Source organism: Sabethes cyaneus, chromosome 2 (genome assembly GCF_943734655.1).
Source record: "Sabethes cyaneus chromosome 2, idSabCyanKW18_F2, whole genome shotgun sequence".
In the NCBI taxonomy this organism is placed as follows: Eukaryota; Metazoa; Arthropoda; class Insecta; order Diptera; family Culicidae; genus Sabethes; species Sabethes cyaneus.
Genome location: NC_071354.1, coordinates 148,052,408 through 148,196,586, shown reverse-complemented (window position 1 = coordinate 148,196,586; position 144,179 = coordinate 148,052,408). Strand labels below are relative to the sequence as shown.

The 144,179-nt window shown below is 42.0% G+C and overlaps 2 protein-coding genes across 2 annotated transcripts; one reads left to right on the top strand and one right to left on the bottom strand.

Moving 5' to 3' along the window:
• The first annotated feature begins 66,934 nt into the window (after positions 1–66,934).
• Positions 66,935–131,793, top strand: LOC128737078 (uncharacterized). The gene is made up of 12 exons (XM_053831636.1): positions 66,935–67,658; positions 76,323–76,409; positions 105,419–105,542; positions 122,127–122,991; positions 128,731–129,470; positions 129,536–129,697; positions 129,757–129,960; positions 130,019–130,277; positions 130,345–130,614; positions 130,676–131,006; positions 131,079–131,441; positions 131,516–131,793. Exons 1-12 carry the CDS (start codon positions 66,950–66,952, stop codon positions 131,791–131,793), a joined length of 4,392 nt encoding a protein of 1,463 aa, XP_053687611.1. The 5' UTR covers positions 66,935–66,949.
• A 9,648-nt stretch (positions 131,794–141,441) lies between these two features.
• On the bottom strand, positions 141,442–143,632 carry LOC128737454 (kinetochore protein NDC80 homolog). Its single transcript, XM_053832092.1, has 3 exons — positions 143,512–143,632; positions 142,866–143,445; positions 141,442–142,809 (listed from the first exon to the last, which is right to left on the bottom strand). Exons 1-3 carry the CDS (start codon positions 143,601–143,603, stop codon positions 141,583–141,585), a joined length of 1,899 nt encoding a protein of 632 aa, XP_053688067.1. The 5' UTR covers positions 143,604–143,632; the 3' UTR covers positions 141,442–141,582.
• Between the last annotated feature and the right edge of the window lie 547 nt (positions 143,633–144,179).

The window sequence follows — 144,179 nt, the reverse complement described above, 5'->3', positions numbered from 1 at the left end:
TTGCACACTGAATCAGACAATAAGCGATTTGGAGCCACTCGGTATGCGGAGCAAAAGTGTACTTTCACGATTTCGTCATTTTGATTAATTTCGGTGTATTGTTTTACGCTGCGGTAATTTTATTTTTGCATTTATCTCTCCGATTTCTTCATAAACGACACGAACCGTGACTTAACTTTCGAAATTGCAAGTATAGTATTTTCAGCTTAAAACGACGGGCTGGAAAAAACATTAAATCTGCCAGAGTTATGACTACCAGAGGTGTAATACCAAAATAAAATTATTTCCTTTTTCTGTAAGGTGTTTAGATACATATTCTAATTGAAACCATAATTGCAACATAAATAATCTTCTCGTTGTGGAGCAACTTTTCCGCAAAAGGCTATTTAATTCAAAAATTACTATGCAGATGCTTTAAAATAGCAGCGCACCAATCAGTTATCTTACTTCCTATATTTTCTCAACAAAAACTTTTGCTCTATACCCTTGATGATAGGAAGAAAGTTTCTGCGGTCTTACAGTGCATATATTTAAACGATTATTTATTTTTCTGGTTTTCACCGGCAACTCATCGAGCATATGATATCTTCTCAGAGCATGAAACCGTATCCCCTTGGTGCAAATTTCCTGTCGCAATAAAAATAGCAGTTACGCTTTTCATCGACAATTTCGCACACGCCGCAAAAAAGAAATCCTGAAAGGAAAATCAACAACGCATGCGAATAGAACCGCTGCGTTGCGGAACACCGGCACGAGGGTTCGGACCCTTACGGTCGTCGTAACCGACAAAAAAGGAGTCGATCATGATTTTTATGATGTGCAGACAGACAGACCTGCTCTGAGGCGAGCACCACCGTGCAAAGTGCACCGAACGAACACACTTGAAGAAAAAAAGTGTGCACAATAAAACCCCGTAGGAAGCGTTTTTGCACCAGTAGAAATTGGTGGGTAATTAGTTGCGGCCAATAAGCTAGCTGGCAGACAAAATAAATAAATAAATATTTCTGCCGACTGCTGGCTGGCAGAATGAAAGCGAAATTTCCCTTTTTTCGCTCGAAATCTGTCTAGAAGAAAATGTCATTATTTACGAATTGTAACCAACTGGAACTAATGACGGAACTGATGTTGATTTATTTTTCGAGCTCGTTGAATCACGGTCCGCTGCTGCAACTTTCTGATGTTCAAAGAAAACCTAGGACTGATTGGCAAACTAAGGTTGGATAGATTTGGAAATTAATTCTAATGTTTAAATTTTGACTTGAGAGATTTTTTTATTACATTTATCTAGAAATACCAGTTTCAATGAAATGCAATTCATTCAGTCTGTAACAAGGGATCAAACATATTGTATAACATACATTTTCACTCTGCCAGAGTGCCAGCAACTTCAGCTACCTGCTAAAGATGGATACTTTCAATTTGGTAGAAGAAAAATTTGCAGGTAATATATTACAAGTTGATAACAGCCACCTTCTAACGTAGGTACCTACCTATTTTTCCATTGCATCGTTGCATGCGAACTGGTTGTATGTTGGCGGTAGAAGAGCTGTTAGCTAGCAGTACTGACTACGGTTGACTGAGGCCCTCGTGTCGACCAAAGTCAAGGCAAGTTTTAGCGAACCGAGACCATACCGAGTGGCATACTCCGCTCCAGTGCAGCATTGGGACTTATGGAGGCCCCGTGATTGTACAAAACGTCTGCATCCGGTATGCCGCCGTGCGGGATGAGCTAGACGTTCATTCGCCGGTTTATGATCGATAAGTTGAAATTAGCCGGTGTGATGGAAAACAAACGCCCAACCTGTCTGAAACGGGGAGGTTCTACAGATTCTCGTCGCTGCTGTTCGCAATGCTGCCATATCTGTAAATTGATTAAAACTTATAATTAAAATAGTCAGCTTTGATTAATTATTAAAATTAAACGCCTGATGTGATGGAAAATCTTGAATGTTTGACCATTACTGAGGAGACGGGTGCGGAACAATAGTGCAGTATCTATTTACCCATCAAGCTGCCAACCGCACGCTGGAAATTGTTGTGCCTTCGAGTAAAAGTAGTATCACCATTCCGCCAGGATTCATGCTTGATCGCTCGAGCGGTGATGGACGGCCTACCTACCGTGCCCAGGACGGAAGATCAAAGTAATTGAATTAACGCAGAAATAAATTCAAACGGATACGAGTCATAATTTGCATATTGGCGCCCGTCATTTTTAATTCTCCTTTACGTGCTACTGCTGAAATTCAATTATAGAACTCATCACCAGAATCTGACGGCTGCAATCATGATGACGAGACGGCGGTCGTGTGAGAAGAAACACTCGTTTCCGCCGACTCTTTGACAAGCGTAACGCATCATCGTCTTCTAGCCGGGCGCTGCTTACCTTCTTGGCTTTATTATTGTTTTGCCTCCGTCCGTCTGGTTTCGTTGTGTGGTTGCTTTTTGCACTATTATTATTTCACTCAATTATTTTCCTCTCTTACTTACGTTTATTTTTATGTGCGCGGTTGTCTATTTTATTACTTTTCTGTTTACATACCATTTGAACTGTTCTATACTTTGTAATATCTCCTCGCAAGGTTGAGCCGGCTTTCTTTGTTTGCGTACGGTTCAATCAAGAATAGGGTTTCTTCTTTGCGGTTTCCGATTACAATGCACAATGATCTGCGTGGCCGATTGGAGAGTATCCACAGAGCACACTTTCAGATAACAAACACCACTTAATTACTGTACGCCCACGTATTTTTCAGAGTCAAACATCCAATTGATATACGAGCTTCCGTGTGTCATCTCTCTCGGTAGCTCAACGCCCTTTCACTTATCTGCTGCAGCTAATCTTCCCTCGGTTTCTCAACGTTCCCGGATTTCTATTAGAACGATCCTTAAACAAAATATCGTTTCCTTTCAGAAGCAGCCTATTTTCCTACGTCCAACCCATCAACCTCAAATGACATATCGCACCACAACGATCTCCTCTCCCCTGTTGCTTTTCCTTTGTTTTTATTGGTTTCTTTTACGAGTGTTCTCTCTCCCACTGTGCCACACACACGGCACACGTACGCCGAAATTCGTTCTCTCAATTTATTTTTTACAGTAGAGTTAAGGACAATGCATTGCAATGGCTCGAGAAGGCGCATATAAGTGTACAGCATAAATAAGCATCCTAAGGTGCATTGAAATATGTGAGTGAAATATTTATCTGCCTGTGGACGATGAAGCGGCACGGTACGGAAATAAAACAAAACTAATTCCTCACCCTTGATGGCTATTCTAATCCCGCTCGAGTAGACGCCACTCCTACGACGGCCTGTCCGTGCCGTCGAGAAGTATGTGTGGCAGCAGAGCGATTGGATTACAGAGACGAACTCCTATCAGAATTAATTGTCATTCATTTCTAGTAAAAAATATTAATGAATATTAACAAATTCTAAAAATTCTTTCAATTGTTCAGAAAGAATCATAGAGAAAAAATAAATTTTTGAATGTTGTTTGAATTTTATTGAAATATGGACAAATGTCAGCAATCACGTACAAGCACAGTTTGCTTCCCAAGCCCGTGACAACAATTTTATATAGTACTAGCTGAATACCCGATCTTACTCGGGACCCCGTTGCTTCTCAGCTACTTGTAGATCTGTTTTTGCAATGAAAATTCTCATAATGCAAGATAAAACCCTTTTTCTTCATTTGAAGTGCCTATTCCTTTTGTTGGCTCGCCTCCTGTTGTCCCCAGCCACTTTTAAATCTGTCTTCTTTTCGAAACAGAGCTATTTTTACGTTTTTGACCCTCCCTTGTCACCCTGTTTCCCTCTTTCAGAAATTCCCTCGTGTCGTCCAGCCAATTGTCAACTGCTATCGTTCCATGCGATCCAGAGTTGTGGCGGAACATACATTCATAGTCATGTTCATCCCCATGCTGTTGGCTCCTTTCCAGTCAACTCCTCCTTCTGTCACATAGGCTATTATGCAGCTGTTTGAAATCATATTTGCTCTATGTTAATCATGGACGCAAAAAAGGAACTTGTGATAAGCCAGTTTTTGGAAGATTTTCGACTGTTTGATATTTTAAATAAGTTGAAGCCAATCAGAATGAACAAAAGATTCATTTTTCACACCATCAAGCGATTCTTCGAAAATACTCTCAAAACCTGGCCGTAAATGCACCGGAAGCCATCAAACGAGTACGAATGCGAATTGGACGGAAACCAGATCAGCCTGGATGTAAGATGGCTAGGGAACTGGTAAGGCGACATCCATTTAGTACGTCACGCAAATTTTGACCAAAATCAACCCCCCCTCCCCCCCTCGTCACATTTCGTCACACATTTGGTGACCCCCCTGAGAAAGTACGTCACGTCACGGCAACCCCCCCCCCCCCCCTCCTTCACAACAAAAAAATTAAATATTCATTTCAACCTTTTTATTTAAAGCTATCAAATGAATTTCAGCAAATAAAAAAAGGAAAATTTTTGAGCTTATAAGTCATCGATTTACGGATTTTGAAAATATCAGAAGTCGCTGATGTGTCGTCGATGAATGTTTCGCGCATATCCACGTCCTTTACATCCATCCACTCAAATTCGTCTGATCTAGTTGAAAGAATCAGCACTTCCTGCTGACGTCTTGCAGCAACACGCCTTGGAAGAACTTCTGACGGATTTCGTCATTTTGTGTATTCATTCAATCGTGCAATCATTCAACACTACCTTAGATGCGAAATTTATTCCGCAAGTGGCATAAACTCTATTCTTCAGAGAGCTTTTGAGTGAGGGGCAGTATAAATTATACTGAAAAACCTTAAAAGCAGCAGTGGAACTTCGGTATGAATTTATGTTAATCGATTGAGTTCAGCACGAATATCAAGGGAAAACATTGCCATGGGTCTCTGGTAGCACCCCGTAGCCTCTCAGGAGTTTGTGCGACTGCTATTTGCGGTTGCAAAAATCTTTTAGGCAAGACGGTACTCAAGTAGCTCTTCAGCGGTGTACTGCATATTCTGTAAAGCCGTAATGGAGAGTTCATACTACATAGAAGAATAAATGAGTGCTGTTCACACATATATGTTGAAAAAAAGTTTTCATTCAAAAAATTTAACTATTTGTTTTAAAATTCATCAGAACGTTAATTTTATAGAAACCTTCAATAGTTGTATCTTAAAAGGAAGGCTAAATTATAATATCCCGAATAAATTTTCCATTTGATTTTTTTTTCATGTGACGTCACATAACTTCAAACCCCCCCTCCCCCCTACGTCACAAATCGTCACGATTAGGTCTACCCCCCCTCCCCCTATAAGCGTGACGTACTTTATGGATGCCGCTTAATCGCAGTCAACCATGAAGAATATTTTGAAAAGTGTTCTCCGATTGGTTCTAAACAAAAACCAACGGGTGGTTTGACTGAAAAGCATAAGTAATCTGAGTTTCTTGATATTTTCCGTGAAAATTAGACCAATACTGTGTTTTCAGCGGACGTTTCGACCTACTATTCTTCGGTCATTGACTACGCCTAAAACATATAACATTTATTTGATAATTTATATAGTAGACATTGAACAATTTTCTTCGGATGTTACCCACTTACATCAACACGTATATTCTCTACCTCGTCATCTATCTAACTAAGCTAAGCTATCGTTTTTTCTTCTTGTCGTCCAATTGTCGTAATTTGAGCATTAGTCCGTTGTATGTGTCATTACAATTTCCGCTTTCTCGTTGTAAATTGACTGTTCTCTCGTTTCCTCTAACTTTTATGTGAAACATTTCGGCCGCTAATCTCGTGTCTTTGTTGTTTATTTTTTCTAAAATCCGCGTTTTGCTAAAATCAAATATATGACCTTCTTGTATTGTATGTAAAGCTAAACCTGTTCTTGCTTCAGATTTTTTAGAGTCATTTTTATGTTCTGCTATTCGTGTTTCCAATTTTCTGCCTGTTTGCCCTATATAATTTTTGTTATCTCCTGCTCCACATGGTATAGAATATATAACGTTTTTTTGTCTCATCATTGGAATTGTATCTTTTAATTGGCTGAAAATTTGGTTTCTTATTTTGTCCCTAGGTTTCATAGCTATTATTAAATCACTTTTACGGAGAACTTTTGCCAATTTTTCACTCAAGCCAGAAACATACGGAGTCGATACATATTTTACTTCAATTTGGTTTTGAACATTACTTTCCAACGTGTTGTAATGCTTATGCACGCGCTGCTTCAACATTTCCTGAGTGAACCATGCTGGATAATTATTACCTTCTAGCAGTTTTGTTGCTGTTTGTATTGCTGCTGGACGATCATCTGCATTCGTCAGTTTTATCGCACGATCATACAGCGCGGCTGTCGTGTTGCGTTTGTGTTGAAACGGGCTTTCAGATTTAAAATCTAAATATCTCCCGTTGACTTGTTTGGGCTGCCACATCGTTTGGATTTTCCCATTTTCCCGTACTAGCATCATGTCCAGGAACTTTATTTTTCCTTCCTTTTCCTTTTCTATGGTGAAGTTGAGCCGTTCATGGAAAGCATTAAATGTATCCAAAATTCCCTGGATATGCTCTTCCCTCGCTACGCATAGGCAATCATCCACATAGCGACGATAGTACTCGAGCGGTATTTGTTTGTATTGTAGTGACTGCATATTCGTCTGCTCCAATCGTTCCATGACCACGTTGGCGATCACTGGTGAGAGGGGCGACCCCATTGGCACCCCCTGGACCTGTTGGAAATAGCAACCATCGTGTACGAAATAGGTTGATTCTAACACCAATTTAACCGCTGCCAAAAAGCTTATCTGTGTTATCGTAGTGTTTTTGCTTATTGCATTCCACCGTTCGTTCAAACAGATACAATTCCAATGATGAGACAAAAAAACGTTATATATTCTATACCATGTGGAGCAGGAGATAACAAAAATTATATAGGGCAAACAGGCAGAAAATTGGAAACACGAATAGCAGAACATAAAAATGACTCTAAAAAATCTGAAGCAAGAACAGGTTTAGCTTTACATACAATACAAGAAGGTCATATATTTGATTTTAGCAAAACGCGGATTTTAGAAAAAATAAACAACAAAGACACGAGATTAGCGGCCGAAATGTTTCACATAAAAGTTAGAGGAAACGAGAGAACAGTCAATTTACAACGAGAAAGCGGAAATTGTAATGACACATACAACGGACTAATGCTCAAATTACGACAATTGGACGACAAGAAGAAAAAACGATAGCTTAGCTTAGTTAGATAGATGACGAGGTAGAGAATATACGTGTTGATGTAAGTGGGTAACATCCGAAGAAAATTGTTCAATGTCTACTATATAAATTATCAAATAAATGTTATATGTTTTAGGCGTAGTCAATGACCGAAGAATAGTAGGTCGAAACGTCCGCTGAAAACACAGTATTGGTCTAATTTTCACCGAAAATATCAAGAAACTCAGATTATAAAGCGAACGGTGACTAACTCAAACAAATGAAAAGCATAAGGTTGCGAGAGTTGAAAGATCTCGGCAGCTGGTCAGGTTTTCGGACGAAAAAATGTCCCTGCTACAGGATCACCACAACCAACAAAATGATCGGATATATGCAGCATATCTTTCTGATATTCCTTGGGACAAACTGGCTGTTCAAAGGTTTCAGAATGTTTGCTTTCCATCGTCAAAAAGCAATACAAGAATGATACTGTTTCCAACTAGATTCTGCACCGTCTCACCAGGCAAATCCTAAACAGGCTTAGTGTGAGAACAATTTTCAGGATTTTATTTCTTCGAAAGAGTGGCCTGCCTCTTCGCCTAATTTCTCAGAATTTCTATCTATGGGGTTACATGCAAGGCAAACTAGGGAGCACCAAAAGATTGATTGTGGATACTTTCAAGTAACGTTTGGAGAAGATTTGGGATAAAATGCTTAAGGATGTACTCTAAATAGTGGCCACTGGTAGCGCCTTTCTCCCGGAATATTTGAGTTTGCAACACTTCTTCAGCCTCCCAGCTGACCTCGAGGTATGATGCTGACCTAATAAGTCAGTCGTCGTATGTTCGAATCTCGACTGGGAGAGGCTGTTAGAGAGTCAACAGGATCGTAGCAACTGGTACCGCAATTGTCCTGTACTCTAATGACTGGCTGCGAAGTCTGTCGTATAAAAACAGAAGGTCAAGTTTCAATAACGGAATGTTGCACCTAGGCTTTGCTTTGATTCTTTACACCTCTTCAGTCTACGACTGTCCTCGTTCTAACAGGTGGCACTACGCATATCTGCCGCCCGTGCACCGTTCCTCAGACGAGTCACCATCCTACAGTCATCATTAGAGTAAGCCACTTCGAACGAAAAATATCGACATAACAGTAGACAGTGAAGATCTTTCGTCTTTTCTGTTATCGGCAACAGAAGATGGAAAAAATCCTGACTTTCGATACTCTCATTTCATACGATAAATAAAAGTTGGGGAGCCATACGCTGCTGTCGCCGCATTACGCAGCATCAAATACATCGCATACAGAGTAAACGCAACTAAGATGCCACGCAACTTCACTCACATGTTGCTAAATCCACTGTCCTATTCTGGACGGAAAAGCGCTCAGCATGTAACTGCAGCACGAAAAGTCGCGTCACGTCTCAGGTCGTTTGCACTCTGGGAGGGACTCTAATACTATAAGCGTCTTATTCCGTCTGTAACCAAAACCAAGCCCCTGACAGGACGCCGTATTTTCGTGGTAAGAATCGCTACTCGCTCCCTACATGCTTTGTACTAAGCTACAACTAATGCATGTGCCACCTGTACAGATGCCAGTAGGGTAAGGTGGTGCAGAATGCACCGCTTAAGCAAAACATCATTTTCCAGAGCAACGGCGTGTTTGTTCCACGTTTTTCAACTTTTAGAAGACTTTGGGATCTTTTTTACACTTACTCCTGGTGAAATTTCCTAACGTAAACCAGTATTTTTTGTTATTTTTGACGATTTTTGGCAAGAGTCAAAATCATTATGTGAGGCAGAACGCCAAAACCCGTGGACAAAACGCACCTAGTTTGCCCAGCTAGGCGTTAAACGCAACCAAAAAATTTATCATTCAATCACGTGTTAAATAAACTCCTAGAACTAGGCTGCCGAAATGGCGAAAGCGTTCGTTATTGCGTTTGTTGCAAACGCTTGTTTGCTGGGACATAATGGGTTCATATCTCAACATAATTGGCAATAAAATTTAATCATCTAATTTTCTCCAACTGATGTGTGATGAAATATTGTAAGTTAAACAATGTACAATTAGGTTTAAGGCAAATTCTAAGTCCTATACAATACATTATATTCCTACATTTTTAATAAATAATCCGAAACAAAAGATGTACTGCAAATTAAAAATATTTTATAACTGTTCGATCCCGCTGTGATGCATTCTGCCCCTGTTTTGTATTTTGAAGTTTTTTGCAATATATGTGAAAAACATGCCTAGTTAATGCCGTTTTTGTGATGAATCATCGAGTATGACAGTATATCAATTAGATAGACTGTATTTATTATGAAATTTGCATACCGACTAGTGGTAAAAGCTTAAGAGAAAACCGTGATTTCTTACATGTGGAATGAGATCGCGGATAATCGCTTGTTTTTATTGGATGTGGCTATGTTTGATGCTTTTACATGCTACATAATTATGAATTAGCGTGTTTTACACCAAAATAAAATGCGCATTCATAATTTTACCAAATAGTTTCCGCGTTTTTAAGCAATTAATAGCATGGGCCATTCTACCCCCACGGTGCGTTCTGGACAGTCTTCCCCTACTCTGTTTAAAACTTCAGCGTTACAGTGGCAAATTAGTATATAAATGTATGCGAAGCCCGAATGCCAGATTGAATTTTCTTCAATAGCAGAACGTAGTTAAGGAATTAAATAATTACGGTGTAAACTGGTTGACGAACAAAATAGGAATGAAAGTTTATTTTACATGCTATAACATTAATATGTTTTTCGTTGTTGATTGTGTCACTAAGACTACTTATTTTACGTCGCCTCCTTAATTATATCGCCATCACTCCTCCTCGACGGAAGAACTCCTGCAACTTCTCGAAATCTTGTCTGCTTCACCTGTTGAAGTGACTTTGTCAGTATATCAGCGATCATTTCATTGGTGTATAGATACGTTAGTTCGATGATGCCATCTTGCTTCAAGTAACGTATAAAATGAAACCTTGTGTCAACGTGTTTTGTGCGATGTCCACTTGAATTGGCTTCGAGTAACTTGATAGCACTTTGGTTGTCTTCATTAATAATAATTGGTACGTAGATTTTAATCCCCAAATCTTCAAACAGTCGTAGTATCCAGATCAGTTCCTTGCAGCTTTCAGCTAGTGCCACATATTCCGCTTCCGAGCTACTCAGCGTAACACAGTCCTGTTTTCTTGAACACCATCCGACCATTCCACCGGCATACCGAAACAAGTAACTGGTCGTGGATTTGCGATCTTTTGAACATCCAGCCCAGTCAGCATCTACGAAAATCTCCAGCTGTGACGTGACCATTCCTAGTACCAATTCATGATCAATAGTTCCTTTTAGATACCGGAGTACATGCTTTGCTTCAATCCAATCGGACTTTGTGGGACAGCTTGCTTTCCTTCCGAGAATAGATACCGTAGCAGCAATATCAGGGCGAGTGTTTGTGGTCACATACAACAATCCACCAACCAGAGTCATACATTCCGGTTATCTCCGTTATAGCGAATTCGGATTAAATCACATCAAAAAAACTGTTTTTTTCGCCAAACTTAAGATGGATACTTCCGACTTGCTTTCAATTAGATGCGAGGTGACGCACGCGGGCTGCAGCTAGTCCGGTATAAACTTCACTAACTTGTTGTTCACTACTCGTTGTCAATCTCAATTACACCTCCGTCTAAAACGGCTGACAGCGGCCTTGACAGGAATCTGCTGGAGGCTGGTTGGGGCTAGAGGCAACACCGAAGCAGTTTGCAAAAAGCATAATACTGATAAAATCAAACTTTAAACATCCGCGTCTTCTCCTCTAGCCTTGGCTTTCCTCTCTCAGCCTTACACAAACCGTTTCTGCGCAGCTCCCAGCTTGTGTCATTTTTGCTGCTGACATCACCATAGTGTTACCATCGCGGCTATTTCCTCAGTTGTTGGCACGCACGAAAGTTTATTATCTGGTTATCTGTATTTTTATTTGCTTAAAGTATAGTTGGTCGGTGTTAAGTCAAACCGAACCAAGTGAAACTCTGATTTCGAGAAAAACGCGTTCAAAGTTTGCTGTGATGTATGGTTTACACGTATCAATCGTTTTAAATCATCTCATAACTCTGGCTGTTTGCAACATTTCTGTAGTCTGATTAGCGTAAAATGTAGCTTAGAAAATTCTTGAACGTTTGCTGCTATTAACTAATTTTTTTAAATTTTGCGACTTGGTCTGATCTAATTTAACACCGATCAGTTGTCTATAAAATATTTGCGAGAATAACACATTATTGTTTATGTTTAATGTTTGCTAGTTTAGGAAAATTAATTAAAAATATCAAAACACACTTCAAGCACCAAATTTAAAAATAGGTAAATATTTGAGTAGAATCGAAGACGCCATTACTAACAAGACTAGCATCTCTGTTATTTTTCCATATAAACGTCATGCGTCACCGGCAGCGACTCTGCTTTTAGTGAAGGTGGTAAATTTTGTATGAGTGTCAGTAAGCGCTCCAAAATTCTGTATTGGTATTTGTTTTCGACTATGCTGTCAAGGCGGTATAAATATTAGCGTTCACTCACACAGATGCATCCAGGGACACCCTTGGCCGGCAGTTATTCTCCCGAATATTGTCAGAGCTGCCAGTCTTCTTGTTACAGGGGTCTTCGGTAGAATGCTATAAACAGGCACAACCCTGCTACCACTTTAAATGCCACAGACGCTACTATCACCGCTGCTACCAGCAATAAAGAGAAACTAAAAAGGGGAAAATGCGAAGCTACCGAGTAAAGAAATTGCTAAAGGTCTCTTGGAATCGAACCGCAGGCTAGTGAACATCTAAACCAGCCGATGAGCTAAAAGTTTAAAAAAGTAAAAGCTTTCAATATCTGATTGTTTCAAAAGTTAATTCCAAAAGGTGGGCGATCCTATGTATCGCCGGGAGAATCGCCACGTGGAACGTACGCAAATACAGTAGCCGTACTATTCTGATCCTGAGCTACAGTAAGACGTAGTAAGGAAAATCATTCCCCGCAGGCGCGAACGCAGAAGTTGGGGCTTCCTGGAATCCGGGAAATATTGAAGGCATTACTACGTGGATCGAATTTATACCACTAAGCCGCCGGAAGTTCACCCATTGATGTGACCGTAGGACAGTATATACCTGGAAGTACGAACGGGGGCCAATATCTCCTCGCAAATAACGGAAATAGTTAAGGAGCGACAGAAACAGCCGCTCAGTAGCATCATTACCCGTAGAAGCATCACCAGCAGGAGCACCTCGAGTAGCAGCATAACCAGTAGCAGGAAGGCCGGGCGGCACCCATCAATTATACAACCGAAGCACGTGTGAGTAGGTGATGCGAATAAAAAGAAGATTTAAGTAAGTGAATTAAGTAAGTAGTTCATTTAGTTACAAATAGTATCCGAAATCTTGATCGGCATTCATATCTGAGAGCCGACCCTGAGAGAAAAACCCTACTCACGGCCGCGCTAGCCATTCGAAAATAGGCAGATGAAGCTGGTGTCAGTACTGAAGGTTGTTCACGACGAAAAGTTTCAGGTGCATCTTAACCATCACCAAATAATCCGAGTCAACATTAACGCATCGATAGGATCAGATGTCAATGATATCTGAGTCATTCGATGGCAGCATTTTCTATGGCAGCGAGTGGTTTGCAGGCCCTGCCGCACCAACTATTTGCTTCGACCATCCAGCATAGCCCCGTTTAGAGGCACACAATACAATGCAATCGTACGAGGACGATTACCATCCGCCCTTAACATGTTAAGACGCCATTTTTAGCCATTCCTAACATGGAAAATAAAGACATCGAAGTTCGAATAAAAAGGATTTTCAGTTAGTAGGTATACGACCAAATGCCCACCGGAGTTGATTACTTGATTACTCTTATCCCAGCTGAGATGGAGATAGAGTTATGAGTTGCTGCATAATATCACAAACAATACCTATAGTTTGTGGATCTAGTCTTCCAGGTTTTAACTTTTTCCGCGATTGACAGAAAACTTTGAGTGAGAACATTGCAAAACGAATTAATCCGTCAAAACAATGAGATCATCACGTAGAATTCGCGCTGTCAATAAAGTTAGTAAAATTACGCGTTTCCCGTTTTTCAACTACGTCCGCCGGAACCGTATGACAAGGAGCTTCCCAAACATGAAAACTGCTGTCAGCGAATCCGCTGGTGAGTGGCGTGCTATGAGTCAGGAACAGAAGGTACCATTCCAGCTGGAAGCTAGAAATGAACCAAGAAATGCTACGGTGCCATCTTTTTATCAACTTGGGGAACATGTATTAGGCAAAACTGTTCGCGGCCATTTGCAATTATTTAAGGCTGCTCTGGAGCGGAACCTCGATCAAATGGCTATGGAAATATTAGTTGAAAATCAACGGAATATGACATCTTCCATCATTCGAAGTAACAACGAAGAAAATCTCCAATTGAAGGGCTGCAAGCTAGAACCGAGTGAAAATCAACGGAACATAAGCCGCAGGAAGTAAAAATTTATTTCGAAATATAATGGTCAAATTTAATAAATGAATAATACAAACAGATGATCTATTCCTGTATTGTGCCATTCTGGGATGTTTGGGTCTTGCAGCCAAATATGTATGCGATGTAATAAAACGCGTTCATAAAATTAAATCAATAAGCAATAAAAATAAAATATTTTAAGGATAACATCTTATTAAATTTATCCTAAATTAGATTAGGCCATTGCAAATCAATTTCAAAGTTTTTGTCACCCCCCCCTTGGAAAGTGGCTTGAAAAATCAGGGGAAAAAATAATTTGTAAAATAAAATCAATTGTCTTTGGGCTCTATAGCCTGAAAAACTCGAAAAACGAGTGTACGAGTTGAGTTTACGCTTCTAGCACGAAATAGAAATGGAAGTTCAAACAGTGGAATTTCCGAAAATCGGCCAAAAAACTTTTCTTTCGTTTTTGTCTTTTTGTTCGTTGATTTTTGCATGAAAAATAACAACGTATTTATTAAAAGAAAGAATATATTTGGTTTTCACGTTTAAACTTTAAGTAAAAATGCCTAAAATCCATTTTTTTTTTGCTCGATTAAAAAATTCTCTTTGTTTTTTTTGAAACCCCCCCCCCCCTTCAGTGGCCCAACACCGTAAGGACAAAACCTTTTTTAAATATTTGCAATGGCCTTATTATTAATAAAAATAAAATAGAAACAAAACTAATAAGTGTATAATCATAGAATAGAATGACACCTTTCTGCTGAATTCAACTCTGGTCTCTAAGGACGGCCGGCTCACTTCTCCATATGAGTGGGTGCGATCCTCTAAACAGCGGCTTTTTCACTTTTCTTCGGTTCGGATGACTAGCAAGCGATTAACATATGTGAGCTGTGTTGCGTTTACGTTTCTGCTATCTGCCGGTTGTGTCGAATGCCCAACGAAGGGAGCGAGCGTTCTGTCTGTCCTCAGAATAGGTCGAAACATAGCAGCGGCAGCAGCAGCGGGGAAAAACCGGGAATATAACAATAACTCGTGCGTGCTAAGGATACCAAACGTTTGCGCGTGTGTATTCCAATATGTGGTGTTCGCACGTGAGTGCCGTTGTGTTTGTGTCCAGTTCGAACAATTTACTTGCGGGAGGGAGATGAAAACAGTGGAATAGATTCAAGGATAAATTTCACTTCCAGTCTAGAATCGGTTGCACCCTGGGAAGGATGATTGTTGTGCTCCATGATCTATTATGCTTTGTGTTATTTTCGTGATGTTATGCTAAAACAGTTTGTTGAATGGGGGAGAAGGAAACAAGGTGTAAATGAATTGCTAAAGAATAACTGGACGTTGATTAATGAAAAACCAAGAGTGAGAGTGAATCAGTGACTCCAGTTCGAGTACAATTTTATTGGATTACTACCAAAAATTATTTATCAGCAGGTGAGCACAATGATACAGAAATGTAACGAAAGTGAATGTAACGGTTTATTTAGAAAACAATATATATGTTAAATTACAATCATTTGCAGAACAGTTCGAACTCTCCAAATTGCAGAGATAATAAATACTAATAGTTTTACTGTAACTCTACAGCAGGGATTCACTCCCCTTATTCAAGAATAACCAAATTAATGCAGGAAACTAGGACTGGTAAAGCTTCGTAAAAACTGTTGATAACCCTTGTTTTTGAGATAGGCTATATTACTTATTTGAAGAGCAACATCCCCACCAGTCTGGATTCAAAATCAATCGACGTGTGTCTTTTGAGACATGACATCCCTGCGTCACGTTTTTTAACACAAGAAGTCTCCAGAATCAGATGATATTCCTGCGTTACGGGATACAATTAGCACCCATTGCTACCGTGTGAATCCCCTACTGTTTCGCCAATGATTTGGCAAATATCTTGTAAAATAGTTGTTTAAAAAGTACTTCATCTTCCACTAGAATGCTAGGTGTTTGATGAAACAGGAACTGATCTGCATAGTAGGGATAGTGTCCCGCAACGCTGGAATGTGTCAGATGGCTTTTATCGGATGTTATTACAAACAAGCGGGAATATTGTTCCTTTTCTGACAAAGATATTGAGTTTGATACTAGGATACATTCCTAAGAAATGGCGAGAAGCCCAGGTCATCTTCATTTCGAAAGCTGGGAAACGTGACAGAACAAGCATACAGCAATGAAATATATAGACAAATGAATCTTACATCAGTGATTTTAAAAAATATGGAAAAATCATTGATCTTCATATCAAACTATTATACTTGAACAGAAAATCTTTGAACAAATTCCAGTTTACTGGAAAATGAACTGAAACAGCACTTCGTACGTTGATTTCGAAAATAGAAAACAATTTTGACAACAAAGAATTCTCACTTGCAGCTTTTCTCGATATTGAGGGAGCATTTCACAACGCCACAATTCAGGAACTAATGGAAAAACAGGATTTTGCTAGTCTAACCTGGAAAGATGAGTGTACTATTTCCATTAGAATGTAATCAGTCCTAAATTACACACTTAAATGGTGTAACTTAGAGGGAATAAATGTTGACTCTCCTAAACTAGTCATAAAACCATTTACAGGGAACAGTATTACAGTTCTACAGCTGGCGGGAGTCTAATTGGGTTGAATGCTCTTTGCGCCTGCAGTAATACAGCAGTTTGATGAAAAGTGCAGACTTAAGCCGAGAATAATTCAGTGAATCTATTCGGCAATTCTGAGACCAGATTAACATGCGCTTCACTAGTGTGGCGGCCTAAAACTCACAAATTTCAGCTCAAAAAAGATTCGGTAAACTACAACGTGCGGCATGCCCTTTAATACTTGGAGCAATGACCAGCACATCCTCCAAAGCCCCAGATGCTCTTTTATATCTTACTAGCTGACCCGACAAACTTCGTATTGCCACAAATTAACCTGTGTTGTACAGAAATCATGAATCTCGGATGATCTTTGTCACAATCTCGAGTTTTGCAAGTTTCTGAGGAGTTCAACCTTAGATGATTCATTTTGGCAGTTACGTAACTATGAAAGCATCCCAGGTAAACAATAAGCATCACCAATGCTATTCAAATATAGGCCAATAAGCATTTAAGTCGCCTTAAATGCTATTTTGGCAAAATATTCAGCTACTTTACTGATAGTGCTTTATTGATAGAGCTACTTATAGTGCTGACAATGCTAATTTACAGCTAATTACCGACACGAAGAATTTGAATACAATTTTGGATGCCAATTTACAACACCTATGCAGTCAGAAAGCTAATATACAACAACGTGCAGTATAAAATGCCAGATACGCTGATTTGCTGCTTATGTTAATGCTTATTAGTTACCAGGAATGGGTAGTTTAATATACAAATTTGCAATTTTTCCTCACAGTAAAGTAGAAAACAACTCCCTTGTCCCCTCATTGCATAGCTAGAAAGCGGATAGTAATATTCGCCATGATTGTACAACGTTTCGCCGAATATCATTTTGCGAAAAATCTTAAGCGGGATGTACCATTTCACGGAAAACTTTTTTGTGGAAAGTACCATTTCGCGATCCTCTCCTTACTCGCTGTCGCTCGTTCCAGGAAACCCAGGTAGACCTAGCAAAACAAATTAACCTAGACAGTAGTGATTTCTGCGGGGAGTTGTCTCCCCCCAGTGGGCGGCGCTTCCGACGGCGGGTCGCCGGCAACACTCGCGGCCGTCTCGTCCTGAATGATCTAGTGTTACTATAGATAGTTTTTGTGGTCTTGTTATTGACTAATGTTTTATGGAAGAGTCTCGAATTTCTCGAGTTCGAATATTTTTTGAGTTTCGCAAAAAATCCTGTTTTATTTGTATGAGACTACATATCCCCCTACCACAGGGGTGAGAGGTCTCTAACTATCATAAAATAAATTCAAGACTCAAAAATCTCCTACATGCCAAATTTGGTTCCATTTGCTTGATTAGTTCTTAAGTTATAATGAAATTTCAATTTCATTTGTATGGGAGCCCTCCCTCAAAAACAGAGGAGGGGTCCTAATTTACCATAGAAAAAATTTCTGCCATCTAAAACTCCCACATGCCAAATTTGGTTCCATTTGCTTAATTAGTTCTCGAGATAAGAGGAAATTTGCATTTCATTTGTATGGAAGCCCACTCTCTTAAAGGGGAGATGGGTCATAACTGGCTTTCTAAAGAGGAGAGGGGTCTCAATTCACCATAGAAAAAAATCTTGCCTCCAAAACCACTTACATGTCAAATTTGGTTCCATTTGATTGATTAATTCTCGAGTTATGAGGAAATTTGTATTATCATTTGTATAGGAGCCCCCCTCCTAAAGTGGAGAGGGACCCTAATTCACCATAGAATATATTCTTGCCTACAAAAACACCCACATGCTTAATTTGGTTCCATTTGCTTGATTAGTTCTAGAGTTATGAGAAAATTTGTATTTCGTTTGTATGGGAGCCCATCCTCCTAAAAAGGTAAGGGGTCCTAATTCATCATAGAAAAAATGGTTGCCTCCAAAAACACCCACATGCCAAATATGGTTTCATTTGTTTGATTAGCTCTCGAATTATGAGGAAATTTGTATTTCATTTGTGCAGAAGCCCCCCTCTTAAAGTGGGGAGGGGTCCTAATTCACCATAGAAAATATTCTTGCCTCCAAAAACCTCCACATGCCAAATTTGGTTCTATTTGCTTGATTAGTTCTCGAGTAATGCAGAAATTTGTGTTTCATTTCTATGGGAGCCCCACCTCTTAGTGGGGGAAGGGGTCTCTAACCATCACTTAAACCTTTCCTGGCCCCAAAATCCTCTACATGCAAATTTTCAACTTGAAGCAGTAAAAGGTGCTCTTAGGCTTCGGTGTGCTAGTCTTTTTCAAGATGAAGACCTGAATTTTCAACTGAAAACACTGGTAATCATATATGATTCAGTCCGATCCAGTCCACTGTGGTTCAAAAAGTCACCATTATCTGCGATCCACAGGGCCTTGGAGGAGAAGTTGATTTCGTTTCCGAATATAATTGGCTCCCATTATAGCTTAGTTTGATTAGCGAATCCCACAGCTTGCGTAAAGAAGAACGGTACACTTCTTAGTTATCTAATATAGGTTGTCGTGACTGATAGTTTAATTGTCAAAACATGTGGGCGCAAACCGAAAGAGTGTGGGTTAGTGCCCCACTCTGCAGTACACTGTGTTCTGCAGTACAGTTTAAAGCAGGAAAAGCTTTTTGAAATTTTTCAAATATTCCAACTCATGTACCAACTACTACCCTCCATTACCGTAATATGTACAATCCTCAGAACAGAACAAAAGACTAAATGAAAAAGACACCAACAAAGTGTCGAAACGTTGGGAGAACATCAAACTTCAGTCTTGATAAACTTCTCCGAAGACTGCCCTACCGAATGTTAACAGTCTGGCCTTTATAAAAGCCCAAAACTACTCCAAGCGAGTTCGGTGAGTTGACGTCTTTTAATACAAAAACGTTACGTCTGGTTGCGCGTTGTAGCAAGTTGCCAAAGACGGCTAAATCAGCGTCTCGCCTCCATGTGATCCCAGCAATTTGTGATGTACTGCTGGCTCGTCTTGCCGCACCCATATATAGCCTGCGAAAACGAGAACTATTAGGCAAATTTGTCAACCTTATTTTACTCCTCAAGAACGGTCAACCGTGGTGTGGCAACGTAACAATTCTGCAACGACAACTGCTTTACGTCCGCCTTCATGTAAGTCCTGTCATTCACCACACACAATCCACCTTGGTTTCGCCAGCCGCTCTCGGTATAGCTTCGTGATGTTCTGTTTTTCATTCCGGTTCGGTGCCTTCCTGAATTTTAAGACGTGAAAACCAGTACTTACTTCTAACGGCGTAGAACCAGAAGGACTATTGTCGTATCAAGAATTCCTCTCCATTGTACTCGGTCCTGGGCTACCCGTCGCTAATTCGTAGAGTGTCTCGACACACGCAAGTCGGCTTCAACTTGGTCGATCCACCTAGCACGTTGAGCCCCTCTATTCCTGATGTCAACGGGGTCCTTGAAAAGAACGGATTTCACTGCACGGTCGTCCGGCATCGTTGCAACGTGACCGGGCCACCTTAGTCTCGCAACGTCCGTCAAGTGTACGCGGGGAATTTCTCAAAGTAGTGCCTGCAACTCGTGGTTCTTACGCTCACGTCACACTCCGTTTTCTGTTTGTACTCTGCCAGAAATAGTACGCAACACCTTTTGTTGAAATACGGCAAGTGCACGTATGTCTTCCATCAGGAAAGTTACTGTGTGTAGTCCGTAGAGGACTACCGGTCTGATTAGCGTTTTGTACATCGTCAGCTTTGTACGGTGGCGTAAGCTCCTTGATAGAAGCATCTTGCGGAGAGAAAAATTCGCTCGATTTCCAGCTTGAATGCGACGTTGTATCTTCTTGCTCGTATTATTATCGGTGGTGACCAGTGATCCTAAATATACGAACTCATCAACCACTACCAGTTTATCGCCGGCCAGGATGCCAAATCCTGCCAAAACAGAAACTGTGACTTCATGAGACTGCAGGCAGAGCAGCAGGCTTCCGGAGTCACTGGTCGTGATAGATAGTCGTTTTGACAGCTATTCTCGGTACAGCAATCTTGTGTGGATATGGCCACCATGATTCATTTGTCGTTCCGGTTCGGTGTCTTCCGGAACTTGAAGACGTGGTCCGCAAATTTAATCATTTTTTGGACAAACCGCATAGAAACATCCTCTATTTTCGCCACACGGAATGTTTCGGCCAACGCTTGAACAGATTTAACACCTTCCTTACTTTCACCAAATTAACTGTGTCTCGTTTTTTGCCACTCCCTGACCGCCACTGGGTCTTATGGGTTACTTTGATTGACTTTATCACTCAAGACACCATCGAACAATAGTTTCCCATATATTTTCCGATGGTACGCATTAGTTTTTGGCGGGTTTGCTCTTGTCGCGATTCCATCTCAATAACCACTTAACAGATTGTGATAAAATTCTTCCAAAGTAAACATTACACTCTTAGCTAGCTTCAGTCAACTTCACACGCCAAAAAGCTACAAACAAATCAATGTGTCTCATACTTTTGAGTACAGTCTGTATTCTGTTTGTCACCCTGAATCTCGTTAGTTTGTTACAGAAACAGAAATCACACAATTTTCTGAACATTAGGTATTTAAGTAACTTTCAATGAAATAAATGGTTATAACAGGGTGTTCAATAAGTTCGAATACGCTTTAAAAATGTGTTTAAGAAATGAAAATACAAGATATTCTTTTCTGAGTCAATTTTTTTTGGAAGCAGTGTATATTGAGAACCTTTACGACATATTTGGTGGAAGCACCTCCCCTTTGTGCTTTATGACGAGCTTGAGACGATTCTCAAAAGAATCACACGTGGTACGCATCTGGTCCATGAGCATCTCGTCCCAGATCTTCGAAATGAGCTTCTTAAATTGGTCCATAGTGGTCACTTTATGTTCGCTCTGCTTGGCCAGCATGTACGACCATACATAAAACTCCAGTGGATTACCAGGGAGCTGAGAGGCCACAAAGTCTTATCAAGAAAATCAGTCAAATTCTCCCGACACCACGCTTCGACGATATACGCCGTGTGGGCCGGTGCGCCGTCCGGTTAAAAGACGTACTGATCTTTCCCGTAGAGGTCACAAAATGCCGGGGCCACAACCTTCTCCAGAACCTCGGTCTTATAGGACGCGGCGTTTGTTTTCACGTTTTTCTCGATAAACACCAGTGGAAGCTTCCCACGCTTGGATACGACCCCCAAACCATCTCCGACGCGGCGCTCTGGATCCGTGGGATGTTTATGTGGGACGGGGGATGGTGGCCAACGTCGGCGCCCACAGCCGATCATTTTGGATATTGTGCAGCTGTTTCTCATCAGAAAACGCGGACTCCTAACCAGCTGCCGCGAAAGTATCAGTTTTGCTCTGTCCAGCCTCTTCTTCGTTGTAGCCTCCGTTACCCCGTGAACCTTGCGTTTCTTATTCAGGTCCTTCGTCATGATGGTGTGAGCAGTCCCGATCGACACATCCAGGTCAACAGCGGTCTTCCGGATCGAGCGATTCATTTTTCGACGAACCCGCTCCCTCACCACCTTGATAGCTGCTGGCGTCCTCGCCGAACGCGGCCGCCCGGATCTAGCACGGTCCTTGGCCGAGCCCGTCTCCCGGTACCGACGGATGGTATTATAGATGAAATTCCGTTTCACCCCGTGGGATTTCAACCGTCAAAATATGTCGTCGGGTCGCTCACCTCTCGCAAACAACTTTAATACGACGTTGCGGTACTGCTTCATCGCGCGCGGTAAACAAATAGCAAATGACATCAAGTCGACACCTTGCGCGTCGGTTAGCCTATATATAAGGCTAAAGCTGACACCAATACCAATACACAGAATGCACATGATGCGCACTTACACAACGTTGAAAAGTTGTATTCGAACTTATTGAACACCCTGTACATCTCACCGTTGGACTGTTTCAATCCCTAATTTCCTATCAAAGAACGGAACCTCATCTTTCTCGTCGTACAAAAACATATGCTTCGGCCATGATTACTTGCACTTGGCAGTGCAAAACCTGTTAACCACACAAACGCACCGCCACACCAAAAGCCCTCAAGCGAACATGCGAATGGCGGCTTCTGCGGCGTGTTGGCAGCGTGCGGCGTGATATGAACTTTTCGTGACTTTGTAATCGAATCAAATTAAAACGTAACTCTACGCAAGATTGGCTGACAGCTATTCCGGACCGGTTGGTAGTAGGTACTGGTAGTAAGTCGATTGTTTCAAGAGTGACCGTCCGGATGCTGCCGGTTGTGTTAATTCCTCCCAGTTTACGCACCAACTGTCGTTTACATGGATGTGAAAGTAGGGAGTGTTTTGAAATAATTTTCTCAAATTTATATCAATACACAGACTTTCCAGCATTATGGCCATCTCCGCCCTTTCATTCTGCCGGTCGGTCGATCGGTCGGTGAATGCGTGCGTGCGTGAATTGTTTGCGGCTACAAATTGATTTTAAAGCCTAAAGTGCTTTCACGCTTCGCCATTTACCGTCCCAGGTTGTTTCCCCCTTGATTTCACGGGCAGATCGCTTCGATTGCCGAACCCTTACCTAATTGAGCCCTATTATTCAACTGTAGCGGACTACGGTTTGGAACCGAGCTGCATTGAATTAGACGGCCCAGTGAGAGGGCTGTGCCCTTTCACGGGTTCATTTGAATGTGCATTCGCTAATGAACTTTTGATAGAACTGATAACACTGACTACGTGCATACAAGCATATAAATCTACAACATACTGTTCAGAACGGGTCACCTCCCTCTGCTGCACCATAAGCTCTCGGCCCTTTAACGAGGGGGTGTGGTGCGTTGTAAACAACAGCGATTTATTAGTGATAAGTCGAACTGTAAAATGTAATATTTCTCTTCGCATATGTTCGAGGTCTGTTAGGCGGAGTGCAACGTTAATTCAAACATATATTCAAGAGGAAACCAGTCTATTAATGTAGGCAAAAAAAGAACATTATAGGTTTAATGTTGAACATAAAATGATAACACATTCGGCTGTTCGGCTGTTGCTGAGAATTTTCCAAAGAGTTTTTGTTTCTGCATCGATAGCAATAAACAAAATTGATTTGTAACTTTGAATTGCAAAAATTGTTTATAGATTAAGAGCAAATCCTCACCCCGGTGAGGCTTACAGATCGTATATCAGTAGTTCGCTTCTGCCCTAGCCAATAAACCTATCCCAGAAGGATGCATGCACCGTGCAGAATTTCGACCTCCATCCTGGAAATCATCAATTGAAACTTCCGATACGGTCGTAGACAGAGGGACTCGTGCGCTAGCACCACTATAGTGTGTTGGCTCACGCAATCTGTCAGTCCTGATGGGGTCTCACCGCATAGCCATTCACTTAAGTTGGCAGATTTCGAACACCACACCATAGGTAGCTACGCCCTGGCACGAATGTAGAGCCGATCGATGCAAGGCAGAGAGGTTAAAATTTAATTTATGATCTCCCTGTAATTAATCTAATTGCTAATTTCAATTTCCCTTCGACTCACGATTGCTAGCAATACGATGCAGAAGTGAAGGATCACATGGTTTACTGGCTTGCTATAATCATATTAAGTACATCTATATCTTTATCTTTAAATTAATATAATTAACTTAACTGTATAATTTTCTGTCTCTTAGTCGAGATGCAGTGAAACATCTTCAAATGCAGTGTTAAATAATATATAATAGTGATATTACAAAAAAAATGCAATTAACTTAAAACTTAGTAGTAACTAACTAACGGTTAAGGTGCTGAGCGACCTTGTCGCCATCCTTTGCGACCATTCGTTCGGCAGTAAAAAGTTTTTTTTTTGCAAAACCGTCATCATCACACGCTCCACTGCAAGTTAGAGTTATAATGCTAGACACTTAGGTATCTGGTAACGATGATGAAGCGTAAAATAATAAACAGTTCATAATACATAAGTGAACGGTGGATCGGACGAGCTCGTAATAGGCATTTAAAAAAAGTAAGTTAAGCTTAGGCCTTGCACGTATACTAACGAATTTACGTAACTGTTAATTTGTATATCATTCGGTTCACTTTCTGTACTGCTTCCACGGCAGCCAATTATTTGGACCCAAAGTAATTGATCTACATAACTTGCGTACAAACATTTTAATCTACGTAAATTAACTGACATTATTCGCACAATTTTATGTTTTCATAATCATAGATAATCGTTTTCAAATTAAAACTTTTATATTATTGGGAAAAAACATAGAAACTATAACTAACACTGTTATGCAATTTTAACATAAGTGTTCTCATTCGAAACCCATTATGCGCATGCATTTTAATGTTCATATTGGCTAACGAAACCATGGGAAAAAATAATCCCATAACTTGTTTGGTTACGATTGTAACGATGTTTTGCATTGACCCTTGTCGTCAAATGGTGGCTATTAATGCAGTCGTTGGTAGAGCCACCGTGAAATGGAACTAAGTGAAACACACATAAATGTCAATTAGCAACTTATTGGGTATTTTTTTCTTCTTTTATAAGTAAACCTAAATACATGTAAACGACCGATCGGGTCAGTTCGAATTTAGTGGCTGGCTTATATTTGAATGGGAGCAATAATTGGGTACCGCGGCTATTTTGCCTAAACAATTTCAATCATTTTATTATATATACATTCCGTTAATTTTTAGTAACGACAGTTTTCAGTAATGACAGTTTTTTTATGGCATATAAGTTTTTTGTTACCAGTGCATTTATTTTATTGTTTTTTTTGCGATCTAAATACAAATCAATTAGCAGCACTAAACGAGTTAGTTACTTGCTATAGAATATGCTGATCTGAAGTTGTGTACGGTTGCTACGGCATGGCATGCAATCTAATATCGAACTAATAAATTAACTTGAGTCTAGTCGATAAGCACTCAGTTTTAATCGAACTGCCGTCAAAGCGTTCATAAATAAGTCGAGAGTTTATCCAGGTTAAAATGAAAGTGTTCACTTTGAAACTTAGCTTTAAACAAACTTCGTATATCGCTCATAAAGTTCGTGTTAAAGTTAGCCAGTAATTTATGAATTCGCTATATGTAAACCATGGCGTGGATACTCCAAATTTAGATGAATGTTTAGACAAATTCTCAGTAATAATATGCAATTTGGCTCATGAATGATTAACAATAGCGTACAGGAATATTTGGGGTTATATTTACAATCATTTCCAGTAAGACTAGATGCTACATTGTCTTTTCGAAACCTTGTCTGTTTTTATTCCTTCGCAAACTTCGCAGCCAGCTGTAAGAGTACAGGACAATTGCGGGGCAAGTGCTATGATCTTGTTATAACTCTAATAGTTGCTTCCAGCCGAGATTCCTAACATACGGAGCGAAGACTGATTAGTTTTCCCAATTACCATTAACTTAATTCACTGGCCATACTAGAGCCATCAAGTCTAGCCAAGCAATCATCTTCATTGCACCTGCTTTCGGGCTTCACTTCATCAGGTTCCTTGACATTTCAACGTCTAAAATTTTTCGCGGATATCAATGGTCCACTGGTTTGTTGTCACTAGTAAAAGATATTGTTTAAATTTTTTTGGTAAAGACACGCATTCTGTTGTTACCACACCAGATCGAAAATCCATCTGCCGAATCTCGTAACCGATGTTGGGTGATATGAACCGGAAAGTCTTCAGATCGTCAGTAATGGATAATTTAAACGAGTAAATCAACAGATATAAATCATTTATAAACTTATTGAAGCTCAGAGTACCAAGCACACTGCCTTGTGGTACACTAGACGAAACTTGGAAGGTACCTGATTGTGTAAAATTCACCAACACATATGCCGGGCGATCGGCCAGAAGGACAGGCATTCCAAAAACCACACCGGGAAACCGATATGTGCCAATTTTACTATGATTATATTATGCGGAAGAGTGTCAAATACTGTCGCAGGATCTCGGACTGACACTGAGTCGACATGCTTCTACCCTCAACTTCACTAGTCAATGTGGACACATAAGACATAACACATTAAATTAGTAGTAGTTGACCATTTCATGAATCTAAGCTGGGTCTCGGAAATGATTGGTGAAACTGCAGTAAATAACACGCTGTGCATAATCATTTCTCACACTTTACTGAGGCTACTGAATATAGGAACTCTCCGGTTTTGACAGTAGTTTTGTGCAAAGCCTAAATTACTGTCACAAAAAAAGCAAAGCCTGGGTGCTAATTCCGTTATCGAAATTTGGCCTTCTGTTTTTATACGACAGACCTCGCAACCAGCTACTAGAATACAGGATAATGCAGGGTCAGTGCAACGATCCTATTGACTCTAACAGCCTCTCCCAACCGAGATTCGAATATACGACGGCTGGCTTATTAGACCAGCGTCTTACCTCGAGGACAACTGGGAGGTAATGTCACAAAAAATCACCCTTGAATCAGTCTTCAATGTTTAATCAACCGAATTCGACTGGCTGGGCTCAGCAGTCAGGTTTTTGAACGCAGTCGGAATCTACACGACACCGATGACTGTCGACACGATGACCCACCGAACTGTTCATACTGTTCGTCGCAACGGCAGCATAGCTGCCGAGATGGTATATTACGTGAAGCATGTTCTGATACTGGGATAAGCGGTATTCTGCGCCAGGGGCATTCAACCTCCACATCTCTCCTCTTCTCATAAGATAAAATAGCATAGCATAGCATAGCATAGACAACCGTACACATCATGGGTGGCTGATATGATGTACCTACTTTAACCTACTTTAAGAGGATGCGTAAAAACTCACGCAATCTTCATAGGTGTTCTTGTACCCAGTATATACGATATGAAAAAAATATTAAAAATAAAATTAAATGAAGCATATATGGGAAAAATAGAACAATCTCACCATCAATCCTTCGAATGAAAAAAAAATTGCGTCAGTTTCCATCATCTAATATCCAATAAGTAATTGAATTTTTCCTTACGATATCCATGTGCATTATTTAAGCTTGTTACGGTTAGAGTCTTAATTGTACAATAGGAGGTGCTTGAGCTAAAACGAAACAAATAATTAAAATAACATATTATACTTACCTGCTACCATGGCCGTGTGGCTCAGCCGTCTGCATCTGGGTACCACACGGTATCGCACCTCCTAGCTTAGCTACTCAATAGAGTATTACCGGGTATGGCCACGTGGAGGCGCTAGGTAGGAGCTTGGGCTGGCAAAAGCTATGTTGGTCGCTTTCTCGTTTGCCTTCCCCATTTCATACCCTCCTCTTCCCATAAGATAAAATATGATAAAAAAATTACTTAATATAAAAGTATAGAAAAAATGTTTAACTTACACGCTTTAAAATAATTTTTATCAACGAATTTGCCATTTATTATATTTATTTGACGATTAAAAACCGACTTTGTCTTGTGTTGAACTGGTATCTTTCAAGCAAACGATTCGATTCTTTGCAACGAAACTGAAAGTGAGATGTGGGGGAGCTTAATGCTTGTAACTGATCACCCAAAAGGTACAACATTTTGACACAAACACCAACATTTGCATTGTTCAAATCCTCAGCAATTCCTAAATTTGTTTTAAAACGTTATTTAATAGTATATGAACACAATTTGCTGGTACCTGGTGAAAACGAATGGATGTCGTAGCGTTTCGATGTTCCCCCATGCCGCATGTCGTTGAGGTTTTTCTGGGTGGAAGCAAAGCTGATTGGTAAAGTCAAGAGAGGCATTCGCAAAGTTGACATGACGGCCGTACAATGCTCCTGTTCCGACATCAAACGGAAGCTTCGCCGAACAACCGATTACGGACCGTTTTCAAATGTACACTAATTTTTGGGCAATGTATCTTTAATTTCGGCAAATCAGGTCTTCTTCATGTATCTTTGTCTTTTTTTGACAGCTTGAGAAAAAAATCTAAAATTTTAGTTGTCACCCGTTAGTTTAGCCGCTGCATCCAAGTTGTCCGAAATAATTGTAAGCACTTAAATACATTGCGGGTTTTCAGAACGCACTGCAGCTTTAAAAATCTGTTTAAAATGGACCATGGTCAATGGTTTTATCGATCTACATCTTTTCATTTAACTATGGTCGTACCGAACCATATACTTAATTCAACAATGATCATACCGAATCGTTCAATTCATCTATGGTTGAACCGAACTGTGTGTTGCATCAGAAATGATCGTACCGAATTATGCAATTCACCTATATGACATGTTTCAGTCAATTAACAACAGTTAGTCATATATACTCAAAAAATTTGGTAAAATTTCAACAGCCGAACGTTTGCTAAAAATGTCGATGGGGCATATCGACGTTTACGGATCTTTAGTAACGTTTGGTAACATAAAAAAATTTACCGAACAGTCGGCTTTTGAGATTTCGGCAAAATACTACCGAATTCGGTGCTTTTTTTAAAGTGTGTATATGCGAGGAATGTTTTATGGTTTATTTTCTTTCGTAACATATGGCAATTGTAAATTATTTCATTCAAAAGAATTGTCTACCTTTTCAATGACTGTTGACAGACGCTTCCGGACTCTGCCGCATGTGTACGTTTCACCATGTTTAGATCCATAGACATCATCACCTTGATGATCTAAGCTTTGAACCACCTAAGTGTGATGTGAGACGTCCTATTGGTCTCCAGCTCGATGACACCCCACACAAAATAATTCAAAGGATTGATATCGGTACAGCTAGGGGGCCCTAAATTTCCTTCCCCCAAAAGTCCGGAACATTTTCAGCAAGCCATTTTTGTGTTTTGTTGATTATGAGCAGGTTGTTCCGTCTTGTTGGAAGTTGAAATGACGGCCAGCAGCAACCTTCTTCATTCACGGGACAACAACATCATTCAGAACCTTCAGGTGTATATTGGCTGTTACCTTTAGTCCTTGTTCAAAGAAATACAGAGGCATTACATCCTCCTCGATGGAGACTACACCTAGAACCAACACAAGAGTCGGAAACTTTGTTGGCAAGACAACAGGAACCTGACTACGATCTGGTGCAAGCTTTCTCCAGTGGTCGTTATTTGGTCGCATCATTCATCAATTGACCAAGATTTTTGGCCATTAGAAGCCGGATTGAGAAGTCCGAACACCCGATTTTCCGAGCTATGGACCTCATTGACCTCGCTGGATTCGTTTTGATCATTCTTCCCACTTTTATGACCCTGTTCTGTTCAGCGGTAATGGAACGGCTCTTATATGCCTTCCGAAGGATAGCTTATCACTTTCCCAATCCTTCTTTATATACACTGAAATCGCTTTTTACGGGACAATTTTTACGCGAATTTCGGAATTTACGCGGTTTTTTTACGCGAATTTCGGAATTTACGCTGTTTCATTTACGTGAATTTCAGAATTTACGCGGTTTTTTTGCGCGATTTTTTACGCGATTTTCGGAATTTACGCGGATGTGATAAAACGTCTATTTTTTCGCGTAGTTTTTTTTTACGCGAAATTTTAATTTTTTTTACGCGAATTTTGGAATTTACGGGTTTTTTTACGCGAATTTCGGAATTTACGCGGTTTTTTACGCGAATTTCGGAATTTACGCCATTTTTTTACGCGGTTTTGATTTACGCGGAACGTATTCTTCGCGTAAAAAGCGACTTAAGTGTAGTACACTGTTCTTTCCGAAACTTTTACCGACCAAACTATCCCCATTACGTTCCTTAACACTGTTTGTTTACATCTGACACCCAATGGTATAAACTATTCAGTGCTACCAGATATATCTGAATATTTTTTCGCAATGAAAAATTGCTATTTGACATTTACCACAAAAATTCGTCACGCGCTGTACAGTGTACATCATTCAAAAATGATCGTATCGAATCGTTTAATTCATCTGTCGTCGTACCGAATCATTCAATTTATCTATGGTCATACCGAACCATATACTTCGTCATCAATGATCGTACCAAACCATTTGCCAAAAATTTTTTGTAAATGGTCCCTTAGTTGCACCGCTCTTGAGTAATCGATAAAAACAAACCGTGTAAAAAAAGACTTTAGTGTAGTACCAAGCAGTTTTGGTAAAATAGGTGTAAAGGGCGTCCCACATCAGAATTGCACCACCGAAGAAACGCTGTAAAAAATTACCTAATTGACCAATCCTTTTCAAACTTTCAGACAATAAATTATAACCCATTAGTACGCTTTTGGCATTTTTATTTCATTCAACCTCAATACCATAACCGTATACTCGCGTTCACTTGAAACGCACTGGAAACTCACTTTTTCATCATGACTTTCTCAGATTTGACATCCTTCATAATTGCCCAGTATTTTTCGATGGGCCTTAGTTCCGGTGCATTGAGCGGAGGGGGGGGGGTTCATGTCCTTGGGCACGAAAGTAACGCCGTTGGCTCCGTACCACTTTGAATAGTAACACGAAGCTAGATCCGGCCTAAAGATCGTAGGGCCCTCGTATTGCTTCGACAGAGGAAGCAGACGCATCTGAAAACTTGTGTCGTTATTATTAAGGTTTTGAGATGTTTTGTGATAACATGAATTTATTTGACAGCTCATGTCAAATGAATAATGTTTGTTTTTGTCAACATGTCAACACGAAGTTTTTATTACGTCTCCATTACTAAATTTGAACTACTAGAAGAACAAGTTGTAGCTTATGCTATAATAACATGTTAAAATGCTATGAAATAACCTGATACATACTTCTTTCAATTGTTGTTTCATTAGACTTCAATTTTTTGCGCTTTTCTGGTAATAGAGAAGTTCTGATGTATCTAATCTTATACTATTCTATAACAAGCTGTGTTGCTTGGGCTTGAGGTAGATCTATCCGTTTGCAGTCCCGGTAGTCATGAACGGAGCACTCCGTTTGCCAAATCAGCAGATCGCTTGCCGAATCATGTATTTCTTGGTAAATTTTGAAACTTTCTGCATCCTTACTTGCTCCGGAATATCAAACTTGTGCTGGGCGGTGAAGTACAGTAGCCACGGAAGCTGCCAGAAGTCCGCCTTGACGTAAGTCTCATCATCCATGATGAGAGAGTTGAGGATTTTCCAGGCATTTGCGCAAAATAAATTCCCGATGTTGCTTTTTGGGTTACGTCATTTTTTCCAGTTTTCGGAAAACTGACCGCGATAAAAATACAGTGTAAACAATACACTCTAAACTACTGCTCTAAAACTGCTGGTTGTGTTGGTCTCTGCCATTTAAATCTCGAAAAAGTTGTTCAAAATGTTCAGCCCATCGCTTAAGCTGTTCGGTACGGTCAGTCATTAACTGACCAACTCTGTTCTTTAGCGTCAACTTAGTATTCATTTTGATACCACTAAGGCGGTGAGTGATATCGTACAACTAAGGGATATTATCATTGGCGGCTGCGATTTCTTCTTCTTCGGCTAGGGAGTTAGTCCAGACTCTCTTGTCTCGTCTACAGGGTTGTTTTCAGTTCTTTTTAGTTCAGTATATCGCTGACGGGGGGCTGTCTTACCGGCTCTAATTTGCGCTCGCACAATACTGGTCAGTTCCTCCAGGTGCCACCTCCGAAGCTGGGGATCCAAGTTGTTCGACAGGCCTATTCACCTCAGCATTTTCAAATCGGCGGCCGTCCCAACGACATCACTCTTTCTCCTCCCGTCAATAACAAGGTAATGATCGGATGAAATATCGGTGAAGCGCTTGTTGCGTACATTAAGAAAGCCCCTTCTCACTTTTGGCTGATGCAGTTGTGGTCTCCGTGGTTTTCAGCACGGCCGTCGCGTAAAACCCACGTGACCGTATATGCTGGTCTTTGAGGGAGGAGTGATCCACCAATGACCATTTTGTTATTTTCATCTCGCCTAGGTTATTGTGTCCCATGACGCGTTCAAGGTCCGCGTTGTTTGAACCAACTTTCACGTAAAAGTCGCCCAAGTGGTTTTGAATGTTCCCCTTCGAGATTGTCTCAACCCCACGGTTTAGCTGCCTGTAGAAACTCTCTTTTTCCGCAGGTCAGCGGTATGTCTTGTCGCATAGCACTGGATTGTGGTATTGTTTCTAACCTATGTTCTTAATTTGGCCACGATTATTCTTTCTCTGGCGCACCTCTAAGACACCGACAAAAACACAAATTTTAATACCGTGAAAGACGTTCTACGTTGGATTTGGAGGGTTATTTCGGACATACCTGGGAGGGATGGAGCACACAAAATCCACAGAGATGAATTCTATAGAAGTCTGCAGTGACAACACACAAGAGGCAAACCCAAAGGCTTATAACGGTGCTTGCCCTAGCCAACTATATTCAGACTATTGATGCGACCTGGTAGGTGAAATGGTGCCAAGTTGCAAGTCGGTAGTGGGAAATCTAATTCCAACCGGTTATTTTGCCGAATCGGCGAACAAGGACTAATAATTGAGTATGTAAATAAAATCGACGTAGCATAGAGTCACATCTATAGTAATCTAAGTACAAATAACCTAAAAATAGCACTTTGTTTAAAAAAAATTCAGGATCAAGTTCAGGGGTTCAGAAACGTGATTCAATTATTGTTATTCTGGACGCATGCACCCTTAGCACTCTAGTGAAACAAGGAAAATTATGTCCATCACATGCACCCGACATCTGTACCTGACACGTTTATTGAAGTACTCAGAAACGTGCGAATCTCTTAATAGCTTCAATTATCCAACATGCTAACTGTAGCAACATTAATCCGATTATGCTCGAACTTATTCTTACAATTTCCGTACAATTTTAATGGCCAATTTTCGCGAGGCAGAGTACAACAATAGCCACAACCACGTGTGCTATCCAACATATTCATCGATGTGGCAAATCGAAAACATTAACGAACGACAGCTTACCATCAGCCGTCAATAGGGTTTCCGCTAACCCCTGCCCGACCGCTGCTCTGCTAGTGCTGGCACTAACTGCACCGCAAACATGAAAAGAGCAAGTTGATTCCCATGGATGACACACCCTTCCACATATACTGAGGATATCGTAAAAGATGGCCAGCCAGCAAGGCGCGCTTCAATAAATATTTATTCAACAGGACGCATACGACTTCCTTCCCGAGCGGCGAACGACCAACCGCTAAAGCGGCGGTCGGCAGAGCATTTAATTTTCCTGAAACCGATCTCCCCCTCCGATTTTCGTTTGCCCCTCGTTTTTTTTTGCCGCTAAATTGGTGAAAAACATTTCGCCGCACACCAGGCGCAACGAATTGTGGACCAAAAACAAACGGTGATTGGGAGTGATTTATTGAATTATTGCGACTATGTACCCGAGCACCAGCTCTCTCAGTACGCTAGGGAATACGACAATCTGTGCACTGTAGTTCTCGAGTTATGCTATGAATTTTTCGCCCGTAAATTATCCTTTTTAGGCTAAGTGTAATCAATGTTAAATCCCCGCAGGATCGCAGCACTGGGATTTGCGGAACCGCGTGCTGGAAGTGATTTAGTTTCTCTAAATCAAATAAAAAAGGATTGCATTCGTTTTAATTGGTTTTTAAACTTCACATAATCCTGTTTTGGTGACATGATTAGAAACGGGAAAAAATAAATATGGTAATATGAGAAGAATTTTTGATGGGTGTTCACTTAGCAATCATAAAATCTGATATAAAATTAAATTTGTTTAATATTGAGCTAAGAGAAAAAAGAATTTTGAAATTCAAACTCCAACAAAACCATAGTACTTTAGACACAGTCAACAGTCTCACTGCATGGGGTGGCAACAAACAGATGCATTCTCTTTCCGGGAAGCAATAATATTATTCCTTCAGACAGCTCATCCATCCGAGCAGGAGACAGTATCCTGGGCCAATTGACACGAGACTTATCGCATCATATTTGTCTCGCACATTTCATTTCAAGACAGAATTTCATTCACTGTAGCATATCGTCGCCAGTCGGCTCTGCCACATACATCCTTCCGGTTGTTTGGATCGTTCTCATGGGCCAACGTGCGCCTGGAGTGTGTGTTTATTGTTACAATCCAATGAACCTCCGAGTAAACACGTACCGCAATTTACTTACGCTTGTAGATTTATTTTGCCTCTGGATGATGAAGCGCCACAGCAGGACCCGGAGTTAGTCTTGCACGCTTGTTCCTTAATTGACTGCCACGATTGAGAGTTTTCCCTCTGTTGCCCATCACTAAGTGGTTCGACTGACACGTGCCGTCGGCTGTGTTATGAACTCAATTGAACTAGTGGAATATTAAAACGTGAGTCGTTCGATTCATAGTATGAGCATGAAGCATGGATCTAATGGTACTGAGGAAATCAAATTTACGAACTGTTTTTTCGCACACGCTCGGTTCAATTCATCTTTTTCATTAGTCAATTGCTAGTCGGGTTTCTACAAGTAAACACTACCAATAATTTCTTTTGATCTAGTTGAATTACACTAGAGCAGCCGTTTTTCGTGACCGATGACGCAATCTTCGCTCGTACAAGCAATAACATGGGATCTAGCAAGTATTTTGCTAGATTCGACAAAACATACTCAAAAGAATCATGTCCAACATTGTAGCTGACGATGATAGAAGCTGTAGTGGAGCTGTAGTGCAACTATTACTCACGACCTCCGCAAACGTCACTACCGAGCGCACACTGGGCAAAGCGTTAGTGGTAGATTGTAATAAATGCTAATTTGTTTTAGTTTTTTTCGATCGGTTGTCAATTTACGATGTATGTCAGCACAAAAAAAATGCAAATAATCTATAGATATTTTTGAATACTTCTATAAATTACATACTTATCAACCAGAATGGCGCACAATATTAATACTGTATTCTTCATACTTCGACAGAGCGCAAGAACAGACGCGGCTTGTTTCCGTGAGTTCCAAGGTCACATCATAAGTTACCTCACGACTAACCACATACTTACACGATCGCGCGTGATCAAGTGATCAAAAGCGGTAACTAGAACTGTATTTTCTTCTAAAACTAAAACTGTAATTTGCTCGATTTACCTTTTCGATTGCAATTCAAACGCGGTTCGCAAACAATCTAAAAAAGACAAGTATCTATTTAATTTTATTGTACTCTTTAAATTGTTTTAAAGATTAAATTCGACTATACTGCTAAAACTGCTAAACTTAGAAGCCTAGAACTGTATTTTCTTCTAAAACTAAAACAGTAATTTGCTCGATTTACCTTTTCGATTGCAATTCAAACACGGTTCGCAAACAATCTAAAAAAGACAAGTGTCTATTTAATTTTATTGTACTCTTTAAATTGCTTTAAAGACTAAATTCGACTATACTGCTAAAACCGCTAAACTTAGAAGCCTCCACAGCCTGCTGGCAGTAGCTATAAAATCGTTTTATTGCCAAGTAGCCCGCACTCTTAGAAGATTTTTATAACCTCTTTAAAAGTAAGGTTGAGCTCAATTAGTCTTATTTTTTACGCTCTGTTGAAAACATCTGTTGAATCAATTGGAGTTTTCATTGCTTGACAGTGACCTTAATAAATTAGTAAAGCTGTCACGAGCGTGCCAAGGTATATGAATTCCTCAACCGCTTCATATCGTTCTCCATTCAGTCCACCTCCGCACCAACACCATTTAGACACCCACGTTCCCTGCCAGCAACTATGTACTTTGTTTTGGCGGTGTTAATGGTAGATCCCAATCTCGCTACTTCCCGTTTAAAAGACGTCCAAAGGTCTCTTTCACTGCCCTACGGTTGATTCCTATGATATCGACGTCATCCGCAAAACAGAGAACCATGTGAGAGTTCGTGTTTTTTCTGTTAGATTATAGTCACTTTAACAGCTAGGGTCATTCGTGACTTCTGCGGGGTTGGGATTTGAGCCCGGGTCCTCGGCGTGAAAGGCGTGAATACCTAACCTACGCCGAGACTGACCTCTGAGAGTTCGTAATATTATTCACGTTCCTTTCCACATTTGCTCTTCGTTTTGCACCTTCCCAGGGAATGTTGGGAAATTTCGTTTGACCGAATCATAAGCCGCCTTAAAGTGCACAAACAGATGATGAGTCGGCAAGATGCACTGCCGGAACTTGTCTAGTAGCTGACACAGGGTAAACAATTGATCCGTCGTGGAGCGACTCTCACGAAAATTAGCTTGGTTCTCGCCACCGAAGGATTCCACCAACGGTCTACAGAACAGGATATGGTAAAGCACCTTATAGTCAGAATTAAGCAAAAGAACCAGTAGTGCTTACTGTCCGTAAAGATACTGATTTTCGCATACCTATACTTTTGTTTTAGACGTATCTTGGCACAGAACTCAAGTAATATTTTGGGTTCTTATTACACCTATATGACGGCATTTAAGACCAAAATTAGTCATGAAGAGCGGCATAAAAGTACAATAAAACTTACATTTTTGCTTGGGATGTATAATGCCATTGGCCCAGTGGAAGAGCTTCCATTATTCCGGGTCCATAGACTCCGGAACCTGGGCACGCCCCAATTTATGATCCATCTATAAAGAAACAGATGGTATCGGATTGCTTTCCTGACAGCATAGTCAAGACGAGTAGTCCAATTCACTTTATAATCTAAGATAATACCCAGATGTTTAACTTCATTGCTGAAGATTAGTCTGACCCCATTCAGTCCCCATGCTATGATAGCTTATGCCAGAGTGTGTCGACCACCAGTGACCAAATCAAGGAAGAGGGAACTCATCCTTGAGAAAACCCTTTGATCACTGAGATCGTGATCGACGTATCTCCAAACGGTGAATTTCCCTGCTTGACAGCATTGCTTAAATCGAGCTCATTGTCGGCTGGTCAGTTCCTCTGTTAAGGAGAGCCGTATTATTTGAAGCGAAGCACGTGTTGTCGAAAGCGCCTTCAATGTCAAGAAAAGTACAAAGTGCAGTCTCTTGGTATTGGAGCGACTTTTCAATCAGCGTCACTAGACAATGAAGTCGGATTCGGTAGATTTGCCGCGTTGGTAAGCATGTTGATTGCCATGCAGAGGGCAGTTCTTTAAGATTGTCCATCATATTTTCTGAAAGCTGACTTTTTGCCAGCTTACCGGGACATGTCCCGGTGTAAAGCCAGCAAGAAAGAGGTTGATGAGCTCGGACATTATAATCTGAAAATTAAATAAAAAGAAAACTTATCCAATTTAACTTAATTAAATTTAACTCTACTATGTATATTTTATTCTTGACAGATACGTATTTCGCCTACGACTTGTAGGCTTCCTTTTTATTTAATTTCCAGGTTTCGTGTTCTACTAAGACGCTCCAAAAACTTCAGTCATTATAATCTCCTCCGCTTTTTGTAAGAAGTATCCGGACCTGGAGATTTCATTGGTTCAAAGAAGCTGGGTGTCCAATTGATTGAAGCCTCCGTAAAAAGTCGGCGTGCTCGTAGAACCGAGTCGATTGACTCATTGCGTTGCTACTGGCCGTCGACGTCGCTTCCAGTGGTCACTGTCGAACCAGGGAAATGCGTGTGCATAAGAATCTCCAACGTTTCCCTAGTAGTAACAGTGAGACTGCCATTCTCTTTTTTCATTTGCCCTAAGCCAAGGACCATGGCTAACGCTTTTTGAAGTCGCGCCGCCTCAGGTAGAGTCTGGATGCTCTTGACTCCTTTTGGCTTTGCGAAGCTCTACGTTGTATCTAGTGAGAGATTCCCTGTAGGCCTCCCAATTGGACGTGATCTTGGTCCTGTTGAATAAACGCCAAGCCTCCCGACGTAAGCCACTGAGCAATTCATTTCACTAGGGCACTTCACAGCAGATTGTACGTGTGACTAACGGACAGTTAGCGGTAAAAGCATCAATGATCCTATTCTGTCGGTCACTGGTTGCAATGTTTTGCTCAGTTTGTGTGCGTATATTAATATGGCAGAAGTTCCGAGAGTTACCGAGATGTTGTCTCAACATCTTCTTCGGGTTTCTGTATTGTTCTCTCCTGAGAGAGTTTGTCTAAATTTCAAAAACGATATGCCTATGATCTGATAAATTAGGTTCATTAGAGACATGCCAGTTTTTGACCTTCTCGACTATAGAAGTGCTGCACAGAATGAGATCTAGGACAAAAGTGGAGACGTTCCCTACATTGCATACATTGGCATTGTCAGCAGTTACGTATTCAAGTAGGTGCTCTCCCCTGTTATTTACATCTATGTTGCCCCATATCGTGTGGTTGGCATCGCAGCGGATCAGAAACGGAAGGCGGCATATCGTCCTTGTTACCCAGGAAGTATGCTGACGCCACGACCAGGTCCTGATTCCCCGTAGTTGTTGTCACTTCCAAGTTGAATAGCGACGACATCGCGTTAAATGAATTCTGTACCAAAACACTGGGAGAAAATTGCAGTCCTCGGTTTGGACTGCGTGTTACAGTAGATTCATTTACCGTAGTTTCCTAGGCCGAGAATTCTCGTGCCGTAATCCCAAGGTTCATGAGTGAAGGCAGCTGCTAGCTGCTGATTTACGAACCTCCAACCAAAGATACTGGACTTGGCATGATGAAAGTTCGCTTGCACGTAGCGAAGGCTGTCCGCTATGTTAGTGGTTTGCCGTTTTTGACAGAGCCGTAAGACTCGGAAACTCACAGACGGCTGGCAGTGTCGTGAACGCCTTTACCTTGTTGATTTGCTTGCTTCCCGACATTAGAGGACTTCGGTGGCTGCAGTCGACTGAAGACCAAATCACGGCCGGCGCGTTTCGATCGATTCTGTGTTGTGCGAGTAGTTGGCGGTTGATGCAGAGTTCCCTTTCGGGAAACCTTGCGAACTTTTCTAGCCATCGCGGACGTGCCGATATTGCAATTGGTTGGTGGTTGATGCCGATCCCCCTTGCGGGGAACCGTGCGAACCTGCGCAACCGTAGCCGACGTACTTGGGGCGCGTTGCCTCACACGTACCTTCGCTGCTCCTTGCGCAGAACCCCCTAATCGGCAGTGGGCCGCTCTTCGGCCAACCTGTCGCATGCGAGCCTTGCCGAACATATAGCAGGTTAGCACACAGAGGGTCTATCTCCAACGACAGTTTGACGGTGTTCCCTGTCACACTGCGACAAAGTATTTGCCACGTTTGTGTAGAGAAGCCGTCGTTCTGGTTTAGGAGCAGGCGGAGGATCATCTCGCTTGAGGCATTCACGCTGCTCGAGAAGTACCCCATAAACACAAGGGGTCTCGGGATATCCTTCATGGTGCATGTTCGTAGCAGCGCTTGAGGGTTGGTACCGTAGTCTCCAGTCATTTTACTGTCTCCACGTCGGCACAAACGAAGAGCAGCGTGCCGTTCTTGAGCTGACAGCTCTTGAACTTTGACCGTATGGCTGTAGAATCCCGTTCCACAATACAGTTCAGGATTTCATTGTGAATAGCCGTAAGCTGGTCCGCGGAAAGTATAGCGGATGGGTAATCATTTGACGTGATTTCGATGCTGGAGGCATCCACCATCTCACTATATGAAACCCCTGTTGGGGTTTAGGCACAGACGGTCCGTTATTTTTGTACACTCTAGGTTACTTAGTGCTTGGACTTTTTGCGCTGGTATTTGGCGACACAGTCGACTGTTGCCGCTTGCTCTGCTCAAGAGGTTACGGTTGCTGGTCCACAGAGCGAAGGGCTAGTTTCCTGGCCTCTTCCTATGTGTGTCCCTGGCTGAGGTACAGCTTGTGTCGCCTTTTCTGTGCACTTGAGACCCGTTTAAAAGCAACACGAGACGACGTTGTTAACCTATCATCGTCTGGTTGCGTCTCCGGAACGGGTAGATTAACCGTACGGCTCTCCACACTCCACACTTTTGGAGCGAAATCAGCGAAAAGACTTAAGGTCCTCCGTACAGCGAGTGGCTGTCACGGTTGAAGATTCCTCCTCCTCCTCCTTCGTTCGACTAATTGCGCGCGATTCGGACTCCTCTGACTCCATTTATTCAGGCATTATAAGGCAGCCGGGCCTAGAAGTTTGGAGTTTTTTATTTTGATGTTCATAAAAAGACACACGAGTTGAGAGGAAAGAATAATCCGCCACATCAGAGCCCTTCATGATGCAGTAAGAGCAGATTACTGTAGAGGACCCCCTGGTACTCCACAAGCTCCGTTTGCGGCTGAATATTTATAGAACTCCCCCAACATTCATCTCTCGGCACAGGTCGCATGACACCTTGTAATAGGGGTTAATCCATTCCAGTTTTAACTTTATAGCCATTAATAACAACTGTTAAAACGATCCTTCGTTTAGAGGCTTTGGACCCTCTGCTCTGGTTCTCAGTATTTTTTGGTTCATTCGAACATGCTTCTACCGAGATCCGTCATTTGCAGGTGGAGAGTTTACACTCAGCATTCGCATGAGTGCCTCCTGCCCTGTCTGCAAACGACCCTAGTTTCCACCGGTTATCCGATTTCCACCAAGGAACGTATCCCAAATGGCACCACGCGGAGGTAGGGCCCATTCAACCATTTTCCATCCATTGTTGGAGTTAGTCACCGTGCACTTTTATATTTTATATTTTTCGGTGAAATGTATTCCTAATTCTCCGCTATTTCCCCTTCAAGAAGACCCCTCAGGCCTTGGAGATAACATGAACACCAACATTTCATTTTTTTGACGTAGGACTACGTCTTTCACTTTCGTCTTTGTGTACTATGCTGGGACTGGGTAGCACTTTGTGAAAGCGAAAATAGAAGAGTAACGTTTGAATGAAAGATTTCAAATGCTAATAACTACTAAACTACTGAACGAAACTGTACAATTTATGTGTCGTTGGATAAATAAAATGATCAGCAATTTTATGGAGGGGGTAAGAGAGCAATTTTATAAAGGGCGTAAGAGGGGGGGGGGGGCTCTTATGCAAATGAACCACAAATTTCCTCAAAACTCGAAAACTAATCAAGCAAATGAAACCAAATTTGACATGTGGGGGTTTTTGGAGGTACGATTTTTTTTTATAATGAATTATAACGTTTGCCTTTTTTAAGAAGGGGGGATCCCATACAAATGGGGTTTTTGGAGGAATGAATTTTGGAGGCAAGAAGATAAGGACTAAGGACGTACAAATAAAACAGAAATTTTTGCGCATCTGCCATATTTTCTGCTATGTAACAAGCGGTAAGCTGTGAAAGTAAACTAGTAAACCTTCTCAGAACAAAAGACAGTGAATCGACGCCGCTAACTTACGTGCATGTTGCCATTCATGTTAAAAGAGAAGCACATTCGAATGGCACGCCATTTTTGCGATGAACATGCTTTGGCTTTAATGTTATTTGTAACCAATGGCCCTTTTATAGGCCACAAGCGAGTTAAAGTAAGATTATTGAAACATGTCAAGCTACGCATAATCATATTTAATACAATAATCTGTTGGCTGGTCATCCATTACTATTTCAATTTTTATGATGCACACAAGTGCTTTTTAAAAGAAATCTCTATGTCTCAATGGTTGCAGGCGTTGTACTTATGAGCCCCCGTCCACGTATTTTCAAAGCCACTATTGCTTACAATGAAGAATTGAATCTGAATATTTCGCTTTTCTCTTTTAAACATTCACTTAAACAATGGCACTCACAGATTCTAATAAACATACATATGCCAGAAATGTAGTTAACATTAGTCTTTGATCTAATGATCTGATATAGTCCTACGTCACCCTTTCGTACAACCTTTAGGGCTGTATACCTTGTAGTTTTTTCTGTCGTTTACTTCATCCTTGGAAAGACTATCGCTATAAAAAATGCTTTGTGGAAAAATTTAGCTACCGAGCAATACACGCCTTACGATTCGAACCAAATTAGGGTAAATTAACCATTGATTACCCTTTTAGTGCTGTGGTGTGGTGTGCAAGTAAGTGTAAGTGGTAACGCTCAACCGATAAAACTTACAATATTAGTAACTTTCGATTATGACAAAAAATAATAATTTACAGCAATCCCCCTTATAAGAACGCTAATAGGGACCGCGTTAATGGAAACCGTCTTAATAAAGTCTACGTAGCATATGGGAATTGACTTTATTGGTTCCAACAAGGAATAACTCGTGACCCTGACTGCCTAGAATGTTGGTGTCTACGACAAAGTTGTTCAGCAGAGAAAGAGCTTTCCATTAGATTGTAGTATTTCGGAACTGTCTCACAACGTGGTGCAATCGTATATGTAGCATTCTTATGCAGGCTGTATCTATACCTTTGCCTCCCAGTTGATCTCGAGGTAAGACGCTGGTCTAATAAGCCAGTCGTCGTATGTTCGAATCTTGGCTGGAAGAGGCTGTTAGAGTCAATATGATCGTAGCACTGACCCCGCACTGTCCTGTATTCTAACAGCTAGTTGCGAAGTATGTCGTATAAAAACAGAAGGTCAAATTTCGATAACGGAATTAGCACCCAGGCTTTGCTTTTTTTTATCTATACCAACATACTATACGGTCAGTGTCATGATTTATTCCATGTTGGAACCAATTTGGTCAATTCACATGTGCTACGTAGACTCGAATAAGGACGTTTGACCGCCTTAATGGAATCACTCGAGACCGTCTTTATTGGAAACATTCTTATTAATCGCCTTATCGAGGGACTGCTGTATGTCCGTTTTCCTTTTATGTGGTTTACAATACGAAAGCGACCAGGTCCATTATAGGAATTCTAGTGTATTTTGCATGTCGGGAGTACAACGTGCCCATGCATCACATCTTTATTGATTTCAAAGCAGCATACGATACAGTCGATCGAGACAAGCTATGGCAGATAATGCACGAATACGGTTTTCCGGACAAACTGACGCGACTGATAAGAGCTACATTGGATCGAGTGATGTGTTTCGTACGCATCTCTGGGACACTCTCGAGTCCCTTCGAGACGCGACGAGGTTTGAGACAAGGTGACGGTCTATCCTGCATGCTGTTCAACATCGCTCTTGAGGGGGTGATCCGACGAGCGGGCTTCGAAACGAGAGGCACGATTTTTACCAAAAGTAGCCAACTTCTAGGCTTTGCAGATGATTTCGATATCATTGCCAGGAACTTTGTGCCGGCGGAAGCAATCTACGCCAGACTGAAAGCGGAGTTTAGGAGAATTGGGCTAAAAATAAATGCGTCGAAGACCAAATACATGAAAGGAAGAGGCTCAAAAGAAACAAACGCGCGCCTCCCACGGACGGTAACCGTTGACGGCGACGAACTAGAAGTGGTAGAGGAGTTCGTGTATTTGGGATCGCTGGTGACCGCGGACAACAACACTAGTAAGGAGATCCAGCGGCGCATCCAAGCGGGAAATCGGGCCTACTTTGCCCTTCGTAAAACGCTACGATCAGAAAGTATACGCCGCCGCACGAAGCTAACAATGTACAAAACCCTTATTAGGCCAGCAGTTCTTTATGGACTTGAAGCCGTGACGCTGCTTACGGAGGACATACGCGCCCTTGCCGTGTTTGAGCGGAAAGTGCTGCGGACGATATTTGGCGGAGTACAAACTGAAAGCGGAGAGTGGCGGAGGCATATGAATAACGAGCTACAGGCACTGCTTGGGGAGACTCCCATCGTACATCTAGCGAAAGTTAGCAGGCTACGGTGAGCCGGACACGTCGTAAGGATGACGGACGACAGTGCGACGAAAATAGTTCAACAATAGGTTCAACAACCCCACCGGCACCAGGAACAGGGGGCCCAACGTGCACGATGGCTCGACCAGGTCGAAAGCGATTTGCGACTTCTGAGACGACTAGGAAATTGGCGACGAGTGTCCCAAGACCGAGTTGAATGGAGACGAGTGCTTGAAACAGTACGAGCCGCCCCGGATCTATGCTGCTGAAGAAGAAGAAGAATAAACGCCGAACTTGTACCCGGGGTCCATTATAGGTAAAGGGTTCACTTACCCTGTTTTTAAAAAAACATCATCCCGTATACAATTCTAAAAGAAAATGTCGGAATAAATACACTGAGTCATAGTTTCGTCGTATCGTAAATAATAAAATAACTTTTTAATTTTGACCACTATCCAAAATCACAGTTCACCCACCGTCAAAAGTGGCGCCCAGTGTCGAGAGAAATAACAACAAATCTGCAACATTGTAGTCATCCACATCGTCCGTCGCCCCCAGCCCGGGCGGTATGATGGTAGCTTCCATCATTGTGCAACATGTTACGATTGAACTTTTGAATCACGAGAACGACATGCCCGCCACCGTGCTGCCCGCTCACCGTCTTGCTACCTACTCGAATTGAGTTTAGTCGGCTTAAAGATGTAGGCCACCAAACCGTAACGGGAACGGGGCGGAATGTTTTGTTTTCGATTTCGCCGGTATCAAATGGTCTCGCATGCCTATTAACTATGTATTTTGTAATACACGCGGAAGGGGAGTCGAGTCAGGCCTCCAGCCAGCAATCGTAGCTCGAATTAGGTGTTTCTTTACAGTTTGGATCAGTTTGAGGTTAGTAAAATAGTAGTAAAATAATTACAACTTCCTGGGTAGGCCGAAAAAGTGCTACTACAGGGTTTGGACGTGGTTTAACCTTTCATCAAACAAAATTGCAACTGGATACATTTCAAAACATTGTATGTATCGATTGATTAACCGTAAAGGTGTTGGGTTCAGTTCCTTAATGTTGAACCGTATCGATCAAGCCCCAAAGAAATTTGGTGCTGATGCTGCCAAAGTTGATTCTCATCATCTAAAGTAATTTTTTGTGCTCATTTCCTAATAACTCTATCAGCTTCCCCCAGCATAGATTCAAGCACACGACGACTGGCTTGTACCTCGAGGCCAAATGGGAGGTTCGTCGAGTAAGACATGTGCTACACTCAATCCAAATGGAGGTAGAACAGACGGATGCAAAGTTGAGATTATTATTTTAATCAATATATTTATTTGACACGGCTTAAAATTAGAATAACGCTCTTCTATATTCTAACAGACATAGTTCTTTCGCAGAATGCATTTTAAAAGTAGCAATAAATGTCAGGTTTTATAATAACAATCGTAATTCAACTGAACATCTTTCCCAAAAACACCTACCATCGGGAATTAGTCAAAAGTGATCGGTTAGTTAATCCTATTAAAATTATAACAATCTATCACGTTATTATTTCAATGCTCCAATCACATACAAGATTACAAAGAAATGATTTAGTCTACTGCCTCTGGTTGGCAGTGATTGATTACGCGCCGCTGTTAAATCCACCTATCGAACACTGCACTGGAACGCGCTAAATCCGCGCTGCGTTCGAACAAAAAAATACCTCGCCGGGCATTAACATTTTATTGGAAGTTCTTTAAACCGAACAACCCCCGAGATTCGGTAATTGATAAAGAAATCCCCGCGACGGAAACGTATCATTTGCTCCAATTATTGGAATTTTCTTTCTCGGGTTTCGACGAATGTCAGCCAGCGTCGTCGAATCGAAAGACCTGCAGCAGCGCGCACAGCAGCACAGCAGCGACGAACCCCCGGCACACTAGCACTAGCTGATGAATGCAGTGAGCAGCGAAAATCGGTCGACGGCATCACGGCAGGTAGATATGAGTTAATCCGCTGCATAATAATTAAGACATTTGAATCGGACTGCCCACCGACTGCTGTAAGATCGGAAATAACCGGTTTCATCGAAATCAAAATTTTATTTCTGCACAGGTCAGCCGGTCGGCCCGCCCAATCGAACGGTGCAAGGGTCATAAATCATACGGTTATTCGGTGGTGTGATTTATTAATACTAATTGTCCATATTTTTCGTTCTCAGTAGCGCCGTAGGTCAACAACATATATTCGAACCGACGTCGAGCATTCGGTTTTGTTCACCTGCGCTCGGGGTCATAAAGTCAACTGAGCTGGGTTTGGGGTGCCTTTTTGGGAGCTCCGGGCTATGCAAGCTACAAGATGTGGGCACCAAACTGTGATTAGATATAATGCTTAATAAATCGTTATAAAAGTCACTTTTGGTATAAACGGTTCATGACTGTTTCGCCGGGAGTTATCTGATGTTGATAACTTTTTAATAACAGTGTGTGCGTCGTAGCATATGACATGACCTGAAGAAAAATTATTGCTCTCCGGAGGGGTCCGCTCGCTCGCTGCTGGTATGCTTGCGATATTGTTAGTGAAATATGGTCAGCAACAGTCACCATATTTATCGAATTTCGTGCATTCGCAACTTAAGGTGACGATTGCTTCGAGCTAAGCTATGAGTTTTGTTCCTTCTATGTGTAAGTTTTCCCTCGTGTTGTACCTACTTTGTATCTAGGCTCGTACTTTAGATCTACCAGACTAACAGGGGGCACACCAAAGTGGAAATCAATTTCAATTTATCATGGTCTTTATCTTCGATCAGAAACTGAACATGAACGCTTACAGGAGACGCGGCTGGTCACGATCGACCCCGGAAGTGATGTTTCTTGTTTTCGGTGCCAATTCTGTGACTGGCTGGTGACGGCTGCTATATAGTGGTACCTTTGAATAATCAAATTTTAAAACAATTTACCGCTCGCTGGGAGATCATATGAAGAACGTGCTACACCAGACATATTATTGATTGCCGAAAGGTAGGTAGCCTGTTGACTTCGTTCCAGTGATTTGCTGGACATGTTTAATTTCGACGATAGTAATCTTTCTGCGAACGTGTGCAAAAAAGAAAGTAGTTTATTTTAGACAGTCCTGATATATGTCCTTGTTTCTTTTTGTAGACTTTTTGTGAGAATAATGTAAGCTTCCTCAGCCACTTGACAGCCGCTTTATTGAGGCTTAATGCATCTCCGTATAATTTCACTCGCGGTATTTCCGAGCAATTATCGACAATTCTGGCGGCCACCCCGGCAACGAAAGTAAAAGTGGCAGATTAATCACTGGCGTTAATCGAATAAACAGCGAAAACAAAAATTACCCCGCAAAATTGGATTAAAATGAGCCGAAACCAATGGGAGGCAAGTCGGGAGATCATTGAACAAACAACGAACAACGGCGAGATTCAGTGGGCATAAATTTCGGTTGCGGATGTTAATTAGCCTAATAAATTCCGGATTGGAGTTGAATGTAACCCCTGCTGCTAGCAAATTGGAGCGGCAGAAGAGGTGCATCCTGGAAAGCGGTAATCCGCGTTAAGCGATTTTTCTACTGATATAATAGGTAATAGGGTAAGGGTAAGCGGGGCAAGACCGCCCACTTAAGCAAAACCACCTGTGTAAAAAAAAGTTGTGGCTCAATTTCTAATTTATCTGCTTTAAATGAACAATTGATCTATTACCTACATGTAAAAAATAAAAACATAAATATCTGTAATGATTTTCTATTTTTTATTACGATTTGGAAACACGTCCAAAAAATAGAGTATTTTTTCCATGCGGGGTGAAACACGCCCACTAACGGGGTAAAACCGCCATAGCGTATAACTTTAACAATATTCAACCGATTTGAATGAAACTGGTGGCATTGGAATCGTGAATTTATCTAATTTAAACACATTGAATCAGTTTGCCATCAAACAATACATGGATCCCCGAGATCCGCAATTTCGAAAGAGTGTCCGGCAACAACTCGTATTAGAAGAATATCAGTAATATAGGTACCAACAGTCTTGAAATTGATACCGTGTAGTTTCCTTAGACAACAAGGTGGATCAGGTTAAGCATCCTGGAGCCAATTTTTAAGGACTAGAGAGGGTCTAAGATAAAACATAACAATAAAGGGTATTAGAGCTCCTGCAATTGATCCGGTGGGTAATTTTTTGACATTTAAAATCGTTATGGTAGATAAACCAGATACATATTATTTTTGCATTGCTAAGAAAATTTGCTATATATTCATAAAAAAAATGTTTATTCCATGATATTTGTTCCAAGAGGGAGGAATTATTGAAAAAAACTATATCCGAGAAAACAAGAAAATGTCCATAGCGCCCGCAGGGAAAACTGGCAATTTAAATTTTTTCAAACAGTCTGCCAGCTAAAAGCTAAGCATATTTACATTGTTTTATGTAAATCTGAGATTCTTTGATCCAAACTATGCAATTATTTTAAAAATCTCCTTATCGCACTTGCATTTTGCACGACGATCTTGCGCCGTTCGTTGTGGGCGGTTTTACCCCCAAATGACCGATTTACACATTTCACTATTTATTTCAACAAAACTGCATGAACAGTTACCTAATTTAGATACTGTCGGATGAAGACAGGATCAGAGATGCGATATGGCCTGGATTTCCTAAAAGTTTCAACGTTTTGAATAAAATGAACCCTAAGTTCTGCGGGAACAAAGTTATAAAAAACGAAACGATTATAACGAAAAATCTGTTTTTATTTATTTCTCCGATAGTTTATACGATATTGCTGTGAAAGGTATTGTAAAATATTGCGTACGCATTCAATAATATGACTGTCATCGACATTTAACACTAATTTGAGCAAGGCCCTGTAAAACCATGGTGGGCGGTTTTACCCCGGCGGGCGTTGTTACCCCGTTTACCCTTATGAGTCGCCGTTAGCCTGAAAATTAGTTTTAAAAAACCTCAGTGCTCGGTTTGGGTAGTAATCGATTAGCGGCCTTACAGCACCGTGAACGCAAACGTCAAAGCTCTCGATTGTGTAATATTGTAGATGATAGGTACTTTAATAGGTGTTTTATACTGGACTTGCAACCAAACAAACGAATTATTTATAAGCACCCAGCATCAATCATATACAGTGGTTGGAGAATTCGCGAAAAAGTGATCATTTGAATCGATGAACATCCCTCATGAACATACACTATTCGCCTGCCTCGCCGATAATGCACGCATCAGCTTTGAATTTTATCACGAACAGAACCTCAATATGAACATCAGAATTCGTTCAAAAATTGAATATTGAACATTGAGTGTGTTCGATTTTTCGGATATAGAATGCCCAGGGACGTCGGAAAGTATTCAAAGTAATATTAACACGAAAAGGGAATAGTTTAAAGTAGTGTTAGTGGCTTTACAAGCAGCAGAAAGCGTCCATTCGCACTTTTGCGTTGCTCACGATATTCGTATATTCAGCGATGCTACGAAGCGTGAGTGTATGATGCTCATTGTTATAGGTGAATTGAACCACTCGCGTAGCTGTTTTATCATGATAAAAACCGTTTGCCGATGCTCGGCGTATCTATTCATTTTGCGAGTTTTCCAACATCTGATCATATAGGAAGAAAATAATCTTTTCTATAATTTAATGTTTAACCAGGGCCGACGCTAACCAATTTGTTGCTCCACGCAAATCCTCAAACCGGCACCCTCAGAATTTAGTTGTAGAAATAAGGTACCATGTACCCCCGCTGGAATGACCTTCTATAATCTGAACATTTTTAATCTGTACCCCGCTGGTATGAATGCGTTCACATTAAAAATTGCTCAAGCGTCACACACAATTGGCGGTTAAGTTGACCGGGCAAATTGAAAAAAAGCAAAAAAAGTTAATGCGTTCCCTCTTGCTCAGCCGCTTTGGCAATACAGCTCATATGCAATTTACCTCTCTTCAGCACCTAAAATAGACCGTATTAGTTGAAACTGTCGAGCCAATTTCCTCTTCTACAATCCAGACGTGTAGAATTCGCGCATATTCGAAATGATTTCGAAACGTTTGTTTTCGTCAAACCAAAACAACCAGTTCATAGGGTGCGCGCCTTGTGCGTATGTGAAAATGAATAGAGTTACCAAATATTCAGATTAAAAATGAATTCACCTAATCTGAACGCGGTGTTTTTCATATTAGCGGGGGTTGAGTGTACACACTTAAACAATTCGGTAAAACTGGACCGGAATATAAACAAAAAAAATCGGTAATGTTTTTGGACGGATATCTGCTAATCGTTAGTAATATTTGGTATCATAAAAAATTTTACCGAACGTTCAGCTGATTATATTTCGGTAAAACTTTACTGAATTTGGTGCTTTTTTGGTGCAATACCAGACGGCCTAGTGGTGCAATTGGTTCCCTGGCTCTCTGGTTCACTTGGCCTAATCATGAGAACGGCGAAAAGCTTCACCGATATACATTGCTTGAAGAACTTGTACTGCGCGCTTGTCCGTTCGACGATGGAATATTGCTAGGCGGTCTGGAGTCCCCATTATCTCAACGGCGTCGATCGGTTAGAAAAAATACAACGCAAATTCGTTCGATTCGCCCTTCGTCGCCTGCCTTTCCGCTGAACAACCCGCTCCAGCTACCAAGATACGAAGCGCGCCTGATGCTAATTGGACTGGACACCCTATAGCAACCAGGAGAAATCTGTGCCGAGCAATCCTTGCAGCTGATATCCTGAAGGCGAGGGCCGATTGTCCACGACCACGACCACTTCGTAGCAGATTGTTCCACCAAATACCGTTTCGAAGGACAAATTATGCAGCAAACGGGGCCACCGTCGGACTACAACAAATTTTTAGCCAAGTGTCAGCTGGGTTCGACTTTCAGCTTAATCCTAGGACTATTTGTTAAAACTTTTTAAACATTCTTCGTTAGACTAATTATCATTAGGACAACAATACGTCTGTAAGTAAAAAAATAAATAAATCTAAAAAACATAATACTCTCAACTACACAGTTAACACAAGATCGTAATAGAAAGTTCACATTAAATCGTATACATGACAATTTTACATCAGAATTGTATAATGATTAGAGCATGTCAAAATAAAGTGAACAATAAGTTGTTTAACAGTCGTGCATTTCCTCATATACGAGATGCAAGATGCAACTTATGACTGTGAATTATAAATCAGTATAGATGATTGCAATATCAAGTTATATCTTAAAACCACGCAAGATAGAATTACAAATGTTGCTCAGTACTTCGTAGAGTTACGTCCATTCTTAAAATGACCAGATTATTTCTAGATGAATGCGGAAAATATTTGATAGCAAATAAAAAAGAAAAAGTTGGTTCAGTAGTGTTTTGTAATACCTTAATACAAAATTACATGTACTTTTTAATTGAATGTACATCTGTTCCACAACAACGTTACTATCTAGATTCTAGATATCTAGATTCTAGATTATCTAGATTGCAATCAAGACAAACATCGGTAACAACGAGCTGATACCGAATGGCCGAAACCCAAATAGCCGAAAAATAAATTGCCAAGATCCAAAAGGGCGAATTTCAACAAATGTCACAGAAGGCCGAAATTGTATTCGGTCGATGCCTTTTTTGGCTGCGTCTCGAAAGGTTCAACATAAAAAGACTTACTTTGAATGAATTGGAAAGCAGTTAATGAATAACTTTAATTTTACAAAAAAAGAAAACTACTTACTCAAAACAAAAACAAAAAGTCATGCTTCAAGAATGCCTTTGAGTAGTGCTTAATAAAAGATTTTTCCATCAATTTACCGTGTCAGTATCAAATGTTTCCTAAATAATTCAGGGCGAAACGGCTGCAGGTCGCGAGTGTTCGCCGGTAACCTGCCGCCATCGGAGGTGTCGGCCACGTCTATTTAGGTGTATGTGTGTGTATGTGATACAATCCATCGCCCGCTGACCGGCAGCGCTTTTATGTAAAAAAATTACTTGCATCTTTTAGTTAGAAAGTTTGTCTTCCTAAATGCAAATAATTTTAGTCCTGGAGATGGAAGGTGATAGCTCTATTGCTCATCCAACGACCCATTTCTAGAATGCCTGGATATACACGCACATTCCGAAGTCGCCTTCATAAACAATAAGCCCCGCATGGATACTTTTACATATCCACACTTCCAGAATAATTTTCATTATTCTGGCGCGTATTTAATTTGACAAAATCATAGTTATAATTTGAAACAAGCAGCATGCCGAGCTGATTTGAAATAGTTCTCTTCCATATATATACTGTTTAAGTTCTATTTTGGAGATATTGCATTAAACACGAAATTTCATTCATTCAAATTATCCGCTTTTATAATTTTAATCAAAATACAGCCGAAGAGAACATTTCAGTTGCTCAGCTACATATTTCAAAACTCTGCTTAACTTTTTCAATTTTGATGCATAACAGCATCATCTGTGCCGTAGCGCCAACTACATGTCAAACGAAACCCATATTCGTCAATAAACATCGAAAACAATTGGCATCTCGAATTATTTTTTATGGGGTTTCTATGACATGTCATCGGAAACTACTTTAAGTTTGAAAATATACTTATTCGTGCTTATCCTTTGTAAATCAGCGGGATTAGGAAGCCATCAGCACTAAACAACACACTCGCGCAAACTGCAGAAATAAATACGAAAATTTCGAAAGCAACGGAGCGATAAAATAATAACAACAATTCTGAACCGTGCTGCCAGAACTCTTCTGTCGGCTAAGTCCATTTAGGTGCATGCATTTTCCTTGACAAACTTATTGTGTGACTAACAGAGATTATCCTTTAGTTTAGTTCAAACGAGCGCTAGCGAGTAAGGACAGCATATATCAAAGAACTATGCAGGATGAAGGCCGCGAATATGTTCGTGTGCCATTTGTGTTTCGGTCATTTGTGATGCAGTCATTCGTAGGTAATCCATCTTTGTTAAATACCCGCTGTGACGGAGTTAACCAGGATGTTTGACCAAAACGCCCCAGCTAGCATTTTCATATGTACATAGAAGATAAAAACAGCATTACGTACAAATATACATACTAATAAATCGTATTTGATGCGCAAAATTGGCGTATCCGTACTATTTTGGAGGCGATATACATGATTAGGGAGAAATTCAAGCTTTACGACTATATAAATATTTATATACGATAATATCCGAAAAGCGCGACTCGCTTCGTACTGCTATACAATTTTGTGCAGAAAATCGCATGTATGTTAGTAATTATCATCATATACGAAAGAAAATCAACACTTTGTCAAGCTTCAGTTACAATTTCGAATTTGTTAAGAGATATTTACGATAATTTTCGTACATTGATATACGAGTTACTGCTAGCTGGGACTTTAATGTACCTCTAACGTACCTTTCCGTTACAGTTACAGAAAATTAGTTTGTGTAGCTCCAATTCGCTCTCAGTTAGACGCAATGTGTCGCATGAGGGTTGTAGCTAGTTTTCTATAAACGTATACGTTCAACAAGGTTGAATAGATATACGTTTTATTGATATTAAGAGATTTCTAATTAGTTTCCGTCGACGTGGCCGGCTCACCGTAATCTTCCAATTTTCGGCAGGTGTATGATGGTAATCTCTCCAAGTAGTGCCTACAACTCCTGGTTCATACGCTTGCGCCATTCTCCGCTATCCATTTGTACTCCGCCAAAAATATTCCGCAATACCCTTCGTTCAAATACAGCATGTGCACGTATATTTTCCGTAAGCAAAGTTACTGTCTTAAGTCCGTGGAGGACTACCGGTCTGATTAGCTCGATTGCCAGCTTATAAGCGTCATTGAATCTTCTTACTCGTATTATTGAGGGCGGTGACCAGAGAATCCAAATATACAAACTCATCAACCACTTTCAGTTCATCGCCGTCAATAGTCACTATCCCTGGGAGGCAAACGTTGCTTTCTCTGGAGCCTCTTCCAAACATATATTACAATGATCCTAACATCCGTTTATAGTCTGGCGTAGATTGCCTCCGCCGTCCTAAAGTTTCTAGTAAAGATGTCCAGGTTGTCTGAGAAGGCTAGGAGCTGGTTACTCTTGCAGAAGATCGCTCCTCTCGTTTCGATACCCGCTCGCCGGATTACACCTTCAATAGCGATATTGAACAACATACAGGACAGTCTCTTGCCTCAACCCTCTGCGCGATTCGAAAGGACTCAAGAGTGTCCGAGAAACGCGTACGTAATACGTCTCTCGCTCCATGGTGGCCGCGTCAGTTTGTCCGAAAAACCGTACCCGTGCATTATCTGCCATGGCTATTTATCGGATTTATCGGAGAGTAAAAATTTGATTAGTAGTAGCACGGGCCCCCAAAAACCCGCCTGATACTACCCTACGAATTCTCTTGCTATTGGGAATAGACGACGCAACAAAATCTGGGAGAGCACCTTGTAGGCGGCATTGACCAGCGTAATGCGGCGGTAATTATAGCAATCTAGCCGATCGCCCTTTTTGTAAATAGGACAGACATTTGAAGTCATTTTTGAAGAGTTGTGCCGGGAGTCGATCCTTTCCGGCGGCTCTATTATTCTTCAGCTAATCGATGTTTCGCCGGATCTATTCGAGACCGGGAGCCGGCATGCTGTAATCGTTTGTATGCACTCCTAGGTTAACTTCCGCTAGTTATAGGTTATATCGCTTATATCGCTAGGTTGCATCGCTGTTGAGATGCTGATCGAAGAGTTGCTTCCACTTGTTGACCACTTCGCGCTCGGTTGTGATTAAAACCCCTCCCTCGTCTCTATATATGCCTGGTTTAGATGTGTAGCCTTTACGTTAGATTCATCCTCTTAAAAAACTTGCACGTGTCATTAGCCCGGAATAGTTGTTCCAGTTTCTCACTATCTCTTTCCTTTTTCTGGCACATTTTGTAGGAATTTGGAAGTTTTGACTGAAATATGTGGTGTGCAGGATTAGGAACCATGCGCAGACTTAGGCGCGCTTACGTTATTATGAATTTAATTTTAATGGAATCATTCGTTTACCAAAGAGCGACTGCCCAGATAATCACGGCGCTTCTCTCGACATTTCACATGATCGTGCCTGGCTTGCATGCATCCGCAAGTCAGTGTGACCCACCCTATCGACGAACAGTAATCTGCAGGGAATTACTCGAATCACTCCGCCATCACCCGTGCATCCGTGGTGCGGGGTTCGGTTCAGCCGACGACGCACACCAGTTCCGATCGTGCCAAATTAGCCAGTAGTTTAAGCAAATACCAACACTTCATGGATTAATTACATCAATTAAATTCCGCGTGGTTGCCGCGATATTAACTGCTCGGACTGAAAATAAAAATGTTTCAAGCCATTATTTGATAATTTATCAAACGAACGGGAGGAAAACATACGTTAAGGCAATTTGCAATTTTTAATTCATGGCGATAGTGATAAATCGTAGCGAACCCGTGTAAGAGACCACCGCTGGAGTGCACTAGTGAATCACGGTCGCTGAAGGCATTAATTAATTGACTGTGGCTTCTTGGGAAACTCTCAGTAGAGAAATATTATTCGATTTAGTCGCGTAGAATGGTTCACTGCTACTAAAGTAATACAGTCCACTACATTCAGTTAGATGTTGTATGCGAATAATTTTAACCGTTATGTGTGCAACAGGGTACCCGGGTACCTTTTCAGTTTTAAAATAGTTATAACTCATTCAATTTAAAACATAGGTTTTTGAAATTTTGCGACATCGTAAAACTCGTTGATCTTAAGTAATTGAGGATTTTTTGGTGCATATCCATAAAGGGGATTAGCCATGAGAGGCACTTGAATTTTTTTATTACGTAGGAGGGCGACAAGGGTACCCGGGTACCCATGATTTGTTATGTTCATAACTTTGGCTATCTTGAACCGATTTGGATGAAACCAGTGGCATTTGATTCGTACATTTATTTAGTTTTGATCAGATAAAGCATTTGGCCATCAAATGACATGTAGTTTCCGGGAATCGGTAATTCCGGAGCAACGTCCGGTAAAACGTGGGAAGCCGCTTGTTTTGAAAGAATATCAGCCTTCAGTAAAGCTATTAGTTTTGAACTTGACATTGTGGACCCTTTTTTCATCTTATTATATAAATTGGTGACTTTAGATCGCATTGGCCATTCCAGAATTGGGTCCCTGTAGGGTTACAGATGGCCAGTTGGGTGCCCAATCCAATATTAGAATTGGTTTAGCGGATCTTTAAGATGTTTTGAACGGATATGGCCAGTTTAGTACTGATTAATAATTTCGGAACTGGTTCCAAATGTATAACGGATGGTTCTACGTTTTAAACTGTTCTGATAATGCTAAGCATTATCTTGAATCCTGCAGTATCATCTGTGACCCTGTAGAAACCATTTTCGAAATAACCAATCAAAATACAACGAAATGTAAAAAATGTCACCTACCGAACTAATTCCAAGAACTTTGATACCCATATTGCTGGGTTTTACCTCCAATCCTAGACTGGCCACCCATGACCCCACAGGAACCTACTCCGGAATGACCAACCTGATTCATCTCATTATATGAAATAGTTCATTGTATGAATTTTTAGAGTTTTTATATCCGCATGACTGATTTTCCTGCAATACAACCAGTTCTCTACCTCACAGCGGACACTCTGTCGGAATTCCGGATTTTCGGGCCCCGTATGTCTTTTAATGGCCAAATAGCCAGAGAATTCAAAACTAGATAAATTAACGAATCAAATGACACCTATTTCATCAAAATCGGTTTAAAATTGTTGATGTTATAACAATATCAATTTTGGGTACCCGGGTACCCTTGTCGCCCTGCTAAAGGTGTTATTTTTGTCGCACACATAACGGTTAAGCAGACGTGCAAAAACGACAAGCGCGGAGATGTGTAGTTCGATTAACGATGACCGTTAGAGGGCGCGATGTTTGACATTGAAAAAGCAATGATGGTTAACTGTGCCGCTTAAGTGATTGTCCGAACTTCCGAAAGTGGATTTATCTGCTTTTTTCGATTAAGCCCATATGCGAACTGATTGTAAACACTCGTTTAGTCGATGGCTCGATCAGCACGTTGTTCAAGCCATAGTTCCAACACAGCAGCAGCGTTATGGCTATCTAACGCAATTCACCTTCCGAAGTACTTTACGATGTTGACGATTGGGAAATAGTTCAAACGATTGGATGGTTATCGGACATAGAAATTTATTGCCTTCAATAACTATATGAGATAACCCACCGTAAGTAACCGCAAAGGAAAGCACTTTTCTACTTTATTCTGTTCGGAAGCAAGATAAAAAAAGCTGATTGGATGTACTGCTTACTTAACTGCAGGGAGAACTGTTCAACAGTCTTAGATTCCAACAGAGGAAAGAAAAACATATTGAAACTTACATGTACGCTGATAGCTCTACTTCAAACTAACTGCGGCGGTAGCATCGTCGGCCTCACAGAGATTGCTTTCATGGTCTGGTTTCTGCGTAAGATTGAATTATGTAATGCTTGTGTGGCGCCGATAGTTGAACAGTTGAAAAATCTACTGATTTTCAACTGGGCTGGTGGATATAGAACGTGAAAGCCAGTGTTTTGGTCGAACCTTCAAACACTGAGGTATCAGTTTGGTTAAATTTGAAAATTAAAGCGTGATTTTATAAAAGGTTCGTTTTTCAATACACACGAAAATTGAAAAACTGAGCGAAATTTTCATTTGGAATGGATTGCTATTAACTGTGTGGGGATAACTTCATGCAAATGTTGATCGTAACAACGCTTGAAGTGTTCCATGTGAAAGATCTAATTCGAAGGCCTTAAACTTTGCTGGTTTATCCGTATATATACGCCAACTTATAAGTCCAAAACAATCAAAACAGTTTCACACCTAAATCGCCTCTCATGGATCATTGAAGATAGAGTAGTTTTGTAGTGACAACAGCTTACTTCTGGCGCTAGTGACATTGAACCACCCACATGCCATGGAGAACCACCAACAAATTGACACTATCTACACGGATTCCAAAGCAGCATTTGATAGAATCGATCGCAATTTGTTCTTGGCCAAAATTTCTAAGCTCGGAACCGACACATGCCTAACGCAATGGCTGCGATCTCAGCTGTTTGATCGAATGCTTCGAGTTAAGCTCGGAAATGTTGAATCCCGGGCCTTCATGAACTTATCTGGGGTTCCGCAAGGCAGTAATCATGGTCCAATAATATTTTTGTAATACGTAAACAATGTTTGTTTTCTGCTTCTCGATGGATGCCGCTTGCTGTGACAACCTGTAATTTTTTCTGCATGTACTTTGTACGTACGCGTCGCGTCGGTGAATTGATGTTCAACAGAATAAAATTTCTGCAGAATTTGTTCATTTTGACTTGAACTATTCGCTCAAAGGCCGAACAAAGGGTGTAACAATCAAAATTTGATCGACTTAAACTTTACGCATTCCTTTTAATCGTGCATCTAACAAACCTGAACACTCCTTCTCTTGTGTGCGTGCGAAATTATGCCTCTATTTTGATTTTGACATTTGCCCGTCCGTTCTCATGGTGGAGACTAAGCAAGAGGAGGAACACATCAAAATTTTGTATCGCGAAAGTCGGACCTACTTGCATGTTCAGTTCCCGAAATCGTTATTAGTGACCAAATCAACTATTCCCAACATAATGGTACCGTCAGCCAGGAAATTTAATGTAAGCGAGTATCTATAAAAACGTCCACTGCCTTTTCTGAGATAACAAGAGTTTTGTTTTGGTGAGTTTATTATAGAGTAGTTTAACTGACGTCATTCACCGCTAGAAGATAACGGAAATATTCCCAAGTATCAAGTCTAAAGCCACTTGGTTTTACTCGAATTTTATAAAGGTTTTATTACAATAATAATCAAAACCACTGGTTTTATTATGGTATTACACAATACCAAACAAATACGAGTCCAAACACACTTATAGCTAGCTAGTAAGTAAATTGATTAACTAGTTGGTTGCACCACATCTCTTATAAACATTTCATAAGTGTGGCGTAGCAATACAATATGGCGTACCAATCAAAACGGTCGCTTGTCAAACCGCAATAAATCTGTTAGTTTTATTGAGTTTAATAGCTCAAAACGGCAAAACTCTGACCAAACATATTTATTGCTTCTATTATGACTAATTGAATAAGTGAGTTGGTGGGGTTTCTCTGGCCATTTAGGAAGTAGCATTAATATTTGGTAGATTAGCACGATAGATTTTTTGTAGGCAGTAAATGTTGCTAAAGAATAAAATTGAGCGTTGAGCGTTTAGTGTTCAGCATCGCAAGATACACCTGTATAAGAATGCTACATATACGCGCCACGAGTGAGCTCTGCAATATTTTCCATACCGTCTTGAAGATGGCAGTCATTCGAGTAACCTTTCTGAAGATTCCAACTTTTTAAATAGTCTGCCGCGCAAGATACAGCCTGTCTAAGCATATCACATATACACTAGCGCCACGTAGTGAGTCAGTTCTGCGCTATTTCTTATGCCATCCTAAAGGTGGCAGTCATTTGAGCAACCTTCCCGTAGACCGCAACTTTCTAGATAATCAGCAGCACAAGATATAGACTGTCTAAAAGTATTACATATACACTAGCGCCACGTAGTGAGGCAATTCCGAAATACTACAATCCAACGAAAAACCCTCGATTTGCTGAACAACTTTGTCGAAGACCCCAACGTTCTATACGGTCAAGATCACGAGTTATTTCACGTTGGAACCAATTAAGTCAATTCCCATATGCTACGTAGACTCCATTAACACGGCTTCGATTAACGCGATCCCTATTAGCGATCTTATTGGGGGGATTGACCTTGAAATGCGGTCATACATATATATTAATATTTTTTGAAACGATGGTTCTACAATTGATGAAGGGACGGTAGGGGAAAGAAATGAAAATTTTTTGGCGAAGGAGGTGAAGAGCGGAAAGGAAAGGGGGGGATCTTGGTAGCTACGCTTGACAAGTAGTCATTTTGACTCCTACCTTTTGTCCAATGCTGGAAGGTGCATGAGTCGAACCAAGCTATAATCTGAGATTATAACCGGATTCGAACCCACAACACCCGCCAGGGCATTTTTCTAGAAACTAAACAGTTATGAATACGGTATCACAGAACAATTCTACTTCTTTTTATCACGGAGGAACACAAAAATTTCGCTCTGATATGAAAATATAAATCGATTTTCATTCATTAGCAATTTGCAGCATTTTGTTTTTAATTTCAGCATATGGTGCTCCATTTACACTACTACCAATATGCGAGGCAGTTGCGCCTGAAACTCTGTAACATGTTGTGGATTTTACGCCGAAATTTAGATAATAAATTTTATTTGCATCAGATTTTAATGTTTGCTCAGCTCGACTAAAAGGTTTGCTCATATGTGAAAAGTTTCGCGAACGTAATATTTCGGGTAACGCCGGAATATAGGCAACGCTCGTACTGTATAAGTCACGTGCGATGATTGATTCTAATTGCATGCGTGCAATATTTCGTATCATGAAAGTAAAGCTCGATAAAACATAAATCGGTAACGACCACTAGATGTCACTTTAGTATTATGCTGCTAAAGGTGTGCAAGAGAAAATAAGGTACTCATTTCGCCATACTTAAATTAGTTTATCCGTTTAGTGGGCGCAGCCATGCTGTCTAGAAACCGCCAAAATTTAAATAAAAGAACCGAGGTTTCTTTATTAAAATATTCAAGCTACTCGTCCATTTCGCTTACGTATCGGCTGGTGAACAGAAGTTCTCAAAAGTGCTATTGAGCTGTTTAAACGAATATTGTGCTATTCAAGTTTAAAATAACCAAAGGGTTATTGTGTTTTTTTAAATAATTAAACCAAGGTACCAAAGTAGTTAAGCTAATTGTGAGTGAGTTTAATTAAAGGATTTATTTTACTGTATAGTTATTCCTTGGATTGCTGGAAAAGCCTTAAAGGTGAACTCTGTTCAAGTGTACCGGGATATTAATCGTACAAAGGTAAATTTTGAATTCTTGTTAGACTTTTTGTGTAGTAATTCACGTATTTCCGTTCGCATGGGACAGTAGCGCTCCATGCGCTTTTTGTACGGAATTCTTTTTTGCTGGATTATGGAGTGCTACGGTCCACTTTCCGTTCCGTTCGTGTGTGCAGTTAAGGCCCGCCTTCGTGGCAGTCAAACGGGGGCGTGTGGTGTTTTTCGTTAAGTTTGCGTTGCGAAAGTGTACACGGCGGTCGTCAATTGCCGCGCGTGTTTTACCGGCCTTTTTAACGTTACACTCCGTGGCCGAAGTCCGAGAGCCGACAATCAGGACACGTCGTCAATTGCGTGCCTTTTGTCGAGTCTGAGGTAGGGGTTTCATTCCGTTTCGGGAGATCTATCACGGAAACGCAGTACGTGGGGTCTTCCGGGCACGTTGGTCCCTGCCAAGGACAAAACCCGGGTACGCATGACCCTAGTCATTGCGTCGCTCTCGTGAAGAGTAAAATCGGAAGCCTTCCGTCCAGCCGAACCACCCTCCGCACCTTTAGTTTCGGCCAATACACACACGAACATCCGGCGACGAGTCAACCGCCATCGACCGTGACGTCGCCATCTTCGCCGTCGACCAGGACAACGCTAGCCATCGTCGAGCATCGTCAAAAACCCTGCGCAGGTATGTGATACGTTTATGGCCATAAACACAGTGCTAGAAAACCTACAAACAATTGTCCAGCCCGAACGTTATACGGTTACTGAATACAAAGTTCAAGATATTTATTTTACGTTTTTCATTCGTACGTTTGAGCAGAGTCCATTCTAAGGATCACTCACTCTTCCTTTCGTTGCCTTCACTTTGGTATTTCAGCTTCGTTCCGGGTCGTAACGTTCGCGGGTTTGGATCTAGTAGCATACCTGTTTTTAGCGGTTCTATCGCACGGCGGTGCGAAGCGGTTCTCTTGGTATCTATTTTCAGTTGCGTAACCCCTGTACCGTTCTAGCCGACCCCTGAGAAACATCTCATGCTAAACATTAGTCGGGCAAACCTAACACGACTGGTGGTCTCTCGGGTTACCGGGAGTGGCGCATAAGCCACCAAGTTTAAAGCAGAAATTTCTTAAAGGTTAGTCTACGAACGGTTACATTGGCGCCCAACGAAAATTTATACAAAATTAGCGAATTTAAGTTTGGCGAAATTTTATAGATTTTTTGGTTTGATTGCCTGTCTGCAGGTTTTTGGTTTTCTTCTTTAGAGCAAATTGAGCATTTCTTTTGAGTTCAAGAGCAAAGAAAAACTAATTGATATAATTACTTGTTTATTACAATAACTTTTTCTTAATATCTTTAATTAACATTTTTTGTAAATATATTTTTGATATCATTAATTTTTAGGTATTTTGTTTTAAGATTATTACTGTACATAATATTATCTAGATTTAGTTTTTTTTTCTTCCCCTAGCATAAAATTTATTATATTGATTTGTAATTCTAAGGTAGGTTAATTGTTTATTGATAATTGGAGCATAACTCAGCACAAAAAGATTGTTTTCAAGATGGTTCAGTGGTACATACTTCCTAACCCTGACCATCTAGACGAAGATGAAATTGATTTTGAAATCGCTTTGCGTAAGATTTTCGTGGATGAAAAAACTAAACTTGATGATAAAAAGAGAGAACTTAGAAGAGCATACAAAAATGAACGGAAAGAACCGCAGAAATATTTTTCTGGTCTGAACGTGATTGATGAAATGAAACAGGTGGAAATGAAAGTCGCGGCATCGTTGAAACGATTGAAAGTAGAATTTAGTTACGTCGATATTTCTCGAATTCGACATTATCTAGCGAGGGTCGCGGCAGCTACAGCAAACGGGGAAGAGGAAGAAGATTTGAAAAATATTTGTTTAGGCAAAATGGAAGAGTTGCTAAGAACGTTGAAACAACGAGTGACGTACGACCCACACTGCTCATCGGAAGAGACAGATTCTGAGAGTCGCGACGCGAAATCGGAAAAGGACCAAGATAACGACGCGAGTAGTTCGAAATTAGAGGCAAGCGGAGCGGATAAGAAGCGTCAGATTGAAGAAATGCGAAATTCGTTTTCGAATCTCGATATAGGAGTAAAAACAAAAGTAATGAAATTAAACCGGTCAAATACGTTCGATAGGGCTTCGCGACGGGATGAACATAGAGATAGGAGACACGAAAGAGCAGAGTCACGTCGACGTAGTAATACGCCAGAAGATTCTGACTTGGAGGGAGACCGAAATCGGAGATACCGCAGTGAAAGCGATTCGAGTTACCGCGGTTCGAATTGGGAACGAAAACGGAAAGTAACACGTAGGCGCAACCGTAGTAGATATTGTTCTTCGTCAACTGAGGATGAGCGCGACCGTGAAGATGATCGTGAGCGAATATACAACCGCTACCGTAGAGATGATCGTGACCGTAGATACGATCGCGACCGTAGAGATGATCGCGACCGTAGAGATGATCGCTACCGTAGAGATAAACGCGACCGTAGAGATAAACGCGACCGTAGAGATGATAGCGACCATAGAGATCATCGCGACCGTAGAGATAAACGCGACCGTAGAGATGATCGCGAGCACAGACAGAATCGCGACCGTAGAGAACGAAAAAGCGTCCGACATAGAGACAGGTCTTCATCATCGGAAGATGATAGACGACGGGATCGGTACCAAAATGGTCGTTCGAAAGTAGAAAAATGGGATGTTTACTTCAGCGGAGATAGTCGTTCGATGCAAGTAGAAGACTTTTTACATCGCGTTCAGAAATTGGCAAAGTACGAGAGAGTAAGTGAAGCAGAATTATTAGATCGAATACACTACAAATTGAAAGGGGATGCCAGCGACTGGTGGTTTACACGAGAACATCGATGTACCACGTGGAAAAAATTTGAAAATGAAATTCGATTTAGATTCGGGAACCCAAATCGCGATCGTGGAATTCGACAGCAATTACGGGACTTGAAACAAAGAAAAGGAGAAACCTTCGTCGCATTTGTTACAGAAATTGAAAAATTGAACCAATGCCTGCAGGAGTCATTTTCTACAAGAGAAATTTTTGAAACTGTATGGGAGAATATGCGACCCCACTACAAATCGAAATTAGCAACGATAGATGTTCGAAGTTTGAACCATTTACTAGACTTGAATCATAGAATCGATGCAAGTGACCCTAATTTATATCGGTCCAGTTACGGTACAAGAAATGAAATACAGAATTTGAATGCCCACAGCTGTTCAGAAGACGAGTATTCGCCAGCTGAAGAAGCTGCAGTAAATGTTCTCCAAAGAAATATGAAAGCGTGCGCGGGTTTGGATCTAGTAGCATACCTGTTTTTAGCGGTTCTATCGCACGGCGGTGCGAAGCGGTTCTCTTGGTATCTATTTTCAGTTGCGTAACCCCTGTACCGTTCTAGCCGACCCCTGAGAAACATCTCATGCTAAACATTAGTCGGGCAAACCTAACACGACTGGTGGTCTCTCGGGTTACCGGGAGTGGCGCATAAGCCACCAAGTTTAAAGCAGAAATTTCTTAAAGGTTAGTCTACGAACGGTTACAACTCTTCTATCGTTCTTTGAGTGACAACCACTTGCTTCCGGTGCTAGTGTATATGAACGATTTAATATACATTAGCGCCAGAAGCAAGCTGTTGTCACTGTAGAACTAGTTATCTTCAATGAGTCAGTCAGTATGTAGGCAATACCGACATGTTATCCGTAAGCCATTATCACATTATCCATCTGTCTCTCTTTTGATCTGTTTTTGAAAAACAGTAATCTACTGAATAGGTCCTAGAATGGCGCTATTTTCCCAGGCTTCTTCAAATAGATAATACCTGGTTTTTGGTAGACGATAAACCTTTGATAAGCCTCAACAATATGCCAAAAATCAGCTTAATTGTTAATTGCGCTACTAAGAAATTATAGTAGGCGCACGCGCAGTAATTATTCGGTGAATTGCTCTATAACTGTTATGGTTTGTACTATGCAGGTTTTTTCGGCCTGCCGAACATTTGAACAACATAGATACTACTATAGAAAATGGGCCCATACTACCACAGCAATTCATCTTTTCTCGCGATTATAACTCAAATTTAGTAGCGTTTCATTTAGACCACAATCCAAGCCAATATTCAGTAAATGTTATTCTATCGACTAGTATAAAAATCTTATATCGAATGAATATAGTACAAACAAACAAACATAACACTCGTTATCCTATCTTCGCACCAATTAAACCGTCATTTCAAATTTGGGCTTAGTTGGGAATGTCTCCGTTTTGGTCAAATTGGCGCTTATTAACGAAAGAAGGGAAATGCCCCATAAAAAATACTTGCTAGTTTAGGGGATACTCCTGTTGCTATTTGATATTTGGGAATGTCGATCATAGATGGTGCTGGTGTTCAAGCAAAACGTGAGGTACGATAATTTTTCTTGCAAGAGTGAATATTGTTCAAGCTACCGCTTAATGGGCTGAAAATACCCTCCCGTACCCTATTTGGTTTTAGCTCAAAAAAAATTCATTAAAGCAAAGTGTTTTGCAGAAAACAGTTATCAATCGGGTTTCCTGTCATAGAAAGCAACTAAAATGATTTTATTAAAAATTAGATTGACTAACTGAATATATTTATTTTGTTAAAACAACCAGCTTTCAAAAATTGCAAAATATTAATGACGCATTGATTTTGTCAACCTATCATATCAATATACACAATAAAATTTAAAACGCATATAAAATAAAAAACAGAAGTTATTTATATCCTTGAATTCTACTACTGTGTTTTATAAATAAATACGTATTTCGGTCTCAACGTGAGACCTTCATCAGTATCTAACCAACTTAAAACAGTCATATTTATCTACCAACAGAAATACATATTTATCTATAAAACACAGTAGAACTGATTTAGCTTTTTGCCAAAGCGAAAAGCTTTCTTAAATTATGGCAGTGACTGTCAAGCAGCGAAAGCTTAGTCGGTTTTATTGTTACTTTCAGCAAAGCGTGAACTTGAGCTTATAACCTGATTCTTAAACAGGTTATATAAACTTTCTGAAGGTCACTTGGTCGGAAGGCAGTTTTATAGCAGTCATCAGGAAGTTTTATAGCAGTCATCAGGAAGTTTTATAGCAGTCATCAGGAAGTTCTAGTGGAGCTCATAGTTTGATTTGCGGTTTAAGGATGTGGGTCATGAAAACCACTAGAGAAACGTAATTGAATTTAGAATTGTTACTTGGGTTCCGTGCTGTTTTGGCCGGATATGGCAACAAAGGCCATGGAGTGTGAACAAAGTACAGGCAAAGACCAGGAACAAGAATCCTGTACACTCGCCAGAGTGCATCCATTCTAGAAATATTGGGCCATCGTCAAGCAAAACCTGTATAGTTAATACAAAAACAATGTAACTGTTCAAAATAATGGCAAAATAATTTGTTTTTTTTTTCAAAAAAAATTTAATTAATTTAACGCATTCTTACGCATAATAGAATGGTCTTAGTTTGCCAAACACAGTTTTCACAGAGCACGGATTCTGATCATAATAGTTCAATGACTTACTCTTACTCAATAGTTCATAGCTGTTTCCGGCTGTAAGTCTTTCCTTCCATGATGAAAGGCGATACAGAACTTAGCATTTTTGACTTGGCATTTATTATGAAACATGCGTAAGCTGTCAGAAATGTAGGTCGAAAAACGAGCTTTTAAAAAATCACTACACAAAATCAATCAAATAAACTTGTACAGAACAAGAGTTAGCAGTGAAGATTTATGCCGCACATACCACTCCATTAAGTTTAAATTCGAACAATTTAATGGAACAAAAACGATTTAATATTTAATTTTAAACGCTTCTATAAGTAAACTCTTCAGACTTCTACCATGTTTCTTATCTCAACTGCTATTTTTCTGAACGATTTCTAATGCATTCGCAGTCATTTTGTAATAATTAAATTCACAAAACCAACACTAGAACTTACTAATTTCTACATTACTCTTTCTCCTTTCAGAACCTCTGCTGGCACAGCGGTTGGCCTCTTGCGGTAGCCGGGGCCCTGGTGCTCCATCTTGGCGCTCTTGATGAGTCGTTGGTGCGCAACCAGGACCTCTATCTCTGCATTCGTCCCGAACCGGAAACCAGCGAACCCCGTCTCTATGCGGTTTGGCGTGGAGGAACGGCCGCTAGTGATAAACATCCCCACCAGTCTGCCGCGCCCGTTCAGCCCAACCCGGTCATCTATCGACAACTGGATCCGGTCAAAGATCCTGTTACGCCTCTCGCTGTGGAAATGCTAGCTGAGGATTTACCCGCGCTACTGCAGAACTTACTGGTCGGAATCGAGCGAGCCATCTGCCGGGTGCCGCTGGAGGAGCTATCCTTTCCCGCGGCAGAGCACGGCGCATCCTCGGTCGCCGACGAAACCGACGATTGTCAAAATAATAATGGAACGCTGGTGAAGGAACCATCCGATCGGCAGGACAAATACAGTTTCCACCCTGGTACCCCGAAAATTGGCATCAAGCGCCGTGAACTTATTACCAAAAATAAACTGGTCAACAACAAATACGCCCTTAAAAGGATAACAAATCTTTCGCCATCGTCAGCTGCTAGTAACAACAATGGCCCATCGGCCACCACAAATGGCAGCGGTAATGGCGGTAATCAGACTGGCTCCAACGGTAATAACGCTGTAGCTTGTCATGAAACGCTCGTCAAAAAAAGTGAAAATACTCCGCGAATCAACGGTAATCTCGATAATGAGAGCTTAGAGGTAGAAGGATTTGAGGCAATTGGTGGCAGTGGAATAAAACTGTGTGACCCAGGTGGTGCAGCTACAGTTTCTCCTGGCGGTGGCGGCGGAGGAAGCGATAATCAGCAATCAACCACATCCACTGCGACCAGCATCAACTCGATGCCATTATTCTGCCTCGGCGGATCATTTCCCCACATCGATAGCGATGAAGAGAGCGGTGACGATATGAAGAAGTGTGATACAGGTGAGTAAAAAGATACTAATGGGGAGACGGGATAAGTGGAACGGAATAATGCGGCTCGCACTGCTCCTTTCTTTCCACCGTTGGGTTGTTTTTATGAGGCCTATTTTATAGAAAAACGATCGATGTGATGTAACTAAAATTCTGCGGGATATTGTTATGGAAAGCGGGCGGAATTACGTACGTTATTACGAAATTAGGACATGCAATTCAGTTGATTAATGTATATGGCTGGCAAACCTTCATCAAGGCGCTTTTCCGACTTTTCAGAAGCGGATAGAAGCATGCAAATTCTACCAATCATGATTTGCCGCCGGTTGATAAATGACCGCCAATGTCGTGCACTCCATGACAGCTGCTTCTCACTATCTCGCAGTAAGCAGCTTTGTCTTGGCCGGATGCTAACATCACACGATTCCGCCACCGGGCACATTCTTGCGTGTGACCTATTCACGTTTGCGCCGCGTTTCAGTCGCTTACTAGGTTAGAAAGATGCACTAACGGCCCGATCCGCCCGTGACCGTGAACAGTTGCTTTTGTTCGCCACCTTTCCCAGTGCATCGATATGCTGCCAGGTTATGAAAGCTCGATAATTACCGCGGCAACAACAATTTCATTCCTCTCCTCGGCGGGCATGAATCCCCAAGCCCGCAGCGTAGTGCAAGTTCAAAGTCATTCATTCATCAACCTGCATTTGTCGTTCGCTAGACCAGACGACTAAGCGGTTACGGCATACAAGGGCTTGTATGTAATCAACCACGCGAATGAAACCCGTACAAAATAAGTAGGTCATTGGGCAAGAAAACGGTAATTCACTAGACGTCAAGTTAAGAATGACGTTTGCAACGACCAAAGCACGAAAGACTTCACTTACCGGTGGTAGGCTGAATAATTACAATGAGTTTAAGTGCAGGAATTTATCATTTCTTGCGATATTTATCCAAAGGATACGCCCATTTGAGATGAGAATCTTCTCTTCGCGTATGAACCAGAAGAATTTCAGTCGGCCAGCGAGCAGGAAGCGAACGCCGCTTTGACCACCGCTTAATGCTAACATAATTAATTTAATTTATAGTGCTTACTGCACAGAACTGTCATGAAAGGGCTGCCGCCACATCAGTTGAGTTTATATAAGAGGAAGCAAAAACAAGTATCTACTGCTTTTAGAGTTCTTTTATAGCTTTTAGAGTTCATTGTACTTTTCTATCCAACATTTAGTTAAAAGCTACAAACTTTGATTGCAAGTGAACTGAAACTGATTTACAAATATCCTTCAATGTAACGCGTGGTCTATCTAGTTAAACTAGATCTAGTTGACAAATTGTGCCTGACTTTCAAGCGCCGTCAGCTGGAACAATAAGTTCAAAAATCTAAATAAATCGACGAGTGATGAATGACTGAGAAACATATTTTTGCTGCCTTTTGATGAAAATGCAGTTTTTTTCGACAGATGTCACATTTGCCTAGACCCCTTCCCCCCCTTTGTCACAATCTGTCACAAAATTGACACCCCACCTCCCCCCATAAGCAATGGACGTCATTATTGAATGATCCTTTTCGTGAAAAACACAACAGGGAGTGGGGATTGGTATCCCGACCCCCCTAATGGGGCGTGAGGATCCGGACCCACTAAAACCCTACTCGAGTCTCCAGCCTCCATCCCCCTGGCACCACATTATCGGTATTACTTCAGGGAGGGGCTATTGTGCTTAACGCACCCTCTTAGATAACTACTGGACTATGGTAGTTAGGCTATTTATTCGCCGTTGATTGGCTCTCCAGCGGTTTTGTAGCTCAAGTACAATCTGGGTAGCTGCCGCATTGACCGCTCCCCAGACGTCCGAGCTGGAACACATCCTTTGGACTAAGTTCTCCGGAGTAGTGTCATGTCTGCTCACTGCCATCATGTAGCTTCTCGCGCCCGCGAAACGTGGGCATATGAAGAAAGCATGTTCTGCATGTTCCTCAACATCCACGCATTCGGGACACGCGGGGTACTCCGCATGCCCAAACTTGTGCAGATACTGTCTGAAACAACCATGCCCTGACAGAACCTGTGTCAGGTGGAAGTTGACTTCGCCCTGGCGCCTGTTGACCCACCCAGATAGTTGCGGGATGAGTCGATGTGTTTTGTGGAATTAGACCATGCCCGCTGCCATGTGGTCATCGAGACCGATCTTTTGGTACTCCGTATGCCTCGAGTTCCACGTTGCTAGAAGCATCTACGTCCTCGCTGATGATGATGCCAATAGGCATCTTACCCGCTAAAACGCAGATTGCGTCATGTGAAACTGTGCGATACGCACTCGCCACTCTCAAGCACATGAGACGATAGATGCTTTCCAGCTTGGCTAGATAGCTTTTGGTACCTAACGCCGATGACCATCCAATCTTTAACAATACTTATAGAGCGGGCAGCCGTCAACTCAACCTCTCTGATAGATTCACCGTAGACTTCCAAGGTGATGTCGTCCGCAAAACCGACTATCACCACCCCTACCGGGAACTTTAGCAACAACACCTCGTCATACATAACGTTCCACAACACCGGGCCCAGTATGAAACCTTGCGGAACCCCTGCGGTGATTGGAACGCACTTCTGACCCTCCTCTGTGTTGAAGCATAGAACATGATTCTGGAAATAATTTTCCAGAATCCTGTACAACGACACCGACACTTGGACTTTCCGAAGTGAGTTGGCTATGGAGTCCCAGCTAGTGTTATTAAACGCATTTCTCACGTCAAGCGTGACAACTGCGCAATAACGGATACTTGTCCTCTGGGCTGGATTGCCACCTCGGCTGTCTTAGTGACAGACAAGATGGCATCCACCGTAGATTTGTCTTTTCGGAAGCCGAATTGGTTCCTTGACAGACCGTTTGTATCCTCCGTGTTCTGTACGAGTTTGTTAAGGATAACCCTCTCCAGCCTCCTTGCCGGTAGTATCGAGCAGACAGATCGGCCTATATGACGAAGGGACACCCGGAGGTTTTCTCGGCTTCGGCAACCGCACAAGGTTCTGTCGCTTCCATCTGTCCAGGTAGTGGCCAGCTTCCATGCATCTACTCATTACTGCCATTATAGCCATATTCGGGATTTCGTCCGGCCCCGGCGCCTTTCGCACCTTTAGGGAGTTCCTCGTTCGTAACCGTCACTTCATCCCCGACCTCTAAACCGCCGCCGCCCACGTTACTTTGGCTGTTCGGCTGGGACGTCGACCATCCTACGCTATGGTCTGAGATACTGGAACGTCGGCCGTGGGATGACTCAGCGGCCTGTGGCCAAGCCCTTGACACGTGGCGCGGAAAGAGGCCCTCGATGATCCGCTCCAGCATCTCTGGCGGTTGCTCTGAGGGCGCCATCACGCCCTTGGTCTTTGCCATTACGACCCTGTAGGCATCACCCCACGGGTTCGCTTTAGCACTAGCACATAACCTTTCAAAGCAGGCTCGTTTACTAGCTTTTACCCCACTCTTAAGCACTGCGCGTGCAGCAGCAAGTGCTACTCGACATTCACCCCTGCCTTCATCCGAACGAGCTCTATGCATAATTCTCCTCGCACGAAAGCACGCTCCGCGGCGTTCCGCAATTTCATCTGTCCACCAGTAAGTCGGTGACCTGCCATACCTAGGTCGACCTTTCCTAGGTATGGTAGCGTCACATGCTCGCGACAGTACTAGGGATGCTATACTGGTTTTACTGAAACCGGTTTTACTGGTATTACCGGGCTATTTTCCAATACCGAATTACCGGTTTTTCCAAGACCAAAAACCGGTATTTTCGGTATTTTTTTGCATGAACAAATAACAACTCAAGAAGCCTGAATCGCTGGTAAAACTTGTAAAGCACGGGGAAACTTAAATTCATGATTGAAGGTTCTACAAATAATAACTCAATTATGTAGTTCTTCCAAAGGGAAAACCCTGAAATACCTCACCGCTGTCAGCGTGAGCCGGAGTGCCTCATGCTTTTTAAGCAGTCGTCTCCATTCAACTCGTTCCACTCCATGGGCTACTCGCCGCCAATTTCTCAGTCGTCTCAGAAGTCGCAAATCATTATCGACCTGATCGTGCCATCTTGCATGTTGAGCTCCTGAAGGTTCTACAAATAATAACTCAATTATGTAGTTCTTCCAAAGGGAAAACCCTGAAATACCTCACCGCTGTCAGCGTGAGCCGGAGTGCCTCATGCTTTTTAAGCAGTCGTCTCCATTCAACTCGTTCCACTCCATGGGCTACTCGCCGCCAATTTCTCAGTCGTCTCAGAAGTCGCAAATCATTATCGACCTGATCGTGCCATCTTGCATGTTGAGCTCCTCTGTTACTGGTGTCGTTGAAGAGAACTGTTTTCGTTGCTGAGAAACAAGGATACGCTTTACTTAAGCGATGAGAAATTCATGAATAAATAAGAAATTGTTGTTGAATAAGAACCAGCCTCGGCTGCTGTCGAATTGCTATACCGGAAAAATTGCAAACTCTACGAACTACGAACTCTAAAACTACTCCCGGAACACCTTTCAAGTATCGCATAACTGCTGTTCGAGTTACTGTATTGGTAGAATTTCAGAGAGAGTTCGTATATTTATTCGTTGTATAATTAGCCGCACTATTTGCAATGACTTCGTAATATTCTTCAAGACATCAAGGATGTTTTAATAATAAAATTCTGCAATGTTCTATTATTTTAGTCAATGGAATAAACTCAGAAACCGAGCAGCAGAGTGGACCTTCGGTTATAATTTATCATAAATGTCAGTATCTAAGCAGCTTATTAAAAGCTCGTGAACAAGGGTTTTCCTACGCTACATTTCTAATTTATCACTAGGAATTGTTCTTTTTTTCTCTCTGCACACCGAATGAAAATTCTCTGCCTCCGGAAGTTTTTCATTGAAATTTGTTCTCGTTTAAAAGATGATTCGGTAAATTCTTTTCGCATTGTTAAATATTATTTTTTAATGAACTAGTCAATTTACTATACGACAGAAATTAAGTATCATTGATTATGGAAGGATCTTCTTTAAATAATTTGATTTTTAAATATAGTTTTCAAGAGTTAACTTTTACCGGTTTTTTACCGGTTTTACCGGTTTTTTACCGGTTTTACCGGTATTGCATTTATCAATACCGAAAAACCGGTTTTCAAAATAACTCCCGGTATTGGCATCTCTAGACAGTACCTCAACCAAATGATGAGCGTTCGGATCGGGCATACGGCGATCACCACACGCTCTTCGGAACGCTTCCACAAATACTTCGGGATCGAAGTATGATGGCCTATCCGTCACCCAGTTACCGTTTCCGGCAGGGATGCGGTATGGGTCCGAGATGGTTGCAATGTCCGTCATCGACTTAGTAACTGCTTGGTACAACAGCTGCTGGGCCGCGTAACAGTGATTCAAGTTCAGTTGCGTTACTTGCACTACGCCCGTATTTTAGTCGCCGGCGCACCTGCCGGGCACTTCGGGCCTCCTGTTGTGTGCTTAGCGTCGCCTTGGCCGGTACATATCAGGCACTTGGGTGACGCAGTTCAGTCCCTCGCTATATGGCCCGTACCGCCACATCTCCTACACAAGTGGCTTCGGTCTGGCCCCTTACAGCTCCAGGACTTGTGCCCTCTTTCAAAACACTGGAAGCAGGCCTCCGGCTGTTGGAACATGCTCAGTGGGCATACGAACCATCCCACCTTCAGCTTAGCCACTTTTCAGGGCTGCATTTCCGTCTACCAGTGGAAATCTTATAGTTGCTACTTGGGTTCCCGCCGGTCCCTACCCTCAGTGGGTTCTTCGGTTGGCTTACGACCCTCTGCTATCAGGCGCTTTTTCGGGCCCGTGAGGGTTTCTTCCCCTGGGGACTGCCTTGTGCGTTTGACGGATGCATTGTTGTCATTAGACTGCTCCGTAGTCACGAGGGCCACGGTATGGTCAGTCATTGACGGGCAGGCTTCCGTTTGTGCAGACCTCGATACAAGTGTCTTGCTCGGTCTCTTTCTCTGCCACTTTTACTCGCACATCAAGTTCGCTGTGCTCCTTCGTCGCACCACGCATGGTGCTCCGAAGCATGAGCAGACTTTGTTTCAGATCCTTCGCTAGGATGCTGCGACCTGCCTCGTACTCGATAATGACATCGAGCTGATGAGACGCCGCTAACACTCTTGGAAGCATATCTCTCTTTCCTGCCACTGCTTTTATTAGCGACGGCCCGTTCATTGCTGCATCCGGCGTAGATGCAGTTGGAGTGACAGGTGTGCCGTTTCCCTTTCCGCTTACGCTGGCGCTTCTACTCGTATCCATCGGCGGAGATCTCTGGATACCACCTCTTGCGAACGGATTATCTAATCCGTCCGCGCTCACTGAAGTTAATGTTTTATTATTTTGATTGTTCATATAGAATCCCACGAGTTGAGGGGAAAGAAGAGTCCGCCGCATCAGAGCCCCTCATGATGCGGTAAGGGCTGATTACTGTGGAGGGCGCTCTGGTACTCCACAGGCTCCGTTTGATGCTGATTATTTATAGAACCCCCCCCTTCCCTTCCCCATTTAACCCTCGTCACGGGTCGCACGACATCTTGAATTAGGGGTTTATCCATTCCATCCATTGTTTTTACTTTTAGCCATGGATACCAGCTATTGAAACCATCCTCCTTTGGGGGCTTTGGACCCTCTGCTCAAGTTCTCAGTATTTTCAGGTTCATCGAACATGCTTCTACCGAGATCTGTCATTTTCAGGCGGAGAGTTTACACTCAGTCTTCGCATGAATGCCCCCTTCTCTGGCCGCATACGACCCTAGTTTCCGCCGGTTATCCGATTTCCACTAAGGAACGTATTCCGGATGGTACCACGAGGAGATAGAGATAGGAGTTGCTAAATAAGAGGCTGTGGAACTTCGTGGTAGTTCTGGAGCGCATTATTCAACCATTTACCATCCGCATTTACAGGTGTATGGGGATGAATGAGCATTATGTATATTTCGGTTTTCGTGAAAAACTGACGTGCTGTAGACCATAAAATGTAAACATTTATGGAGCTCTGGGACCTTTCGGCCCATACTTGTACGATCATTACGAATAATTCCCTGCTCCGAAGTCATTGTTATTGTCCAACAATCCATTGAATGCTGTTTCGAGATATTGAATTTCAACACTAAAAGTCCTGTTTTGAAACTAAAAGCCTTATGAATGCTCTAAAACTCGCGCGATGTATTTCCTATTTCTAAGTATTGAATGATATATTGACTTCAACCGGAATTGTTTTATATCTAAATCGACTGCTAATGTTAATCAGGCTATTAGTTAAAATCGGATCACGACAACAAACATATGGATAAAACTGAAGCGTGAGGATTACGCACTATTAAATCACAAAAAAAGTAACAAACTGCCTGCTTGTGAATGGTGGCTTTCTCTCAATATTAACTGCCAGTCGACTGGTAAATTGAAAAAGATTGTTTTGTAATAAAAGGAAATCGGCCATAAAAACATGGAACTTGAAAAACTGGCTTACCTAAATACTAGTATGGGAATTAAATAATATTTAAATATGTATAGTGAATTAAGTTATGTAAACAGAAAAATGCAAATCACTTGTTTATTGCCCTAGTCGAAATGATTGCCTCCATAAATTTGTTACGGGTTTGTTATCATGAATAATTTGTCATGCCGATCAGCACTTTGATGTCAAACTCAATCATATGGTGCAGTTTTTGTCACTTCAAAATAAAATCTCACCAACTGTTATCTCTTGTCGGCTTTTACAGCTATAAAAGCCTCCCAGCAATCCATATTTTATGAGCCACTTTTGGGAAAAATCTCCCACTTACAAAGCAGAAACTTATTTGCATTTCATCAAATCATCGGCTACGTACCTACATACATAGAAGGTCGAGCAGGAATCGATTATTCGCACCGGGGAAGGAAATTATAGCGCGCTTCGATAGCGAAACACTATCTTTAACCCCATGCTGTTGAAACGCGTTTGTGATTATTACCACTCGCGGTGTGCCGATAGACCCCTTAGCGGTCTTTTGAAAGTTTCCGCGTTTTTCATTTACAATCGTTGTTGGTCCTCTCCCCCATGTATGTGCGCGGACACCTTCTTCAAATTAGGCTCGGTTTGCGCTCGAAAGAGCCTGTCGTATGTTTTATCCTCCTCACTTCCATTGCCTTACGATCGTCGTGAACGTTTAGACTCCTACCCGGAGGCCACACCCGTTGTTGACCTGTCTGCGGTCGTTCGATTTGCGCTTGCCGCGGCCGCCCCATCGGGGTGCTCGCTCGGGTCGGGCTAAATTACCAGCCGTTTAGTTGAATTTTTCGCACTAAAAGCTGTGAATGATGAAATATTTTCAGGGCATATTCTATGTAATAAATTTTAAAATGGAGCGTTTCTGCTTTATGTATTTTCTATTGAAAGTTTTGCTGTACCTCCGGTACTGGTTTAGCAAATACTAAGACATACATTAGACGTATTTATAGCGATACATTCAAAGTGTTGGCAATGCCATCGCTCCCACTCATGGTCTGGTGGGGAAACCGATTATCCAATGGGATAATTTATAATCACGTTATTTTATTTTCAACACTGCCATTCTCCGATAGCTGCTAAATATACATTGAATGATACTCAAAGCTCTAGTGCAATCATAAATTAACTGCTTTCTATCACATTCCAGCACCAGCCCATCCGCAGGACTTAGTGGCCCCGAGGTCAATCCAAGATCTGCCGGAGAAACTTCTGACATCGGGAATTTCAATACCAGGTACGTGCAGCTATTTACGTCTGTTTAAATCGATCGGTTTGACCTTCTGATAGAACTCAGGAGCAGCCCAGCAACTTATCAGTATTGTCGTATTTCTGCCGTCGTCATCGCCTCGGCATGAGGGTACCTACCATGTTATTTTCTTGACCGTGACTTTCAATTTCTGTGCCACAGCGACACCTTGACTTTTTTCGATCAACTTTTACTGCCGCATAATTATTGCTATAAATCTTCATCACACCAGCCGCGTTCTCAGCGCAAGGACATGTCCGAGATAACTACTGCAGTGATATATAGTAGATTTCTACAAAGCGTCTGAGCTCAAAAGCCTAAGAACAAAGCCGACTTACGATGCTATACAATATGCTTACTATACACAGAAATGTACTATTGTTATTTAGGGTTTTCATAACCATAAACTAAAGGCGAAACGGAAACTCTATTGGAACGCAGGAGATAAAATCACCCTCAATGCAGAAGACCTAACCTTAAAATAGATCCCACTTCCAAAGGCTTTGTTTGCACTTTAAATAGCCGAGAATATGGTTTTATCTGCCAACGTGTGGACACTTTCAATTTCAACGAGCCCCACAGGTTAACGAACTTTGGCGGGTGCAAACCAGTAGCTAATAGTCCGAACTTTATTGCCTGCTTCGAATTTAGACCCATAGAAATTGCCAGGTCATCACGGTACCTTTTACGGTCGGACGACGCTCGCTCGTGTGAAAGTGCCCATAGGGAGGCCACCACAGACCATACCGATTGCCGACCGCAGCCATTCGGATGGCGCTCAAGAATGCTGTCAACAGCTGCGAGAGGCTTATTTCTTTCTGCCGTACCGAGGGGCTTACGTTCCGCGCGTGGCAATTGGCCCGAACCAAATTGGGAGCTACTCAAGTCCTACTACAAAAGGTGCCGTACCGGTTGATAAAAAGCGCCTTCGTATAACAACGCACCTTTGGGGAAATGTAAATGTGTTAATGCAGCTTTGTTGTAGCATCCAGTCTATGGTGCAGTTATTCGAATTTTAGGAAAACTTGATTTTCAAACACTTAAATATTTACAAGATTGACATTTATGTTTATAACTTCAGTATTACATTTGCACAAGACTCACGCAATACAACTCTCTACAAACCGAGTGTTCCTTAAAAGGACCATAATCTCGGTATAGATCATCTATTTTACATAATACCATCTTTGAACATAACTGAAACACGCGCAACGGTAATACCAACCCGTAATTCCTACAACCGAATGTGGTTCAACCATTTCATAATCATGTTTCAACGTTGACTGCTGCGCTGGGCCGGCTTTCAATGACAGCATCCAATCACTCAGAGGTTACTATAAAAGATGCTGGCAGTCGGTCGTCGTCAGCAAGCACTACCGTGCTCAATGGAGATGCTTATCGGCTCCTACGCTGCTGCCTTGTTTGCATTATCGCGCAGCAATCCGGCGGCATATCGCCAAACATGTCAAACGCCATATCACCGATTATGTACTGGTGATAAATCTTTCGACTTCAAAGCTGACGGATCGTGGGTACCAACGAACCGTAGGTCTCACTACGATTGTAGCGAATCTTTTTCTCTCGAAATGACGTGGTCATGAAGTGACATAAAGATAGTGAAGCCTATGAAACAAGCTGAATCAATCCACAAAGCGATGAAAGGGTCCTTTGTTATTGTTGACCTGTCATAACGCTCCACGATTTCACTTCAAACTTACGTTACAACAACAAAAGCAAGTAATATATAAACATTTGCAATTACCAATATTGATTCTATTTCAATACAATTACTATTTAATCAATAAATTAATCTAGTCAACCTCTTTTTAAAGGTTCAAAACCTCAACGTCATAACTATGCAACACGAGATTTTTCCGCATCGATATGTAAACCTGGCCGTCTGGATTGCACCTTCGCTAGTAGCTATCACCCATTAGCGCGTTTTGTCATGGCAGTTCATCATCTTGTACTTGTCCGCTGTCCCAGTTAAGAAACATTCGCGATGTTGCCGAGTCTCTACACTTGCTTCACTCCGCATTCGAACCGTTCAATGAAATATCGATCGAAAATCTTGCTCTTAAGCTCGGGAACACGAAACATGGGAATCCTAGAGTTTACGTGTTCCATCTTCGCCATCTTCGGAACGTAACTCAGAAGGAAACATATTGCGGATATATTATCAAAATGTATGGGGTTTTAAGACCAAAATTGATTATTTCCGATTATGATGATGACATCTGAGATTCAAAATTGCAAAATTATGTGAGAAGCTTTGAACAGTTCATTTTCTGTTGTGGTTCGTTAGCTAAGTTGACAGTTCGGTAAATTACCATTCAAAAACCAAACTTTGTGTTATCTTTGGGTACGTTCGAAGAACTCTGGTTTTTTTTTCATGAGCCGTTTGTTTGAACCTTTGAGTCTTGGAACCGGTTTATTCGAACAACTCATGAGTTATTCGCCCATCCATGGTTTTGGATAGAATCTAGATAGAAACTCTTTACTAGAAGGGCAAGCGTAGCAAGCAAGCGTGATATTCTAAACTCTCTGAACATTACATAAAGTGCTTGAGACAATCATTAATAACGCTTCGTTTACCAATACCAGCTGCGATATGGGACTAACAAGCCAATCGTCGCAGATTCAAATCTCGATTCGGAGGTGCTGTTAGTGTCAATAGGGTCATAGCAACTGGCCCCGCAATTATCCTGTACTCTAACAACTGACTAGGAAGTCTTTCGAAAAAAAAACCGAAGGCCAAGTTCCTAAAACGGAATGTAGCACCAAGGCTTTGTAATTTGTTTCTTTATTTGTCACGGTAACCTTTAGTTTACAACTGTATATCAGGTCAAGGAAAACTTTTTGTTTGTTTGTATACCAGTTGTTGCTTTTACATTTCTGCAGAACAGTTAGGTTCTTTGTAAAATGCTTAGTATTTACGGATCGGTACGATTTTATGTTGTTTTAGTTAAGCAACAAGCGACAATCGAGTGGTCGTGGGTTCGAATCTTAGTAGAATCAAGCCATTCGATGTCAAGTGACTTTGGCTAAACCCATACCCCTCATTTACCCTTCCTTCATGCTGAATTCTATATTTACCCTCTGAAGCCTCTTGACAGTGCAAATGTCCCTCCTATAGTTAAGTGTACTGGTCAGAGGTACGAATGAGTCCTAGCCAGGGACGGCTATAATATAGGATAGTGCTGGCAGCGAGGAATAAGTGGGTAAAGTAGATCAAGCTTTGAAGGAAGGGTAAACCCCAATACACACAAGCACGCATAAAATTTAACAGCAAACACCCGGGCGATATCACAATAGATCAACTATACTGGTCGCAGTGATGATTCCACACATGGAGAAGCAAAAGAATCGTAAATAGGTATAGTATATACGAATCTGCAAGCTGCATTTAACTGCATTTGTTAGGCATAAAATCGTTGGGCATAATGAATGGAATGCATACTACCAACAGGCAGCGTCGTAGCGTGTGGTTGGCCAGACTGGCCCCCGCCAAGGGCGCTAGCTCTTGTGGGCGCAAAACAGTAAAGCATTAGCAATAACATATGCATTAAAAGGCTGTTCCAGTTAATTTGCATGCAGCAGCCATAGCGAAAACAGTCAAACAATTACGCTCGATGCTTTGTTCGTACTGCCAGCTCCACTCCGTAGCGAAGAAGTTGGACATTGTATAGCACTTTGTACCCGTTGAATAGAACCAATCTGGCAGTTACAACATCCTTCCCTGCGAGAAAAGCGAAAACGTTGAGCGAAAACCTGGCTTCGGCCACCTAACAGTGCTGCGCGACCGTATAACGTGCAGCAGAAGTTGAAAATGAAGGCCGAGAGTAAGGTGGCTTCGTTGCTCCGCGCCTTGGGTCGGGAGGTCGGAGCAACTAGCTAGACGGTGAAGAAGTACTGGGCCAACATGAACATTTTTATACGAACAGCTGAAGGTGCTGGTGAAAACATCTTTCCGACAAAGAACGATGTCGCGGTCATAATGAGCGACGAGCACTAGAAGATAAGCGAGAACGTCAAATAGATCTTCCCAAAGAACATCCTTCTGTGGCTGACGATCAGCGTGTAGAGAATGCTCAAGCCGCTGTTGTTTTGTTCGGGGCTTACGGTGAACGAGGAGATACGAAGGTGTAATACGAAGTACCTATCGGAAGTTACCGCCTTCATCAAGAACTATCGCGCAAAGGACGCGCAAATCTTTTGGTCGGCTCTGGCCCATCATGCCAAGAGCTCACTAGAGGAGATGACCCTTCTGAAGATAAACGTTGTACTGGCGATGACCAACCCTCCCAACATTCCCCAACTGCTACAAATATAAAACAATTTTCAGTGAAGCTCAAACGGAGCATTTGAGCCAATTATTTTGTGGTTAAAGTATTGGGGGGCACCAAATTGACACGAAGCCGATAATATCGAGGTCGAATGCTATACCACTTACTTACTTACTTAGGTGGCTTGCCGTCCTAAGACAAAGCCTGTTGAACAAAATTTCTCCATGTAACTCGGTTGAGGGCTACCGCTCTCCAATTCCTCGGACACCGAGTACTCTCCGCCAGATCTCGCTCCACCTGGTCTAACCATCTTGCTCGCTGCGCTCCTGGCCGTCTTGTTCCTACCGGATTTGAGGCGAACACCATCTTTGCAGGGCAGTTGTCCGGCATTCTTGCAACATGCCCTGCCCATCGCATCCGTCCAGCTTTAGCCACCTTCTGGATACTGGGTTCGCCATAGAGCTGTGCGAGTTCATGGTTCATCCTCCGCCTCCATACTCCGTTCTCCTGTACGCCGCCGAAGATCGTTCTTAGCACTCGTCGTTCGAAAACTCCGAGCACTCGCAGGTCCTCCTCGAGCATTGTCCATGTTTCATGCCCGTAGAGAACAACCGGTCTAATAAGCGTCTTGTACAGGGTGCACTTTGTACGGGGACTTAGTCTGCTCGACCGCAATTGCTTGTGGAGCCCATAGTAAGCACGACTTCCGCTGATAATACGCCTCCGAATCTCACGGCTGGTATCACTGTCCGCCGTTACCAGTGAGCCAAGGTAGACAAATTCATCGACTACCTCAAACTCATCGCCGTCGATCAATATACTACTGCCCAAGCGGTGTCGTTCGGCCTCGGTTCCGCTGGCCAGCATGTACTTTGTTTTAGACGTATTTACCTTTAACCCAATCTTTTCTGCTTCGCGCTTTAGTCTGGTGTACTGTTCAGCCACCGCCACAGATGTTCTGCCGATAATATCCATGTCATCGGCAAAGCAGACGAATTGACTAGATTTGTTGAATATCGTGCCCCGCGTGTTGATATCCGCTCGGTTCATAACACCTTGTAACGCTATGTTGAACAGCAGGCATGAAAGACCATCACTTTGACGAAGCCCTCTGTGTGATTCGAATGAACTTGACAATCCACCCGAAATCCGAACACAGCACTGCGTACCATCCATCGTAGATTTAATCAGTTTGATGAGCTTCCTGGGGAAGCTGTTCTCGTCCATGATTTTCCATAGCTCTTTCCGGTCGATGGTATCATATGCAGCTTTGAAGTCAACGAATAAATGATGCGTGGGAACTCTGTATTCACGGCCCTTTTGGAGGATTTGCCGCAGTGTAAATATTTGATCCGTTGTAGACCGACCTTCGACGAAGCCGGCTTGATAAGTTCCCACAAATCTATTCGCAATTGGTGATAGACGGCGGAAAATGATTTGGGACAGCACTTTATAAGCGGCATTGAGAACGGTGATCGCTCGATAGTTCTCACAGTCCAACTTGTCGCCCTTTTTGTAGATCGGGCAGATAACCCCATCTTTCCACTCCTCCGGTAGCTGTTCCGTATCCCAAATTCTAACAATTAGTCGGTGTAGACAAACGGCCAGCTTTTCTGGTCCCATTTTAATAAGCTCCGCTCCGATGCCATCTTTTCCAGCTGACTTGTTGTTCTTTAGCTGCATGATGGCCTCCTTAACTTCGCCTATCGTTGGGGCTGGCACCTCTTCCCCGTTTGCTGCACCGTCGAAATCGCTTTCCCCGCCGCCATGGTTTTCCGCCTGGGCGCCATTCAGGTGTTCGTCGAAGTGCTGCTTCCACCTATCCGTCACCTCACGATCGTCCGTCAGAATACTGCCAGTCTTATCCCGACACATTTCGGCTCGCGGCACAAAGCCTTTGCGGGATCCGTTCAGTTTCTGGTAGAACTTCCGCGTTTCCTGAGAACGATGCAGCCGCTCCAACTCCGCATATTCCTGCTCTTCCAGGTTGCGCTTTTTCTCCCGAAAGATTTGGTTTCGCTGCATCTTCTTCTGTTTGTGTCTTTCCACGTTCTGACGTGTGGCACTGCGCATCTTGGCCGCCCGCGCAGCGTTCTCCTCATCCATCACCCTCCTACATTCATAGTCAAACCAATCGTTCCGCTGATTCCGGGCCACATGCCCGATGGAGCTCTCCGCTACACTGCTGATGGCTGTTTTGATAGTGTTCCAACAGTCCTCGAGAGGGGCTTCGTCCAGCTCGTCCTCTTCCGGCAGTGCAGCTTCGAGTAAATGCGCGTAGTTTGCGGCGACGTCTGGCTGCTTCAGCCGCGCGAGATCTAACCGAGGCTGGCGTCGGTACCGAATGTTGTTCACAACGGAGAGTCTTGGGCGCATCTTAACCATCACTAGGTAGTGGTCCGAGTCAACGTTAGCGCTTCGATAGGATCTGACGTCGATAATGTCTGAGAAGTGCCGACTGTCGATCAAAACGTGGTCGATCTGTGATTCTGTCTGATTTGGTGACCTCCAGGTGTACTTATGGTGGATTCTGTGCTGGAAAAAGGTACTACGTACGGCCATATTCTTGGAGGCGGCAAAGTCGATAAGTCTTAGGCCCATTTCATTGGTTCGCTGGTGTGCACTGAACCTTCCAATCACCGGTTTGTATTCCTCCTCCTGGCCGACCTGAGCATTGAAATCCCCGATGACGATCTTGATATCATGTTTTGGGCAGCGGTCGTATTCACTCTCCAACTGCGCGTAGAATTCATCCTTGTCGTCATCGGTACTTCTGAGGTGAGGGCTGTGCACGTTGATGATGCTTATGTTGAAGAATCGGCCTTTAATTCTCAACCTGCACATTCGAGGATTGATTGGCCACCACCCAATCACCCGTTTCCGCATCTCGCCCATCACTATGAAAGCTGTACCCAGCTCGTGTGTGTTGCCGCAGCTCTGGTAGATGGTATGTCCATCTCTGAACGTACGTACCGTTGAGCTCTTCCAGCACACCTCCTGCAGCGCTACGACGTCGAACTTGCGGCTCTTCAATACGTCGGAGAGCACTCGAGTGCTCCCTTGGAAGTTGAGAGATCGGCAGTTCCACGTCCCGAGTTTCCAATCCATAGTCCTTTTTCGTCGCGTGGGTCTATTCCGATTGTTCCAGTAAGAATATATTTGTTCTTCGTTCCGTGCTTTAATATTTTTCGTGGTGACGGCTTGCAAAGCCTGCTACACCAACCCCCTGTTTCGCCGGAGGGCCAACGAAGCTCGAAAGAGCCCTCCTTTCCTGTCAGCATACGACCTTGGCTTCCACCGGGGTTGGTTACCCGATCTCCACCAAAGTTGCTCGTATCCCGGCTGGTACCACGAGGCGGTAGGAATAGGAGTTGCTGAATAAGAGGCTATGAACCACTGTAGGGTATACCAAGTGATGCTATACCAAGTGATATTGAACTACTTACCTCTCACTTTGAACTTCTCACTTCTAACTGCTCATTTGTAACTTGTCATTATTCACATAAACAACGCTGAGGAACCAAAGCGGCTTGTCGTCTTACAAGCAAAATGCAGCAAACGCTTTATAGATGATAAAGGCAGACACGGCCGCTCACCGTGAGTAGTGCCGGCAACCTCGCGCAGAAAGGAGTGATGGAGAGAGTGATAAACTGAATGACCTGGGAAATTTTGATATGATCGCCAAAAATATATTAAGTCGTTCAATGGCAGGAGCGACTCCAATCCACACTCTTTCCGTTGGCACCAAAATGTTTTTGCAATCAAACTATTGCCGCACCTTTATATTAACCGCCCAGTTAGCTTCGAGGTACGATGCTGGACTAACAAGGCAGCCGTCGTATGTTCGAATCTCGGTTAGGCGGTATTACTAGAGAGAGTCAGTAGGATTGTTACACTAGCCCCGTAATGGTCCTGTTCTCTAACAGCCGGCTGCGAAATCTGTCGATAAGGAGGGGGCAAGTTTTAGAAAGACTCTAGTTAAAACTGGAAGGACAAAATTCGTTATGAGACTATCTAACAAAAGGGTGCGGTAGTCGTTTAATTTTAAAAACATATGGGTACAAACCGAAAGAGTGTAAATTGAAGTTCCACCTGTCATTGAACGATCCAATATATTTTTGGTCTGCATATCGAAATTTTCCAGTTCCCCGTCACGTCGTCCTAACGTGGGAACCCCGAAAGATTGGAATCGGGGCAACTTCAACTTTTTTTCAAACTATCGGGCCCCGAACGAGGGGTCTACTGTTTCAAGATATTAAAAATGTAATTGAGTAATTCTCGCTGAAACGGGGCCACTACTGGCACAAGGTCTTCAAATATTGGAACTTTTGCGCTTAATTAGTTGAAAATGGTTAAAAATAAGAATTACACTTTTGATACCTCGAAATAGTGGACCCCTCGTTCGCCAAGGGGCCTAATAGTTCCAAAAAAGTTGAATTTTGAGCAAATCTTGAGATATCTATATCTATATAATGAGATATTTCATAAATTTGCCATGAAACAACTAACAAATGGCCCGGTTCTGTAAAAAAGAAGAACATGGCTTTCAAATAGACTAAAAAAATTTTATCGGCCATCTTGGATTTGGTCGCCAAGTTGGATTTTATCAAAAAATGGCCGTTTTCACCATGAGCCCCCCAACCGATTTTAATTTTAAGACCACCATTGGAAAGCTGAGGAAAAATGTTATAAGAAACATTCATAAAATTAGGTTTGCAATGGCATTACCTGAATAAAACAATCAGTTATTTGTAGCAAGGTTCACAATTTGCATATAATTATTGTGATATTTCCAAAATTTGCTATGAAACAAACTACAAACGACACGGTTCGACTTCGCGACAAAGCCGTCATCCTTGCTCTGTAGAGTCGTCTATCCCCTATAGTAAGACATGTCGTAGCGCTACTGCGGATCAAATTACACATCCTCTAGAAATGTCAGGAATATTGCACTCTTCGCACTGAATTGGACTGCACAGTTATAAAGTGCAACCTTCAAAACTGTGATGAAAAGTGTGCTACTGATAATATCGCTATTAATCTTATATCGATAATACCATCAAACTTTATCGTCACGGAAAAGTATCGAAAATTGGAGGGTTTAAAATGAAATCTTCTTCTTGGCTTGTTATTATTTTAACATTTTTGTTCTATTTCTTACGTATTTTTGCTTATACTGTCATATTATCGTTATTAATTATTAACGATAAGAAAACTTTATCAATAATCGTTATAGATTTTGATCGGCATTTCCCATCATTACAACTCTCCCATCTGAGCTGACATTTTAGCAGTGGCGCCAGTACCAGTTGTAGGAAAAGCAAATAGTATTTAATTTTTCATTTATTTCATATATGCTGCATATTTGTTCAAATTATGAATTATGCGCGGAATTATATATTTAGAAACTATTTTTATATTATTCGTAGCGTCGATAACAACTCTACGTAAGCATTAGAATTCAAATAGGAATCAATCAAGATTCATGGGTTTTTACCACGAAATTTTGGCAACTTTTCTCACCTAAAAAATGTGTGACTGAACAAGTGTGCTCAAAATCCAACTTTCAATGCAAAGGGCAATACAACGTGACCATCTTATTTTCGTAGATTTCAGAGCAGCGTACGATACACTGGAGCATGAATAATTATGACACATAATACACGAAAATAGTTTTCCGGATAAACTGTTGCGGCTGGGCAAAGCTACCCTAGATGACGGGATGAACTGTCATGTATGTTATTCAACATGATCCGACGAGCGAGCATCAAAACGAGAGAAACGATCTTTGACCAAAGTAGCCACCTCCTAGCCTTCGTGGACGACCTTGGCATCACTACTAGAAACCTTGGGATGCCGGAGGTAACCTACTAAAGACTAAAAACGAAGGCTAATGGTCCTTTACGGACTTGAGACTTTACGCGCATTTGCCGTATTTCAATGAAAGGTGTTGCGGACTATTTTTGGCGGAGTACAAATGAAAAGCGGAGAGTGGTGGAAGCGCGTGAACCACGAGTTACAAGAACTTCTTAGTGAACACCTGGCGAAAACCGGAGAGTTACGGTAGGCCGACCACATTCCAAGGATGCCAAACGACTGTACAGTGCAGTGGAGTCTACTATTTTCAAAAATCCTACCGAATAGAGAAGCTTAGCATGCTTGATGGCTCGACCAGGTTGAAGCTGACCTGCAGGTGTCGAGATGGTCAACGAATTGAAAGTGATGACTATGGGAATGAGGCAAAAAATTAATGCGTCGAAAACTGGTAATTCCACGACAACGCAGTGTTTTTACTCTTCCTCGTTCATGAAAAATCGAGGGTTGTTTGTTTCAAAACGCTGCCTCCCTGGATCAGCACAGAGCACCTTGTGGTGATGAGTGATTCCTATGTAAAAAAATCTGGAGAATACGATGGAGTTGGTATTTTTGAGATCAAATTGTATTCATTGAGAGAAAAATGCAAATTTAATTTTCAAATCGAATTAAAAAATATTTAACAGGACTACCGCAAAAAACTTTTTTTTTGTGATTCCTTACACACTTAAAAAGTTCAGTAAATTTTTACCGAGCTTTGAGCAGCCAAACGTTCGGTAAAAATGTCGGTGATGCCAATCGACGTTTACGGATCATTAGTAATGTTTGTCATCATAACAAAAATTACCGTTCTGCTGCTCAGAGTTCAGTAAAATTTACCGAATTCGGTACTTTTTGTGAGTGTGTAGGATAGAAAATATGAAAATATTTCCAGGGATACGAACGAAAGAAAATAAGAAGATTTGATAAAAAAGGAAATGCTCCGATTAATCGAGGAGAGGTGCAATCGGCACCAAACTTAGGGCTTTTTTTCTTGAAATGAACAATCTGACAAAATTTGGTTCAAATTCGAGAAGATCGATTACACGGGTTCGAACACTTGATCCATATTCAAACGATTAAAAGGGTTATTTTTGAGTGTGTTCTCCATGTATGAGTAAGATTTTGTTTTTTAATTTAATTCTGCTACAAAAAATATTTCGTAGATAAGCATAATTTTTTACGTACATTACGTTTCGGAGAAAATCACTGATCAACAGACTGTGACTGCCCTTGTGTTTTCTGTTTATCGCTCAAATCAATTCTCGGATTGCTACTGACACTGCTTCTCGTCTGCTTCTGCTCTGACCTGAAAATAACACATAGCATTCGGTAGCAAATCTGAATGGCTTAACTTGAACGCTAAGCAGCTTCGCTCCTTCAACAACGGAGAGCTTCCAGTGTTAAGCTTCCAACCACCGTGCGACAGCATTTATCTACATAATAAGTAAACTGGCGTTTTCGAAAGCCCCTTTCGGCATTCATCGGCGTTGCAACAGCTGTTCAGCCGCCCGGTATGATTGATTTGTGTTTTCTGAATTACGTATGTTTGAATCATAAATGCTGCGCGTACCAATAGAGATCAGGTTGTTGGCACAGGTAAGTTCATTAAATAATGCCTATTAGTCTAAAAGGAATGATTAATGAATGATTAAGCTTTAAATCAAATCAAGATAGATAATCTCTTCTACACACGTTAACTCGTAGGGCAAAATTTATGGGAGATACATTCTTCATACCGAAGTCAGTGCTTGTTTGCTCTATTCCACATCAAAATTACGCAACATCTCAGACAGGTCCAGTTCTCACGACAACCGTACGTAATGTCCCAACGACGATTCAATCGAACACCCACGCGGAAGCGCAAATGAAACTGAAAAGCGTGCAAGATCGAAGTTCTCGATTGCCAAGTCACTGCCGCCGCCCGCAATGAATCCAAAAGAAAGTGAAACAAAGGTGAAAATCGCTTTAAATTCCCACGACGAGTAGTGGTCAGTACTCGCTAGCACCAGCCCGAGATATTCCACGGACAGGATTGAAAGAGGGATAGCACTTCGACGTCCAGTTCCGCCTGGTTGCCGTTAATCGGCCGGAACGGTGCACCTCGAGTATCTCACGAACCGGGCCGGTACTGGGTTCCTTATGCGAGAAATCTGGCAAACGAAGATTTACGACCCACTGCAGGCTCAAGAAACCGGCGTGATTTCAAGGTGATTATCATCGGCATTCGAACGCACGCACTCACTTTAGCTCGACTCGCGTCGCGAACCGCTGCGTTCGCTGACCAACTGGGGAAAACTTGACCTGCGGCGGTTTAGATGATAGAATATGATTGCTAAGTAGGAGCGCTATTTCGCGCCAAAAGCAATGATGCTACAATGTATCACGGGTTGTTCTGTAGCATTAGTTCCTTTTAATAACGCGCAAGATTACTTGTACCAGAGCATGCAAAATGAACTATGGATAAATAGTTTATGAGTCCTAAGCCTTTGAATTATTTATAGATATTTTTCCTAGAACGTATTAAACTAATGGAATTCGAAGGGCAACTTTTAAACTAACGTTGCTCAACTTTCGTACTTTGTAGGTTACGAGAACGATGCTGGATTGTCTTTTTACCATAAAGCTTTCACCTACACAATTGAGTGGGCTAGTGCTAGAAGGGATCAATTATTTTACTGTACTTTGTACTGTTTGGTTACCATTTCCTTTTAGAATCTAATATATAAATACGGAATAACAATATGAGTCGGCTATATTACAACGGTGAACTTCGAATTCAAATCTCTTACAACAATATGTATCAGTTCCTGATATATTTTTTACTCTTAGAAGAATGTAAAATTTTCTTTACAATCCACCATTCCATTGCCATTGCCATAGAAAATCTCCAAAACATCAAGAGTAAATATTTATTCATTTCAACGGTTCTTCTAATAACAACCCGAAAAGGCTGCAAAAACAGGTCGATTTTAAACACTTCATAACATGTTTATATTCTCCATTTCCCCGATGAGGACAATTTAAATAAATCACTTTCGCGCGAAGTTTTATAGTTCCACTGGTCGTAAATAAAATCTCACTTCCTCCACCCGGCTGGCTGGGGTTCTCCATTGCATTGGCTTTGACACATTCCACATTGACACATGATCCGCAACGCATAATTTTTTTTGCTTCCTTTTTTCCTTTTTATTTTACTTTTTTTTTCTTCCCCAATATTGATTTTTTTTTCTCGCGGGCATCACACCAAAGTGAAAAATAAATATCGGTTGTCGATAGTTACAGGCAGGGAATTACACTGTACTACTTTTTAAATCATTTAGTAGCTTGTACTACTGATTGCAAAATCGGATCACTTAAACATAGTGTTAATTGTTAATGCCATTTTTTGTGGGTTAGTACCGTGGACCCCCGTTCGTTTGACCGATTTTAATCTGAACACTTTTTAATTTGCACCCCGTTGGTTTGCACAACGTGCAAATTAAAAATGGTTCAAATGTCATTCTCAACATGACATCATTTACTTATGCAGACAATGCGCATAAACGCGATTTGTTTGTCCTGATCTAGCGTGTTTAATCTGTTTCACATTGCGTTTTCCCAACGATTATGATAGAAATCCGATCGTAGAATGAAATATTTGCTGCTTCCAACTTTCAACTGAATCAAACCACCAAAACAACGCACGGGCAAAATGATCCTTGAATTGAAGAAGGACGCCACCAAGAAGAGTTCCGCATACAAGTCGATAGCGGAAGGAGTGCTCGGAGAGGGAGTGCAGGTACGCGCTCTCACGCCAGAAATGACTCTCGAGCTTAAAAATCTGGATGAGATCACCGATGTGTGTGAGGTCGTACAGGCCCTCAAAGAGCAAAGTGGAGTGGTGGTGGCAACCGAGGCGGTTCGCCTGCGTAAGGGGCCTGTCGGGACCCAGGTAGCCACCATACGACTTCCGCTGGCGGACGGAAACGAAGCCCTGAAAGCTGCTAGGCTAAAAGTGGGGTGGTCGGTATGCCCACTAAGCGTGCTGAAGCAATCGGAGGCTTGCTTCCGATGCTTCGAGCACGGGCATAAGGTCTGGAACTGCAAAGGGCCAGATAGGAGCCAATTGTCCAGGAGATGTGGCAGTACTGGCCATAAAGCAAGGGACTGCGCGGAGCCTCCCCAGTGCTTGATCTGTACCGGTAAAAGGGACGGAAAGCACGTAACGGGAGGTCCAAGGTGAACGGCTGGTGTGCCGGCGACCAAGCCACGATCATAGTGCAAGTGACACAACTCAACCTGAACCACTGCAGCACGGCTCAACAGCTGTTACACCAAGCAGTTTCCGAGTCGGCAACGGACGTTGCCATCATTTCGGCCCCATATCGCGTCCCTGCCGGAAACGGTAACTGGGTGTCGGATGGGTCCGGGATGGCGGCTATATGGACGACAAGCAGGTTTCCGGTTCAAGAGGTTGTGTCAACCGCAGACGAGGGATTTGCGGTTGCCAAAGTGGGTGGAGTATTCTACTGCAGCTGTTATGCTCCGCCGAGATGGTCTATCGAGCAGTTTACGCGGATGGTAGACCGAGTATCAGTTGTGTTGACTGGTCTAAGGCCGGTGGTTGTGGCGGGAGACTTTAACGCTTGGGCGGTAGAGTGGGGAAGTCGTCGCACGAACCATAGGGGTCGGATTCTGCTTGAGGCTCTGGCAAAGCTCAACGTAGATTTGGCCAACGTCGGCACCACAAGTACCTTCAGCAGGAACGGTGCGGAGTCTATAATCGACGTGACATTCGGCAGTCCTGGTCTGATAGGAGACTGGAGGGTAGACAATGGCTACACTCACAGTGACCATCAGACGGTCCGCTATGGTGTCGGTCAGATAACGAGGCGGCAGGTGGCGAGTAGAGCCAACACTCCAACCACCCGTGGATGGAAGACATCATACTTCGATCCCGAAGTATTTGTGGAAGCGATCCGGAGAGAGTGCGGTGATCGCGGTATGCCCGATCCGAACGCTGATCATTTGGTTGAGGTACTGTCGCGATCGTGTGACGCTACCATGCCTAGGAAAGGTCGACCTAGGTATGGCAGGTCACCGGCTTACTGGTGGACAGATGAAATTGCGGAACTCCGCGGAGCCTGCTTTCGTGCGAGGAGAATTATGCAAAGAGCTCGTTCGGACGAAGGCAGGGTTGAATGTCGAGTAGCACTTGTTGCTGCACGCGCAGCGCTTAAGAGTGGGATAAAAGCTAGTAAACGAGTGCCAATGCGAACCCGTGGGGTGATGCCTACAGGGTCGTAATGGCAAAGACCAAGAGCGTGATGGCGCCCGCTGAGCAATCACCAGAGATGCTGGAGCGGATCATCAAGGGCCTCTTTCCGCGCCACGAGCCAAGGCCCTGGCCCCAGGCCGCTGAGTCGTCCCACGGCCGACGTTCCAGTATCTCAGACCATAGCGTAGGATGGTCGGCCTCCCAGCCGAACATCCAAAGTAACGTGGGCGACGGCGGTTTGGAGGTCGGGGAGGAAGTGACGGTTACGAACGAGGAACTCATCGATATCGCTAAATCCCTAAAGGTGAGCAAGGCACCGGGGCCAGACGGTATCCCGAATATGGCCATTAAAGCGGCTATTCTAGAGGCTCCCGAATTATTCGGGGCAGTAATGAATAGATGCCTGGAAGCTGGCCACTTCCCGGACAGATAGAAGCGACAGAACCTGGTCCTATTGCCGAAGCCGGGAAAACCTTCGGGTGTCCCCTCGTCATATAGGCCGATCTATCTACTCGATACTGCCGGCAAGGTGCTGGAGAGGGTTATCCTTAACAGACTCGTACAGTACACGGAGGGTACAAACGGTCTGGCAAGGAACCAATTCGGCTTCCGAAAAGGCAAATCTACGGTGGATGCCATCTTGTCTGTCACTAAGACAGCTGAGGTGGCAATCCAGCCCAAGAGGACAGGTATTCGTTATTGCGCAGTTGTCACGCTCGACGTGAGAAATGCGTTTAATAGCGCTAGCTGGGACAGCTATTTAGGCATTGTCTCGTATGATGTCTAATAGCTCTGCGGTATATGGCAGCAAGCGAAGGCTTTTAGCCAACGTGGTCCAGTCCATACTCAGGTATGGCGGGCCGGTGTGGTCATCGGCGTTAGGTACCAAAATCTATCTAGCCAAGCTGGAAAGCACCTATCGTCTCATGTGCTTAAGAGTGGCGAGTGCGTATCGCACAGTTTCACATGACGCAATCTGCGTCTTAGCGGGTATGATGCCTATTGGTATCATCATCAGCGAGGACGTAGAGTGCTTCAACCAACGTGGAACTAGAGGCATACGGAGTACCACAAGATCGGCCTCGATGATCACATGGCAGCGGGCATAGTCTGATTCCACAAAAGGCCGGTGGACACATAGACTTATCCCGGAACTATCCGGATGGGTCAACAGGCGTCATGGCGAAGTCAACTTCCACCTGACACAGATTCTGTCAGGGCATGGTTGTTTTAGACAGTATCTGCACAAATTTGGGCATACGGAGTCCCCCGAGTGTCCTGAATGCGCGGACGTTGAGGAAACTGCAGAACATGCTTTCTTCATATGCCCTCGTTTCGAGGGCGTGAGAAGCAACATGATGGCAGTTAGCGGACAGGACACTACTCCGGATAACTTAGTCCAAAGGATGTGTTCTAGCTCGGACGTCTGGGGTGCGGTCAATGCGGCTGCTACCCAGATCGTACTTGAGCTACAAAATCGTTGGAAAGCCGATCAACGGCGAATAAACAGCCTAACTACCATAGTCCAGTAGTTATCTAAGAGCGTGCGTTAAGCACAATAGCCCCTCCCTGAAGTAATACCGATAAGGTGGTTCCAGGGGGGATTGAGGCTGGAGACTCGAGTAGGGTTTTAGTGGGTCTAGATCCTCACGCCCCAGTAGGGGGGTCGGGGTACCAAACCCCACTCCCTGAGTTGTCTTCTCAGGTGTCTGATAGCAGATTTCCCTACTCGTTAAAAAAAAACCACCAAAACAATAACAAAGAGTAGGGCGACCAGATCACACAAGTTCCAGCATATGTAGAGTTGCCAGTTGTTCAAATTAAAAACTAACCCCGTTAGTTTGCATGTAGAATCGTTCAAACGAACGGGGGTCCACTGTAGCCTGACTAAAAGTTAATCTGGACACATAAAACAACCTATAACTAATTCTCGCTGAAACGGGGCCACTACTGACACGAGGTCTTCAAATAATGGAACTTTTGCGCTCAATTGGTTGACAATGGTTAATAAATAAGAATTACACTTTTAATACTTCGAAATAGTGGACCCCTCGTTCGCCGAGGGGCCTAACAGTTTCTAAAAACGTTGAATTTTGAGCAAACCTTGAGATCTATATCATGTGATATTTCATAAATTTGCCATGAAACAACTAACAAATGGCCCGATTCTGTAAAGAAGAAGAACAGGGCTTTCAAATGGAGTAAAATAAAATTTTGGCGGCCATCTTGGATTTGGTCGCCGTATCTTTTTATCAAAAAATCACCGGTTTCACCATGAGCTCCCCAACCGATTTTCATTTTAAGAACACCACTGGAAAGCTGAGAATAAATGCTACAAGAAACATTCATGAAATTGGGTGTGCAATGACATTAACTGAATAAAACAACCAGTTATTTGTAGCAAGGTTCACAATTTTCATATAATTATTGTGATATTTCCAAAATTTGCTATGAAACAAACTACAAACGACACGGTTTTGCAAAGACGAGAGATAGGGTTTATAAATTAAGTGAAAAAAAAATCGACGGCCATCTTGGATTTGGCCTCCATAATGGATTTTATCAAAAAATCGCCGTTTTCGCCATGATCCCTCCAACCGATTTTATTTTAAGACAACCCTCGGAAAGCAGAGAAAAAATGCTATAAGAAACATTCATCAAATTACATTTACAGCGAGAATTACTCCTATATTTCTATATTGAATTTCTGTAGTTCTGATAAAATCTAAATCTTTTTTCCAAACAGAACACATCACACCCTGCACAGTTGAAGATGCAACTGTATCGGCATGTTTCTTCCACTTTGAACGCATCTATTTAGTACTGTTGAATGTCCCCCCGCTTCGTCGAAGTCATTGTTTGACAATTGCCTAAAAGATTTCAACGAGTCGATACTCTGGACAATTTGGAGGGTTCATCTCTTTTGACATAAAATCGACATCCATCATTCATACCATCACTCTAGCACCATTTTGGAGTAATGACAGCTGGCTAAATCAGGCCAAAATATAACCCTACTTTTATGTTTACGAATAAATGGCAAAATTCTGAAGAGAGTCTAAAAGTCAAGCCCTCAATTTTGACTTACCATATTATAGTAGACATGTAAGCGTTTGCGTCATTTGATGTCATGGTCACAAGCTTATAACAGTGATAATTTGGAATCAGTCAGTAAAATTCTGGACTGCTTAAGAAGGCACCTTGGTGCTTAAAATTCAAAAAAAGCAAAGCCTTGGGCTTAAACATCTTTCTAAGACTTGACTCTTCTTTATCGACAGACTTCACAGCCGGCTATTAGAGTACAGGACAGTTACGGGGCTAACACAAGAATCCTACTGACTCTATCTAGCAGCACCGCCTAGTCGAGATTCGAACATACGACGACTGGCTGGTTTGACCAGCATCGTACCTCGCATGCAACTAAGTGGTTCAAAATAGATTCGGGCTGATTAAGATTAGTTCTTGCGGCTCTACTTTTATTGCAAAAAATCAAGGGTTTAGCTTAATAATAGTGACTTTCAGTGATAAAGCATGAAGCACTAAAGTTAACAACAAGATTGGTCTACTGATATCCTCCGAGGGATATTCAAACTTATTCAAACCATCGCTTGTGATAAGGTAAAACAACCAGTGATCCGCTTAAACCTATTTAAAATAGATTCCCTACCCTACTTCGCTAACCTGCATGGTCAGCGACAGAAAGCCAGTCACACAAGACACTATACTCGCGTAAATTGCATTAAAGTTTTTGAACTGTGTAAACTTTTGAAACTACGGAACGACTTAATAGAAAAAGCAGTCGTCAACCGTGTTCCCAAACTGCTTCCACAATAAGTAAAAGATCTTATTTCACTGAAAGTAATTATCCAGATCAGATGGTTCGCCACAGGTAGACGATAGAATATTGTACAACATGCAAAGCATGTAAAAAAAACAAACTTTACAAATCAACGGCATATGTGCTAAATAACTTTTTACGAGTGGGGGATCTGTCAGGTTTTCCATTTAGGCCTACAGTTTCTACCTGTGCCAAACAAATTTCCAAACAAACTTGTTCGTTCATGCAAATTAAACGAATCAACTTTTACTTCCAATTTTAACATACATAAAAAACAAACGACCCCCGAACCTACCAAATATAGTCTATAACCCGAATCGAGGAAGAGTGCAGCTCGTCACGGCTGTCAATTGACCGAATGACACGACCTGCATCAGAAAAAGTGAAATATCACTTGGCTTGGATTGGCTTCTCGGCCGGTAAATTTATGTGCATGGAAAAAGGAACGTTACTAATCGATCCGACCATGCCGGTTTTTACATTCACGTTTTAACTTTACGTACTGCTGTTCCGAAAAGAGGTTTGCTGTTTAAGAAAAAAGGGTTTCACTCATTTAATAGTGTGTAACGTAATCCGGCACTACGAAACTTTCTACCGCCATAGAGTGAGTTTGGATGAGATTTTAGCTACTTTTACCATGCTGAACCTTGAGTTAACGACTAACCTAGAAACACTTGTTGCGGTAGCTTGGAGCCAACAGTAAATAAAACATCAAAAAATGCGTTGAAAGTCTTATGAATTTATTTCCCCAATTCATCTAGCAACTACAAACCGTAAAACATATTTATCGACACCAGACGAAATATATCACGTCCACTGCCAAGCACCATAAATTCGTATTCAATATCGATCAATAATCGTAAAGTTTAAATGGCCGTACAGTGCATGCTCCCTGCATCCTCGTTCGGTTCAATCCACGCCACCGCCACGGCGGCGGTACTGAAAACTAGCGAGGAAGGTGCATCGCAGAAACTGGTCTACCGCGCGAAAAATAAAACTGAGATGCGATGTAATATTATGGCCGATCGCAATAACAATAATATTACAATCAAATCAACTGGCGGGGAGCAGTAAATTTGACCTGGCCGTCGTCATTCAGTGCGTAGCAGGGTATATTGAAGCTGAATGCAAACTTCCTGTGCTGCTGCAGAGCGTTTTGGCGAACGCTGGTTCCGGCCGATGGACCTATACTAGTCAGTGCAGTGTAGTGAACCCGTAGGTAGAATACGCGGATATCGGTCTGTTATTGAAGTTGCAAAGTGTTTAAGAGATGTTTCCACCTACGCTTTTCTATTCAGGGGCACATTCCAGGACGCCACAGTTGCAATATTTTCGCGAATTTTAGAGATAATGGTTATTTTTTATTTAAACTTTTCAAGAAATCTGTTCTCAAGACTATCACTGTAAGCTATTTCGATATATTAAAACATAAACAATAATACAAGGTAATCCTTATGTATACTTTAGACTAACATGACAAAATATTGTAACTATCCTTGAAAAAGACTAAAATAAATAGTCGAAACGTCGGAGTGAATTGGAAAAGCCAGTTCAAAATTCCGTAAAAGACTGAAAAGGCCAAAAAAATCACGGTAAAAATTAGTAATCCTTATGTTTTATTAGGAATTTTCCTGAACTAAATCCTGTGATGTGTTGTGATGAAACTCTTCTGTTAGACAATTGCTATGCACTTGAAGAGAATCATAGTACTCTTTTCAGGTAGATAATGAAATAAATGATACTTCGGCTAGGAAAATGCTATCGTGTCTGCTAGCAGGGGTTCAAAGGCTGAAGACTTAATAAGAATAATTATCGAACGTAAAATCAGGAGAGTCCATGGAACTTTCAATGTAGGGCTCGACACGATAACATAGAATTTCATGGCAGTTCGGAAGCTAGAGTGAATTGAAAGTCGACTGAAAGTGAATCTCGAACATCGAAAAGTCGAAAAATGGTAAAAAGAACGAAGATGCTGCAATACCGTACGATAGATAGACACAGAACAGGCAAAACTCGAGCTTCCGCATGAAGAAGCGCAAACAGGAAGAACGAGATCACGAAGCGATAGAAGAACTGTACCACGCAAACGACAACAGCCCAGTTACACTTCGACGACCTAGAATCTTCGACCCACCATTTCGTTCTAGGAACTATTCACAGCACGAACCAACCTCCCGTTTCATGAACGCCTTTAACGCGCTTCAGCACATTATAACCACTGACATGAGCTCAAATACCATTAAACATAGGCTTAGGTTATATTACAGAGGACAACTGTTTTAGTGAACTACATGTTCACACCCTACTACATGTCCGACCTGACCTGACTTTCGCCAAAAGTATACTCCGCCAAATATCGTCCGTATCATCTTTCGCTCGAACATGTCAAGGATATGTATGCCCTCCGTGAGCAGTGTCACGGCTTCAAAATCATAAGTAACTTCCGGTCTAACAAAGGTTTTGTACATAATCAGATTCGTACGGCGGCGTATGTTTCTTGATAGTAGCGTTTCGCGAAGGATAAAATAGATCCGATTTCCTACTAGACTGCGCCGTTGAACCTCCTAACTAATGTTTTTGTTCGCGGTCACCAGCGATCCCAAATATATAAACTCATCTACCACTTCCAGTCCATCGCCGTCAACTGTTACCGTCCGTGAGAGGCACGCGTTAGTCTCCTTTAATCCTCTTCCTTTCATGTATTTTGTTTTCAACGCATTTATTATCAGCCCAATCGTACGAGACTCCGCCTTTAGTCAGACGTAGATTACCTCTGCCATAGCAAAGTTCAATGCAATGATATCAATGTCATCAGCGTAGCCTGGGATTTGGCTAACTTTGGTGAAAATGGTGCCGAATTTTCAGAAACCGTGTTCGTGCATTGTCTGCCATAGCTGGTTTCGATCGACTGTATCGTATGCTGCTTTGAAGTCAATAAAAATGTGATACGTGGGCACATTGTACTCCCGACAATTCTGCAAGATATGTCGGATGGTGAATATTTGGTCCGCAGTGATGCGTTTGTTTACAACCGGCGCAACCATATCTGGGAGCGTACCTTGTGAGCGGCGTTTAGCAGCGTTACTCCGCGATAGTTACAGCAATCGCCCAGAAGTACACATAAAAATTATGCGCATATGAATAGTATGTGCAAATTTTAATGATGATTGTTAAAAACACATAAATGATAACTGGCACTGGTTTGGCACATAAAGTTTATTTACTGGGCACTTTGCAAAAATCTATGTGTGGAATACATAGAAACTATACGAAAAGTTTTCTCAGTGTAGTTATAACCTACTTATTACAAATGATTTACCTAAAATATTCTAAGATTATCTCTAATTTGCTTCTTTTCAACATTTATAAAATCACGATGATTGTTAAATGTGGCCATCATTCTATGCATTAGTTCATATCTGGCGTAATTTTGAACTCTATTTGTCAAATGAAGATCTTAGATCTTAGACCTTGATCTAACACTTCTTAACGACGAACGTCCATCATTCACGGTCAGTTGATTTAATAAATATGGCGAATTATACCTGCCGGCGAGCATGTCCTTTAAGAACAGAGCATCTGTTGTACGCCTTCTGTTCTCCAAGCTTTCCGTTCCAATCAATTAACATAACGATTTATAGTTATATTATCCTTGCGTACTCAACTCCACTTCGTACCAAGGCATTGTTCAATGATATGATAGTATGCGGATCCTTTAATTCTGTACTTAGCCGTTTGATCATGCCAAATAAAGAATCTGCTTTTGCGACAACCTTTTCAGTATGCCGGATGAAGTTAAGCTCGTTGTCCATTTCTACCCCACGATCGCATACATGGTCTCGTCTTGGTATTGCTTCACCTTCCATGAAATAATCAAATACCAATTTATTTGCTTTTCGGGTATATGAAACCAGATTACACTTCTTTAGTATCATTGGTAGTTATTAGTATCTTCCAAGGGGGCGTTAGTGTCTTTCAAGGACACTCCCTGATTAACTTTCGTTCCGCCTCCTTCTGCAACTTCATCGAAAAACTACTTTCACCTATCGACCTCCTCGCGCTCGTTTGTGATCACAGCAGTGCTTACGACGACTATTTACCAGACAATCTTCAGAAAGGTACTGAGACAATCGAACAGTTGGAACACAATGGAGCTGGTGTAGTATTGGGCGATACCGTAGCGATACCCGCAATATCGATACTCGAAGGCCGATATTTCGATATATTTTATCGATACTTACGACGTCGATATTATACTAAATCGATTTAATCTCGATACTGTTTTGATAAAGCGGGATATGCAGCTGAACAAAATATAGGCCAAAACTAGGCCAGGAAATGCTCGAGAAAGCAATATTTTAAGGATTTTAAGGAGAGTAGTATTGGGCGTTGACGGCATTAAAAAAGACTTTCCAGCTTTTTACGCGCCATAATAGTTACTCTGGAACACTCTAGAGTCCTTTGGAATCTTGAAGAGGGCTACGGCAGGATGATGGGCGTTCCTGTCTGCTCTTCTATTCACGGTAGACATTGTAAACAGCAGAGCGGGCAAGACAACTGAGCTTTACTTACTTTACTTTTACTTACCGAGCTTTAATTATGACGATAACTGTAAGTTGAGTCCAGCAAAGCAGAGTAGAGAACCTGTGCTCAATATATCAGAAACAAGATACATGCGTGAAGAGACTCCAAGGAAAAACTACAAGGTATACAGCCCTAAGGGTTGTACGAAAGGGTGACGTAGGACTGTGTCATATAATACTCATTACATTGATAACATGTTTTAATCGATGAAGTATAACTTTATGTCTGATCATTAGATCAAAGACTAATGCAAACTGCATGTATGGCATATGCATATTTGAGTATCTGTGAGTATCATTGTTTGAGTGTTTATTTGTAAAAGAAGAGCGAAATATTCTGATTTAATTCTTCATTGAATCAATGGTGGTTTTGAAAAAATTATTATAATTACTGTTGCCAATATATAGATGGACGTCGCTATTCGGTCCTTTAGACTCTAGGGTGATGGTTGCCCTAATACAGGAGTGATAGGAAATACCAAATCACTGTAAAGTGGAAATGGATTAGTTTTATGAAAATACTGACTGTCCGTCAGTGCGATCGTGCGATAAATGAGCAGACGGCGAACCTAGTGTGCTCTTTTATAGTCACTGGCACTGCCGCTGCTACTTGTAAGCTAGTGTAGGTGGTGGAGGAAACCATATCGGCTGCTGCTGCTTAAATGATTGTCCGACACTGATTGAGCAAGCTATCGAACAATTTCGCATGTCTGCGATGGGGATAATGCAAAATGTAACGTAAAGTGCATCGTGTGGGATTCACGTTGGCCATTGCCCGCTGATTCCGCGTGTCTTCGAGGTCGGTGTTGCCGTCAATAGCCATCGATGTTGCCAATTGGATTGGAAAAAGGGTGTGGCTTACAAAGTGGTCTCAAAGGTTATCATTTGGATCCAAATCCTTTAGTGTATCTAATTGTCGTCCGTGTCTGTGAAGCTAGGCGATCACAAGGGAAATGTATGGGAAAATTCGACCTTAAAACTTTACACACATTTTCACTATTTAGCGTATAAAAAATTATTATTGATATGTTACTATAAAATTGCTGGACATTTTATCTATCCAACGACATATTAACTGTTATGTTTCGTTCAATAGTATAGTAGCTATTAGCGTTTGAAATATTTCATTCAAACGTTACACTTCTATTTTTCGTTTTTACAAAGTGCTACCCAGTCCCAGTATAGTAAACAAAGACGTAGTCCTACGTCAAAAAACTGAGGACGAGATCCCAGGAACACAAGACGAGAACAACAGCAGTAGAAAAATATAAAGAAACATTAGACAGGAAATCAAACTTAATTTAAGATCCAGAAGACACTTCGGTCTAAAGTGAAATTCGCTGCACCGCGAAATTGACTATCTACAAAACACTGATGCTGATGGGACGATAGAGATTACTTCTGCGTTATGGAAGTTATTTGAACGGGTAATCACAAACAGGCTAACGCCCGTTGTGGAATGCGATATCAGGCACAGACTGGCAAAGACGCAGTTTGGATTCTGCATAGGGAAGTCCACCGTCAATGTCGTCAGATCCGTTGTAGAGAGATCCGAAAAGTCCACGGTTAAAAATGCTTGTTGCGGAGCGATCGCCTTAGTGCTACATAAGATATTGGAGCCGGACAATCTATGTGGGTTGCTTAAAAGCTACTTCGAGAACTGACCGCTGGTGTACGACAGGGCTAAGGGTGCGAGGAAGTACGAAGTGACCGCGGGTGTTCCACAGGGCTCGATTTTCGGTCCAACGCTTTGGAACGTCATGTATAACGAGATGCTGAGGCAAACTGCCCACTGGGGACGACATCGCCGGCTTCGTCAATGATATCGCCCTAGTAGTGGTAGATGAGTACCTCGAAGAAGTGGAAATGCTAGCCTCAGAAGCCATAAGCATAATAGCTGGGTGGATGACTGGTGTCAATCTACGATTGATAAACCCTGAGACGAAAACTGCAATGATCAGCAACTGCAAGGCGACAGTAGAGGCCAAAATTACGGCAGGGGTCGTCTCTTAACGTACCGTCATCCGGGGCGAGATTGTGCCAAAAAAGCATATATTTTTGTTCTTTAGCTCAGTATACACACAATTTAGGAACTAAGTTGATTTCAAACCTGTCAATATATACTAAATTGTTCAATTAACAACTACCGTAGAGATGGTTTAGTTACAATGAAACCTAATTTTACTGGAAGTGCATGAACTTTGGCACAATCTCACCCCTTCTAGGGGGTGACATTGTGCCAAAAACATAAAGTTAGGCAAAAACCCTAAACAGTGAACATTAGCATGTTTATAAACAATACACATAAATATCAGTATAAAGTAGTTCATTTGGGGCCGTCCATGAACTAAGTGGACTATTAGGGGCAGGGGGTCGGTCAAAAACAACACATTATACAAAAAGTATGAACGAAAATAACCCGAAGAGGTCTGAAATAACTAAAAATGAGTTCGTAGTCAATGGACAGCCTTTGGTTTGCCTGCGAGAAAAAGCGTAAGTAGCGGCAAAAGAAGGGAAGATAGTGCACGAGAAAGTTCGAGTAACGAGCAGTAAGGCACTAATCTTCCACATGATTGTGAGGAACGTGCTGCTCCAGCCAAAGATGCTGACACCTGAACGAGCAGTAAACGCCAGAAAGCTGTTAAAATAAACGAGGGCGAAAACTGAAAGGATTTTAGAAATACCACAAGCATGTGGGCTTCATGTTTAAATTTATAGGAATTAACCGGGTATATCAGAAATCACTTGAACTAAAAGGTGTTCATTTTACGACAGTCTGTTTCCCGCTGTATGCAAAGCTTGAACTCTAGCTTTTATGCCGATGCTATCTGAAAGCTGCTTTCGATCGTGTAGACCACCGGATACTGTTAGCCAAAATGGAGCGACTATTTGTTTCTGTGGCCCTGCTGCATCTGCTGGTTTAGATCTCACTTGATTGACTGAAGTTTGTGTATCAAAGCAGGATCTATTACTTCTAACAGCTTCTGCATCGATCCATCGATCTGAAGTACCGCAAGGCAGCAACCTGGGTCCGCTTCTTCTCTCGATTTTTATTAATGATGTCTCCACTAATGCTGCCGTTTGTTCATCGTTTGTTTTACGCTGACAACAAAGATACGCGCTTCACAATTGGCATTGGAGAGAGAATTTAGCTAGTAGAGCAGTAACGACGAACTGCCCAAGTGGTTATCACAGCGAAGCTACTATTCAATCACGTCGACTGCCCGTCGCTATCACAATAGCTTAGCTCATGTATGCACCTGTTAGACCGTTACGTGAATTTCTTGTTGTTGAAGCCGCGGAACCGCTTAGTTGGTGGTCACGAACCGATTCGATTTATGTGCCATCATTTCAGCGAAATATTTGAGATGTACAACTTTACTTTACCAGCCCATGTTTTCCGTTAATGTTTAGTTATTGTATTTAATAGAAACTAGATTTATTTTATTCATTACCACTGTGATTCAGATGAATTTTCTTATTAAACAAATAATTACCAGAATACATCAGCTTGCTTTCAACTCAGAATAGTGAAGCAATATGGCTTAAAAACATCACAGATAGGTGAGGTCCCGTATTGCTACCTTGAGGAACACTCAAGGAACAAACCGAAAGAATTATATTGTAATAAAAATTATTATAATACGAGTGAAAATTTGTTTTGTTTAATTCTATTTATACGACAATTTTGCAAATATTCTCACGCGAGTGATTTTGCACAAAATTAACACTTTAAAATAGATTGTAGAAACAAAACATTCTTTTTAAAATAGATTATAAACACAAATTCACTTTAGCAAACACGTATTTCGACTGCAACTTGCTGCCGTCTTCAGTGCTGGGTGATTTCTCCCATTGCTACTATATGTGCCACAACCATTCATGAATCATACCGATTATCGAACCACCTGCCGTCCATTGATAAACAGAAATATGGCCATCCCGTTGCTGACGGTTTATGTCACAACCCTGGGAGAATTATGTTTGTCAACCTCAAATGGCGTAATTCATTCCCACATACGCTCATAGGATTACAGCATGAATAACCAAATAAAGCGCTAATGCAATCGACCGTGCTACGGAACGGAGAGATCGAGCAAAACAAAATACGGAAAACCATGCGTCAAACGATGCGAATCTTGAGAGATGCTGTGCATTCCTGCACTGAAAGCGAAATGCCCTCCCGGTTGCAATCACGTACTCGGATCAACTGCGTGCGTACCGTCACTCTGACTGGACTGCCAGCCAAGCTGCACCCCAGGCAGAGGCCACCCAGTAAGTGCACACACGCACGCAGTATCATCGCCGTCAGTCGCACGAAAAACACGCGGTTTGACAGAGACAATCGATAGAAGCAATCGAAATGATAAACAATAATTGCCGCCATAAACAACCGATCAAAGATGCATCGCAGCACCACCGACCGACCGCACCGCAGCGGAAGACTCTCCGTAACGCATCCTAGAGCTGCGATCGCTGCTTCTGTTTCATCGTTTAGCAATGAAATATTTTAGATGAAGTAATACCTGTATTTTGTTAATAATAAATAAACTAGCTATATTATTAGTAGGAAGTTGACTACCGTAAAATTGGTTATTTTTTCTCTTTTGAAAGCTTTTCTTTGAATCAATCGAATTAATAGTTACTCTTCTAATAGTTGAGGTCCAACATGGATCTAAATACATGATTTGTTTCGTTATAAAATTAAATTAAAATACTGACGAGTAGTAAGCGTTAAATGTAGAACATACATACTAAGTTCTATGTAATATTTAAAAGGTAAGAATTTGATTTTGCGAACAATTTCAAATGTTCCTAAATAAAATCATTTCATTAAAACATATCGTCAAATGTGCTGTAAAAATTGTTGGAAAATCGTTTAGAATTCTAGTAATATCTATTCTACACAAATCCGGGATCTTCTAGTACCGTACCGTAAAAATCTTTAATATATATGTTACTCAATTCACCGACCGACGGCTCACGACTTCTGCCTCCGTTCATTGGTAATGATTTCCACTTTGGAGGTCCCGCACTTGGCTGGGAAAAAAGAGCTGAATGATCTTTGAAGAGTATCGTCCGTGCAAATAAAAAAACTAACTCTAAAGGCCAAATCACTGCAATCACGCTAATCATTTTTTACATGCTGTTTTTCTGTCTTCTTTTTATATCTGCAGGAACCTATGATCGGTCCGGCTCTCCGCTGATTTACATCGAAGTTGAAAAGGTGCTCGCATCAGGACTCAACTGTTACGAAATCGCGACCGTTCTGTTGTATTACAACACGCTACCGATCCAAAGGTAAGTGCTATAATTTCCTGCCCACGCTTGCATCGGATTGCACACGTATCATCGACACCCGGGCGGACGATGCACCCTATAACCAGTCGGCAGTCAGTCGAGGCGTGATCAAAGCCGAGATTTATTGCAGTTTAAGCAACCGGTATTTTGCTTTTAATCTGCACTTGATATAGACACTTAAGCGCCAACCGAGATAATTTGCGTGATCTTCTCGTGGAAGCATTAACAGCCTGCGTGCCGCACTGGAAATTACCCGCACGCTCTCGTGATGCACCATGGGATGAATTTAACGAAATTTTTTTGAAAAAGTACAAATTTTAACTAGAATTGGACCTTTTCTTAACCCTTTTTCTTAAACCGTTAGCAACCGTTGGATTCTAATTGGATCACATTTTCCTTCGCATATGAAACTAATAATAATTTTGGTTGGAAAGAAAATTATTCAAACTTTCGTACCTTCAAAATTCCATTTTTTTCATTTTTTGATAAAAATATCATTAGCATTTTTAAAAAATGATATTATTTAAGGAAATTACACGTATAATATTATATGTCCTATATGATACTAGACCAACTGAACTTCGTTTTTTATTATTATTATGCTGAGGTTAAGAATGCTAATACTTGCATTCCACAGTGGACCCTAGCCATGTTACTGCTGTAAATTAACAAATCATTTGCATCTCCACGGGTGCCACAGCAGGTACAAAAGAGTTAGATCATAATTTATACAACACGACACCAGTTCATCGTATCTCATTAAATTATTACGACTAATTTTTTTTGGAATGATACTATTGTTCGTTTTTGGAGTTAATTACATATAACTAAAACATCAATAAAATAAATAACTTTCCGTTATTTATTCCAACGGCATACTTTACGTATGTATGAGTACCTCTTTTCTTTCCTGGCCGTTTGTTAACAAAGATTAGAAACATGAAGCTGACATGTGGCACTCAACAGCATGTGATTTATTTTTATGACAATTTAGTGTAAATTTAGCCTGATAAATCAGACCGAATGTCGCTTTACTACGCACACCTTTAATTTACACGTGCTTATTTTAATGAAAAAAACAAAAAGATTGCCTAGAATTGATGGTAACATTAATAATCACATACATTTTGAAGTCGTGGGCGAAAAACAACTAAAACAAAAACGAATACGACCTAGATTATTTCTCTGCGGAACGCCAAAAACATTCATGAATACCTAAGGATGAACAGTTCAATCCTACCGCATTGAAAACGGTCGCTCAATTAAGATCTGAATCAGGCAATCAAGTCAAAGTACTACAAGTTTCTCTAAATTACTTAAAAGAATTCGCTTTTTAGATGTGAGAACTCGTCACTGTACTGCTTACTGTAGTACTGTAGGTGGGGGCTAGCCCCCCTAGAAAAATGGAGCTGGCCGATCAAATAAAATGGTCGAAAAATGCCGGGGGCTGTAGCCCCCCTAGAAATGAGCGCTAGTTCCGCTAATGGACACGGCAAGAAACTACTAGCAACGGCACTTGATTGAATAATTTTTCGGAATTCAATGACGCATTTAAGCCGAAAATCGACTGTACCAACTAGGAAAATGGATAATAGTGCAGGTGCAGGGACCACGAGCTGAAGGCAATCTTTAGAGAGATTCCCATCGTACAGTTAGTAAAAGTTAGGAAGTTACGCTGGGCCAGCTACGTCGCGAGGATGCTAACCGACTGTGTGACGAAATCTGTTCTCTTCAAACACCCCATCGTCACCAGTAGCCCAATGCCGAGTGGAGTAAAGACGAGTTCTTGATACAACACAAACTACCACAGTTCTATGCGGCTAAAAAGCAAGCTATAGAAGAATCCACGTTATCAGAAAAGATAAATTAATTATATTTATTGAAAACCATTCACCATTATGTTAAAGAGCAGTCGGAAAGACCATCACCTTTTCGAAGCCTGCGAGATTCGAACCACCCGATATTCTTGGACAGCACTGAATCCCATCCATTGTTGTCAGCTTCCTCGGAACGCCATTTTCGTCCATAAAACTCTATAGCTCTTGTCGGTTTACAGTACCATATAAGGCTTTAAAGTCGATGAATAGGTAAACCGTGGCGACACCGAATCTTGGAGGATCTACCTTACCTACTTACTTACTCATGTGTTCATTTCCGCCGGTCCGACAGAGCAACCCTTATAGGGTCGGATAAGACGTCATTGTGCAACCCCTTGCACGACAACATCTTATACTGAGCATCAATGAGATGAGCTAGCTTATCTGGAACTCCTCTACACTTAAGTGTCGGTCAAACGCTTTTTCGGAATCAACGAACACCAGCAAAAGAGTGTCCTAGAATTCATTGGTTAGCTCCAATATAATGCGGAGCGTTGTGACATGTTCTATACATGATCGACCAGCACGGAATCCAGCTTGCTACCGTCGGAGAGTAGAGTCGATCTTCTCCTGGATCTGGTTATGGATGACCTTACAGAATACTTCCAGAGTCCTATAGAGCGATGTGATGCCACGTCAGTTACCGCATTCAGTTAGGTTAGGCTCCTTTTTAGATGCTTTGACCAATATGCCCTGCTTCCAGTCCATCGGAAAAGTTTCGGATTCCCATATATTGCTGTATTACTGATGCATCATCAGGGCTGACAAAGATCAGTCAGCTTTGAGCCTCTCGGCTGGAATGCAGTCAATCCCTGGCGCTTTTTATGGCTGCTTCAATTTCATCTAGTGATGGAACCTCAGTTGACCCGATTGATGCAACGAACTATTGGTGTTATATGCTGCTGGTTTTGTTAGTCTCTGACATTCGAGAGTCGAACAAGTTGTTCAAAATATTCAGTGCATCGCTTAAGCTTTTGGGCACGGTCAGTCAGTAAATGACCAGCTCTGTCCTTTAGCGACATCTTAGTATTCATCCTGGTACCACTAATCATTGTTGGTGGCGGTATCTTCTTCGTCGGCTAGGGAGTTAGTCCCTCTCTTATCCCCCTACCAGCTCGTTTAACAGCCCTTTTCATTTTGGCATATCGTTGACGGGAAGCTGTCTTAGCAGCTCTGGTTCGCGCTAGCTCCATGCCGGCTTTCGCCTCTCTCCGCTCGTCGATCATCCTCCAAGGTTCATCCGAAATCCACTGTCTCCACCCGCTGCGCACTTTGTCGAGGGTTTCATCACTGGTCGTAATCGTGGTGAAGGCGTTCTAGATGCCGGTTCATTGGCCTTCGACGGTTCCACCATATTCGGGATTCAAGTTATTCGATAAAGGCCCTTTTCACCTCGGGATTCTCCGTAACAACACCCAACTTTCTCCTCCCGTCGTTGGACACGTACGACGGGCAAGCGTGTCTTAGCGATAACTGGGTGCTGGTCGGATGTAATATCGGCGTTGCACTTATTGCGTATATTGCGTATATCGGCCTTCTCCACTTTCGGCTGATGCAGATGTGGTCAATTTGGTTTTCTGTTTGACCATCGCGGGAAACCCGCGTGACCTTATACGCTGGTCTACGGGAGAAGAGCGATTCACCAGTGATTACCACCAAATTCTGTAAACTGGTCCCCGCCTTCGCTCATCTCCCCTAGGCCATGGCGTCCCATGACGCGTTCAAGGTACGCGTTATTAGAGTTAATCTTCGCATTGAAGTTGCCCAAGTGGATTTGGATGTAACCTGATGAATGTAACATTTTCGAAAAGATTTGAAACCTAACTAATCGCAAGTCTCAACATCTATCCCACTGTGCCGTTGAAATTGAATCCCTGAACGCTACCGGTAAATTGATTTCACTGAACCAGTAAATCACACATTTTTGAAAGTGCATAACGTATGTATGCAACGCACTACTGTTGCTCTAACTGCGAAGAATTACCTCACCACATAAATCAATCCGACCGCAGCAGGAGCTCTTAATTCACACACGCTTGCAACGGCAGCTTCCAGAAAATGTATTCGCCGAGTTCCCAGTAAGGACCCAGTGCAGTAGATACCACTAATCCGACATCAGCCGGCAAGCCGCATGCCTGATATCCCATAATTTTTCATTATCCCCCGTCTTTCCCACAGAAAAAAAACCTTTCCATTTTTTTTCGGCCCAAGTCATCCATAGCAGTGAAAGAGATTCTTGTACCTCCTTGATCGGTGCAAATTGCTAAATAAATCAGGTACAGTTATACAGTCTAATTTATTAACTCTTATTGACTGTCGATAGGAAGTGTTATGCGGCCGGCGGTCTGGTCTGTCCGCGCAAGCGAATCCACGTGAAACCAAATTCCTGCTGCAGCTCCTCGGCGCAACCTGCGCACGGATTTCCACCGGGCAGACAAGTTTCGACTGCATAAAACCTGCAAAATCAACACCACATGTGATCTAGTTTTGCCGGCCTCGTGCCCGGCTGTGGGAAATGTGAAAATCGAATACGCAAAAGATTAAACAGCGACGGTTGTCTAGAAATACTGATTTAGCGACTTGAACTTAATTCACCGCTGCTGCTGCTGCCGTGGTTGCTCTTCTTCTCTCACGGTACTTGTTAATCGGGTCGAAGAAATGTAACGTAACGCTGGGGAATGAAATTGATTTATGATTACATATTTTCCACATTCCACTGCACCGTGATAAGCTCAATTGTCGATGAGGGAAATCAAGACACCAAGCTGCGATCCAATATTTCCAGCGTTTCTTGGTCAGCAAATGATTGGTGTTCTCGATATTTACTGGGCACGAAGGGATTTATATTTTCTGCTCAATTTTTTTACATCATTTGTATTTTGTTTCATTTTGCTGTCAAATACTACCTTACGATATGGCGTTCGCAATTTGACTTTGTATCGTTGCTTAAAATTTCGCTGACTCGTAAACAATTTCCATAAATAATGTGTCAGAACCCAAACCGCCTAGGGCCTGTTTGCTTAATGCGTTGCACTGAAAGCGAACAAATATGCACACAAGAACACCTAATTACAAGCCTCGGGTGATCAATGATAAATGATTGAACTACATTTTCAATTATACGGTGAGCTGTATAGTAACGAACCTCCAAAAATATGCAGCGATAAAGTGCACTTTTATTCCGTTTCGTCCACACCATACGCTCTGTAATTATGTTTGCCGATGTGAAAGCTTTCGTGGTAAATCCTGACTTGCACTTGCTTCCGACAATGAACCTGCTGAATAATTTAGTTTGTTTGTAGAAATACTGTTGGAAATATTTGTAACGATCCAATCGATTTTACAACTAGATCGGATATAGAATCTAGTTTTTGAGCAGCGCCGTAGCATGGGGTAGGGTGTAGTGTCCCCCGCCAAGGATGCTGCAACGTAACCCAAAGCAATTGGTCTATTGACCCAGTTGTTCAATCTATCTCTTTGTAAAAAAACGCTTATTTGCGAAGTGCAAATAATGATGTATATTTTCCGTTTTCAGAAAAGGGGATAAATGCAACCTACAACAAACTACACCCAATTCTTTTTTTTGCACGGATTTTTTTTACACGGATTTTTTTTGCACGACTTTTTTTGCACGGTTTCTCGAAATAACACGGTTTTTCTAAAATACAGCAACAGTTGTACACCCAATTCTTTTTTTACACGGATTCTTTTACGCGGAATTTTTTTGCACGACTTTTTTGCACGGTTTCTTGAAATAACACGGATTTTTTTACGCGGTTTCTCGAAATAACACGGTTTATTTTTGCACGGTTTTTTTACACGGGACGCATCCCCCGTGTAAAAAAAGAATTGGGTGTATTGAAATATAACTTCTTTGAATGCCCAATCCAAAGTATTTCAAGCTATTACGCATGACAATTTGCAGCCTGACTGAATAGTACAAAGTAACATGGTATCTATCTGGTACGTTCCGTGGAAGCTAATATGGTGGATATCGCGTGATTTTGCTCAAGAAATATGCGTTCAATGGACCTAAAGGCTTTGATTCCTCTAATCACACTGTTCCCTTATGCAAGTTGTACAATTTCGGTCATTCAGCGAGATTTTGCAAATGGCTAAACTAACATTTCGCACAAAGGCAGCTTTATGTGCAAATTAGTGATATTAAACAATCCAGTCTTTTTGCACACAGGTCGTGGTGTCCTTCAGGGTGTAATCTGGGCTACTACTTTTTTTCTTTATACATAGGGTATTAGGTAGCTTAGTGCAAATATTTCATTGCGTGATAGAGCACCACATTTGATGAAAAAATTCTTTTACGCATATGGTGAAATCTCAATCATTGCAGAGTTTTTAAACATCTTTAGTTTTCAGCCTACCTAGTACAAAAACTATGCTAAAAAAAGTAAAGTCTAGGTGCTACATTCTGTTATCGAAACTAGACCTTCTATTCTTTTACGATAGACTTCGCAGTCTGCTGTTAGAGTGCAGGGCCAGTTGCTACAATTCTATTGACTCTAACAACCTCTCCCAGTCGAGATTCGGACATATGACGACTAGCCTTGCTATAGGTCAGCGTCATACCTCGAGGTCAACTGGGAGGGGAACAAAAACTATGCTAGCTTGCTCAATTCTGTTACTTGCTCCGAAAGGTGAGAAAAGTTTGTACTACAAATTGCTCTTAAACGTCCTACTTCATGAAATTTAGTAACTTTTTAGAAGCAAAAAACTCTGAAATAAGTGTTTATGAAGGTGTTTTTATCAAAATTCTCCTAAAACTTTGTGATAAAACTGATTGCTTGTATCAACTAACTAGCTGACTCGACAAACTTCGTATTGCCACAAATTAAACTGTGTTGTACATAAATCGTGAATCTCGGATGACCTTTCTCACAATCTCGAGTTTTGCAAGTTTCTGGGTAGTTCATGGGTGTTTTAATATACAAATTTTCCTCACAGTAAAGTAGAAAACAACTCCCCCCATTGCTTAGCCTGGTAAAATAAAGCGGATAGCATTTAAATATTCGCCATCATTACAAACCATTTCGCCGAATACCATTTGTGCGGAACACCAATTCTCGGTTGACCATAACGCGGAATATAGAGTTTCGCAGAATACCATTTCGCGAAAAACCTTACGCGGGTGTATCATTCCACGGAAAATCATTTCGTAGAAAGTACCATTTCGCAGCGGTGACCCAACTGAAGGAAAGTAATAGAGGTCAGTAGATCTAGGAAAATAAATAAACATAGCTAGACCTGATCTCTACGAGTGCTGCCCCCTGCAGTGGCCGGTGCTTCCGACGGCAAGTCGGTTCAGTAGTTTTCGATTCTATAAATAACATAGGGTGATGAACTACGATGAACACCTGAATGGCGTGCAGGCGGAAGACCATGATAGCGGAGGAAGTGACCACATTGGTGCAGCAAGCGACGAAGATGTGTCACCTCCATCGATAAGGGAAGTTAAAGAAGCCATCCAGCGGCTGAAGAACAACAAAGCAGCGGGAAAGGATGGCATTGGAGCGGAACTTATTAAAATGGGCCCGGACAAGTTGGCCGGCTGTCTGCATCAATTGATTGTCAAGATTTGGGATACGGAACGACTACCGGAGGAGTGGAAAGACGGGGTTATCTGCCCTATCTACAAGAAAGGTGATAAGCTGGATTGTGAGAACTACCGAGCCATCACTATCCTGAATGCCGCCTACAAAGTGCTGTCCCAAGTCCTCTTTCATCGACTATCGCCAATAGCCAATAGATTTGTGGGAAGTTACCAGGCCGGCTTCATGGAGGGTCGGTCTACAACAGACCAAATCTTCACCCTGCGGCAGATCCTCCAGAAGTGCCACGAATTCCGAGTCCCCACGCACCACCTGTTCATCGATTTCAAAGCCGCATATGATAGCGTAAACCGACAAGAGCTATGGAAAATTTTGGACGAAAACGGCTTTCCGGGTAAGCTTACTAGACTTATCATGGCTACGATGGATGGGATCCAGTGCTGTGTGAGAATCTCGGGTGGATTGTCGGACCCATTCGAATCTCGTAGGGGACTTCGACAAGGAGATGGTCTTTCCTGCCTGCTATTCAACATTGCGCTTGAAGGTGTTATAAGGCGAGCGGCGATCGAAATGCGGGGCACGATTTTCAATAAATCCAGTCAATTTATCTGCTTTGCTGACGACGTGGATGCTGTCGGCAGAACATTTGAGGCGGTGGAAGATCAGTACACCAGACTGAAACGCGAAGCAGAGAAGATTGGATTGCAGATAAATACGTCTAAAACGAAGTATATGCTGGCGGGCGGGAGCGAGCGCGACAGGGCTCGCTTGGGCAGCACCGTGGTAATCGACGGGGATGAGTTCGAGGTAGTCGACGAGTTCGTATACCTTGGCTCGCTGGCAACAGAGGACAACAATACCAGCCGTGAGATTAAAAGAAGTATTATCAGCGGTAGTCGGGCCTACTACGGACTCCACAAACACTTGCGGCCGAACAATCTTGCCCCCGTACAAAGTGCACACTGTACAAAACGCTAATTAGACCGGTTGTCCTCTACGGGCACGAAACGTGGACATTGCTAGAAGAGGACCTACGAGCACTCGGAGTTTTCGAACGGCGGGTGCTAAGAACCATCTTTGGCGGAGTGCAAGAGAACGGTGTATGGAGGCGAAGAATGAACCACGAGCTCGCGCGTCTCTACGGCGAACCAAATATTCAGAAAGTGGTTAAAGCTGGACGGATACGTTGGGCAGAACATGTTGCTAGAATGCCGGACAACTATCCTGCAAAAATGGTTTTCGCATCAAATCCGGTAGGAACAAGACGAAGAGGGGCACAGCGAGCGAGGTGGCAAGACCAGGTGGAGCGAGATCTGGCGAGCACTGGGTGCCCGCGGAACTGGAGATCAGTTGCCATGGACCGAAACAGATGGAGAAATTATACTGCGCAGGCCTTGTCATAAGACGTTAGGCCAATTAAGTAAGTAAGTAATAACATAGGGACAGATAGACCGACAGAAATCCATTTTTATAGATATAGATTTGAAGCTCTAATATCGTTTTACAATTCCTTCTTTAACAAGAAACGCCTATCTCTTTTAGTTTCGTTGCAATTTAATTTTAAACGTATCGTGTTGGGCATCACGCATAGCACACTAGATCACCGCGTGCGATGTATACGATCTGACGCATATGGAAAATAATAACGAAACAGTTTTCTCCGGTCTCTCTAGGACGTTTCTGAAAATGATTGTAGTGTTTAAATGTATTCTCCGGAAGAACTCACAGACATTCCCCTCATCTATGGCTTCGCAATTTGTGTAGCAACGACAGCCCTGCTAAAGTATGGCTGCAGATTTTCCTACTGTCGGCGACTTACTTACTTATTTACTTAAGTGGCTTGCCGTCCTAAGACAAAGCCAGTTGAACAAGGTATTTCTAGTTAACTCAGTTGTGGGTTACCGCTCTTCAATTCCTTGGACACCGAGTACTCTCTGCCAGATCTCGCTCCACCTGGTCTAACCATCTTGCTCGCTGCGTTCCTGAACGCCTTGTTCCTACCGGATTTGAGGCAAACACCATCTTTGTAGGGTAGTTGTCCGGCATTCTTGCAACATGTCCTGCCCAACGTATCCGTCCACTTTGAGTCACCTTTTGGATACTGGGTTCGCCATAGAGCTGTGCGAGTTCATGGTGCTTGCTCCGACTCCATACTCCGTTCTCCTGCACACCGCCGAAGATCGTTCGAAAACTCTGAGCGATCGCCTCCTCAAGCATTGTTTCTTTTCCATGCCCGTAGAGAACAACCGGTCTAATAAGCGTCTTGTACAGGGTACACTTTGTACGGGGACTTAGTCTACTCGACCGCAATTGCTTGTGAAGCCCATAGTAAGCACGACTTCCGCTGATAATACGCCTCCGAATCTCATGGCTTGTATCATTGTCCGCCGTTACCAGTAAGCCAAGGTAGATAAATTCGTCGACTACCTCAAACTCATCGCCGTCGATCAATATACTACTGCCCAAGCGGCGTCGGTCGGCCTCGGTTCCGCTGGCCAGCATGTACTTTGTTTCAGACGTATTTACCATTGACCCAATCTTTTCTATTTCGCACTTTAGTCTGTTGTACAGTTCAGCTACCGCCACAGATGTTCTGCCGATAATAACCATGCTATGTTGAGCAGCAGGTATGAGGGACCATCACCTTGACGAAGGCCTTGACCCACCCGACAATCTACTCTAAATCCGAGCACAGCACTGTATACCATTCATCGTAGATTGAATCAGTTTGCAGATTTTCCTGAGGAAGCAGTTCTCATCCAAGATTTTCTAAAGCTCTTTTCGGTCGATGATGTCATATGCGGCTTTGAAGTCAACGAACAAATGGTGCGTGGGAACTCTGTGTTCACGGTGATCGCTCGATAGTTCTTACAGTCCAACTTGTCGCCCTTTTAGTAGATCGGGCAGAAAACCCCATCTTTCCACTTCTCCGGTAGCTGTTTCATATCCCAAATTCTAACAATTAGCCGGTGTATACAAACGGCCAGGTTTTCTAGTCCCCCTTTAATCTGCTCCGCTCCGATGTTATCTTTTCCAGCTGTTTTATTGTTCTTCAGTTGCAAGATGGCCTCCCTAACTGCGCCTATCGCTGGGGCTGGCACCTCTTCCCCGTTTGTTGCACCGTCGAAATCGCTTTCGCAGCCGCCATGGTGCTCCTCCTGGGCACCGTTCAGGTGTCCATCGAAGTGCTCCTACCTATCAGTCACCTCACGATCGTCCGTTAAAATACTGCCTTTCTTATCCCAACACCTGTTGGCTCGCGGCACAAAGCCTTTGCGGGATCCGTTTAGCTTCTGGTAGAATTTTCGCGTTTCCTGAGATCGAAGTGGCCGCTCCACCTCTGCATATTCCTGCTCTTCTAGGTAGCGCTTTTGGTTTCGCTGCATCTTCTTCTGTTTGTGTCTTTTCATGTTCTGACGCGTGGCATTGCGCATTTTGGACGCACGCACAACGTTCTCCTCATCCATCACTCTCCCACATTCATCGTGATTCCAATCGTTTCACTGAAGCCGTGCCACATGCCCGATGGAGCTTTCCGCTACACTACTGATGGCTGTTTTGGTGGTGTTCTAAGAGTCCTCGAGAGGAGTTTCGTCCAGCTCGTCCTCTTCCGGTAACGCAGCTTCGAGTGAGTGCGCGTAGTTTGCGGCGATGTCGGACTGCTTCAGCCGCGTGAGGTCTAAACGGGGCTGGCGTCGGTACCGAATGCTGTTCACAACGGAGAGTTTTGGGCGCATCTTAACCAATACTAGGTAGTGGTCCGAGTTAACGTTAACTGACGTCGGTAATGTCTGAGAAGTGCCGCTAGTCGATCAAAACGTGGGCGATATATGGTTCTGTCTGATTTGGTGTCCTCTAGGTGCACTTGTGTAGGAGTCTGTGCTAGAAGAAGCCATGTTCTTGGAGGCGGCAAAGTTGATAAGTCTTAGGCCCATTTCATTGGTTAGCTGATGTGCGCTGAACCCTCCAATCACCGGTTTGTGTTCCTCCTCCTGGCCGACTTGAGCATTAAAACCTCCATTAACGATTTTGATATCATGTTTTGGGTAGCGGTCGTATTCATTCTCCAACTGCACGTAGAATTCGGTACTTCTCAGGTGAGGGCTGTGCACGTTGATGATGCTTATATTGAAGAATCGGTCCTTGATTCTCAACCTGCACATTCGAGGATTGATTGGCCACCACACAATCACCTGTTACCGCAGCTCGCTCATCACTATGAAAGCTGTACCCAGGTGGTGTATGTTGCCGCAGCTCTGTATATGGTATGTCCATCTCTAAATGTACGTACCGTTGAGCTCTTCCAGCACACCTTTTTTCATGCGTGGACTTATTACTGCGACCAGTATAGTTGATCTATTGTAATATCGCCCGGGTGTTTGCTGTATGACCTGCACTGCATGTTTTTTTTTGTTATAATCGCTATTGAATGAGCGATATGCTTATTAAATTTTATGCGTGCTTGTGTGTATTGGGGTTTACCCACAGAGAACAGACATCCATTCAGGAACAAATTTTTCGGGAATTCTTGGATAAAATTTTAAATTAAAATCACCTAATATGTTAGCGACACCACCACTATAGTTTCCCAACTAAATGATTCTTTTGATTTGCACACTGACAACCTTTGGCTCCTCTGGCGCTAGTATACATGAACTGTAAGCGTTATGCTAGCGCCTGAAGCTAGCTGTTGTGAGTTTAGTGTAGAATTTTATGCGCCTATAGCGACATCATCACTATAGTTTCCCAACTAATTTGACATAAGTTTTATCCAAGTGGGGACCTTTCGCTTGGATGTCTGTTCTCTGTGGTTTACCCTTCCTTCGAAGCTTGATCTGCTTTACCCACTTATTCCTCGCTGCCAGCACTATCTCATATTATAGACGTCCCTGGCGAGAGCTCCTTCGTTCCTCTGACCAGTACACTTAACTATAGGAGGAACTTTTGCACTTTCAATAGGCTCCAGTGGGTAAATATATAGAATTCAGCATGTAGGAAGGGTAAATGAGGGGCCTGAGAATAAACCCATGCTAAAGTCATTTGACATCGAACGGCTTGATTCTACTGAGATTCGAACCTACGACCAGTCGCTTGTCAAAGCAGACTCGGTAACCTTGCGGCTACGGAGCCCCTCGGAGGCGTGTGGGTCTACTCCGATTGTTTCTTGTTCTTCTTTCATTACTTTAACTTTTTTCATGGTGGCGGCTTACAAAGTTTGCAACCAACCTCCTGTTTCGCTGAGGACCAACGAAGTTCGAAAGAGCTCTTCTTCCAACATACGACCTTGGTTTCCACCGGGGTTGGTTACTCGATCTCCACCAAGGCTGCTCGTATACCGACTGGTACCACAAGGAATTAAGGAGTTACTGAATACGAGGTTGTGAACCGCTGTACGCTCTATTTTATGCCTACAGGTGCGCAAGGTACCTAGGGTACGCATTATTCAGCCGTTTACCAACACAGGGAAAGTGATTTATCAATATCAGCAAGTTACCATGTCGCTTATCACTTAAAATGCTCTATTGAGCATGCCACTCAGGGTGACAATTAACAATTCACTCTACTGTCAGAATCACTTCGGTTACACGCTTAAAAAATGTAACACACGAATGAATAAGATTAATGCAGAAATGCGCGAGATTCGACGCAAAAATAAGTAAGATCCGACTCACTTTCACATAAAGTGGAACCAGCCACGTAGCCAGAGGTGGGGGCCAGGAGCCCTATCTTGGCTCCTAATACATTATATACATATCTTACTGCTCATAAATATAATACATTATTATACATTTAATGTATTGTAGTTCTAAACGAAAAAATATGCATATAAAACAGTTAAAATCAAAATTGGGCCCCCGGGCCCCCCCTTCTGGCTACGTGGCTGAGTGGAACATCCCAAAAGTCTGAGTAATTTGACAATTTCTCAATTCTGAATAGTTTAGGCCGACCTCATAACTGAGTTATATTCAATCATATTTTGTGTAAGACCCGCTCAGTTTCGAGTAAAATGGCACTCAATTTTGAGTAAAATGTTACTCATTAGGGAGCTTCTGCGTAGAGTGCATAAAAGGAGTAAGAGCCACTTGCTCTGAAAACGAGTCAAATGTTTTAAGCATGTAGGCCCGTCACGTCACTCGATTCGCAAAATGAGCATGAAAAGCGGGTTTGGTCAACTGACATGCGATCACTGTCGCCGCTCTGCCAATTTGTCCTCCCGCGACTCCTACCAATTACGAACAGATTTGTACGAAGTTATCAACTCGACTTCGTTAAAAGACAATCAACAACAGACCAAACCCTTACGCTGCGGGCTGTGGCCGAACTTCCCAAAATGGTCCTGGAGCCCCCACGCTTCATCTGTCCATCGATTTTAAGAGCTAAGGAAAATCATGGACGAGAACGGCTTTTCTGGGAAGATGGTGATGGTCACGCGAAGCGCGATCTACAAGGAATATAGTCAATTCGTTAATGTTACCAATGACATCGACTTTGTCGGCAGAACTTTTGCGACGCAGGCTGGGTGAACAGTACACCAGACTAAAGCACGAATCAGAGAAGAATGGCTTGAAAATAAATGCGTCCAAAACGAAGTACATACTGGGCGGTGGATTTAAGACCTACCGACACCACATCGGCAGTTGTGTAATGATTGATGCCAGTGACTTCGAAATAGTTGACGAATTTGTCTACCTTGGTTAACCGGTCACGACGAATACTGGGAATCTGTACAAATTGTAGCCTGTACAAAACGCTCAATAGACAACCGGCTCTCTATGGGACTATGGGCTTTGAATACTGCGTGTAGGAAGAAGATCAAGATGTTCAAGTACTTACGTAAATGTAGTTATTGACGGAGATTCGATGTACAGAATACAGTGCTGTGTCAGCATATAGGGTAGTTCGAATGTCGCAAAAGGTAGGGCCGGCTGCAGCTGCTAGATCTGCGGAGGTGTTCTTTCTATGAGCTACTTCTACCGCTTTTTCACATTGTTGTTATTCCTTTCTACGTGAATCCTTCCACAGGAAAGATAATTAATCGAAAGGGACTTCATTATCATCCACCTTTTTGATCATCGCGCTGTTGGACTTTTGTTCTATGAAAGAAAGCTACTGCCTTTGGGTTAGGTTGCAAATTTTTAAGCGGGAAATTGAATCGATTTTTGTGTAGGTTTTAACGTTCAACAAAACACACTGGTTGAATTGTTCCAAAACTCATTCGTACAGAAGTTTTGTCATACTTTTCATCAAAACTCACTGGTACAGGAGTCTTTCACAGGCTGTAAAATTCAACATCAAGTGTAAATTTGGATATTTACTAGCCGGATTAGGAACCAGAATACTTTCAAATAATCCGATTTCTATCACTTAGAACGTGTTGCAAGCAGGGAAAAGCATATAGATTTACTTTTAGCCAGACCAACATTTTTTCTTGTCCAAAGGTTGTATGTCAATAGCTCAATTTTTCTACTGAAACGATTCTATTAGACCTGCGAACAAATTGTGCAAGACATTATATATTATACTAGCTGACCCGACAAACTTCGTATTGCCACACATTAACCTGTGTTGTACATAAATCATGAATCTCGGATGATCTTTGTCACAATCTCGAGTTTTGCAAGCCCCCCAGTGGGCGGCGCTTCCGACGGCGGGTCACCGGCAACACTCGCGACCGTCTCGTCCTGAATGATCTAGTGTTACTATAGATAGTTTTTGTGGTCTTGTATTGACTAATGTTTTATGGAAGAGTCTCGAATTTCTCGAGTTCGATTAGTTTTTGAGTTTCGCAAAAATTTCTGTTTTATTTGTATGAGAGTCCATATCCCCCTACCACAGGGGTGAGAGGTCTCTAACTATCGTAAAATAAATTCAAGACTCCAAAATCTCCCACATGCCAAATTTGGTTCCATTTGCTTGATTAGTTCTAGAGTTATGAGGAAATTTGTATTTCGTTTGTATGGGAGCCCCCCCTCTTAAAAAGGTAAGGGGTCCTAATTCATCATAGAAAAAATGGTTGCCTCCAAAAACACCCACATGCCAAATTTGGTTTCATTTGCTTGATTATTTCTCCAATTATGAGGAAATTTGTATTTCATTTGTGTAGAAGCACCCCCTCTTAAAGTTGAGAGGGGTCCTAATTCACCATAGAAAATATTTTTGCCTCCAGAAACCTCCACATGCCAAATTTGGTTCTATTTGCTTGATTACTTTTCGAGTTATGAGGAAATTTGAATTTCATTTGTATAGGAGCCCCCCTTCTAAAGTGGGTAGGGGCCCCCCCAGGGGGCGAAAAAAATTTTGTCTCCGAAAACACCCACGTGCCAAATTTGGTTCCATTTGCTTGATTAGTTCTCGAGTTATGAGGAAATGTGTATTTCGTTTGTATAGGAGCCCCCCTTTCTAAAGTGGAGAGGGGTCCCAATTCATCATAGAAAAAAAATTTGTCTCCAAAAACACCCACGTGCCAAATTTGGTTCCATTTGCTTGATTAGTTCTCAAGTTATGAGGAAATTTGTATTTCGTTTGTATAGGAGCCCCCCCTCTTAAAGTGGGGAGGAGTCCTTATTCACCATAGAAAATATTCTTGCCCTCGAAAACTTTCACATGCCAAATTTTGTTCCATTTGCTTGATTAGTTCTTCAGTTATGAGGAAATTTGTATTTCATGTGTATAGGATCCCCCCTTCCTAAAGTGGGGAGGGGTCCCAATTCATCATAGAAAAAAAATTTGTCTCCAAAAACACCCACGTGCCAAATTTGGTTCCATTTGCTTGATTAGTTCTCAAGTTATGAGGAAATTTATATTTCGTTTGTATTGGAGCCCCCCCTCTTAAAGTGGGGAGGGGTCCAAATTCACCATAGAAAATATTCTTCCCCTCGAAAACGAAGGGGTTTCTAACCATCACTAAAACCTTTCCTGGCCCCAAAAAACCTCTACATGCATATTTTCATGCCGATTGGTTCAGTAGTTTTCGATTCTATAAGGAACATACGGACAGACAGACAGACAGACAGAAATCCTTCTTTATAGGTATAGATTTGTTCTAATCTAATCGCACATTTATGGTAATTTTCCATATATAAGAATTGCACAACTCTGTCAGATGATGCTAAATAAATGTCTTCCCATTCATATCATTGCAGCCCCTCGCAGTATTGTATCCACTTGCTGCTGAGCGAAAGCTCACAGCTGGCATTTCTGGAAACCTTGGACAGCGCACTTCAACTTCTCAGCGGCCATCTTAAGTTCGGGTCAATCTACGTGTCTGGGTCGTACGATCCGGCAGACAACAAGCACCCTCCGAAAGAGCTGATCCGCCACCTGAATGTGCACATCAAATATCTCAACAATGAAACCATCAAGAACTTCATCGGTACAGACAACCTACCGATTCGGTGCTGTGGTTTCTATGTACACGATCAACACGAGTGGATTGATTTCTTCCGGACCTTGGAACCGTTACAGATTCAGTGCATAGCAACTGGACGACGATTGGTCACCGTGCTGAATGACATCCGTCTTCTGGAAACACAAGGAACGATTCCAACCCGAAGACAATTGCACTCCCAGCATCGGGCTCTCAGTCGAGCGCTGATGGATTCGGAACTGCAAAGCCTCAGACGAAAAGGACCAAATACCATACAACGACTTCAGGACAAACTAACCGTTATCAACAACAAACAAACGCTTAATCAAACCAAAAATTTAGTTAAGAAGTGTAGTCTAGATAAGAACAACCGCTTCGTGGGCAGTAGTCTTAACGGAAGCCATCATAACCATCACCTTCATCTTCAACAACAACAACAACAACAACAACAACAACAAATCGCCAATGGTAGTAATAGTTGCGGCGAGAAGGACCTCATCAACGCTCGGCTCAGCGAAGTGATCGCCATCTATCAGGAGGTCGATCGCGCTGCCCGCAAACTGGAGCAATTGACCGAACAAAGGAGAGAAAGACTCAGAGAGATGACGCGACAACGCGCTCTGGATGATGAGATCAATGAGGTAATGCTAATGATGCGTGCTGAGGTGTTTAATTTTCCACGGTTCGATTTCACTTTCTGTCAACATGTCCGACCTACCGTCATGCCAGAGAAGTGTGACGGGTTTGATGCTTCAACGCGCACACATGATGTGACACGTGATAACCGTGCAAAATAGGTGACGCAATCTGAAAGTAAAATTTGCTGGATCGCCGATGTTTTTTTTTGTTCGGCGCGAAGTGTCGTAATTAGCAGATTTATTGCGAGATTTTTTCTTCGCAAAAATTTGTACTCTTTTCAATAGATGATAAATTACTAAAGTATGTGTGGACGCGAAACCGTGACTAATATTCGTGAAATTTGATTTTCGCTCCAAATTGTTCATGAAGCCTACGCAGCAGATTACAGGTTATTTGCTAAATGGCTTTCTTTAACAAGCCGGTTTAAAAAAAGAATAAATTATGGTTGGTGAATTTTGTTCATCGTTATGCAACTAGGCGACAACATAAATACGCACCTGCTTAACCTTCCTACAATTTTCGGATTCGGAACGATTGCTGTGTGTGGTTTTTGCAGATCTAAGTTGTCTTATCGACGCAAAAAGTTGATTTATTAACAACATTAATTTTTGCTCCACATGTCGGTTTCGGAACTTGGAGCTAAACTTAGAAATGACGATGCAGCCAACTCTTAACTAGTTGAAAAGTTGGAGCTCTTTCAAAATTGAACAATGTTGCAGCAATATGTAACTCTTAATTGATAAAATGTGTTAATGAGTAGAAAATTGATGTCATGTAGGTATAGCATCTTATTATAATAATACAATCAATTCGGGTTACTGCTTTGAAAAGATGCTAAAAAAATGATGATAAACTAAACCAAATTTTCCGTCAAATCCCATGCAATATACACTCAAGTCTTTTTTACACGGTTTGTTTTTTTCGATTACTCGAAAACGGTGCAGCTAAGGAACTATTTACAATCTACGTGAGGAATGTCGAGCTACTCCCAAATGTATTGAGGAATAAATGAATGGTTTCTAAGTTATCCCGTTCTTAATACTCAAAAAACTAAACCGTGTAAAAAAAGTACTTGAGTGTAAGATCGATATTCAATACTTTCTAATACCTAAAATAGTAACCTTTAGCTACCCGATCATCAGGAGGCCATTACAAGATTGTGTCTGTTTTATAACACATACTGTTATTCAGAACACATTATGTTACAAATCAAAAATAAACTAATTAGAAAGCAAAAACAAAAAAAAATCTGGTTTATAATAGATTCAGATAGGATTAACACATATCATCTTTTATATCAAAATATGTTACTTGCAAAAAAATTAGCATAACTACCATCATTGTTTTAAAACTATATTATATACGTCACTTCACAGTTATTAATACTTGCGGATATATCTTTATTTGTTAGCTTATTTTTGGAATATCTGAAAATGTTCACAATTGACCTTTTACACAAAGTGTTATAATCATTACTGGGTTTGTTATAAATCAGGTATTAATCAAAGGAGGTTTAGTTATAATTTTTATTATTTTAACCACTTATAGTGGCTAATTCATAACAACGGGTGTTATAATTGATCTAATAATAACAACCGTTGTTACAAAAGTTGATAACAAAATAACATGATCTGTTATAATTTTGTTAAGTCCTCCTGATCGGGATACATCCTAATGCGTCCTTCTTTTTAAGCAAGTTTTGAACGTGTTCCAAGAATGCTTATTTTTGAAGAACTAAAGAGCACTAAGGAATTAACTTGCTATCTTGTATCTCATTCTACAAGTACTCGAACCAACTTGAACTTTAGTCAAACAAAACGTTTTTACAAAAACTCCATTGAAATTTTAAGTAATTGTAAGACATTTCGAATAGTCAAATAATTCAGACATAGCACAAAAATAGCAGAACAAGAAGCTGGTAAGTATTGTTTCAAGCAATCCCCGCTAGTAGTGGCCTAATTATATGTATACCAACCTTACCCATAATCTGTGTTATTTGCAATATTACCTAAAAATTTACAAAATGGTGTTGTTGGTTATTAAATTATTAAATACACAATTAAAATAAAGCTTAATATCGATATCAATTTGCTTAATGAGGCTAGAAGACTCAAATGACGGCCAAATTTCCGCACTGTAAAAAACATTATGACGATCGCATGTAATCAACAATGTAGAAAAACACCGGTTTCCGTACGACTCTCTTCGATTTTTATGAACCTCTGCACATGCATATAGGACAGAAGAACTATTTTTAACAGCCAGAACAATATCCCTGAATTATTTTGATTCTATATTCAATACAAATTTTTTATGCCAATTTGTCAGCAATAAATAATTATTTAAATCATTTTTAAGTTGGAAAAGTCTCACCAAGGCTTGATTTGCACATTTTGCGTTAACTGGATCGCCATAAGGGTACGTTGCAATTTTGTTGGTTGCAAGATGAACCTCTTCACTTCACAGCACTTTACACAAGTATTGCAACTGGGAGTTTTGCCGGTCAGCTTTCTTCTCTCCTCTATACCTACTTCAGTTTTCTGGATCTTGTTCAGGTTCCGCTAGCAAATGGCCCAACCGTTGATGATTGAGTGGAGCTTTGACGTGTTCAGAGGGTTCTTATCCTGTGGCATCATCTGCACGTTATTGACATACCGCTCCATAGTCTTTGTTCCGCAATGGCAGGATGCCAAATCCGGCTAAAACAGCACGGAGCAATCTGGCTTTTTCCAGACACTCGCTTACGTAAACTTGCTGGTTGGTGATATCGGCTGCAACGACAATGTTGCTTTTCAAGCCACACGTACAGATAACCTGTCAAACCAGATAATGTATGCATTAAAAAATGGACTTTTTTGGATGGTGATAAAAAAACTAAGACAGTTAAATGAGTTTGATAAATTTTCCGTGAGAGGTAATTATATTAGCTTACAAAAATTTTACGCCCTCGCGAGCGGCCTTCCGGCAGTTAACCGGAACATTCACCATGGCGGACGGAAACATACGTGTAGGCATGACTTTGAGTCCTTTCTTCGTTTTATTTATCAATTCCGCATAAGTTTTCACGACAAATTCGTTGGAGTAGATCTTACGCTTTAGGTTTGCCCAGAAATTTTCGATGGGATGCAGCTGGGGGACATTGGGCGGGTTCACCGGCTTCGATATTCAGCCGCTCCATCTCCTCCAACGATCGCTTCGAGTAGTGGGCCGACGCCAGATTCGGCCAGAACACCACGTCTTCGCCCTTATGGTAATTCTTCGCAGGCAGGCACTTCGTACTATAAATTTTCCCGTTATCGGCCAGTCCGGAGCGAAAGAAGAGTACGGCTTTGACATCCCCTTCTCGCTGATTGTCATCCACAGCAGTACCTTCTTGGGGAACTTGGTGTGTGAAATGAACTTCACCTTCACGGAGCTCACTTCCTTCATGGGGGAAGTAAAATACGAAGTGCCCTGCCTGTCGTTACCATACAGGGTGAGATAGGTTTCGTCGTCCAGCAACACCGCCACGTCGAGATTCGCCGGGAAAATCGTAATGACCATCTTATTCAGCCGCTGCCGCTGCGTCATTGCCTGCAGCTCTGAGATCAATGGACGGAACTACCGCCTTTTGACATGTATGTCCATGTTCGCCAGTTGCTTTTTCACTGATTTCTCGCTTGAATACCGCCCAGTTAGCTTCGAGGTACGATGCAGGTTTAACAAATCAGTCGGCATATGTTCGAATCTCGGCTAAACAGTGCTACTAGATAAAGTCAGTAGGATTGTTGTACTAACCCCGTAACTGTCCTGTACTCTTAACAGCCGGCTGTTCTTGTCCGCGGTCACTAGCGATCATAAATACACGAGTTCATCTACCACTTCTAGTCCATTACCATCAACGGTTACCACCCGTGTAAGACGCATGTTTTTCTCCTTTGAGTCTCTTCTTAGTCTCAACCCTCACCGCATCTTGAAGAGACTCAAGTGTCGAGGGTAACCCCGAGATAGACACGAAACAATCCCTCGATCCAATGTAGCTCTTGTCAGTCGCATCAATTTGTTCGGAAAACCGTGTATGTGCATTATCTGCCATAGCTGTTCTCGATCGACTGTACCGTATGCTGCTTTGAAGTCAATAGAAATCTAATGCGTGGGCACGTTGTACTCACGACATTTCTGCAACCATCTATCGGATGGTAGCCCCCTGAAGTCCTACGGAATCTTGTGCTATCGGTGACAACCGGCGTAGCAGGATCTAAAAGCGTAGCGTGTAGGCAACGTTTACCAATTGTGGATAATTGCAGCAGTCGTGCCGATTACCCTTTTTGTAGATGTTACAAACCACTTCTTCCATCTAGTCCTCCGGCAGCTTCTCCTCCTCACAAATCTTTAAAATAACCCAGTGTAGACCCATTACCAGCGTTTCTCGGTCAATGTTGTGAAGCTCTGCTGGCAGACGGTCCTTACTGGCGGCTTTGTTTCCGTTTGACTTCTTGAAGATCAGGTTCTGGAAAATCACTATCTTCCATGGGCAATTCTAAGATAACTTTCGTTCCGCCTCCTGTAACTTCGCCTCTTTTAATGTCCGAGCGTCCAAACGTCCTCGAAGGTTGAAACACCTAACTCCTCGGAAGAAGGCAGTGCCACATTCAGTGTTCGCGCATAGTTCTCGATAGCTTACGGGTTATCTAGCTGCCTAATGTTCAGCCAAGAAGTACGGCTTTAGCATACTGCTACTGTCTGCTGAGTCAATATCTGTACGGGAACGTATGCTCGTAATGTTAGAAAAGAGCCAGCCGTCTATGATAACGTGGTTAATCTGGTTTGTACGCTAGTCAGGTGATCTCCAGGTGGTTTTGTGGATATCTATGGGTCGGAAAAAGGTGCTTCAATGCACTAGGCCTCGGGGAACTGCGAAGTTTGTACATCGTTGCCGTCATCGTTTATGTCGGTGTGCAGGATATGGGATCCTATCATTGGTCTATACATTTCTTCACTACCGACTTGGGCGTTCATACTTCGGTAACTATCTTGATGGTAAACAGCTGTCGTACGTTGGCTCTAGCTGCGCGTAGAATGCTTTCTTCTCATTGTCGGGTCTACTTTCGTGCGGGCAGTACAGCGTTAATCGCCTTCCAATCTATCACGCGATCCTGCATTTTATCCACCACTACAAAGCTTGTTTTCAGTTCACTGGTAGATTGTTGTATATGCAAGGTTCAATAAAATCGAAGAGAATCGTGTTAATTATTTTCAGTTTGTCGTGTATACTAATTTATGACGAACATTGAAAGGGATAATTTTGAACTGTATGTAGGTAAAATGAGAAACTAAATCAAGATATATTTTGTTTTACTTTTAAATAAGTTCGCCAAACTTTGCTTAATTGTATATTTTAGAATTTTTTCTTAAACTCAAAATTACAAAATAAGATAAATCTGTCTTATTTGTGCCGTCTTGTTCTATCTATAGCAGAGATAAATTAATAGATGAACAGATTCTGAAGAAAATCTTAACTCTATTCATTCTTTTTGGCTACACTTTCACTAATCAACGTGAAATTCTACCAATTCTTCTGCAAGAACAGCGAGCACATTTTCGGCGAAATAACATCATTATTCATATTGAACAACTAACATGGGTATGGAGATGTAAATATTCGGGAAACCTCTTGTTTCGAACTAAATATAAGAGAGTTCGGACGTTCGAAAACTCAACCGTATTCTTCTCGAAATTCACACTCTATCCGGTCGCCACAGGTAATCTCTTGGATTCGGAATGATGGCAGCAAAGCCCTGCAGAACTTCAACAACGCCTCCACGCTGGAAAATGCGGATCGTGTGCGAGAACTCAGCCAGGAGTTTGAAAAATTCTACTTCATTTCAAAGAAGCACCTGGCGAAGGGAAAGGACCTACACGAGGGATCCGGAGAGTTGGAGATCCTGAAGGACACTCTGAAGTTGTTGAAAGACGACATCGATCAACACCAGGAACGCCTCGAGCGAACGCGTGAACGTCTTGAGGAAGCCACTCGCTTGCACGAATTAATCGAATCGCAATCGTTGGATGATGCAGCGCATTCCGAAATGGTGAAGCTGGCAGAGAAAATCGATGTCCCCCATTTGTTGGAGCAATGCAGCAAGCTAGTTTTAGCCAGTAGTAGCAATAGAGATACCAACACTACCAGTACCAGTGATAACATCAGTTTAGACATAAGTTTATCGGACGATACGATCACGGCTACTAGCACACCAGAAAAGGGTAAATTTGGACAGCAAGTGATCCCGGTTTCCGGTTGTATTTCGGCGCTTATCGAACCGAATGAAACTCGCTGCAAAGCGGATCACGGTCACATACATCGACGTCACCACGAGGAGGACGAGGAAGAGCAATCCAAGATGGCCGATTCAGGCTTAGGTGGCTGCGATCGCTGCGAGGGAAACGAGAAACTTGAACGAACTTGTTCGTGTCAAAGCCTCAACGATCCGAAGAATGGATGGTAAGAAGGGCAATTCTTTGGTTGCCACTAAGCAATTGGTGATGTTGATTTTTCTTTTGTTTCAGCACCAATGGAGATGATTTAGACGAGGACTGCTTTGAAGGTATGTCAAAGCCGTCCCTGGATCTACAGATACCGCTACAGGCGAATGCCCATTTATATTGTCATGCGTCGAACTTGCAGTTGGATTACGAGGAGAACAATGTTTTTGACCAGAAGACGCAGAAGTATGTTCTAGCTGGGTACAAGACTGTGTGGCAAGTATGATTTCTTTTTAATTTTTCAGAACGCTTCTATTGATCATGCGTGAGATGATTGGAACAGAACGCGACTACGTGCGATCACTGCAGTACGTAATCGAAAATTATATGCAAGAACTTCTCCGCGAAGACATACCACAGGTGTTGCGCGGTCAGCGGAACGTTATTTTCGGAAATATCGAACGGATATGCGAGTTTCATCAGCAACACTTCCTAAATGAACTGGAAAAGTAGGTATTCTACAAAGTTCGGTGTTACAGACTAATACAGATTTATTGTTTCCATCAGTTGTGAACATCATCCGATGAAGGTTGGTAGTGCATTCCTGCGGCACGAGTCCAAATTTTACCTGTACGCGTTGTACAACAAGAACAAACCAAAGAGCGATTCCTTAATGAGCGAAAATGGAACTCAATTTTTCAAAACAAAGCAAATGGAGTTGAACGATAAAATGGATCTGGCTTCTTATCTGCTGAAACCAGTACAAAGAATGGGAAAGTACGCCCTACTGCTGCAACAGCTTATGAAGGCCTGTGCTCCTGCTCAGGTATTGTTGATTTATAAGGCGATGTTGGATTGATTGCATCATAAGTTTTTTTCTTGCTTGAATTTAGAATACCGCTAACCAAGAGATTCTGGAAGATCTAGAGCAACTGCAAAAGGCAGAAGAGATGGTTCGTTTCCAACTAAGACACGGTAACGATCTTTTAGCCATGGACTCTCTACGGGATTGTGACGTTAACGTGAAGGAGCAAGGGCGTCTTCTACGGCAAAACGAATTTCTCGTGTGGGAAGGTAAAGCCGGTAAGAAATCTCTTCGACAGGTATTTCTCTTTGAGGAACTGGTTCTGTTCAGCAAGGCACGTCGATTTCCCGATCGAAAGGTAGTAAACTCGCAATACGAAATATGCGGATAGTTTCTAATTGTTTTCAAACATTTTTCAGAACCTCGACATATACATCTACAAAAACAGTATAAAGACGTCCGATATCGGACTGACGGCCCATGTCGGTGACTCGCCATACAAATTTGAAATTTGGTTTCGAAAACGGAAGCCTGGTGATACTTGGACGCTGCAAACCATGAGTGAAGACATCAAAAACGCATGGACCGACGAAATATCCAAACTTCTCTGGAAGCAAGCGAAACGTAATAGAGAGATTCGCCTGGCGGAAATGTCATCCATGGGTATCGGTAGTAAGCCCTGTCTGGATATACGTCCAAGCCAAGATCAGATCAATGATCGTTCTATCAGTATTTCAATGTTTGGGAAAAGTAATGCATTCATATGATTTAATGCATTCGAATTTTCCATCTAATTTGATTCCATTATTTTATTCTGAACAGCTCCCAAATTACGCAATTCGTTCATCGGAACGTTGCCAGAGGCAAAAAGTGCAAAACGACCACAATCGATCATTTCCGTCAGCAGCTCGTCATCGTCGGGCAGTTCGGTGGTTAGCACCGGTACCGGATCAACGGCGAGTGGCTGCGATGGAACGACAACCATCGGAAGTGGTATTGGAAGCAGTTCCGCTGTGTCATCCGGCTGCAGCACCAGCAGCTCCAGCGGAAACAGCACCACCGCAAGCATCACCACATGCAAACGCCTTACCCTAAACATAACCGATCCAAACGCTCCAGCACCTCTGAAAACGAACTTTAAGAAGCATCAACGATCGACAACGCTAGTGAGCCAATGTTCAATGGGTAAGCGAAAAATGACTGAAGAGCTTGCCAGAAAAAACGGAAGAAAGTAACCCCGTCCATTTCTTTGATTTCAGAAAGTGGCATCATAGCCGATATTTCGCTAAGTCCGGACGAGGCGCTGGAGAATCCCCTTTGGCCCCAGCAAAACCGGCACGCTTTGCTGCGGAAGTCGCATAGCGTTGCCTCCACCAATCAGGAACATAACAAAGCCACAGATGAAAAACCACAACCAATAGAGCAACAGTGCAGTAACGTCGCAGTCTCCACCATAGCCCAGAACAGCAGTAGCAGCAACAATAGCAACAATTCCAGCACCACGAACGCCTCCGACACGATCACCGTCCACCTTTGAATGAAGTAAACGGTCTTGGTGTCTATCTATACTCTAATCTACCAATAGTATTTTTGTACAAACCAGCAACACTTCAACATGTTTGCTGAACTGTCTATAAGTGGAATATTCTAGCTCTAATCCCTATACGATAGAAATTAAATACAATGCTTGATTGCACCCACAAAATCTAATACAATTGTGTGTATTGAGTGTACCTAAGTAATGATACTACAGATATCTATTGACTATAAAAAAAGATCAGTTATTTGATTGACTTACGGATTATATTTAAGCATCACTTGAATCTTTATTTATGTGCTAAATTATAAGCTACTTGCTACGCGACGAAACTGTTCAAACCAATATATTAATTATGAAGCAAGCTTACGATCGAATGTAGTAGATTATATAGACGTACGTAGAACGAAAAGCGAGCAAAGTAGCAAAACGAACCTTTTCTAGCATTACATTTTTAGTCCCGCGAAAAGCCATTATTTTGAACCAATTTCCTTAATAAGATTATCGTAGACATCTAGCTGAGTTTAAACTACAGTTACTCGAAAGAAAAGCTTTACAATAAGATGATTACGATTGCAATTTTAAGACATTTCTCTAGCATTCTTCATAGAGTAAGAAACTATTTTTTGTTTATTTTAGCGAACGTTCATTTCTTTTAGTATTTTTCCACATATTTAAGTGATAATTTATAAACAAAGCTATATATTATGGAATATAACGATTGAAAGTTCGAAAGATTAATGCGGGAACTTATTCATTTAAGTTTTGTTTCTTTTTTGCTTTTTTATTAGTAAAAGTATGTACATTATTTTTACTTTTACTATTTGTACATTTAAATACAAACATATAAGCCTATCCATGAATGCTATTAAAACATTTTATTTACCACTAATTAAGAAAAGTTTTGTTTTTTATCAAAGCCGAATTCCGTCTTCCGATTTGATGATCTGCAACAATATTATAGTTCACAACACGACGTTCGCATCATCATCTTCTTAAACAATCCCTAGCATCCTTTTCAAACTATGTTTTTCATTTTGAAATAACTTTTACAAGAAATTGTGATTGTGAAGCTCTCTGGAATTTACTGCGGCAAACTGAAGTGTGTCGATCGATTGCTTTTTTGTTAGTCTTAGAGGATCTAAAGCAATTCCCATTTAGCGCGTGGAGTGTACTCCACATTGCCACTTCTTCTTCCCCAACAATATTCTCTGCAAAGAACGTTCAAATAAAGTTCAATTGGATACGTATTGATCGCCCCGTTAGCTTCGGGGTACGGTGCTGGTCTAACAAGCCAGTCGTCGTATGTTCGAATCTCGGCTAGGCGGTGCTGCTAGATAGAGTCAGTAGGATTTTTGCACTAGCTCCGTACTCTAACAGTCGGCCAGGAAGTCTTTCTATAAAGAAGGGTCAAGTCTTAGAAAGACGTTTAAGCCCAAGTGAGTTACAGGATTTTACAGGCAGGCATTCTGTGCGATAACTGGAGAAAGGTGGCAGACATTTTCGATTATATGGAACTGTCGTAGTTTGCTAAGAGATGTAGCAAAAAGAAAAGAGCATCAAATATATAGACTAATCTCAAGTTTTTAGTCTTGACCTTGAAATGCGGTCATACATATATATTAATATTTTTTTGAAGCGATGGTTCTACAATTGATGAAGGGACGGTAGGGGAAAGAAATGAAAATTTTTGGTGAAGGAGGGGAAGAGCGGAAAGGAAGGGGGGGGGGGGGTATTGGTAGCTATGCTTGACAAGTAGTCATTTTGACTTCTACCTTTTGTCCAATACTGGAAGGCGCATGGGTCGAACCAAGCTATAATCTGAGATTATAACCGGATTCGACCTCACAACACCCGTCAGGGCATGTGGTTCGCTGGTACTTGTACCTTTGAACCATAGAGGCGCTGGACAAAAGGAGACCGCAAAATCCACTTCTCAAGAATAGCGACGCGTTTGGTTGGGTTATCGACACATATTGTGCCGCTTCCTACATCAATTGCAGATTACCACCGAGCGAGATATAGCTCTGGCTCTCTCAAGCCCCTACCTAGCGCGTCCTCGAAAATCTAAGTCAATGCTGATGATCGATGACCGTCCCCGAGCGGCTATTGCCCAGGTGAGGGGCGACTCAAACAGCGACTGCCCCAGAGCGAGCTGCTGAATATGAAACACTGCATCCCGCAAACTACAGCTAAGATGGCAAATGGCAGAGGAATGTACCTATCGCGACCCCGGTAAGGTAGTATATCGAAACCCTCATTTACCACAACCAACGAAACTGAAAATACGAAACGGATCAATCGAACACGGCGAAACGATTAACGATTGGTACTTGGAATGTTAAAACTCTTCTTTAACCGGCACGAGCTGGCTTGTTTGCTTTTGACGTAGGACTACGTCTTTGTTTACTATACTGGGACTGGGTAGCACTTTGTGAAAACGAAAATAGAAGTGTAACGTTTGAATGAAAGATTTCAAATGCTAATAACTGCTAAACTAGTGAACGAAACTGAACAATTTATATGTCGTTGGAAAGATAAAATGACCAGCAATTTTATGGGGATGATAAGAGAGCAATTTTAAGGTGGGCGTAAGAGGGGGCTCTTATATAAAAGAGACACAAAATTCCTCATAACTCTATAACTAATCAATCAACTGGAACCCAATTTGGCATGTGGGGGTTTGTGGGTTTGTGTTTGTGGGAAGGCAAGATTTTTTCTCTATGATGAATTGAGATCCCTCCCCACCCCCACTTTGGTAGGGGGGGGGGGGTCTCCCATGCAAATAATTTTTTTTTGTTAGGGGGGACTTAGACTACTTTGTCCATTGAACTGAACTTTTGTAGTAATGCACATAATATACAAATTTTCTCATAACTCGCGAACTAATCAAGCAAAAGGAGGCATATTTGGCATGTGGGGATTTCTGGAGGTAAGAATTTTTTCTATGGTATTCTGAGACCCCTTCCCCTTCTAAGAGGGGGGGCTCCCATACAGATAAATTACAAATTTCTTCATAACTCTTGAACTAATCAAACAAATTTGGTTCAAAATTTGGCTTATGGGAGTTTTAGAAGGAAGGGTTTTTTTCTATGGTGTATTAAAACCCATCTGTCTTTTAACAGGGGGCTTCTATACAAATGAAACACAAATTTCCTCATAACTCGAGAACTAATTAAGCAAATGGAACCAAATTTGGCATGTGGGGGTTTTTGTAGGCAGGATTTTTTTCTATGGTGAATTAGGACCTTTGCCTTCTTTAAGAAGGGGGGATGCCATACAAATAAAATACAAATTACCTCATAACTGGAGAACTAATCAGGCAAATGAAACCAAATTTGGCATGTGGGGGTTTTTGGAGGCATGAATTTATTATGATTTGAGACCCCTCACCCCTTTGATAGGAGGATAAGGATAAAGACTCTCATCAAATAAAACAGAAATGTTTGCGAATGTGCCATATTTTATGCTATGCAACAAGCGGTAACTAGTAACTAGTAACTAAACTAGTAAAACCTTCTCGGAGCAAAAGACAGTGAATCGGCGACGCTAACTTACGTGCCTGTTGCCATTCATGTCAAAAGAGAAGGACATTCGAATGGCACATCATATTTGCGATGAACGGGTTTTGATTTTATTGTTATTTGTAATCAATAGCCCTTTTAAAGGCCACAAGCGTGTTAAAGTAAGTACTATTTCAACTTTATGATACACACAAGTGATTTTTAAAAGAAATCTCTATGTCTCAATGGCTGCAGGCGTTGTACTTATGAACCGGCGTCCTCGTATTTTCAAAGCCACCATTACATTCAATGAAGAATTGAATCTGAATATTTTGCTCTCTTCTAAACATTCGCTTGAACAATGCCAGATTCTTATAAACATGTAAATATCAGAAATACAGTTTACATTAGTCTTAGATCTAATGATCTGATATAGTCCTATGTCACCCTTTCGTACAACCCTTAGGGCTGTACCTTGATAGTTTTTTAGAGCCTCATCGACTCGGAGTGGAGATCGCTGTTATTCAGAAGGTTCGATGACTAAATTCCGGAGAAAGGATAGCCAAATTCCGCGCAGTAAACCCTATTGCAGGCACTTCTTTCAGGTACCACATCTACTACAGTGGCGGTAGAAAAGTAGAATATGGAATCGATTTCGAAGTGTTGGAAAAGCAAAAGCCCGTAGATTATGTGTGCTGAGAATTAAGGGCAAATTCCTATTGAGACTATTGAGAGTGCACAAAACATGCTGTGAAAATCATCATCGGAGATGCAAATGCGCAAATTGGAAGGGAGAAATTCTTCCGTCCTGACATTGGAAGACATAGCCTTCAACTGTCGACCAACGATAAGGGAACTATGGAGTTCATCATCTCATTCTTTGTCTGTTGCTCGTAGCGATAAAACGTGCTTAATTTTCAGTTCGCAATCGCGTTTAAGGTAGTTCATCGTGTTAAGTAACCAGTCGCAAATTTCACCAGCTCTTAAGTGTCTATTGGAGCACGCATAGAAGATGGAAAAAAGCTGATCCGAGTCGAGGGGTAAGACATTTCATAATATTATCATATATATTAATATATAAAGCCCAATAAAGCCCTATAAATGTATAGGGCTTTAGGTTATATTAGGGTGGAAACGATAAATATATTAAGGTAAATATTTCCATAGGGAAGAGTGATATATTTTCAACAGTGTCTTGCGCCTCGGATCCGAGCCTCCCGTCAAATCTCAAGGCAATGGGCAACGCCGCAAACAACCGGTAGAACAAGACGATTCTGCAGCTGTCTTACTGGAGAAAAATCCATCGGTGTCCATCCATAAGTCAAAACCTCTTAAGGTGGTTTTCTGCGGATTGCCGTCGATAGATCCGGCAGAAGTAAAACAAGAATTGGAAACAGCGCATGGCTTGTGCCCGTAGGCTGTATTTGCAATATCGCGACCAAAATCCACTACAAATTACACTCAAGTCGCTTTTTACGCGAAGGATACGTCCCGCGTAAATCAAAACCGCATAAAAAAAACCACGTAAATTCCGAAAATCGCGTAAAAAACCGCGTAAATTCCGAAATTCGCGTAAAAAAACCTCGTAAATTCCAAAATTCGCATAAAAAACCGCGTAAATTCCGAAATTCGCGTAAAAAACCGCGTAGATTCCGAAAATCGCGTAAAAAACCGCGTAAATTTCGAAAATCGCGTAAAAAACCCGTAAAAAGCGACTTTAGTGTATAGTGATACAATGTACTTGGTTAATTTGGAAAAAGGATCCACGAATGTCACCCAACTGACAGCCGCGCCGTCTATCAGATCATTATCCGATGGAAAAGATACCCTAAACGACGTAATGTCACCCAATATTAAATGTCAAGGGTTTGGCCATTGAGGACGAAACTGTTACATGAAACCAAACTGTTCCGCATGCGCTGGTAATCACTTCACGGCGGACTGCCTGGAAGAAGAAAAACGGCATTGAAGTGCATCAACTGTGTTGCAAATCACCGTGCGTTTAGCAAAGAGTGCGCCAAACGAGAGTTATGCATCGCTATCCGGAGGAAAGCCTCTACGGGCAATCAACCCGGACGTCATAAGCTTGATCTTCAATGAGACGCAGTTTCCCGCTCTACCGCCACGACGTGGTATCCCGAAGCTGGAACCGCTCCCGCTTAACATCCAACGAACCTCCAACCCAAGTTCATCCCAACCACTCCAACAATGTCTTGTAGCAGCCGCTGCATCTTCGTCAGCTGTGCCCCCTACTGGCCCTTCTACGTGCCCCGGCGAGTACTCGCAACCTGGAAACAGTAATCTGTTCTCTTCGGAGGAATTATTGTTTTTCTTTTTCAATAGCTACACGCGCGTCTGCGTGCGTACAAAACTCGTGAAGATCAGGTACTCAACTTGGGAATGTTTGTCATCTAGTATGGCCAATAATTCTCTACGCATTGTCAACTGGAACGGCTCCTCTACGAAGAAGAAGGCTGTCGAATTCGCTCATTTCCTCGAAGAGAGAAAAGAAGATTAAGCTGTCACCACAAAGACGCACCTTAAGCCCGTACATAAAATATTTATACCAAATTTCCGCGTCGTCCGTTTCGATATATCTAGCACCGGTAGAAGGGCAGTGGCTGTCGCGGTAAAATCAGGATTTGCATTTCGCTTGCTGTCGAGTTTTCACCTTAGGCGTCAATGATGCCATCGGGATCGAGATTGACACTTCTCTTGGTCCGATTACCATCATCGCGGTGTACTGTCCCAAGCAGACGACCATCATGGACGAGCAACTGCTGTTTTTCGAAACGATTCAACAAAGTTAACTCGGCGGCGTGCCAAGTACAGCAAAGCACCTAAACGCTCGGCATGATATGTGGGGCAACCGCAGGAGCAACCGCAGGCGTAACCGAAACGGATCGGTCCTCGCTGAGGACTTTGAGGCTGGATACTATACTGTTCTTGCTCCGGAGTCAGGACTGCCCCACAAGGAATTCTAGTTCGGGGGTTCATTCCATCCTGGAAATCTTCATTTAGATTTTAGAACATGGCTTTCTATGAGTTCCCTGTCGTGTTCCAAGAGATTTCATCGGACCAGTATCCAGTGATATTAACGGTTGGTTCTTCTGCTGAATCGGTGGAAGTAACCCATCGACGTAATTACCATCGAGCTGATTGGGCGGAGTTCCAATGAACCGTCGATCGTACCAGCATCGATCACCCCCTGGTGGAGATCGACCAGGTGCTGACAACCCTTGATTGACGCTTGCGTTCGTGACGTTCGTGACCGAACGGTTCCGATACGTCAGGTGAGTACCTCTCTCCAAATCGATAGCAACACTAAATAACTGATACGACATACGACCTGGCAATATATACCAGCGACGGTACCAGCGAACTGGTAACCGGGATAAAAAAGTTTCGCTCAATAATCTTAGCAGGGTGATGCAGGCGAGGATCCATGACCTCAGAAATAGGGAATTCTAACAAAAACTCCGTCAAATCTCATTCCTCCTTTTGTCTCGTCCGGAACAGAATATCAATAACATCTGTTGAAAAAGCCAATTCGCCGGGAACGTTGTTTGTGTCCTCGCATAACTGGAGACAAAATATCATAACAGTTACTGTGGGGGTTGCTTTGGTTGACCAATCAAACAGCTTGGTTCCAGTCTGGAGGAATCGAGAGTCACGGCAGACAAGCTAATGAGTTTTGTGAAATCTTCTAAGGACATGAAGGGCCCCGGTTTTGACAACACATTTAACATCGAACATCGGAGCCGTCGCTTATTTGCTTTCATAGCTGAAGTCTTTAATCGTTAATTGGAGCTTAGCTACTTCCCTTCTGTTTGGAAGTTAGCCAAAGTCACTAGGCTAGTTCTTAAACAGATTAAGCAGATCCTTTACCCTACTATTGCGTATGCGATCCCAGTCTGGAAAGGCTGTTCCCGGACATACAAACTACGACTCCAGCGCATTCGCCACTTTTTCATTTTGGTATCCATGTGCAGTATTAAAACTCGTTTTGGCCAAAGTTTTTACTATATAGCAGGAGATGCTTCATAAGCTAAAACGAAAAAAATAATTAAAATAACTTATATTAGATTTACCTATTAGCAAGGCCGTGCTTAAAAAACACTTCAAAAATAGCACCGAGGTCGGCATAATTTTGCCGTAATCTCAACCGCCGAACGTTCGGTAAAAATATCGATGGTGTATATCGACGTTTACGGATCTTTAGTAACGTTTGGCAACATAATAAATTTTACCGAACGGTCAGGTATTGAGATTTCGGCAAAATTTTGACGAGCTCGGCGCTTTTATTCAAGTGTGTGTGGCTCCGCCGTCTGTCCAAAACCGCGGTTTTGAGATCAGGACATATGGACACGTGGAGGCGCTAGGTAGGGGCTTGGGATGGCTAGAGCTATATTGGACGCTCCTCATTTGCCTTCCCCATTTCATACCCTGCTAATTATGGCATTCAAAATATCTGTAAAACACTTTTAAACCCCTAGGGTGGCGAAAACTGGTGCCGTTACCCTATTTATTGCGAAAAATTTGGAGCGAGGTGCTCATTATCTGAACATGTAATCATACGGAATTTGTATCAGTTAGGTTAAATTAGTTTATAACTAGGTTATGTAGGTAAAAATATCTTATTTATTTTAGGTAAATTTGTCTCTTTAAACTTTATAAATGTTATTCAACATAAAAATTCTTGCACAGTAGAAAAAACCCAATAACACAAGCTAATAAATATGTTAAAAACACTATTTTCCCAAATATTAGGAGCTTATAAAATCCAACCACTTAAAATGTGAATGTTTTACCATCAAAAACTATGAAAAATAAAACTATGGAAACTATGGACTATGGAGGTCATTGAGACGACTGCGAGAGAGATGATAGGCACGACACGTATAAAAAAGCGTAACAGCTGGTTTCATGCCTAATTTCAGAGGAGAAGCAGCGAGATTGGGACCATCACCGACAAAACGAAGTACGTGCTTGCTACCAGGGAACGTAGAAGTCCAAATGGTGATGGTGTCGAGGTGGAGCTGGATGGGGAACGATAGGAAGTAGGTAAGAAATTCATATACATACCTTGGCACGCTCGAACGTTCATGACATGTGACAACGATGTAAGCCGCGAAGTGAAACGACGAATTGCAGTCGCGAATTGGGCTTTCTACGGATTACGATTACGGATGAAGATTTGCAGTTTTCAAATTTGTACAAAACTGGCGCTTTACAGAATACTAATCCTTCCGGTGGCCCTGTACGGACGTGAATCGTGGATGCTAAAGGAAGCTGACTGACGAGTAATTGGGGTTTTGAGCGTAAACTTCTGCGATTAATACTTGGTGGCAAAATGAAAAATGGAGTGTGGCGCAGACGGTGGGCTGGGCACATGGCCAGAATGCCCGACGAAAAAGTATCCAAAACTATTTTCAGCAGAAAGCTAGGAAGAGTCCGTAGACTTCGGGGACGTGCGCTGTTGAGGACGACGCACGGTCAGCTGGTGTTTGAGGGGATTGTAGAACAATAGCCCAGGACCGACAGTGCTGGATGATCATAATTCGTTCGACGCAGGATCGATGCCGGACCGTCGCCAATAAAGTAAATAAAGAAAGTATAGAAAAAAACCTGATGATATGAGCCAAACGAACCAGCAGGTCGAACCGGAAGTTTAATTAAATATTACTCCTGTATTTTATTCGAAATAAACTTGAGCCATTTTGCATGTGATGGTCATGGTATTTTAACGATTCAACGTTTCATTCATCTCAACTCAACCCTCACCGACGTTGGCTATAGGCTTTTTCCGTATCACCCCAAATATGCATTAGCTATGGGGTATATTTGGCGCAAACTTGATAAGAGTTGGCCGCAGAATCTTCCCGACGTTGCTCTACATTCAACTACGGATCTGTTAAACATAAAATTTCGTCACTGTTAGAGTTAACATGATCCTAGGTAAGTTTTATAACGTACAAATAAATGCTAATTTTGTAACAACTGACTAGAAAAGGTCAATTATGTTTGACTAACGTTAGTTGGGGTTTCTCTTGGGCTTTCAAAATAAGCAAACTTAAGAGCCAGACAGTTTTCGTTGTGTATTACTTTCTTCAGGATATTTTCAAACTTTTTTCAACGGCGAATTAAATTAACTTTTTTTTAACAAACGTACTGTTTTAACAAACGATTTTGAAAGCAAAATTGTTAAAATTATACCATTTAGACAACATAAATATTTTGGAAAATGATAAACAAATGTATAATTACAAATGTATTATACAATCACTCATCGGCCGTTTTTGTCGGTTTCCTCTAGTTCACGCTCCATACCAGCTACTTCGGCCTCCATTTTTTCCACCAACTCCGTCATCTCCTGTTGCAGTCGCTTTTTCTCGGCCAGAATTTCATGACACTGTTCCTGCTTTTCGACCATTAACTTTTGTTTGTCGTGGTTTAACTTTTCGATCGCTCTTCGATTCTGTTCGCACTGCTGCTGGAGTTCGGCTATCCTTTTATCCATCTCAGCTCGTTCCGCTTCCTTCCGGTGTGCTGTTTGGCAATTTTCCGCCGACGTGCTACTCAATTGACCCACAATGTCGTTCCTCTGCTGTTGAAGCTGTTCATAGCGAGCATTTATTTCCTCAAGAGATTTCTCAACAGCGTTGTATTGAATTTGCTGATCCGACAAGTGCTGTTCAAGGCGCATTCGTTGCTCGTTGAGTTGACCATAAATCACCGATTGCTGTTTAAGTACGCTTTCGATTTGTGATTTAATACTTTGCAAATCCTGTAGAAGTTCAACGTAGTTTTCAGTCTTAATGTCTAAAGTCGGCGGAGTAAAATCTATCATTGATTTTGAAGAATCCGCGAACTGGTGCAACCGAGTATTCAAATTCGAGATTAATGTAAACTTTTGCTTGATTAGTCTCGAGACCACAATCTGATGTTCAAAGTATGTGTGTTCCAAAGTGGTTACCGCGAGACGTTTGGCATTCAGCAAGCTTTTATTAGCAGCTATCGAAGCTATAAGTTCATCCCGTTCTTCAGCACTTAGCTGCTGTGATTTGATGTCCAGTTTTAGTTGATCCATTTTTTTCATTAAATCGTAAAAGTCTTCTTGATCTTGATAGAACTTCTCTTCTGTCTTGCTAGCTTCTTTCTGCAGGGATTTCAACTCTGTTGAAAGCTTTTTCTTTAGTTGCTGTTGTTGTTGAATAGCCTCCGCCAAACCATCCATGCTCTGATCGCGACCCTGCTGAATCGAACGGTTATTGATGTCTTGTAATTCCTTTTCCAGTTGAAGAACTTTGACCGAGACTTGCTGTTGATTTAAACCGTTAGTACGAGCCATTACTAATTCATCAGTTAGATTCTCGACTATTGCTTCGAACTCCACTTCTTTTTTGAGGTTCCACAGACTAAACCCTTCTTCAGCTCTTTTATAAAACAACGCCTGATAATTAGGGCTAGGAAACTCTTCAGATAGGGTCACATCTTGCTTTAGCGGCTCCAACTAAAAATGGCATTACAAATTATTTGCTATATATGTAGAACATAAAAAAGACTTACGCTTTGATTTGTTTTCGGTACTAATTGAACCAACCAGCCAATCATAATGATAATATGCGAAATTGAGTGTGGAACATTCGGTGTCTTCAACATTGATTTGTTTATTGTAAAAGGGTATTCCAATTCGGACATCGTCTTCATTATATCATCCAGAAAATTGGTTCCTAGTTTGTACCTGCTTCCTCCGATTTGCCGAAACAGATGGGCCATTATTACTAAGAATTGTTTTGTTGACATAGCCTTCAGGTTACGCCGTTCTACGAAATCCTGTGGTAGATCAGAAATAGTTTCCAAATAGTCACAAATTCGTTCGCTTTGAGCAGCCATGTAGTCACGATTTTCGGTAAGCATTTTGTTTTGTTCGGCAGTAGATGGAACTGCCGTTGAATTTTCACTGCTTCTCAAAGGAGTACGGAAGGCAGGGGTTGAAATGGGATTTCTTGTTTTACCACCAATAGCTGGAGTCTGTTGAACGAAAATATTCTGCCGATCTGAAGATGGACGAGCATTTTCACCAGAAATGAGCGGACCTAGACTTGGCTTGGACAACTTACGAAGCGGCTGTGCAATGCGGCTTTGTCTACAATAAAATATAATGAACATCAAGTTTAAGTTTAATAGATGTTGGGCTCTTCTCTTCACTGACCGTTGGGTTTTTTTCACAGACGATTGCGGAGCCGAAAAATCGAACTCTTCCGTTCGACGAGGCATAGCCGTTTGTTTTTTAATCGTGGACATGGCAAACTATTTGAACGCTATTGTAGTTAAATATTTATTTAAATACAACTGCAATAGATACGCACTTTAATCTTTTAATTACTTGATTGTTGTTAGTTTCGATTCGATAGATTTCGATTTAAAAAATAAACGAGCGAGTGTCAGTTCGAATTTCGAACAAGTGATGTCCAGGGGGCTGATATGACTACAGAGACTGTAGCGTCCATTTTTGCAAACCCCACCCTGTTCGACAGACGTCTTTTCTGAATGAATAAAATGAATGATTTTATATGAAGATAGCATTAAGGCCCAAACAGAATGCAGCGTTAACGCATCCGTCAGCGTCAATTTGACAGTAAACCCACGGAAAAACTGTCAGAATAACGCTGACGGACGCGTTGACGCAGCATTCTGTTTGGCCCTTTAACAAAAGGGCGAATATCGCAAGCGTAGACAAACCGAGTGATGGTTGATTTTCCAATGCTGCTCCAGCAAAACATAACTCTCACCTGTTTTGTTTACATTTGCGACATTCGCCCTTTTGTTAATTCTATCTAGAATATGACAAGCGACAAGGTAACGTGCTGATATAGAATA

Excerpts from the sequence above, each read along its gene's own strand:
- LOC128737078 (XM_053831636.1), top strand. The coding sequence starts at position 66,950 with ATGCTAGCTGAGGATTTACCCGCGCTACTGCAGAACTTACTGGTCGGA. Across the intron at positions 129,961-130,018 it reads TTCCTAAATGAACTGGAAAA|TTGTGAACATCATCCGATGA; the intron begins GTAGGTATTCTA and ends TGTTTCCATCAG. Across the intron at positions 131,442-131,515 it reads AGTGAGCCAATGTTCAATGG|AAAGTGGCATCATAGCCGAT; the intron begins GTAAGCGAAAAA and ends CTTTGATTTCAG.
- LOC128737454 (XM_053832092.1), bottom strand. The coding sequence starts at position 143,603 with ATGTCCACGATTAAAAAACAAACGGCTATGCCTCGTCGAACGGAAGAG. Across the intron at positions 143,446-143,511 it reads TCTGTGAAAAAAACCCAACG|ACAAAGCCGCATTGCACAGC; the intron begins GTCAGTGAAGAG and ends ATTTTATTGTAG. Across the intron at positions 142,810-142,865 it reads TACCGAAAACAAATCAAAGC|TTGGAGCCGCTAAAGCAAGA; the intron begins GTAAGTCTTTTT and ends TGCCATTTTTAG.